The sequence below is a fragment of the Palaemon carinicauda genome, unplaced genomic scaffold (assembly GCF_036898095.1).
Source record: "Palaemon carinicauda isolate YSFRI2023 unplaced genomic scaffold, ASM3689809v2 scaffold648, whole genome shotgun sequence".
NCBI lineage: Eukaryota > Metazoa > Arthropoda > Malacostraca > Decapoda > Palaemonidae > Palaemon > Palaemon carinicauda.
Window position 1 is genome coordinate 1 of NW_027171925.1, and position 104,148 is coordinate 104,148.

The window sequence follows — 104,148 nt, forward strand, 5'->3', positions numbered from 1 at the left end:
GAACAATGGTATATAATTAATGAAGAAACAACTTTATGCATTTTGTTTCTTAAAAGTTTTGTGCTAGCACGGACTCTTGCTTCTAAAGCAGCTTGCAAGTAACTGCACCCAAAGCCATTACACTTAATTCATGTACATTAGAATGAACAAAGTAATTCGGTAAAATTAACAGTATTCTGCATTATCAAATGCCTTATGGATCAATAATAGACGGAAGTTGTCATATTAAAATCAATCCTTTGATGGCTGTCTTGCGTCATTGCCAGATTCAATCTCTCTCTTCCCTTGTGGACAATATTTGAGAGAAGTGCTGAAAAATTGGCAGACAAAATTCCTACCACATGGAATTTAGTTCAATAAGAACTTTTCAATATGCAAAATAGCTACTCGGTAATAAAATGTTTTAGTAGTAGTATGGTAATGTTAATTTATCAAATTGGTCTAGTTCCTGGAATCCAGGCATTGTTTGTGCTTAACAATGTTTCACTTAACACGAGGACTAAGCTTAAAACTGATAAATTTACATCGACCTTAAATTTCTTGATAGTTTATATATCCCTAAAGCACATATTAAACAGGACAACTATATTAAAAACTGAAGAGGATTAAGAGTTGAAATCAAAATGATTGAATTCCAAACAACAAGCCATCCGAAAATTTTAGAGGATGTCTTCAAAGTACATTACTTACTTTTACTTTTAGGGGTTTATTTTTCGCCCTCCATCAGACACTATGAGTCTGTTTAAGCGGGCCTTGGTGTGTGAAAATGATTTCTTTCAAGTTAATATTTTGCTCTGTATCTTTTCAGTTATTCGCTAGCATTTGTATTCAGGCTTAATGGTTTTCACATCACTATTATAACACTTTCTAAAAAGATAAGTCTTCAGGTTTTTCTTGAAAGCGGCCACACTCCAATTTTTATGAATATCATTTTAGCAACATTAAAATATATATCATTACACTGGAAACTTATTTGTGACACAGCTGGTTCAGAAGGGAATTTCTACCAAAAGCAATAACAAGAACTGCCCAATGTAATAGCAGTGTTTGAGGCCCTAGGAGTTAACAAATAAGTTAATTTGGGTAGATGTTTCAGTAGTGGGATCGTTTAAGACTTGACTATGGAACTTCACTAAATTACAGATAAAAATAACGCTTTGGAATTACAAGCAGATGTTTTTAGTTAAAAAAAAAAAATACTTTGCAGGATATAGTTATGTAGTAATAGGGTACTAAGAACATCTGTGATAGGTACCACGTGAGCCCCTGCTACCGCTGTCAGAGGTATGGACACCTTGAAAAAGATTGCAAGTTCAAAGCTGGTGATAAAACGTTCAAGAAATGTTCAGGAAATCATGCCACAAAGGAACTTAATTCACAATAGATAATATATATAAACTGCACTAAGTTGAACAAACTGGATAATCATATGGTGAATTCAAGAACTTGCAAAGCCTACGATTTGGAATTAAAGATTGTCAGAAAATACTGACCAATGATACTCAGTACCCTTGGACAGTATTAAAAAATATCCTGTTGGTAATTCATTTACTGTTGCTGCTTTGTCTTATAAAAACCACTTGATTTAACAGAGTTACTTATATGGAATAGAGTTCTCGAAAGTTCCATGAATTTGAAATTCACCAATGAAAGAGTTAAATGGCATTATAAGTTACATAAAGCATCGAAATTTTAAGTGTTATGGAATAGATTTGCGAATTAATGCGAACCAAAACGTAATTAAGGTTATATTAAAAAGGCATGGGAGAAAATTTATTATTGATACTGAATATATGGAGGAGAATTGGTAATAAATATACGGGTTTAAAATTCAGGTCAACATCCAAAAATACCTCCGTAATGCTGCTCCCAAACTCTAATAAAAAGGACATTTAACATTATCTCTCTCTCTCTCTCTCTCTCTCTCTCTCTCTCTCTCTCTCTCTCTCTCTTCAATATGGGGAAGGGTTCGAGGACTTCAAACTGTGTTTTTTTTAATTTACTTCCAGGACAAAATCATGAAATTTTGCATTATTTTGCTTTCGAAGGGACCATCTCTCTCTCTCTCTCTCTCTCTCTCTCTCTCTCTCTCTCTCTCTCTCTCTCTCTCTCTAGGTTCAGTTACTATTCCCCCACCTTACGTAGGCCACAGGCTCTTGCATTGCCCGCCCGTAAAAAATAAACTATCTAATTAACCTTCTCATTAACCTATAACGACCACCTACGAAAGCGAGAACTGTATTAACAATCGTATTTTGAACTCATGGAAATGAATATAAAGATGAGTATCATGATTAGCTTGACTGAAAGTCTAAAAATCTTGAAAGAGAAATGATAGAGATATGTTGAGGTCACTTAATGAGGTAAGAGAGAGAGAGAGAGAGAGAGAGAGAGAGAGAGAGAGAGAGAGAGAGAGAGAGAGAGAGAGAGAGAGAGAGGTGGCAGTCAACAGAATAAAACACGAGAGAGAGAGAGAGAGAGAGAGAGAGAGAGAGAGAGAGAGAGAGAGAGAGAGAGAGAGATTTATATTATAATAAGGATTAATGCAACCTTAACAAATCTATCAACTCGTATTTAACAACTACATTCTTCAGAAAACCAAAGCAACTATATAACAGCCAAGGTAAAATCGCTTCGGATAGTCGAATCACTTCATTTATACCTTACATGCAATCTTGGGTTTTCTGGATAGTGAAAGTGACTAACATACCTTCAAGCTTGATTAGTTTTCCTCAAAATCAAACTAAAAACTTTTGTTCTTTGAAATAGACTAAAAACTCAAATATCTTACCTAAATATATTCTAGTGATATCGAATCTATAACATACGAATCACAAATATACTCAACATACTTATGAGTACTTAAAGGCATATTCAAAATATATGGATTTGATTGTTAAGAATATACTTCACCAGACTTGTTTCGATGGGGGAGATTTAAAGAGAAAAGCCGGGAGAGGTTAAGTGTGGAGTTTGTTACTTAAGAAAGAAGCAGCAGCAACAGCTATTGCTAAGCTATCATCGTCATCATCTCCTACGCTTACTGACGCAAAGGGCCTCTGCTAGATTTCACCAGATATTGACTAACTAAATCCATAAAGGATTCATTGGCTAGATTCCTCAAAGGATAGCCAGTTCCTTATGATGAGCAGTGCCTACCTAAGGCAAGTGTCCCCTGTCGGTCCATAGTCCTCTAAATGGTCTTATGGAAAATCTTAAAGAAAAAAACTTTTAAAAGCAAAATAAAAATTACAATTGCATCTTTTGCGGACATTCAGAATCAGATTGATGTTAAACCAGACCCCACAAATAGGGTAAAAGTTTTAATGATGAAGTCATTAGGATTTTGAAGGGGGCTAAAAATCAAATCGTGTAATTTATATTATGGCAATAACCAAAGTAATTGGCATAGAATACTTCTATAGTATTGCAGGAATACTAACAGGAATACCAAATACTACTATTGACGAGTATAAATATCCAAAAAAGTGAGAAAGTAGCTGTAGCCACACCTGTTCTGAAAAGTGCTCTCGATTAGCAGGACTTAAGGAAATATAAATCTATTTCAATATATCCTTCAGGCCAAAAAGTGCTAGGATATGTCATTCTCATACTACTAGTTACCCATTCGTTTAAGATTTAAACATTGCTGGATAAGCAGCCAGAATATAGAAAATTATATTCTACGGAGACAACTATAAACAGTAATTTTTTTTAATATGATTTAATGGCAATTAAGGATGAGAACAAATATGCCATCCTAATTTCATTCTACTTACTGCTTTTGATATAGTTGTGCATGAATTACGATCTATCAGTATTGAAAAGGAAGATTTTCAATATCTAAGATTGATTACCTTGAGGGTTGTTTTCCTGGTTCTATTCCATAACAGAAATCCTGCTCATCGGAGGACCTGCAAGATCAGTATGTCGTAAATATCCTTTAGTATTTAATAGCGTATTGCACGTTAATTTTCCAATCCACTTCATCGAAGCACCTAGAAAGCAAGAAAGCCTTCAGTTCCTTCTTGGAACACTTAATATCTTTTTTTCTTTCTGATATCTAGTGGTAGCTTCTTATATAGTCTTGGGATCGCATATATGTAAGCTCTAGAACCTACAATAGACGTAGATCTTGGCTCCAATAACATGAAACTATCTGTAACGATTCTCGGGTTAAAAGAAGCTACTGTGTACGAATTGGAAATTCTTGCTCATCATATAAACCTTCTAAGCAGAGAGGTATCACAGGGGAGTATACTAGGCCCAACACTAATCCTATTGTTTATCCATACTATTAGTCTATCAAAACTATCACAAAGACATGGAGTGAAGAGCAAGCTTTTTATAAATACACAATTTTACTTCTTAATTAATGACACTGTGATGATACAGTCGTGATTTTAATTGCCCGTACTAGTGTTAGAGAATGGATGACAAACTACTACACAATAAATAAAACAAACACAGAGATCGAGTACACTCAAACTCAATAGATTCTTGTAGTGTGTCTGCAAACACACACTATTAATGAGCTAAGGATGGAAGGGCAGGTTTGGGGGAGCCTATATGTCTACCCGGTGAGTCAACAGCAGCCATTGCCTGGCCCTCCCTGGTCCCAATTTCTGGGGGCATTGTTCGGTAAGGGTATTGTCACTGTCCCGTGCCTCTGCCATTCATGAACGGCCTTTAAAACTTTAAACCCTTGGTGAAACATAAATATATATTCTACCTATTAACATCTGGGCCTCGATATTTATCAAGTTCGTTACTTAGATGTATCGCTAGATTATAGTTTGTCTCTCAGTGGATGTCATTTTAGAAATTTTGTTTTTGCAAAGAAATATCTGGATGGGTGTTAGGAAACTTGTGATTAATCGACTACAGTAACGATTTATTACAACATAACCAATGCATTACTTCAAAATTCATACTGCCTATTCACCCTAGAATTAATTTTAAGGTATTGCATGAGTCTCATCAAATTATCAGCACTAGACATCCAACATATTTCAGAGAACTATCCCCACACCGTGGAGGTAACAAATCATATATAGACAAGAATATTTACTAGAGTTTTTCCAATATGCGTCTCTAAGTGCACATCAAACAGGTAACAAATCGTGTAGACAATAATACTTAAGAGTTCTTGAGCTTTCAATGGACTGACAATAATATTAAGGCCTATTTTTTTTCTCTTTTTATTCATGGAATCTTGTGGTACCCTTCTCATGACAATCAACAGATTACGCAATACAATACTCTAAACTTCGTAGGTCCTCCAATGAACAGGGGTGTTTCCGTGTCGTACAGGACTAAGAAACAATCGAATAACTGCTTTTCAGGTATTTAAATCAAAATAAATTTTCGGGGAAGTATCTAATCTAAAACTAAAATTGTATGAATTGGTAAAATTCGCGTGTTTATTCAGGTAGACAATGAATCGGCACAGATTATAAAGCTTTTATATATAAGAGGCTAAAAGTATAATGTATTCATTCATAAAACGAAACAATGAAGAGGTTATTCATTGCTTTTGTAAAAACTAGTATATTAATGCAATACTTTTCTCTCAAACTCAATGTTATCCCGTGAAGTTAATCACGACGAATTATAATAAATCTTAAGGAAGATATAAAGAACATAATTAACAGGGTGAAATTCTTTACAGCGCAACGAGATAGAAATCACAAAGGGGAAGAAGTTCACTAAGAGGTAAGAAGTCACTAAGGGGTAGGACATCACTAAGGGGTATTATTATTATTATTATTATTATTATTATTACCATCCAAGCTACAACCCTAATTGGAAAAGCAAGATGCTATAAGCCCAGGGGCTCCAATAGGGAAAAATAGCCCAGTGAGGAAAGGAAATAAGGAAATAAATAACTGAAGAGAACAAATTAACAATAAATCATTCTAAAAAAGGTAATGTCAAAAGAGATATATCATATATAAACTATTAACAACGTCAAAACAAATATGTCATATATAAACAATAAAAAGACTCGTGTCAGCCTGGTCAACAAAAAAGCATTTGCTCCAACTTTGAACTTTTGAAGTTCTACTGATTCAACAACCCGATTAGGAAGATCATTCCACAAGTTGGTAACAGCTGGAATAAAACTTGTAGAGTACTGCGTAGTATTGAGTCTTATGATGGAGAAGGCCTGGCTATTAGAATTAACTGCCTGCCTAGTATTACGAACAGGATAGAATTGTCCAGGGAGATCTGAATGTAAAGGATGGTCAGAGTTATGAAAAATCTTATGCAACATGCATAATTAACTAATTGATCGACGGTGCCAGAGATTAATATCTAGATCAGGAATAAGAAATTTAATAGGACGTCACTACGAGGTAGGACGTCACTACGAGGTAGGACGTCACTAAGAGGTAGGAGGTTACTAAGAGGTAAGAGGTCACACTAAGGGATAGGACATCACTAAAAGGTAGGAGGTTACTAAGAGGTAGGAGGTTACTAAGAGGTAAGAGGTCACTAAGGGGTAGGACGTCACTAAGAGGAAAGAGGTCAGTGGATGTCTGAATTGTATATTGGTGAAGGGGGAACAAAGCTAAAACAAGACAGTTTATGATCATTACAAAGAAAATCACTATTGTGTCAGATGGGTAAAGGTATTGTTTATTACCCTCCGCCAACGAAGTTGGAAGGAGGTTATGTTTTACACCCTGTTAGTGTGTTTGTTTGTGAACAGCTTCTTGGCCACAATTTTAATCTTAGAGTTAATGAAAATCGCAGGGATTACCTTTTATATAATAAACTATAAAGGATTAAATTCTGGAAGGTCAAGGTCAAAGGTCTAGGTCACGATTAAGAAATCGGTTCGATTTCCGTAATCAGCCATAAGTTTGGCCATCGTTGTCATAGAGACTTCAAGCTTGGTTCATTTTTATTGAATCCTTTAATGACAGTTCAAAGCTTCTAATGCATCCTTTACGAATTTCTACGTCCTCCTGAAAACATATACAATCAACAGCTTACTTTTCCCCTATCCTGTGAATAATACAATTCATTAATACTATATCTCAACCCAATTCACGATTTCCTTGAGCTTTCAAAAGCAATAGGTACAACTAAAGTAAAAAGTTCCACCCACTGCAGTGGTTTCTCTATGCTTTATAATACATCACCGAAATCAACTCTGGTCCTATGTCCCTTGTGATTTGAATCAAAGTATTACAGCAATTGAACTCTCTTTAACAAAGATATGAAGCAAATTATATTTCCCTGATGTATTTGAAGAGCCTGCCCAAACACTCTCCGTCTACCCATCATCACGATCTTCCCAAACGTTCAGCTGGGCTCCACAAGGCACTAGAAGAGTTGGAAGACCCAGCCCTACATGGTTGAGGATTATGAAGAGTGAAGTCAGAGCTGATGAAAAGAGAAGTATTGAAATAAAAGCTCAAAATAAGAGACGACTGATGAAATCTAACAGAGGCCTTTTGCGTCAACAGGGGTAGGAGATGAAAAGATAAAAAATTGAGATTTAACAAGAAATTTAGAGAAAAAATCGACTTGTTTACTTTCAATTCGATGTTAATGGAACAATTACTAATCTGGAGTATGGATTTTGTTATCTAAGAATAGGAATTCCAATTAACGATCATGGTGTGGCCTCAATTTTACCTAGTGTAGTCTATAGATGTCCACCCAATACCCAGGTGAAACCCCATCTGAATTTACTAATAAACCCTGGCTAACTTACTACGAATCTGCGACCAACATGTGAACAATAATAGTAAATATCCCAATGAACATATAACGGGAATATATATAAAATCTAAATCGTACCTCGGTTTCAAAACCAAAACGAAATGTATTGAAAATTCACTTATTGGGCAAACTAAACAAGAGGTCATTTACAATCATCAGTATGGGCTAGTCCACACACTGGACCACAAACTAAAGCATTATTATAAACAAAGGCAATTTGTGAATATGTTTTAGATAAAACCATGATTATTGAAAGATGAGCAATACATCTGAGATCGCCAACATAACCTATGAACACAAATATGTGATTCAACATGGAACATTCGGTTCATTTCATATTCCAGTATCTGTGCACTGCCAAATGTGTATGTCAAGTTGGATTAACATTAAAACTTATAACATCTAAAAAAAAAAAAAAAAAAAAAAAAAAGTCTTTTCAGGGTTAAAACTCAACAGAAGTATTGTCCATAATAACCACTTTGAGCCAGGTCAAACATATTTGTTGTTGGTTATTCTAGATCAGTTAAAACGGCATATTTCTTTACACAAAAAAATACCTTTTTTTTCTACAAACATTGACAAAATTCGAAACAAGTTACATGTAAATTTTTGCAGAAAATACCTTTTTTTCAACAAACATTGACAAAATTCGAAACAAGTTACATGTAAATTTTCGCAGAAAATACCTTTTTTTCCCACAAACATTGACAAAATTCGAAACAAGTTACATGTAAATTTTCGCAGAAAATACCCTTTTTACCCACAATCATTGACAAAATTCGAAAAAAAAGTTACATGTAAATTTTCGCAGAAAATACCTTTTCTTTCCACAAACATTGACAAAATTCGACACAAGTCACATGTAAATTTTCGCAGAAAATACCTTTTTTCTACAAACATTGACAAAATTCGAAACAAGCTACATGTAAATTTTCGCAGAAAATATAATTTTTTTTCCACAAACGTTGACAAAATTCGAAACAAGTTACATGTAAATTTACGCACCTTCGAATAAAGGTTTAGTCCACTAATGGTCAGACAGTATTGACGTTTTCAGCAATCATCAACAGGATATTACTGCCAAAAATGTCCATATAAAACTACGTATTTCTTATTTAAGTGATTGAAAATTAATAAATTCAAAACAAAATTAACTTATTTCCTTTATACGAAATGAAGATAAGGCTTCCTATTTTCATATTCAAAAACTGTTTTTCTTTCAAACTTCACGAACAACGAAATATAAATATTTAGGATACCACTTTTGCCCGACTGGTCGAAAAACAGACAAGGAAATCTCCCCCTCTTTAATTACAGTTTAGTGAAGGATAAGAGATTATTGATTAGGGCTTAATAGAAACTAAATCGTAACAATGAATGCTCTCCTAAAAAAAATCTCAAATATATCAGAAATAAACTAGAAATTTGCCATAACTTCTTACGGTTGTTACCAACATATTAAAAGTTAAAAGAAAAAAATACGAAATTTCAATCATGGCCATGTTTCAAAACGAAAGTATTTGACAAACACGAATTGTGTTATACAAAATACTTTAGGATATGTATACGATAAACTGACTTTGTATGGTTAGGAAAAACAGACCTTAAAGTAAATGGAAAGTAAAGTAAAGTTTATCTATGGGCCCAACTATATGACAAGCTATTCACAGTAGCTGGTTAAATAGATTTATGCATTACTTTAGGAAAAGCTGTAATAATAATAATAATAATAATAATAATAATAATAATAATAATAATAATAATAATAATAATAATAATAATAATAATAATAATAATAATAATAATAATAATAATAATAATAAATGAACAAGTTGAATAACTCATGCAAGACTGTCTATATCACCCAGAAACAAAAACATGATTTGACAAAGACGTACTTTTGAATTTTGAGTCGTTCTTTGCCACATTGTCAAGTGTGAAGAATCAAATAATTAAATTTTCTAAGCCAAGTTAGATTAAAATCATGATTGTTTTTATAACATCTCCACTCATTTTAAGCTGATGGTTATTACAGTGTTAAAAACACGCCTTCGATTCAAGTAGCTTAGTCAACAAAGTATGAAAGACAGGATCAACATTTAATGCAATCATGGGGTCACTAATAACCATTTTTTTTCATAAATTAATGTTGCCGCAAATAAAGCTAATCATCATTTAGTAACAAAATTAATTAATGCAAAACAAATTCAGCTATTTACCTTGATACTAAACGAAGAATTAGTATTAATTACTAAATAAGGCTTTTCATTTTCAGATTAAAAACTGGTTTTGTGGAAATTTTCTGACAACGAGTAGGCCTGTCCTCTTAAACGAAGAACAAATATGCAGAAAACCAGTTCTGTCTGGTTGGTCGAAAAACAGGCAAGGAACCACACCCCCTTTACAGTAAGAGTTAATTGGTCATTACTAATGAGGTAATTAGGCAATTATACCTCCACTAATGGATGAGAAAAACAATAGGGTTGCTATCAAAATCAATAGTTTCTATAAAGGTTTTCCCAGAAATATTTCATTAAAACTTAAGTAAAAAGCTGTGCTCCTACTTGGGCTTTTATCACGGCCATTTCCTGCTTTAATTTATACTTAATTGTTTTCTTTTGCAGTGACAACTACAATTACAGGCGATTACAGTGTGCCTACCTAGAACTCAAATTACACAGCTAGTTAGACACCATCCTATCATTAATTGAAAAGTTAGAGCCACATCTAGAAACAATCTCTTTTAATAACCTTTCAATAATCAAGGGAATTACCACCACAAGCTAAAAAGGCCATTTCGAGAAATGTCTTTTCATAGATTCTTCGCCATTAAAAGACCCTTAAAGCAATTCGATGGTTAACTATCAATAATGGAAACCTACTACACCTATATCAGAATCAAAAGTATTTTAAGTAATACAACAGCGAGAACATAATAAAAAGAAATAAACCTTGTAAAGTGTGTCCCTCCTTACCACTAAATCCTTCATTGTTCACACAATCACAAGTTAAAATACAATTCCTTCTTCCTCTCCCTGTGTCTGGGAGAGGAATGAACCTTCTTCTACTGTCTACACTGTCAGGGACTTCCCTAGACAGTTCCCTAGACCAGAAGTAATTTTCTCCAGGTAGTCCCCAGTAAATATTGGAACCTGTAGCCCACTAAATACTGTACTATGTACTCCTGTATCTTCTACGATTATAGTACATTCTGTATTTACTTCTAATTATGGTATTTTTGAAACCAAAAACAGCAAAATTCAGTTTTTAATAACCAATGTGTGTTCTGATTTCAGTTTGTGCCCTGAAAGATATATTAATCAAATTATAATTGTAATTAATCTCATTGAAGACTGAATTATTCATGAGTATTTAGGTAGTGTTTTACAGTTACCATATGTATAAAAATTCCCAATCTAGATGTCCCCTAAAACCTCTAAAAAATTCCTAGATTTGGGGACAAATTCTCAACAAGTTGTCCCCCTGGTTAAAGAATTGCTTTATCCAATCAGAGACCTCCACCATAGCCTGCGTTCTATATAGCCTTTTCATTAGCTAAAATTAAGGTACATTGCTTAGAATATACCTAAAAAATTCTTCAAATAGATTAATTTAATTATAATAGGAGTTCGGAAGATATTCGATTGAATATAATCTAATATTTAATGGATATATACGATGTTAATGTATAAAAAAGTTACCCCTAGATAAGTGGGTTTAAGAAAATGAAAACGTTAAGATTTTTATTTAGAGAAAATGTAATTTAGTTATTTAAGGATAACTAAAGTATATTAACTACCATGAAAACTAATTTTCTTTTCTCGTTATAATGTCATCTTAGCAAATTTATGAGTTAATGCCTTTAGGAATATCATCTTCCATAACTTATATAATTTTTAGATATAAAGTTAGTAAGATTTATGTTTAAATAGTAAATCTATCACCATAAAATTAAAGTAGATAGTATCTTAAAATCTAGGATTTATAGTTCGGCTATATACTCTATAAATATAACATAACTACTGTATTTGTATTTGAATTATAGTCAGAAGAGAAGTACTTGAACTAGGGTATGGCAACCATCTAGATTAAGAGACATTAGGAGACATAGTTAAAGCCAAATTGATTCTGATCTTCCATATCTAAAAGGAATAATCTACAAAATGGGCACAGCAGAGAGAAGAAGCCACTCGTTTCAATATACATTATTCCTTGATGAAGATTCACTTGTACTGTTTCTTTGTCAGGTGAACAAATGCAGAAAAAACTAGTTTGATATCTTCTAGTAAGTTGTGTCCCTTGGAGAAGATTCCTTGTACTGGAATAGTGGAAGAGAAGTACTTGAACTAGGGTATGGCAGCCATCTAGATTAAGTCATTGAGAGACACAGTTGAAGCCAAATTGATTCTGGTCTTCCATATCTACAGGTAGTAGGTTGGCCAGGGCACCAACCACCCGTTGAGATACTACCGCTAGAGAGTTATGGGGTCCTTTGACTGGCCAGACAGTACTACATTGGATCCTTTTCTCTGGTTACGGTTTATTTTCCCTTTGCCTACACATACACCAAATAGTCTGGCCTATTCTTTACACATTCTCCTCTGTCCTTATACACCTGACAACACTGAGATTACCAAACATTTTTTTTTCTCTCTCAAGGGGTTAAGTACTGCACTGTAGTCGGTCAGTGGCTACTTTCCTCTTGGTAAGGGTAGAAGGGACTCTTTAGCTATGGTAAGCAGCTCTTCTAGGAGAAGGACACTCCGAAATCAAACCATTGTTCTCAAGTCTTGGGTAGTGCCATAACCTCTGTACCATGGTCTTTCACTGCCTTGGGTTAGAGTTCTCTTGCTTGAAGGTACACTCGGGCACACTGTTCTCTCTTGTTTCTCCTCCTCTTGATTTGTTAAAGTTTTTATAGTTTATATAAGAAATATTTATTTTAATATTGTTGCTGTTCTTAAAACAATTAATTTTTTTTCCTTGTTTCCTTTCCTTACTGGGCTGTTTTCCCTGTTGGAGCCCCTGGGCTTATAGCATCCTGCTTTTCCAACTAGGGTTGCAGCTTAGCAAATAATAATAATAATAAAGGGAATAATCTACAAGATGGACTCAGCAGAGGAAAGAAGACATTGTTCCTTGATGAAGATTCACTTGTACTGTTTCTTTGTCAGGTGAACTAATGCAGAAAAAACAAGTCTGACTTCTTCTAATATACTCTCCCACTGGCATTGTAGAACTGTGGTTTCCGTTGAGCGCTGAGAAGGGTCGTGGGAACCGAGACTGCAACCATTTTCCTTGAAAGTAGAAGCGGGCAAAACCCACCTGATGAGCCCTTTGGTAAGGCCGAAACCCTTATACAGTAGTAGTGACAATATTAATGAGAATGACAGATAATGGATGGACATTAAGAATAACAGAATGGGTCCCTCCAGATAGCAAACGAAACAGGGGGTCCATAAGAATAACAGATTGGGTAGCAAATGAAGCGGGGGAAGGTAGAGAAGACGATGGATTGATGAGCTAAGAAAATTTGCTGGTATAATCTTGCATGTAAAATATAGGTAACCCTAATCTTTTACACTATTTCGTTATCATCTTTTACGGGTTGGTGACCGTAATATCACTCCTTTGCGTCAATATATCCGATTTTAAAATGTTAAAAAACTTGGAATAAATATTGCCGAGTCATGGTTTGACAATGAAACAATCTCCCATAGATTTATTAGATTTGAAAACAACGTCCTCAGAAGAATATTGGGAGTTAAATGGCAGGAAAGGATTAGAAATGAAAGTATAAGAGATTGCTCGAGTGCCATATGTGGACGACATCATGATGAGGGGTAGATGGAGATGTTTTGGGCATGCTCTTCGCACTCCCCAACAGAGATTAGTTCACCAAACGTTCAGCGGGGCTCCACAAATCACTACAAGAGTTGGAAGTGCCCAGGCCTACATGGCTGAGGATCATGAAGCACAGAGTAGATGTTGAATGGAGAAGTATTGAATTACAGTAAAAGCTCAAGATAGAGACGACTGGCGAAATCTAAACGAGGCCCTTTGCGTCACTACGCGTACGAGGAGATGATGATGATGAATATTAAAATATACTTTTCATATATAAACCATAAAAACTTTAAATAAACAAGAGGAAGAGAAATTAGATAGAGGTGTGCACCCAAGTGTACCCTCAAGCAAAAGAACTCGACCTATATACAGTGGAAGACCATGGTACTGGGGCTATGGAACAAGAGAAGATAACAATAGTTTGATTTTGGAGTATCCTCCACCTAGAAAAGATGCTTACCATAACTAAAGTCTTTTCTACCCTTGCCAAGAGGAAAATGGCCAGCGAGTTGTTTGGCCTATTCTTTCCACATTCTCCTCTGTCATACACTTGACAACACAGATTACCAGACCATTCGGTGTATATGTTGGCAAAGGAAAAATGAGCCATAACTGTCTGGCTAGTGAAAAGACCGAATAACTCTCTTAAGGTAGTACTGTACCTCAAAGGGTGGCTGTACCTTGTACACCTAATCACTGTACAACCTACTACTTATCCCTGTACAATCTTCTGCATAGAAATAAAATCAAAATTACGATCTATATATAAGGAGTTCGGCAAAGTTATGCAAGACTTCCTTAGCCAACAGACCTACACTGTTTTTATTCAGCAACTAATTTGCATTACGTATTAATAAGTAAAAAACGGATTTTGAGCGAAGCGAAAAATCTATTTTTGGGTGAGATAGCCATGGCGTCCTGATGGAAGGTTCCTGTTTGGTAGCTTCCTTGGGTATAAGACTACTAAGATATTCCCAGAGAATTTAACCACAGGTTATCACAGAATTCTAACTTCTGGAGCGAGTATCTCAAAGGTTTCCCTTTAAGACATCGTAATACAACAGGGGACACGCATGTCTGGTCGTGCCACATAGCTATCTCCACCCCGAACAGAGTTAACGCTTCGGTGTGTAAGGGCTGAGAATAGCTGGGAGCCGTTCCACAGCTAATCTCACTCGTGGCTACTACTGATACTCGAGACGTAAACAAACGGACGCCATTGCTCTAATGACGTCACGAGCGTCTTTATCCTGGCGCCAGTTGCTGCCCATCACCATGATACAATTGTGTAGGGTGGGAACAAACTGACAAAGTAGTAGGGAGGGTCCATCAGGACGCCATGGCTATCTCACCCAAAAATAGATTTTTCGCTTCGCTCAAAATCCGTTTTTTGGGCTCAAGCCATGGCGTCCTGATGGAAGAGTACCAGAGAATCAATGTATCGTGGTAGATTTTCCCCCAGAGTTAAGTGCCTAGGCATTGACAAAAATAGCAAAGTAATCTTAGGTAAGAACCATAGGAACGAAGTATCCTGCCCCCCATTGGTAGGAAGTTCCCATGGGCTATGCCGACGTCAAAGTGGTATTGAAGGGCTATTCATCTTGACAGAAGAGCTTTTAAGAGCTTAGAGATGAAGCAGAATGTTTGATATTTGTATAGGAACATTCTGAAGTAGGCCAGTGGTGGTTGGGCACTGTGTGTAGGGTTCATCTCCTGATTATCAGAAGTAAGTATTCGTGTAGGAACCTTACTGAGACAAGGTGAATATAATTTAAGAATAGACATCTTAAATTCTTCATGACCATAAGAAAGGAGGAATAAATAAAACTATGACAGTATGTATTTCATAGTAAGTAGGAGCTGAAAGAGACGCACAAGTAATAAAATAGAAATTTTATTTCACAATGCAGAAATTAAATAATTTACAGCAAAAAGTAAAGTTCATTTACAGTAATAATAATGTACATAGAAATAAAGGCTTGCTCTTGAATCTGAAAGGGAATTTCAGGATTAGTAGGTACTCGTTCTCGAGGAACGCAAGTCTTTAAATAACACATCATGCTCAAGGCATGCAGCACTTGTGTGACACTATGACATTTCACCTGGGATAAGAACAGTTATAAAAGCACTAAGTGTTTTTAGACATCACTATGAATCACTCGAGGGTCAACATAGGCACCCGAAGAGTTAGAGTCCCAAGTAACTCACTGTTCTACGCAGAGTTAGGTGCAGGTTTCATAACACTACCTGCGGCTACCACAAAATGTTTGATTTCGTGCACTTGTTTCGCATAATGTTTAAAGAAAACTCGCGAGGACTTCCAGCCCGTAAAGTTCTTAAGGCTCTCGAAGTCCATGCTCTGAAAGAAGTTCAGAGAAGATGCCACTTTTCTAGGATCATGACCAGCGGGTGTACTGTTCGGATCCGCTCTGCGAATGAAGTAGGTGATTTTCGCTCTTAATTGTTTCAGTGACAGGTCGCTGCCCGATGTTTCTCCTTTGAAGAGTTGGCCTCCACCAAAGTTTGAAGTTCTGCGAAGATAGACCTTGAGACTCTCTACTGGACATAGAGAGACATCCTCCTTCAGGGGGCATATTCTCCAAGGGCCCCATCTTTTGGTGGGTAATTCATTTTTGGCGAGAAACGTCGGATCGGGGGAGAGGGTCACTTCTCCTGAATCAGCAAACAGGATGTGTCCCTCTTCTCTTGATAATGCCACTATTTCGCTGACTCGAGCTCCCGAGGCGAGAGCAAATAAAAATATAACTTTCTGAGTCAGATCCTTGAGGGGGCATGAATCATTGTCCAAGTTGGAGGCGAAATGGAGCACCTTGTCTAGTGACCAGGAGATCGGTTTCGGAGGGGGTGCTGGGCGTAGGCGAGCACATGCTTTCGGCAGTTTGTTAAAGATGTCGTTGGACAGATCAATTTGGAAAGCATATAGAATTGGCCTAGTCAAAGCCGATTTGCAAGTTGAAATCGTATTGGCTGCTAATCCTTGTCCATGAAGGTGAATGAAGAAGGACATACAGAAATCAATGGTGATTTCTTTAGGATTTTTTGCTTTAACAAAGGAGACCCATTTCCTCCAGGATGATTCGTATTGCCGTCTCGTGGATTCAGTCTTGTATTCCTCTAGGAAGTCTAGACTTTTCTTCGAGATCCCAAACCTCTTCTTTGCGGCAAGGGAGAGAAAATCATGAGATGAAGGTCCTTGATTTTCGATGATGAAGCGAAGACAGTCGACTTCTGTACTTGTTGAGAGAGAACTGGGCCCGGGAGAGGGATCAGCTTGGGCTGCAGCTCCAGGACCAGGGGGTACCAGTTGCTCCGGGGCCACTTGGGAGCCACTAGGGCCGCTGTCCCTTTGAAGGTTCTCAGTTTGGAGAGGACTTTCAACAGAAGGTTGGTGGGAGGGAACAGGTATATCTTCGACCATCTGTTCCAGTCCAGTGACATGGCGTCCACCGCTTCTGCTTTGGGGTCCTCGTACGGGGCTACGTACAGAGGAAGTTGATTGTTGTCGCTCGTTGCAAAGAGATCTATCTGAAGTTCTGGGACTTGATGGGAGATGAAGGAGAATGATCTTGCGTCTAGAGACCATTCCGACTCTATCGGGTTTGTCCGAGATAGAGCATCCGCTGTCACGTTGCGGAATCCTTGTAGGTGAACTGCAGACAGGTGCCACTTCTTCTTCTCCGCCAGACGGAAGATTGGGAGAAGCACCTGATTTATCTGGGGCGATCTTGAGCCCTGGCGATTGAGACAACGAACTACCACCGAGTTGTCTAGGGTTAGACGGATGTGGATCGAGGGCGGCGGGGATAGCTTCTTCAGAGTAAGAAGGACCGCCATGGCCTCCAAGATGTTTATGTGGAACGTCTTGAATAGTGGAGACCAGGTCCCTTGAGCTTGTTTCAGGTGGGAGTGACCTCCCCAGCCCTCCAGTGAGGCATCCGTGTGGATGTTGAGTGATGGAGGAGGGTGTTGGAGAGGAATGGACCTTTTCAGGGCCATTGCTTCCGACCACGGCTTTAGGAGGCGTCGAAGTCTGTTTGGAAGCCGTCTCTTGAGGTCTCTTCGAGCGATGGATGCCGATCGTCTCCAGACTCCCGCGGCATCCTTTAGCTGTGCACGAAGCACTGGGTTTGTCACTGAGGCGAATTGTAGAGAGCCTAGAACTCGTTCCTGCTGTCGTCTTGAAATGCGTTTGGATTTCAGTAGTCGCTTGACAGACCCTGCTATTTCCTTCCTTTTCTTCTGGGGGATGGAAAGGCGGTGTGACTGAAGATTCCAGTGGATTCCCAACCACTGAAACTTCTGAGCCGGAGAGAGGCGAGATTTCTTCTCGTTGATCTTGAATCCCAGGTGTTCTAGGTACTGGGTAACTTCGTCGCAAGACTTTGTACACTCTTCGGGCGAGGGAGCCCAGACTAGCCAGTCGTCGAGGTAGGCCATCACCTGGACGTTTCTTAGGCGGAGCTGTTGTACTATGGCATCCGCCAGCTTTGTGAAGATCCGAGGGGCCACGTTGAGGCCGAATGGCATGGCCCGGAAGGCGTAGCTTTTCCTTTGGAGTCGAAATCCTAGGTAGGAGGAAGCGTGATGGTTCATTGGAATGTGCCAATAGGCATCCGCCAGGTCTATAGAGACCGTGTAGGAACCTTGAGGCAGAAGGGTCCTTATTTGTTGAAGCGTCAGCATCTTGAATTTGTTGTTCTCTATGAACTTGTTGAGGGGGGATAAGTCCAGAATGACTCTGAGCTTGTCTGAGTCCTTCTTGGGAACGCAAAACAGTCTCCCTTGGAACCTGGTGGACTTTACCTTCCTTATCACCTTCTTGTTCAAGAGGTCTAGAACATATTCTTCCAGAATGGGGGTTGATGGTTGAAAGAACCGCTGGAAGATTGGGGGTGGTTGCACCCAACTCCAGCCTAGACCGTTCTTGATGATGCTGTGTGCCCAAGGATCGAAGGTCCAACGATCCTGGAATTGGCGGAGTCTTCCTCCCACCGGAAGCACTTCATTGCTTCTGGTGTCCCGAGGACTTGTTGCCTCGGCCGCTAGCTCCCTTTCCTCCTCTACCTCTGGAGGGACGACGAGAGGCGTCTCTGCTTGCACCCCTGGACGAGCCTCTACCTCTGGCATGAAAGGTAGTGGATGGCTGCTCAAAAGCAGGGGTGAAGACCGGTGACTGTGACAACACCGGTTGGGGGACCAATTGAAAGGTCTGTTGTGGTTGGGCAACCACTTGGGAGGTAGCGGGTCCCGGAAACTGACGTCGTTGTTGACGTTGCTGGGGTTTCGGCTTCTGAGGTTTCCTCTTAGGCTGAGGTCCATCGTCCTGAGAGGTTTTCCTTTTTCTGGACATGCCCCACTTGTCGAGAAGGTTCCTATTCTCCGTGGCGGCTCTGTCAGTTATTTCCTTGACAAGGTCAGAAGGAAACAGGTGCTTTCCCCAGATGTTGGAGGAAATCAGCCTCCGGGGTTCGTGTTTCACGGTGGCACCGACAAACACGAATTCACGACAGGCTCTACGAGCCTTTATGAAATGGTACAAGTCCTTCATTACCGTGAGTAAGTGGGATTTGGCCAGTACCATGTAGTGATCGGGTACTGCTGTGTCACAGGCCATTACTTCAAGTTGGACTTGATGAGAAAGCGAAGCTGCAAGCCTCTCCTTCGTGTCTTGTTCCCGGCGAAGGAGGTGGTCGTTGAGCTTAGGGAGGTCTTCATTAAACTGACGTCCGGCGACGTCAGGATCGAGCCTACCCACGACGAAAGTATGTTGGACATCTTTCCATTGCCTAGTGTCAGGGGGTGTCACGATGGAGAAGGGTCTGCACTCCTTCAGTGCAGGGCAGGGTTTCCCTTCTTCCGCCGCTTTAAGGCATGCAGCTAAGGCCTTTTCCAAAAATGGAAGAATCGCAGTGTCAGGTGCGACATAGGTAGGATGCTTCTTGCTCAAGGCAGGAAGCTTAGAGCAGGTAAAGCCCCTGCTCTTAAATGCGGAGGCTAGCATAGCCTGGGCCTTTGCGAGATCGAACACTATCTCTTCTTTAGGTTCGGTCTCCTCCTTCGAGGCAGGTTCGGAACGCAGTCGGACGTAACAGTCCGGGTAGGCCTCGAAGCTTGGGAAGAACTCCACATCTTCCAACGGGACCGTGCCGATCTTGTCACTAACAAAGATCCTGCCGGTCGCAATAACCATATGCTCTGCATACCTCCACGGGTTGGCATGAGAGCAAGCTGGGAGATCCTTGACCGAGATCTTCTTCGTGTCTCTGGATCCAATCATAGACCTGATGGACTCCTGGTTCTCCTTCAGTCTGTCGTCCATGACAGCTCTAATCAGTCGGATCAGTTCTTGGGTGGAAGAGGAAGGATCCGGGGTCGAGGAGGTAGACGGAAGGGACAATTCCGTCGGTGTAGGAGTAGGCGGAGGGATGGACGAGGGAGTAGCTCCAATCTCCGACTCGGTGTATTCCACCTTGTCTTCGTCCTCTTCGGCTCCTTGAGCCATAAGCGTCTTCTCCGTGTCTTCCGAGACGTCGGAGATCCGTTCATCATCCTCGGAATCCAAACGGCACTCGTGCATGGACTGAGCCATGACCACATCAGGTTCCACTGAAATTTGGACAGTGGGGATTGCTTCCTTTGGAACCACTGAGTCAGGGGAGGCCTTAGGGAACAACAGGGACCTCAGTTCTTCGGTGGCCAGGTACGGTCCAGTAGCATTTCTCTGAAAACCACGCACCCACTTGCGCAGTTTCTCACGAGCAATGTCTCTAACCTCCGCTGAGGGAGGGTTATGGAAGGCCTCAACTAGGTAGGCCTGGCAGACCGTACATTCCAGTGGATTCCAGAACTTCCAATCCCCTTTCTTGTCTGAGCAAGGGGCGTGAGTCCTGCACGCCGTATGTCCGTAAAACTGGGAGCGTTTCACAGCACAGTAGGCGAAATCGCACTTCATCTGCTCCTCCTGTGGAAGAAAGAGAAAATGAGTATGGGGGAGCCATAGGAATGGCTCTTAAATTAAGTTAATATTAATCATTAATTTTAACTTAAGGAAGGTGTGATGCATAGAGAATGAAACAGTAAAGGAGACACGCTCCATGCATCTCGCCCGGCTGGTTACCATAGGCTTGGTCCTGGGATAATCCAAATGACCGAGATCATTGGATATAGTTTCCTAGGATTCCCATTATATTGGAACTCCATGGAAAGCCAAGGACAAGGTTGGGATCGAATTCATTCGGTTCCCAGATAAGAGCCAGAAGGCCTCATTAAGGGTAACTGCCTCTGGCAACCAGCCGCGCTAAGATGCACATAGCATGCTGGAAATAGAAGAATGCAAAGAGACAGCATGATCACTAATAGAGCAGTACTAGGTACTGATCTTAGAAGCAAAGCAGCTTATCTATTTGCAAGGCAGGGCTATCTAGTCTTATGATAGCTACAGAGAGGGGGTGCAAGTATTCTTGACGCCTCCGGGGCATCCGGCAGCCGCCGGCACGCCGGAGCTCGCTCCAGCATAGATTCTGGCATTAGAACAGACAATTTTCAAAGTCAGTTAGATACCAGGATGGCGGCCGCCGGCACAACGGCGGCACGCCGGCAGGGAGCGGCGGCTCCGGCAGCCGGAGGATGCCGGATTGGTGACTGGGGTAAGGATGGTACAGGTAGTATCGGGTTGCCGGCAGTATATGCCGGCACTCCGGAGATCGACCGGCAAGCGGACGAATAGATAGGAGTAGGAGAGCCGCCGGTAGTAGCCGGCGGCAGCCGGCAGTCCCTCGGTACACGGGGGGCTGGGGGCAAGGGTAGGGAAGTCACCAAGAGGGAGGCAGGTATTGCCGGCAGTAGAGGCGGCAAGAGACCGGCACCCGGATAGAAAGAGAGACAGGGGGAGGGAGGAAGGGATGTAGGAAGTACCGTCAGGGTTCCAGACATCCCTCCCCCTCCCTGAGGGGGTGTACCCATGATAGAGACAGGCTCTAGCATCCATAAGCAGGGGTCACTAGGGACCGGGAGCAGGTAGCCCAAGGGAGGGCTAGGGAACACCCAAGAGGGGGGGGGGGGAGACTCCCCTATGCAGAGCTACACTAGTAACTAACCTTATAGGACACTATGAAGGTATATGTACCAGAGCGGACAGCACAGGGAAGCTCGGGTAGCCCTACTCTTCCACCCTAAGGAGGAATTGTAGGACAGGGGACAGATGAGTATAAACTAACCTAAGCATAGGCTAGGCTATACAAGAGATAGGTGGGGAGGGAGAAGAGAGGGGTCTTCCCAGGAAGGGTTTCTGTACCAGAGCGGCCACAAAGGGAAGGGAGGACACTCCCTAACCTAAGATTAGGCTGATCGGCTAAAAACGGTGCAAGAGTACAGTTTCAGCATGGAACAGAGAAACCTTCCTAACCCGGCCTAGATCAGGGCTAAAAGTCCTGAACTAGGCAAGGAAGAAGACGTATCGCTATCGCAGGAAAGTCGTAGACTATCCTAGCCATAGAGGTAGGCTAGCCTAACCTCACTCTCAGACGCAATCCTAAAGGGGGTTCATTCCTTTAGGGAGGACTGAGAGGCGATATAATACTCTATTAGACAATAAATCCCTTTACTCAGAAAAGGGATCAAGGCTAAATAGAGGGAGTGCCAAGGCAGGGGATGAAGGAAGCATATAGGGGTCCTAAGGTTAGGTTAGGCTAGAAAGAATCACTGACTAGCCTATCCCCTATATGGTCCCTGAAGGCGAAAACATTTGCATCACTAGTCAAAAGTATTGTAAAATAATAATGCCACTATCTTCATAACTTAGTCTAGGATCACTGATAAATCATGCATGAACACTTGTATATAGGCTCCTGGCCTGGGGGCTATAGTAGCCGACTGGTATGAGGTCAATCGATGACCGATAAAAAGCGTCTAACACGATATAAAAGTTCCTAGCTATGAAGACTAAATAAACTAATGTATTCGATTAGTATATAATGCCGGAAGCGTTGTTGTGGCTAACTAAATAAGACATGCAAAACAACAACGACGCCATAAAATGGCGGGTCCGGTAGAGGCACAGCTCTGCCACAAAACATCAATTATTTCGCGAAATAATATTTACTTTACGGCCAGAGCTTAATTAAACAATACTGGAACCTTGTACTCAACTTTCCAGAAGAAGGCGAGGCTGAAGGTAACGACATAGCGAAGATGCAAAACGATAAAGTTCACACAAGGGAAAATCCGTCTCAGTAGGGCAGCTACTAAACAAAGGATAAAGACGCTCGTGACGTCATTAGAGCAATGGCGTCCGTTTGTTTACGTCTCGAGTATCAGTAGTAGCCACGAGTGAGATTAGCTGTGGAACGGCTCCCAGCTATTCTCAGCCCTTACACACCGAAGCGTTAACTCTGTTCGGGGTGGAGATAGCTATGTGGCACGACCAGACATGCGTGTCCCCTGTTGTATTACGATGTCTTAAAGGGAAACCTTTGAGATACTCGCTCCAGAAGTTAGAATTCTGTGATAACCTGTGGTTAAATTCTCTGGGAATATCTTAGTAGTCTTATACCCAAGGAAGCTACCAAACAGGAACCTTCCATCAGGACGCCATGGCTTGAGCCCAAAAACAAAAATGTATAAACAGATACCCAAATATAAAAACTCTTTTCCTATAATGACTAATTTACATTAAGTAAAAAGTAGAAAAAAAAATGTTAGAAATTATAAAAACTTACCCAAAACTAAAACCTTAATTTTTTGTATTTTTTTTTATAAAACAATATTTTTAGTATCAAAATTTACATTCAACTCCGTTTACTTGAAATAAAATTCTTGAAATAAAATTATTCAAGCTGTAGTGAAAACATTTTAACACCATGAAAAAAATCAAAATTTTAAACGTCCATATAATGTTAAACATAATTTATTACTTTGATAATTTTCAAATCAAGCTATAATTACTATTTTTCAGATTAAACTACGATGCTAACAGAGGTAGATGGAGAAAGCTGACCAGAAACATCGACCCCACATAGAAGTGGGAAAAGATGTAGACAAAGCTAACTGTGGAACAAGTACCTACACCTTATACTGGTTAATGGCATTATAATTCACCTTGAGACCAGTTTCTTCAATGTTGACAAGACTATTCTTTATGCATTTGACATCCACTTATATTTAGCCATTTTACTTGGGCTAGATGTGAGAGGCAAGAGAGCGTGCTAGAAATAGGAATGAATGGCGAGCGATTGCGACGCAGTTCCAGTAGGCCCGGCTGCTTCCTCCAGTGTCTTGGATGACCGCGGAGGTAGCAGCAGTAGGGGATTCAGCGTTATGAAGTTTCATCTGTGGTGGATGACGGGGGAGGGTGGGCTGTGGCACCATAACAGTACCAGCTGAACTCGGTTGAGTCCCTTGTCAGGCTGGGAGGAACACAGAGAGGAGACATCCCCTTTTTTGTTTCATTTGTTTGATGTCGGTTAACCCCCAAAATTGGGGGAAGTGCCTTGGTATATGTATGTATTTGAGCTCGAGCCATGTCGTCCAGATGGAAGTTCCCTTCGGCAGCTTCCTACCGTATAATATTTCTGCGAGTGATATTACGAGAGAATTACCGTTTGGTATTTTAGACCTTATAATTCCACTTCATATTTCCATCACTTTATGCTTAAAGACTAACTATCTTTTCAATGATTATTCCCGTATAACTTCAACTCTACCGTAATTAAATGTTAAATTTTGTAATTCAATTCTTCACAATACTTTCCAACTATACCTTTGATTTGTAGACAGATTACTTCATTCTTTAACGAAAATGTTTAGAGACAGAGATATGCTTTCCCACTTACTCTAGAGCATTGAGAACACATTTTGCCCTTAAGCACGAATATCAATATAAAAAAGGGACTACACAATTAAGGTAGGCACCATAATTAGAACACCAAGATGGCAGCGCACATGACGTCATCCGAGTACCCATAACAGTAACGGAGGAGGAGAACTTTGTAAAGGCTCCTCCCATATCTTGCCACCAACTTCCCCCTCGAAGCGTTAACGCTATGTGGGGTGCAGATAGCTATGTGGCGTGTCAAGAATACGTCCCCTGTTATTATGCGATTTCCTAAAGGACAACCTTAAGGGTACTGGCGCCAGAAGTTAGAATTCTGGAAACCTTTAGTTTATTTCTCCGGGAATATCCACTGTAGTCATATATACCTTTAGGAAGCTACTAAAGGAACCTTCCATCAGGACGACATGGCCTGAGCCCAAAAATAAATTCCGTTTTATATTCCCAATGATAAACCAGTTTAAAGAATGCTCATGAAGGGTAGAGGTAAGGCACAGCGACAATGGCCTAAAAGGACAATGCCCTAAAGACTGACCATATATACTTATTAGTGCCATAGCCCTACACTTAAAGCTAGTACCAGGGAGAGTCAGACACTGGCTGCTAATGACCTATTGACTTCTTCAAATACCACATGCCTATCTCAAAAGAACGGCGAGGTATCGGACACTACAAGAAACTTTTAGTTTGTGCAGGTCTTGACACTCTTTCAGAAGATCGGCAGAGAGTGATTTTTCTAAAAGGCTAGCAAAACCAGCTGTTCAGGGAAAGAACATAGCCCTTTCACCCAAACTAGAACCAGGGAGAGTCAGACAATGGCTGTTGATGACTCAGTAGGTAGAACTAGTGGCTTCTTCAAATACCACATGCCTATCTCAAAAGGAAGGCGAGGTATCGGACATTACAAGAAAATATAAAGTTTGTGCAGGTCTTGACCACCTTTCAGAAGATTGGCAGGGAGTGATTTTTCTAAATGGCTAGCAAAACCAGCTGTTAAGGGAAAGAACTTTTGAGTCAACCAGTAATTCCAACCCCCTAATAAAAGGTTGATTTCCAACCTACTTTTTATGATTTCAATGAATTTGCTTCGAACAAAAGGCAATTCGTATTTTGTAGCTTTTAATTCAACAAATGGAGTTATATGACTTATTAAAATAACAAATTTTAAAGCAGTTTTTGTTTTTCTTAACAATACAAGCCTTAACTATTTATCAGGGGTATTACTTTTCGGCGAAGCTGAAAGGACGAGCCATTAGAATTTAGCGAGTGAAGTACCCATCCCACTAGTTAGCAGTGGGTAGGGGGGGTGGGGGTAGCTAGCTACACCCATCCCTCACGCAGCTGTGACTGAGCTTCACTTTGCTTGGAGGTAGGACTTTAACAGAGGACAATGTTGGCGGGCAAGTATGTATAAATAACTAAGGTTTGTATCGTTAAGAAAAATACAAATTACTTCCAAATTTGTCATTTGTTCCATAACTGAGATATAAACCAATGCTATTTTTAGGGGTGATTCACCCATTAGGAGGGTGGATGTCCCTGCCAATCTGGCTTTTTGGCCTTAACCAGGTTACTCCCTATTGTGCAAGGTTAGTGAGCAAATAAGGAGATCGTATCGCCTCGCTAAACCTGCTAAGCATGGTCTGCGGTCTACGCAAGCTGCGTGTGAATAAGTACTAGCGATGTGACTGTCAAGGTAAAAGTTATTCGGAGTCTTGTCGGAAATAACCGAGGAAACCGTGACATTCCCAATACTACCTCACCAGGGAATGGGGAGGCAACAGTATTGGGACAATACTAGGTTACACAAGGGAGCAATGGTTTATCTGCAGAGGCTTGAGGTCAGCTTGTGCAGAGGACCCAGGATGATGATTTCCCAAAGGGAGGGGAAGATGAAGAAAGTAAAAGAGTCAGACATTCCTTTTCATTCACTTAGACTAAGACCCTGGTAACCAATGCCCTCAACCTTCTGCTACTTGTCCAATAAGGAGCTTGAGGTGTTACAACAGCTGTTGTGCAGCCACCACAGGACCGTTAGTGAACGTATCGAGGTTCCCGAGTGTCCCGTCTTGCAGGTATTGGGCGGTGTAAGTATTTTGGCATTTCCAGAAGCCCACTTGGAATACCTTCTTTTTGAAGACTGTCCAACACTGACATCGTGGGCTCTGGGATGACATAATGGAGGAGGATCAGGATTCAAAGCATGGTCAATGACCCTGCGAATCCACGACGAGTTTGTGTTTTTTGTGATCCTCCTCTTGATTCTGCCTGTGCTGACAACAAAGTGAGAGCATTCTGGGCCGAGCTGCTCCTGCCCTTAATGTGAATAGTAACAGATGATCTGGGTCATCGGTTACAGAGCGGAGACTCGTTATCCGGGAAGGAATCGAATCTAGAATCTGAACACCCTGGATTCCGAGTATTTGCAACAAACTCAGATGAAGCTGGAGCTTACCTCTCCTCATCCCCTTGAATGAGCGATGTCATACGAGAGACCATGAAGTTCAACAACTCGTTTGGCCGAGGCCAAGGCGAGTAGGAACACAGTCTTCCAAGTTAGGTGGCGATCTGGTGCCTGGCGTAATGGTTCGTAAGGGGTCCTTTTAGGGACTAAAGAACTCAAACCACTTCTGACTGAGGATAGGGAAGCTCATAACTCCGTATGAGGAGTTCTAGCGATGAGAAAATGTCCATTCTTTTCAGGTTAAATGCAAAACTTGAAGGTGAGCTATAGCCTTTAACCGCTGAAACCGAAAGGCGCATTTCTTCCCGCAAATACACAAGGAACTCCGCTATTGCTGGAATAGTAGCATTGAGTGGCTAGACGCCCCTCCCATATCACCAACCACAGAAGATGTTTCACTTCGCCTGGTAGACTGACGCTGATGACTTTCACAGATATCCATTCATCCTCTTCGTAACTTGTGAAAACCCTCTCTGAGTGAGGAGATGCTGGATAGTCTCGAGACGTGAAGACGTAGCGGAGCTACTACCTTTTGGTAGATCTTGGCAAGTAGTTCTCCGAGCAGATTGTGACGTGAAGGAAGTTCTCTTGGCAGCTCCGTCAGGAGCAGCAGAAGCTCTGGGAACCACTTTGCGAGATGCCATAGTGGAGCTATGAGGGTCATTGAAAGATTGACCGATGTTCTGGTCTTGTTGAATACTCATCAGACAGAACGGTGGGAATGCGTAAACATCGATGTTATCCCACCGTTGTTGGAACGTGCCTTGCCAGAGAACCTTGGGGTCTAGGACTGGGGGCCAGTACAATGGGAGCCTGAAGTTCAGGGCCGTTGAGAACAGATCAACAATCGGAGAACCCAACAAAGTCAGGACTTTGTTAGCTACTAGATGATCCAAAGACCATTCAAAACCAATTATCTGCGATGCTCTGCTCAGATTGTCCGCAAGCACATTCCTCTTGCCAGGAATGAAGCGAGCTGATAGTGAGACCGAGTGGACTTCCGCCCATCTCAGCATCTCTACTGCTAGATGGGATAGGGGCTGCGTAAAAGTACCTCCTTGCTTTTTTATGTAAGCCACTACCGTGGTGTTGTCACTCATCTCCACCACCGAGTGACCCGCCAGGAACTGGTGGAACTCTTGAAGGGCCAGATATATGGCCTTCATCTCTAGGAGATTCATGTGAAGGTACTTTTTGGACTCTGACCAAAGGAGCCTACATCCTTCATTTGATGCGTCCAAAAACAGCATCAAATTGGCAGGGACTAAAAGATCGACACCCTTCAGCAAATTCTCATCTGCCAGCCACCCTCCGAGGTCCATCCTTTCCTCTGGTCCCATGGGGATCAGCGTCTCTGGGAAATCGAAGCCATGATTCCAGTTGGAGAGGAGAGATTGAATCCTGAGGAAGCCGTTGGGTACTGGGCGGCCCAAGGGTGATAGGTGTCCGAGGAGACATGCCACTTCTGGGCTGGGAGTTCTTCTCGTCTGAGAAAAGGCCTTGCGACCTTCCTCAGCCTCGCTATCCTGTCGTCTGATGGGAAGGCTTTGTGTAATTTGGTGTAATATGCCCAGGTATAGGAGTCTTTGTGTAGGAAGCAGGGATAACTTTGAGGTTTACCACGATCACCAGAACTTGGCAAAGCCTCAGAAGTTTGTCACGGTGTTGATTGATTGATTGCCACCGAGTCTGCTAGGATCGGCCAATCATCCAGGTAACGAAGGAGACGGATGCTGAGCCTGTGCGCCCAGGATGACACTAGGGAAAATACTCTTGTGAAGACCTGAGATGCTGTGGAAAGGCCGAACACTACACCTTGAACAGGTATATTTTGTCGTCATGTTTAATCTTAGATACTTCCTCGAAGTCGGATAGACTGGGATCTGGAAGTATGCGTCCTTTAGATCCAGCGTACACATGAAGTCCTGTGGCCTTATCGCTAGTCTGACCGTGTCTGCCATCTCCATGCTGAACGAAATCTGTTCGACAAACTTGTTCCAAGAAGAGAGGTCAATGCCAGGTCTCCAGCCTCCAGATGCCTTTTTCACAAGAAAGTCAACTGAAGAAGCCTGGGGACCCTTCAAGGACCCCTAGGAAAGCTCCCTTCTCCAATATGGTCTGGACTTCGGCCCAAAGGGCATGCCTCTTTGCTGATTCCATAGCAAAGGTGCCCACAAGCACTGGATTCTTGGTCAGGGGAGGGAGAAGAGATGAATGGGACACGATACTCTGAACAAATCACGGATACCGTCCAAGCTTCAGCCACGAGCTACATCCACCTGGTTCAGCAGCTTTGTAGGCATCCCCCTCCTGTGGACAAGCAGGGGGATTGCCTATCCTAGCGTTTGCGACCCTGCAGCCACCTCTCTGGTGTTTTCTCCCCCGGTTGGACTTCGTGCCTTCCCGGTCCTTGACAGGAAAGGGTTACACTTTTATGTTCACTCCAGGGTTACTGTTGGCTGGTTTTTAGAGGAGTTGGAGGTCAGTAGGGCCCTATGGAGGAGGGAATCCCTGTTGAACTTCCTCCACCTCTCCGCAACCTGTTTGACATCCTTAGGCTCAAAGAGGAAGTAACCCTCCAGGGAGGAGTTTCCGAGCCTAGCGATCTTGGTATTTGGGACCTGGCGGTGGAATCTCTCCGCCACCGCATCCCTTTGCTTTAAAATGGTATTGGCTCACAGGTTCATTACCTGGAGAGCCAGAAACTCTTATGGTGCGGGTGCTGGAGAGAAGGAAGGTCTCCATAACCTTCCTGGTACTTTCCTTAGAAAAATCTTCGGTCCGTACCAGGATTCCCACAGATCCTAACCAAAGATTCAGCCATGAAGTCGCCTGCATGGCGTACTTCGCGACCTTCTCTTGGGTCACGATCTCTGATTCCGAGAACATGACCTGTCGCGAAAAGAGCCTCTCAAGAGAGACTTCCTTGCTCAGTTCAAGTGAGTGATGGAGAGAGACAGTAGGGCAAGACTCTTCCAGGATCTCATAATACCTACTGTGGCCGACACCAGAAGGTGGGAGGAGTTCGGCGGACGAGTTTGAACGGTAAGACGCAGAGTAATCAAAAAGCTGTGAGGCGATCTTACGCTGAGCACCCTTCAGACCCCATGAACAGGGCAGGGCTGCACCGGACTTTGGAGGCTTCTGGATGCCTAAGACACGGTCCAAGACTGTCTTTTCCTTCTTGAGGGGCCGACTCTGGATCTGGTAACCCATTGAGGATCCTTATGGCAGTGAGAACCAGCCAAAAGGCATGTTCTGACTCCCTTTGGTCTCCATCTGAGGCTGGGCTGCCAGCGATATCATCATCCACCACCGAGGTCTCGCCCCATGGTGGGTCGCGGTTGTCAACAGGAAGGCTGACTGCTCCTGACCCTCTCTGTGGGTCTCTGAGTCCTTGTTGAAGACTTTGGTGCTGTCTTAGAATCCTTAGATTCCCTTTTTAGAGGAAACAAGGTTTCCAAGACCGAAAGTCTCGATGTAATGACCTTTTTAGCCTGAAGAGAACTGGGATACTCTACAAGGTCCACAGGAAACAAGGAGTTCCCTTCGTGGGGTTTTTCCGTCGGTGACGGAAGGGGAAAGTCTGAAACCGACTCTTGCCTCTGAGAGCCTCCCACTGGTAGGTAGAGACGATGCTGGGTTTACCACTGGAAACCTCTAATTTCACCGGGGGAGCTCTCTAATCTTGGAGCCCTGAAAGGAGTCAGCTTGACCATTGATGATGGAAGTGTCAGGAGTTCCTCTCTTCCTCTTCAGGGGAGAAGCCCTTGTGGTCTGTTGTCCTGGGTCGGTTGAAACCGAGGACATCCTAAGAGAAAGTCAGAGGGGCTTTCGCAGGTCGCGCAGGAAGCAGAGGGACGAAGGCCTGGGTCACAGCCCTGACCAAGGCGATGAACCACGGCTGCTTGCTCAAGGAAGTGTTATCTGATACTTTCCCTCAAGGGATATAGGTCGAAGGGTCCTTACGAGGAGTCTTCATCCCCAACAAGAACTTCGGTATCAAAGACGATGGTTCCTTCCTAGGTCCCTAAAATTTCTAGATTTTAAACCCCTGAAACTTGCCCTTTTCCTCCTTCCCAGTGGTCGCATTGTTATGCATTTTTGGGGAGGGGAATACGGCGACGGTGAACATTCTGTAACAACTTTACATTTCTTTATGGCTAAAAACACCGCTTTTCGTGGCTGTAGCCGACGATCCTTGCTTGGATGAGGATTAACGCTCACCTACATGGTCGCATGTTGGACAAGTGACGGCCGCCGACGCGTTAGGGAACGTCCGTGAATCTCTGATCACTGACGTGAGGCCTGGTAATGAAGCGACAGTTATCAAGTAGGAGAATGTCCAAGTGTTGACACGCGATGCCGCAAAATCGCAGGATCGATCGTTACCAATGAAAGAGAGGAAGGGCGATGGGTCGACGACTCACGAGCAGATGATTTGTGCAACGCTGAATGGGAAGGATGACAGCTGGTCGACGATTCGTGTTGAAGCGATTCAGGCACCGATAGGCGTTCAAATTAGGATGGTCTGGAATCGCTTTGGCTTCTTGAGCTGTTTGTGGGCGAGTCTCCAGAGGGTGAAGGCTTACGCCAGGCGTGTGAACACTGTCAGGTAGGAGATCAATGTCCCCGACGGCGACGAGCAGGCAATTTCCGAACAGCTGGAACAGCAGGCGATTGTTGAGCTGTGAGTGGTTCACATGTAACAGGCGCTTTCCAAGAGGAAGATGGAAGAGCAGGAACTTGTCGAACTGCAAGCGATTCTCGCATAGCCAGCGATTTGCAAGAGGTTGAAGGAGCAGGCGATTGTCGAACTGCATGAGATTCTCGTGTAGCAGGCGATTTACGAGGTTGAACGGCGGTTCATGAGTCGTCAGCTATAAGCGAGGGCTGGGTAAATGATGTGCTGTTGGGAAGAAAGAACACCACTTAGCAGAAGAAACACCACTTAGCATTATCGTCCATTACCTAGACTGATGGTATTTGACCTAAAACCTTTTCATAGGTTAGTAGGACCTATAACTCTGCAACCCCCCGCAATTAGTCACAGAACCATGTTTTCCTTTTGTGCATACAATAGACAAGCAACACATTCTTGCTGTGACACTTGAATGCACTTTGGTTGATCAACTGGTAAATGAAAGTTTCATTCACGCAGGAAGAATTTTAGCTTATTTCGGGCAAGATATTTTGCACAAATTTATGTCAGGGCCATTATAACACAAACACCTGAAAAATTGACATTATTTTGCCTCCCACATGATTTAACTGAATACTCAACTTCTTTGGCCCTCACTCATCATTATGCTTTGATTAAATAATTTTATATTCCTATTATTTTCTCATTTATCATTCAAAAGTGTATATGTAATAATCTACTTTGTCATCCGTGTATTGAAACTTCATATTTCATACCAAAAATTGAAACTTATTTTTTCTTTTTATTGCCAATCAGTAAAAGAAACATTTAAGACACAGTGACAGGGTCAGCAAGAGGCACATTACTAAAGGACTGAGGGTTTGTACCGCATAAGAACAATGTATATTTCTCAAGAAACAATTGATATATGTCAAACGGCACATTATATGGAATTCAATAATACAGGTTTAACTGGTGTTCTGAGTAAAATTTATATGTGAACAGTAATTACCGAAATATTTGCATCAAAATGTACACCCAAAGTGTTCGCTGATAAGGACAAAGTACACTTATGGCCCACTGTCCTACCCTACATCTTGACTCAAGATTGTACAATACTCCAAAAATAAGTGAGACGTTACATTATATTATCTCTACATTCAGATTCTGTATGTGCACTAATCCTTACATTCAGTTTTTAATATAACCAATTCTTGAATTTCCGATAAATGCTAGAAAACTGTTCTATTATTATTATTATTATTATTATTATTACTATCCAAGCTACAACCCTAGTTGGAAAAGCAAGATGCTATAAGCCCAGGGGCTCCAACAGGGAAAAATAGCCCAGTGAGGAAAGGAAATAAGGAAATAAATAAATGAAGAGAACAAATTAACAATAAATCATTCTAAAATAAGAAACAACGTCAAAACAGACATGTCATATAATAAACTATCAACAACATCAAAAACAAATATGTCATAAATAAACTATAAAAAGACTCATGTCCGCCTGGTCAACAAAAAAGCATTTGCTCCAACTTTGAACTTTTGAAGTTCTACTGATTCAACCACCCGATTAGGAGGATCATTCCACAACTTGGTCACAGATGGAATAAAACTTCTAGAGTACTGCGTAGTATTGAGCCTCGTGATGGAGAAGGCCTGGCTATTAGAATTAACTGCCTGCCTAGTATTACGAACAGGATAGAATTGTCCAGGGAGATCTGAATGTAAAGGATGGTCAGAGTTGTGAAAAATCTTATGCAACATACATAATGAACTAATTGAACGACGGTGCCAGAGATTAATATCTAGATCAGGAATAAGAAATTTAATAGACCGTAAGTTTCTGTCCAACAAATTAAGATGAGAATCAGCAGCTGAAGACCAGACAGGAGAACAATACTCAAAACAAGGTAGAATGAAAGAATTAAAACACTTCTTCAGAATAGATTGATCACCGAAAATCTTGAAAGACTTTCTCAATAAGCCTATTTTTTGTGAAATTGAAGAAGACACAGACCTTATATGTTTCTCAAAAGTAAATTTACTGTCGAGAATTACACCTAAAATTTTGAAAGAGTCATACATATTTAAAGAAACATTATCAATACTGAGATCCGGATGTTGAGGAACCACCGTCCTTGACCTACTTACAATCATACTTTGAGTTTTGTTAGGATTCAACTTCATACCCCATTATTTGCACCATGCACTAATTCTAGCTAAATCTCTATTAAGGGATTCACCAACCCTAAATCTACATTCAGGGGATGGAATTGATGCAAAGAGAGTAGCATCATCTGCATATGCAACAAGCTTGTTTTCTAGGCCAAACCACATGTCATGTGTATATAGTATGAAAAGTAATGGGCCAAGAACACTACCCTGTGGAACACCGGATATCACATTCCTATAATCACTATGGTGCCCATCAACAACAACTCTTTGAGATCTATTACTTAAAAAATCAGTAATAATGCTAAGAAACGACCCACCCACTCCCAACTGTTTCAGTTTGAAAACAAGGGCCTCGTGATTAACACGGTCAAAGGCAGCACTAAAATCAAGGCCAATCATACGAACTTCCCGACCACAATCAAGGGATTTCTGTACAGCATTGGAGATTGTAAGAAGGGCATCACATGCTCCAAGGCCTTTACGAAAACCAAATTGCAAACTAGGGAGTAGATGATTACCTTCAGCAAACCTATTAAGAAGTTTTGCCAGAAGACGTTCAAAAACTTTAGATAATATGGGAGTTATGGAAATTGGGCGGTAATCAGTGGGACTTGAGCTACCACAAACACATTTACATAGAGGAGTAACATTACCAATTCTCCAACTAGTGCTAAAAGCTCCTCTTCTTGCTAACTTGCGCAAAATAACAGATAACTTTGGAGCTAAGAAATCTGCTGTTTTTATAAAAAACAAAGGAAAAATACCATTTGGGTCTACACCTCCATAAGCATCAAGGTCCATCAACAGAGCTTTAATCTCACGAGATCGAAAAGCTAAACTAGTTAGTTTAGCCTCAGGAAAACAGGAATGAGGAAGTTCAAGTTTTTCATTACTCTGTTTACTGTCAAAAACATCAAATTCCATTAAACAAATTTTAATAATAAATACTTCAAAATACAATTTTTCAGCTTAACCCAGATCACCAGAAATGTCTTAATTAAAGTCTTTTTCTCAACCTCTATAAGTAACTAAATTGATTATATTCCCTTATGATTTCACTTTATTGTTTGAGGTAAGTAGCACAGAAACCCCTTATTATAAGCTGTAGCTGGATCTATTTTTACCAGCAATACAGATCAGGTGTAAAACTTCTATCTACAATTATTTCTTTTCATCTTTGCGAACTTCTACGCAAGTTAACATTGGACATAAGAATATACTCATGGCTTCGTTCTATTTTGCATTAGCTATTCCAATCAAAATAGCTCACTATAGTCCATTTCTTTTAGCGAGGAAGATTTGCACTGACTTGCAACGGTGCCCTTTTACCTCGGAAAAGTTTCATGATCGCTGATTGGTTAGAATTATCTCGTCCAACCAATCAACGATCGGGAAACTTTTCCGCGCTAAAAAGGCACCGCTGCGAGTTGGTGCAAATATGCCACGCTAAAAGAAATGGACTATAGTATTACACTGATGAATAAAAGCAGACTATCATGATGGGCACATCGTGTCGACAAAACACCACATCGAAGAATTCCAACATGAGAGAGAGAGTTTTGCCATAACTTGAAACTTGTTCTCTTGAGTAAGGCATAGTTCATTATCTACTAATCAACTGACGGCAAAAGGAAATGTCTTATTACATCTATCTTCATCGACACCACTAAACGCACCACATCCTTATAGCTATTACGGCGGCTCAACTTTTAAGTCATCGGTAACTTGCGGTTCTTCGTTCTACCTTTGAAATCAGCTTATCATCATTGCCTGGAAAAAAAGGTCTTGCTTTAATAATTTGAATATCTTGTAAATTTTATACTTGGGAGGCTACAAATAGTATTATTCTATATCCTATCGCCTAAAGACTTAAAAATTCCTAAAAAGGATTTACAAAAGTGATTTTTCTCCCCTTCTATGGACCAGTTATAAGTAATAATGGGCCTTTAAGAAAAATGATGTCCATAGAAATCAAAATGAATTTGTTTCCACAACATTTTCCCTAAACTTTATTCCAAGTCTTATGGAAAAAGTTAACACTATGATTCCTTCAAGAATTTATTATTACATTGAATATTACTTGTCCAAAAAATTTAACTAAACTTCCTAATACAGTAAAAAATTTCATGTTGCTTTTTCTTTTAACAAAATCAAATCCTAAATCATAATAATTTACTGTATATGTACCTGGTAACAACAGCTTCCACATTATCCCAATTCGAAAAAGGAAAACTAATGTCTTTACCTTTCAAATTCAGCTCCAACTGAAAAGTCTTCAAACCAGTTTACTTTAGATGACTGATAAAAAAGGAAGTTGACAGTATATACAGTACACCTATATAACCATATCTTCCTTTACTATTAGACTAAAATTCTATTGTGCATATGGAGACAAGTGGCATGAATTTCTATTAACCCTTTTACCCCCAATGGACGTACTGTTACATTTCATAAAACTCATCCCTTTACCACCATGGACGTACTGGTACGTCCTTGCAAAAAACTGCTATTTACATTTTTTTTTTTTGCATATTTTTGATAACTTTATGAGAAACTTCAGGCATTTTCCAAAAGAATGAGACTAACCTGACCTCTTTATGATGAAAATTAAGGCTGTTAGAGCAATTTAAAAAATATATATTGCAAAATGTGCTTGAAAAAAAAAAAAAACGCCTGGGGGTTAAGGGTTGGAAAGTTCCAAATAGCCTGGGGGTAAAAGGGTTAATACATATAGACTCATTTGGTCTATACAAACTAGTATTTAAAGTTTAAACATTGTCTTCAATGCCATCTCAAACACTATATTGAAAATTATTTAGATTAGCGAGTTTATCATCATAATCATCATCATCATCTCCTACACATTGACGCTGTAGTGGTCTGCGGACTGTGGCCAGACGTAGCACGCAGACTGCTAGTGTCCGAGTGCCGACCAAACCCGGTTTCACTACAGTGGAATACTCGGAAATCTGGATAAAAAGTAAACAATCAAGGATGAACTGGGCACTGGGCAGCACCCCTTGATTTTATACTGGGCAAGGGGACCCAGCTAGAAGCTCACTTCCCTATTGTTTTTTTCATGGGTTCCCAGTCTCTCCGCAGTGCTAAGCACGAAGTTCTAAATAAGAGGAGCAGTATGCTTTCTAGGTAAGATTTATTTGTATATAAAGGTAATTGAACATATGGAAATGAGCTTAAATATTACAAGGGGAGAGAGAGGACACTTCCCAGGCTGGAATGGGGGACCTCTCACAAGAGGAGCATACTGAAAGAGGATAAACAACAAAATACATTAAATTGAAGGAGAAAAAAGTAAAATATGAAAATGCAGGTATATAAAACCAGGAGAGGCATAAATATCTCCAAACAGAAACTCTTAAGAATTAATCCAATCAAACATTCAATCCACATATATGTACAACAAAAGCCCAAGACAACTGTATATATATTTGGGAAAAACACCAATGCAATTTGAATAAGCTTGCATTACAATCAAAGGCATTGCAAGACCATGTTGTACATCTGACCTGTCTCTACATTCTTACCTTTATAACAAAAAGACAAAAAACGGATTGTGACGTAGGAATAATCTATTTTTGGGCTCGAGCCATGTCGTCCTGATGGAAGTTCCCTTCGGCTGCTTTCTACTGTATAATATTTCTGCGAGTGATATTACAAGAGAATTACCGTCGGGTGTCAAGGGGTTCCAACCCCCGGAACAACTATCTGAAGATATCGTGTATAGGAAAGTTTTTATCCTCAATGCGATACGCAAAAGGGACAGCTAAAGATCGCGTACAGCATCAAGGCAGAGTTCAGGCTTAATGAAGAACCACACCCCATTGCAGTTTAAGATCCAAAACGAGTGAACAGTCTGGACAAAAACCTCCGACTACCTATTCGTGCGTAGGGTTTACTTTCACTTAAGTGTCCACTGCACTAATATCCTAAGAATCCCCCACCATCAATAATTGCTTCTCCTTACCTAGCACTTTCCAAAGCAGGGGGGAGTCCAAATCGCTCTCGCAACTTATCTTCAATAGGCTTCAATAAGGGCTTCTTGAATTCTTCGTTTGGCAATCATCATAAAATGAATTTCTAGAACACCGCTGGGTTGTCACTGAAAAATGAGAAAAAGGGGTCATGAGACAAAAAATGATTGAGCTTACAATAAATTAATAAATTTCAAATGCTTTATAATTATATAGTTTGTCTAGATACAAAAATATTTAAGATTATATCAACACAAATCCATTATTATTAGAACACAAAGGGCCTCGTTAGATTTCGCCGATCGTCTCTCGTCCTGAGCTTTTAAATCAATACTTTTACATTCATCACCACCTACTTTACACCCACAATACTCAGCCATATAGGCCTGGGTCTTCCAACTCTTCTAGTGCCTTGTGGAGCCCAGTTGAAAGTTTAGTGAACTAATCTCTTTTGGGGAGTGCGAAGAGCTTGCCTAAACCATTTCCATCTACCCCTCGCCATGATCTCATCCACATATGGCACTTGAATAATCTCTCTAATAGTTTCATTTCTAACACTGTCATGTCATATAGCTAAATTTTTTTTCAAATCTATAAAATCTGTTTGATATTTCATTGTTATACCACAATTCATGTCCATACAGTTTATCATAATTTTCTATTCTAGGATAGCATTTCCCACCCATATCATTAAGGTACAGTTCAATACCACAAAAAACTAAAGTCCTTGCACACATTACGCTAATGACACCAATTAAAGGTAGCATCAAGGTATATTTGACAATACTACTTATGGTCTTCTATTTACACTCTTAATATGCAATCCCCTATATAACCATAACTACAAATCAGTTCTTTCCTGATCCCAAATGCCTGTATCAGCTCTTAAGACTTCATGAGCAAGGTATGCATTTCATCACATAACTTCCAGCTGACTGGAAATATCATCAGAAGAGCTTGTGATATCTTCAGCTCTTATCAATATCATGGTATCACTTTATTAGAAATTATGAAAACTTAAATCCTATAATTTGTCAGTGTCCTTAATATGAAAGACACACCAACCAAAACCACTTGCGAGATACTCGTTACTACGTACTGACAAACTTCCAGTGTTAAAGACAAAATTCTACATATCTCAAGCTGTCGCCTTAATGTTCCCCCCAAAAATTAATTTAACTTACAAGTTTTTTATTTAGACCTTGCAAAGATTATTCTTTATCAACAAATGCCATAAAAATGATTGAAATCACACAAAAATCCGGCATTTCAGAAAGTTCATTCCGATACAAGTTCTTATTTTTTCCACAACGTATTTCATCCTTCAAATGGAATAGTTTCTACCCGCTGTGCGTCTAGGCTCCAATTTTCTTCAGTGCAATGCTTTCAGAATCAATATTTAGGATATATTATAACAAACCAATTCATATATACTAAAATCTAATGATTTTCAGAGTAAAAAAATTGTTTCTCTCCTAATAAACATTGTTAGATTGGAATAAATAGCCTCATTAGAGTCAGTTGCTATAGGCCCAAAGAGGGCGGGGGTGCTCATGGAAAGAACCGTCGCTCCCATATATCCGCAGAGAAATAGCCAATTAGTAGGCAACGGTACGAGTAAACTTTATAGTTTAAGCAATCGACGCGTCGATTAACGAGCAAGAGTCTATAGCAACCCGAGGGCTGTAACAACAAGTTGAAAACCTTAATAGAAAAGACCCAGGATTGGGAACTAACCTATAGAGTTATCACCCATCTATCCAATCCACACCCTGAGAGGGGAATGGGCAAATTGATAGAAAACCAATAATCATATTAGTGGTTATTTCCATAGCGGGGCCTAGAATAGCTTTCGTAAAAGGGATTCCAAGGCCCAGCATACATATAGAAGCCTCAAAAGTCAGTAGAGAACCCACCTTAGGTTAGGCAAGGCTGTTTCAGATATAGAAGACAGAAAGGCATGTGCCCTAGAGGTACCGGCAGTGCCAAGGGGGGGTAACGGCATTGCCGTCAGCGTCCTATGTGCCCTATGGCGCTGGTACAGACATCCACTCCCAGACTAGTACTAGCCCCGCCACCACTAACGGCAATGCCGTCAGGGGCAATGGTGCCTAGGGGCGGCGGAGATAACCGGCAAAGGTTTCCGCAGAGAACACCTTGCCATAGGAGAAAGCAGTGTCGCCAGTGCAGCACTGCCGTAAGTAGCGACGTATCGCCGGTACAGGTACTATAGGATGGCGTGCCGATATGTGGTGGCACAGCCGTTAGGTACCAGCACTGCTGTCAGTCTGACAGCTTAGCTCCTCAGGGAGAAGCATGCTGGCGGCTGTGGAGGGTCAGATCCCAGAGGGAACCAACCCCCACGATCAACAAATGCAAATACACAGCAGCATAATGATAAAATTCATGCAATGTCAGTCCCAAAAAGGCTAGGATATAAAAGAGAGGTGACGGCATAGTGTACCTATACTAACAAGCCCAGTGGAGGATATAAAACGAAAGAAAAGTGGTTGCAATTAAGAAAATACAAATTTGAATTTAGAAAATACAAAAAGAAAAAAAAAATCAGAAAAAGGCAAAAAACAAGAAACTTTATGGGCTTAGGCCATTTCGTGCTGATGGAAGTTCCTTCATTAGTAGCTTCCTAAGTTATATGTGACTACAGTGATATATCCCAGAGAATTTACCGAAGGTACCCAGAATTCCAACTCCTGGAGCGAGTACCCCTTAAATTTCTCCAAGGGTTATCGCGTAAGGACGTATCTTGACACATCTCATAGCTATTTACACCCCAAATAGCCTTTCACTACGAGAGGGAAAGTGGCAAGAAAAATAGGAGAGTCGTTAGAGAGGTAAAACAACACGACTCTTCTAACGTACTGTAAATAGTTCGGCCAATCGCCACCGTACGGCGCCACCAAACCATTCTTTCGTTTGTAGCTTTGCTCACCAGTATTTTCCCAGTGTTATCTCGCTATTTTCGAAGCTGTGCCATTCATTAATGTGTCTCCTAAAATTAAGTGTTAATGTTTTCTGTCATTATTCTCTTTTGTAAAGTTAAGTGTTTACGTTTTCTGCCACTACTTAAAAGTTTTCTGGCGTTTGTCATCCTCCTCTACCACCACGCCACTTCACTCTTGGACACCCCCTCACTCCAAAGGCAAGGTTCCACATCTTTGTTACTGTATTCTTACTGTTTGCTCTGATTATACATTTCTTTTACAGGTAACCAATGGTCAAGTTATTATATAATGATCCAAATGATTGTAGTCATTCGTTGAGTACTGTACATTGAAGTGTATCCTTTTTATAATTGAATGTGGCGTTTTGTTGGTCTGGAATGTATTAGGATAGTTACAAGTTCAAGGCGACTCACGAGACTATAAAAATCACATTACGAAAGCCACTACGGAACCAATTAATTTTGTGTTTTGAGGCAGTAGTTTTTCATTCTTGATTTTAAAAGAGAACACTTACTTTACATTTTATCACCACCTTTCAGTATTAGTTAACACATCCGTAAACCACTCATTAAAATACAAAAACCTTAAACTACAACTAATTAACTGTTTATGACATTTTGTTCCTTTCATAGTTCAAGATTCATCTGCATCATAGCTGCAGTTCAAATATCTTGCTACAAAGGGAACAGACAGATCTCCTGGCTTCAACACTTGTGCTAGAGTTAGAAAAGAAAATTTTAATAACACATCTTTTCACACAGCGGCTGGATCAAAGTATCTCTTCAGTGTACTGGCAGGGTGGGGGTTCCCTGCCATCGGTCAGCAATTTCCAACTACTGCCAACGCAACACCACCTTACGAGTTTTAAACTGCTGAGGTCCAGCTACACTTAAATTGCTTAAACAACGAAGGTTTGCATTTTGTGTAGGAACAAAAACCAGTTAAAATGTAGCTCAATAATTTCAGAAGCAATGGTCAGTTACAATACACATGGACACTGGGCTGGAGAATGACCATATATACATATGATTAGTGCCTTGACCCCCTTCAATTAAACTATTACCAGGGAGGCACACGCAATGGCTGCTCATGACTTAGTCCCCAAATCCCCATTCCTTTCTCATCACGATGGTGAGGTTACATACACAACAAGAAATGATCGAACTTGAACTGAAATTAACAAGTTGTTAATTCAAGATTAAACAATTTCACAGCTCACTGAAATTCCATTTGAAATTTTCCATTCCCACAATTTTGATTTCAAGCCTTTTTTTGATTGAAGCTAATATGAGTCAAACTTTCTTTTAGTGGTAAATATGACTAATTGCTTTTTCAAGCTTATAAATTTGATCGAGAAACCTCAACACTCATACCTTGGGAAATATGCACAGCTCCACTAATTAGTAAAATGCAAGAGATGAGAGTCACCTTAACAGAAAAAAAAACAAGCAATAGGAGAGATATTTTAAGACTATAATCAGTGTAGCTATTGGCCCAAGAACCTTTAAGTAATGCCTACAGTAAACGCCTCATTATGAACTGATGGCACAATCACCCAAAGGAACATTGTTATTAGAAAAAAAACATTGTCCCCAATATTTGTAATAAAACATTGTCCCAAATATTAGTACTGTAATACTATTTTGAGGTTGAAAAAGAAAATAAACATTACTGAGCTCAAATAGAAATCATTCAAGATTCATTTATCAAAATCAAGCTTTTGATTATGACTTCTAAACAAAAATTTCCCACCTCAACATTCTTGATTATCCCCCAAACGAAAAGCATATTTCCATACTTGTTATTAAAACTCCACCATACATATTCAGTCAAGATAAGACTTTTTTACCTTTTACTAATAGGTTTGGAATATGGATAGGAATAAATTTCTCCATTTTATAATCTTTTTCCCCGCTGGTTCCCATTTTTATATGGGGTCGCCATTGCGGATGAGCCGTTTCCATCTTTTTCTATTCTGCGCTTCTGGCCTTATCAATCCCCTTCTCCTGTAAGTCTCCTCTCACACAGTCCCTCCATCTCTTTCTTGGTCTCCCTCTTCTTCTTCTTCCTTGAACCTCCATCTCCATAGTATGTCTCCCAACGTGGTCCTCATCTCTCCTCATCAGGTGTTCATACCATGTCAGCCTCCCTTCCTGCCCTTTCTTTGATATTTCCACCACCTTTCACCTTTGTCGACCCCCTTATGTAGTCAGTTTTTATCCGATCTTCTCTATTTTCTAATGCTACTTACAAAAACATATAATAGCTATATATTTTGAATCTATAACCCTGAACTTTTTTTAGTGCTACTTCAGCGTGAAGTCTAACGCACTTTAGTGTGAGATCTACCTCCCGTTAGCACTTTAGCGTGAGGCCTACCTCCCATGAGCACTAACGATGACGGCTACCGCCGTTTAATCCTAACCTAACCTAACGGTATTCTTTTATACGAGCGGGGAGAGCGGGAGCGACAGGTCATGCGGTAAACCTCAGGTTTCACGTGGGTAGGCTACATATGGCGGTAGACCTCACGCTAAAGTAGCACCACTTTTTTAATCTTAAGGAGATACAATATTTATGCAAATTGATATATTTCCCGTTAGCATAGTACAGTACTGTTGACACAGAACACATCTTCACAACGCTTAGTTTATCTTCCTGGCACTATACTCTCCTGTGCCATTTGGAATCAACATGAAAAATATAACTTCATATGCATAAAAAAAAAATCACAAAAATCTCTTACCCTTCTAGTTGTAGCGAGTTGACGTTTGGTTGTAGCGAGTTGATGTTAATCATAACACAGCGGTGTTCGCTTTATAAAAACCATGTGTGATTTAGCACAGAATTCCTATCACCTTTCAACTCGACCTGAAAAACAAACTAACTTTAATATTATGTAATATATGAGTATTATTATTATCATTATTACTATCCAAGCTACAACCCTTGTTGGAAAAGCAAGATGCTATAAGCCTAGGGGGCTCCAACAGGGAAAAATAGCCCAGTGAGGAAAGGAAATAAGGAAATAAATAAATGAAGAGAACAAATTAACAATAAATCATTCTAAAATAGATAACAACGTCAAAACAGACATGTCATATATAAACTATTAACAACATCAAAAACAAATATGTCATAAATAAACTATAAAAAGACTCATGTCCGCCTGGTCAACAAAAAAGCATTTGCTCCAACTTTGAACTTTTGAAATTCTACTGATTCAACTACCCGATTAGGAAGATCATTCCACAACTTGGTAACAGCTGGAATAAAACTTCTAGAGTACTGGGTAGTATTGAGCCTCGTGATGGAGAAGGCCTGGCTATTACAATTAACTGCCTGCCTAGTATTAAGAACAGGATGGAATTGTCCAGGGAGATCTGAATGTAAAGGATGGTCAGAGTTATGAAAAATCTTATGCAACATGCATAATGAACTAATTGAACGTCGGTGCCAGAGATTAATATCTAGATCAGGAATAAGAAATTTAATAGCACCGTAAGTTTCTGTCCAACAAATTGAGATGAGAATCAGCAGCTGAAGACCAGACAGGAGAACAATACTCAAAACAAGGTAGAATGAAAGAATTAAAACGGATTTTGAGCGAAGCGAAAAATCTATTTTTGGGTGAGATAGCCATGGCGTCCTGATGGAAGGTTCCTGTTTGGTAGCTTCCTTGGGTATAAGACTACTAAGATATTCCCAGAGAATTTAACCACAGGTTATCACAGAATTCTAACTTCTGGAGCGAGTATCTCAAAGGTTTCCCTTTAAGACATCGTAATACAACAGGGGACACGCATGTCTGAACGTGCCACATAGCTATCTTCACCCCGAACAGAGTTAATGCTTCGGTGTGTAAGGACTGAGAATAGCTGGGAGCCGTTCCACAGCTAATCTCACTCGTGGCTACTACTGATACTCGAGACGTAAACAAACGGACGCCATTGCTCTGATGACGTCACGCCCGTCTTCATCCTGAAGCCAGTTGCTGCCCATCACCATGATACAATTGTGTAGGGTGGGAACAAAACTGGACGAAGTAGTAGGGAGGGTCCATCAGGACGCCATGGCTATCTCACCCAAAAATAGATTTTTCGCTTCGCTCAAAATCCGTTTTTTGGGCTCAAGCCATGGCGTCCTGATGGAAGAGTACCAGAGAATCAATGTATCGTGGTAGATTTTCCCCCAGTGTTAAGTGCCTAGGCATTGACAAAACAGCAAAGTAATCTTAGGTAAAGAACCATAGGAACGAAGTATCCTGCCCCCCTTTGGTAGGAAGTTCCTATGGGCTATGCCGACGTCAAAGTGGTATTGAAGGGCTATTCATCCTGACAGAAGAACTTGAAGAACTTAGAGATGAAGCAGAATGTTTGATATTTGTATAGGAACATTCTGAATTAGACCAGTGGTGGTTGGGCACTGTGTATAGAGTTCATCTCTTGGTTATCAGAAGTAAGTTTTCGTGTAGGAACCTTACTGAGACAGGGTGAATATAATTTAGGATTAGACATCTTAAATTCTTCATGACCATAAGAAAGGAGGAATAAATAAAACTATGACAGTATGTATTTCATAGTAGGTAGGAGCTGAAAGAGACGCATAAGTAATAAAATAGAAATTTTATTTCACAATGCAGAAATTAAATAATTTACAGCAAAAGTAAAGTTCATTTACAGTAATAATAATGTACATAGAAATAAAGGCTTGCTCTTGAATCTGAAAAGGAATTTCAGGATTAGTAGGTACTCGTTCTCGAGGAACGCAAGTCTTTAAACAACACATCATGCTCAAGGCATGCGGCACTTGTGTGACACTATGACATTTCACCTGGGATAAGAACAGTTATAAAAGCACTAAGTGTTTTTAGACATCACTATGAATCGCTCGAGGGTCAACATAGGCACCCGAAGAGTTAGAGTCCCAAGTAACTCACTGTTCTACGCAGAGTTAGGTGCAGGTTTCATAACACTACCTGCGGCTACCACAAAATGTTTGACTTCGTGCACTTGTTTCGCATAATGTTTAAAGAAAACTCGCGAGGACTTCCAGCCCGTAAAGTTTTTAAGGCTTTCAAAGTCCATGCTCTGAAAGAAGTTCAGAGAAGATGCCACTTTTCTAGGATCATGACCAGCGGGTGTACTGTTCGGATCCGCTCTGCGAATGAAGTAGGTGATTTTCGCTCTTAATTGTTTCAGTGACAGGTCGCTGCCCGATGTTTCTCCTTTGAAGAGTTGGCCTCCACCAAAGTTCGAAGTTCTGCGAAGATAGACCTTGAGACTCTCTACTGGACATAGAGAGACATCCTCCTTCAGGGGGCATATTCTCCAAGGGCCCCATCTTTTGGTGGGTAATTCGTTTTTAGCGAGAAACGTCGGATCAGGGGAGAGGGTCACTTCTCCTGAATCGGTAAACAGGATGTGTCCCTCTTCTCTTGATAATGCCACTATTTCGCTGACTCGAGCTCCCGAAGCGAGAGCAAATAAAAATATAACTTTCTGAGTCAGATCCTTGAGGGGGCATGAATCGTTGTCCAAGTTGGAGGCGAAATGGAGTACCTTGTCTAGTGACCAGGAGATCGGTTTCGGAGGGGGTGCTGGACGTAGGCGAGCACATGCTTTTGGTAATTTGTTAAAGATGTCGTTGGACAGATCAATTTGGAAAGCATATAGAATTGGTCTAGCCAAGGCCGATTTGCAGGTTGAAATCGTATTGGCTGCTAATCCTTGTCCATGAAGGTGAATGAAGAAGGACATACAGAAATCAATGGTGATTTCTTTAGGATTTTTTGCCTTGACAAAGGAGACCCATTTCCTCCAGGATGATTCATATTGCCGTCTCGTGGATTCGGTCTTGTATTCCTCTAGGAAGTCTAGACTTTTCTTCGAGATCCCAAACCTCTTCTTTGCGGCAAGGGAGAGAAAATCATGAGATGAAGGTCCTTGATTTTCGATGATGAAGCGAAGACAGTCGACTTCTGTACTTGTTGAGAGAGAACTGGGCCCGGGAGAGGGATCAGCTTGGGCTGCAGCTCCAGGACCAGGGGGTACCAGTTGCTCCGGGGCCACTTGGGAGCCACTAGGGCCGCTGTCCCTTTGAAGGTTCTCAGTTTGGAGAGGACTTTCAACAGAAGGTTGGTGGGAGGGAACAGGTATATCTTGGACCACCTGTTCCAGTCCAGTGACATGGCGTCCACCGCTTCTGCTTTGGGGTCCTCGTACGGGGCTACGTACAGAGGAAGTTGATTGTTGTCGCTCGTTGCAAAGAGATCTATCTGAAGTTCTGGGACTTGGTGAGAGATGAAGGAGAACGATCTTGCGTCTAGAGACCATTCCGACTCTATCGGGTTTGTCCGAGATAGAGCATCCGCTGTCACATTGCGGAATCCTTGTAGGTGAACTGCAGACAGGTGCCACTTCTTCTTCTCCGCCAGACGGAAGATTGGGAGAAGCACCTGATTTATCTGGGGCGATCTTGAGCCTTGGCGATTGAGACAACGAACTACCACCGAGTTGTCTAGGGTTAGACGGATGTGGATCGAGGGCGGCGGGGATAACTTCTTCAGAGTTAGAAGGACCGCCATGGCCTCCAAGATGTTTATGTGGAACGTCTTGAATAGTGGAGACCAGGTCCCTTGAGCCTGTTTCAGGTGGGAGTGACCTCCCCAGCCTTCCAGTGAGGCATCCGTGTGGATGTTGAGTGATGGAGGAGGGTGTTGGAGAGGAATGGACCTTTTCAGGGCCTTTGCTTCCGACCACGGCTTTAGGAGGCGTCGAAGTCTGTTTGGAAGCCGTCTCTTGAGGTCTCTTCGAGCGATGGATGCCGAGCGTCTCCAGACTCCCGCGGCATCCTTTAGCTGTGCACGAAGCACTGGGTTTGTCACTGAGGCGAATTGTAGAGAGCCTAGAACTCGTTCCTGCTGTCGTCTTGAAATGCGTTTGGATTTCAGTAGTCGCTTGACAGACCCTGCTATTTCCTTCCTTTTCTTCTGGGGGATGGAAAGGCGGTGTGACTGAAGATTCCAGTGGATTCCCAACCACTGAAACTTCTGAGGTGGAGAGAGGCGAGATTTCTTCTCGTTGATCTTGAATCCCAGGTGTTCTAAGTACTGGGTAACTTCGTTGCAAGACTTTGCACACTCTTCGGGCGATGGAGCCCAGACTAGCCAATCGTCGAGGTAGGCCATCACCTGGACGTTTCTTAGGCGGAGCTGTTGTACTATGGCATCCGCCAGTTTTGTGAAGATCCGAGGGGCCACATTGAGGCCGAATGGCATGGCCCGGAAGGCGTAGCTTTTCCTTTGGAGTCGAAATCCTAGGTAGGAGGAAGCGTGATGGTTCATTGGAATGTGCCAATAGGCATCCGCCAGGTCTATAGAGACCGTGTAGGAACCTTGAGGCAGAAGGGTCCTTATTTGTTGAAGCGTCAGCATCTTGAATTTGTTGTTCTCTATGAACTTGTTGAGGGGGGATAAGTCCAGAATGACTCTGAGTTTGTCTGAGTCCTTCTTGGGAACGCAAAACAGTCTCCCTTGGAACCTGGTGGACTTTACCTTCCTTATCACCTTCTTGTTCAAGAGGTCTAGAACATATTCTTCCAGAAGGGGGGTCGATTGCTGGAAGAACTGCTGGAAGATTGGGGGTGGTTGCGTCCAACTCCAGCCTAGACCGTTCTTGATGATGCTGTGTGCCCAGGGATCGAAGGTCCAACGATCCTGGAATTGGCGGAGTCTTCCTCCCACCGGAAGCACTTCATTGCTTCTGGTGTCCCGAGGACTTGTTGCCTCGGCCGCTAGCTCCCTTTCCTCCTCTACCTCTGGAGGGACGGCGAGATGCGTCTCTGCTTGCACCCCTGAACGAGCCTCTACCTTTGGCATGAAAGGTAGTGGATGGTTGCTCAAAGGCAGGGGTGAAGACCGGTGACTGTGACAACACCGGTTGGGGGACCAATTGAAAGGTCTGTTGTGGTTGGGCAACCACTTGGGAGGTAGCGGGTCCCGGAAACTGACGTCGTTGCTGACGTTGCTGGGGTTTTGGCTTTTGAGGTTTCCTCTTAGGCTGAGGTCCATCGTCCTGAGAGGGTTTCCTTTTTCTGGACATGCCCCACTTGTGGAGAAGGTTCCTATTCTCCGTGGCGGCTCTGTCAGTTATTTCCTTGACAAGGTCAGAAGGAAACAGGTGCTTTCCCCAGATGTTGGAGGAAATCAGCCTCCGGGGTTCGTGTTTCACGGTGGCACCGGCAAACACGAATTCACGACAGGCTCTTCGAGCCTTTATGAAGTGGTACAAGTCCTTCATTACTGTCAGTAAGTGGGATTTGGATAGTACCATGTAGTGATCTGGTACTCTAGTGTCACAGGCCATCACTTCCAGTTGGACTTGATGAGAAAGAGATGCCGCAAGCCTCTCCTTCGTGTCTTGTTCCCGGCGAAGGAGGTGATCGTTGAGCTTAGGGAGGTCTTCATTAAACTGACGTCCGGCGACGTCAGGATCGAGCCTTCCCACGACGAAAGTATGCTGAACATCTTTCCAGTGTCGAGCGTCAGGGGGGGTCACGATGGAGAAGGGTCTGCACTCCTCCAGTGCAGGGCAGGGTTTCCCTTCTTCCGCCGCTTTAAGGCATGCAGCTAAGGCCTTTTCCAAGAAAGGAAGAACCGCAGTGTCAGGTGCAACGTACGTAGGATGCTTCTTGCTCAAAGCCGGAAGCTTAGAGCCGGTAAAGCCCCTACTCTTAAATGCGGAGGCTAGCATAGCCTGGGCCTTTGTGAGATCGAACACTATCTCTTCTTTAGGTTCGGTCTCTTCCTTCGAGGCAGGTTCGGAACGAAGCCGGACGTAACAGTCCGGGTAGGCCTCAAAGCTTGGGAAGAACTCCACATCTTCCAACGGGACCGTGCCGATCTTGTCACTAACAAAGATCCTGCCGGTCGCAATAACCATATGCTCTGCATACCTCCACGGGTTGGCATGAGAGCAAGCGGGGAGATCCTTGACCGAAATCTTCTTCGGTTCTCTGGATCCAATCATCGACCTGATGGACTCCTGGTTCTCCTTCAGCCTGTCGTCCATGACGGCTCTAATCAGCCGGATCAGTTCTTGGGTAGAAGAAGAAGGATCCGGAGTCGAGGAGGTAGACGGAATGGACATTTCCGTCGGTGTAGGAGTAGGAGGAGGGATGGACGAGGGAGCAGCTCCAAGCTCCGACTCGGTGTACTCCACCTTGTCTTCGTCCTCTTCGGCTCCTTGAGCCATAAGCGTCTTCTCCGTGTCTTCCGAGACGTCTGAGATCTGTTCATCATCCTCGGAATCTAAACGACACTCGTGCATGGACTGAGCCATGACCACATCAGGTTCCACCGTAATTTGGACAGTGGGGATCGCATCTTTTGGTACCACTGAGTCAGGGGAGGCCTTAGGGAACAACAGGGACCTCAGTTCTTCGGTGGCCAGGTACGGTCCAGTAGCATTTTTCTGAAAGCCACGCACCCACTTGCGCAGCTTTTCACGAGAAATGTCTCTAACCTCCGCTGAGGGAGGGTTATGGAAGGCCTCAACTAGGTGGGCCTGGCAGACCGTACAATCCAGTGGATTCCAAAACTTCAAATCCCCTTTCTTGTCTGCACAAGGGGCGTGAGTCCTGCAAGCCGTATGCCCGTAAAACTGCGGGCGTTTCACAGCGCAGAAGGCGAAGTCACACTTCATCTGCTCCTCCTGTGGAAGAAAGAGAAAATGAGTATGGGGGAGTCATAAGAATGGCTCTTAAACTAAGTTAATATTAATCATTAATTTTAACTTAAAGAAGGTGTGATGCATAGAGAATGAAAACAGTAAAGGAGAACATGCTCCATGCATCTCGCCCGGCTGGTTACCATAAGCTTGGTCCTTGGATAATCCAAATGACCGAGATCATTGGATATAGTTTCCTAGAATTCCCAGTATTTTGGAACTCCATGGAAAACCAAGGACAAGATTGGGATCGAATTCATTCGGTTCCCAGTTAAGAGCCAGAAGGCCTCATTAAAGGGTAACTGCTTCTGGCAACCAGCCGTGCTAAGATGTACATAGCATGCTGGAATTAGAAGAATGCAAAGAGACAGCATGATCACTAATAGAGCAGTACTAGGTACTGATCTTAATAGCAGAAGCAGCTTATCTGTTTGCGATATAGGGCTATCCTAGTCTTATGATAGCTACAGTAAGGGGGTGCAAGTATTCTTGACGCCTCCGGGGCATCCGGCAAGCCGCCGGCATGCCGGAGCTCGCTCCAGCATAGATTCTGGCATTAGAACAGACAATTTTCAAAAGTCAGTTAAATACCAGGATGGCGGCCGCCGGCACAACGGCGGCACGCCGGCAGGAAGCGGCGGCTCCGGCAGTCGGAGGATGCCAGGTTGGTGACTGGGATAAGGATGGTAAAGGCAGTATCGGGTTGCCGGCAGTATATGCCGGCACTCCGGTGATCGACCGGCAAGCGGACGATTAGATAGGAGTAGGAGAGCCGCCGGTAGTAGCCGGCGGCAGCCGGCAGTCCCTCGGTACACGGGGGGCTGGCGGCAAGGGTAGGGAAGTCACCAAGTAGGAGGCAGGTATTGCCGACAGTAGAGGCGGCAAGAGACCGGCACCCGGATAGATAGAGAGACAGGGGGAGGGGGGAAAGGGATGCAGGAAGTACCGTCAGGGTTCCAGACATCCCTCCCCCTCCCTGAGGGGGTGTACCCATGATAGAGGCAGGCTCTAACATCCATGAGCAGGGGTCACTAGGGACCGGGAGCTAGGTAGCCCAAGGGAGGGCTAGGGAACACCCAAGAGGGGGGGGGGAGACTCCCATATGCAGAACTATACTAGTAACTAACCTTATAGGACACTATGAAGGTATATGTACCAGAGTGGACTGCACAAGGAAGCTCGGGTAGCCCTACTCTTCCACCCTAAGGAGGAGTTGTAGGACAGGGGACAGATGAGTATAAACTAACCTAAGCATAGGCTAGGCTATACAAGAGATAGGTGGGGAGGGAGAAGAGAGAAGTCTTCCCAGGAAGGGTTTCTGTACCAGAGCGGCCACTAAGGGAAGGGAGGACACTCCCTAACCTAAGATCAGGCTGATCGGCTAAAACGGTGCAAGAGTACAGTTTCAGCATGGAACAGAGAAACCTTCCTAACCCGACCTAGAACAGGGCTAAAAGTCCTGAACTAGGCAAGGAAGAAGACATATCGCTATCGCAGGAAAGTCATAGACTATCCTAGCCATAGAGGTAGGCTAGCCTAACCTCACTCTCAGACGCAGCCCTAAAGGGGGTTCATTCCTTTAGGGAGGACAGAGAGGCGATATATACTCTATTAGACAATTAATCCCTTTACTCAGAAAAGGGATCAAGGCTAAATAGAGGGAATGCCAAGGCAGGGGATGAAGGAAGCATATAGGGGTCCTAATATTAGGTTAGGCTAGAAAGAATCACTGACTAGCCTATCCCCTATATGGTCCCTGAAGGCGAAAACATTTGCATCACTGTCAAAAGTATTGTAAAATAATAATGCCACTATCTTCATAACTTAGTCTAGGATCACTAATAAATCATGCATGAACACTTGTATGTAGGCTCCTGGCCTGGGGGCTATAGTAGCCGACTGGTATGAGGTCAATCGATGACCGATAAAAAGCGTCTAAACACGATATAAAAGTTCCTAGCTATGAAGACTAAATAAACTAATGTATTCGATTAGTATATAATGCCGGAAGCGTTGTTGTGGCTAACTAAATAAGACATGCATAACAACAACGACGCCATAAAATGGCGGGTCCGGTAGAGGCACAGCTCTGCCACAAAACATCAATTATTTCGAAAAGTAATATTTACTTTACGGCCAGAGCTTAATTAAACAATACTGGAACCTTGTACTCAACTTTCCAGAAGAAGGCGAGGCTGAAGGTAACGACATAGCGAAGATGCAAAGCGATAAAGATAACACAGGGAAAATCCGTCTAAGTAGGGCAGCTACTAAACAAAGGATGAAGACGGGCGTGACGTCATCAGAGCAATGGCGTCCGTTTGTTTACGTCTCGAGTATCAGTAGTAGCCACGAGTGAGATTAGCTGTGGAACGGCTCCCAGCTATTCTCAGTCCTTACACACCGAAGCATTAACTCTGTTCGGGGTGAAGATAGCTATGTGGCACGTTCAGACATGCGTGTCCCCTGTTGTATTACGATGTCTTAAAGGGAAACCTTTGAGATACTCGCTCCAGAAGTTAGAATTCTGTGATAACCTGTGGTTAAATTCTCTGGGAATATCTTAGTAGTCTTATACCCAAGGAAGCTACCAAACAGGAACCTTCCATCAGGACGCCATGGCTTGAGCCCAAAAAACACTTCTTCAGAATAGATTGATCACCGAAAATCTTGAAAGACTTTCTCAATAAGCCTATGTTTTGTGCAATTGAAGAAGACACAGAGCTTATATGTTTCTCAAAAGTAAATTTGCTGTCGAGAATCACACCTAAAATTTTAAAAGAGTCATACAAATTTAAAGAAACATTATCAATACTGAGATACGGATGTTGAGGAGCCACCGTCCTTGACCTACTTACAATCATACTTTGAGTTTTGTTAGGATTCAACTTTATACCCCATAATTTGCACCATACACTAATTCTAGCTAAATCTCTATTAAGGGATTCACCAACCCCAGATCTACATTCAGGGGATGGAATTGATGCAAAGAGAGTAGCATCATCTGCATATGGAACAAGCTTGTTTTCTAGGGCAAACCACATGTCATGTGTATATAGTATGAAAAGTAATGGGCCAAGAACACTACCCTGTGGAGTACCGGATATCACATTCCTATAATCACTATGGTGCCCATCAACAACAACGCTTTGAGATCTATTACTTAAAAATCAATAATAATGCTAAGAAACAACCCACCCACTCCCAACTGTTTCAGTTTGAAAACAAGGGCCTCATGATTAACACGGTCAAAGGCAGCAATAAAATCAAGGCCAATCATACGAACTTCCTGACCACAATCAAGGGATTTCTGTACAGCATTGGAGATTGTAAGAAGAGCATCCCATGCTCCAAGGCCTTTACGAAAACCAAATTGCAAACTAGGGAGTAGATGATTACCTTCAGCAAACCTATTAAGACGGTTTGCCAGAAGACGTTCAAAGACTTTAGATAATATGGGAGTTATGGAAATTGGGCGGTAATCAGTGGGACTTGAGCTACCACAAACACATTTACATAGAGGAGTAACATTACCAATTCTCCAACTAGTGCTAAAAGCTCCTCTTCTTGCTAACTTGCGCAAAATAACAGATAACTTTGGAGCTAAGAAATCTGCAGTCTTTATAAAAAACAAAGGAAAAATACCATTTGGGTCTACACCTCCATAAGCATCAAGGTCCATCAACAAAGCTTTAATCTCACGTGATCGAAAAGCTAAACCAGGAAAACAGGAATGAGGAAGTTCAAGTTTTTCATTACTCTGTTTACTGTCAAAAACATCAGCCAAAAGGGTTACCTTTTCCTTTGGACAGTGAGTGACTGAGCCATCTGGTTTAAGTAAAGGTGGAACTGTTGAATCTACACCAAAGAGTGCAGATTTAAGGGTAGACCACCATTTATGTTCCTGAGTTGTACCAGAAAGTGTTTCTTTTATGGTTAAATTGTACTCCTTTTCAGTTGAAGCATAAACTCTCCGTGCAAAAGCTCGAAGCTGAGTATAGTTGTTCCAGGTCAAATCTGATCTGTTACCCTTCCAAAGGTGATAGGCCTCCTGTTTCTCCAAATAAGCACGTTTACAATCATCATTGAACCACGGTTTATCCTTCACTCGGTACCTTAGCCCAAGAGAAGGGATACGCCTATCAATTATGTTGACCAGATTCTCATTCAAAGGGACAACAGGATCTACACTACTATATAATTGTGACCAATTCAAGCGCAAAAGATCATGCAAAATCCCATTCCAGTCTGCTTGGGATTTCATATAAATTTTACAAGAGTATGATACATCATGGACAGGCTGCTCAGTCTTCACTACTAATGAAATCAAGGCATGATCAGATGTCCCGACTGGAGAACTAACCTTACTAGTTATAATGTCAGGGGAGTCGGTGTATACGAGGTCCAAGCAATGACCAGACCTGTGAGTAGCTTATTAAAAGAGATGAGGAACAACTGGGACCTAGGGCACGTGTCCGCTGCCATGATATCGCCTTGGATAGGGAAGAGTGGAGGCATCTTGTAGAGGACCACACAGGCCCGGAGCCAGTGGAGTAAGTGAGCGAGGTTGCGATAAGGTAGATCCTCAGCTTGGGAATAAACCACACAGAAAGAACAGGTGGAAAGTGACTGAGAGAAACAGAGAGTTAGAGAGTATAAGTTGCCACTGTTTATTATTATCATTATCAATGCCAGCCAAGCTATAACCCGCGTCGGAAAAGCAAGGAGATATAAGCCAAAAGTCTCCCACTTGGAAAATAGCTCAGTGAGGAAAGGAAATAAATACACTGCAAGAGAAGTGATGAACAATTAAAATAAAATAAAATATCTTAAGAACAGTAAGAACATTAAAATAGCTCTTTCATGCATAAACTATAAAATGAAATTCATGTCAGCCTGTCCAACATAAAAAACATTTGCTGCAAGTTTGAACTTTTGGAATTCCACCAATTCAACTTCCTGATTAGGAGGACCATTCCCCCAATTTGGCCATAGCTGGAATAAAACTTCTAGAATACTGGGTAGCTTTGTGTCTTCTGATGGGGAAGGCCTGACTATTAGAAACAACTGCATACCTAATACTACGAATAGGATGGTACTCTCCGAGAGGCTAATTTTTCATTCTGCACCTGGATCAGGATGAAGCCTTAGGACTAAGAGACTTTAATGTTCTGGTTAGTCAAATATATAACACTTATCAGACCAGTTTTGATATATGGATGCTAGATATGGTCGCTAACATAAACATTAGAGAAAAAATTTGAAATTTTCTAGAATGGGATTCTGAGAAGAATAGAGGGGCTCAACTATGACCGAGAAATAAATGGATGGAGAAGACAACATAATAGAGAAATAAGAAAGAGTACAAACCAACCAAATATATGTGATTATAAATAGATCGAGAAGACTCCAATGGGCAGGACATATGGCTCGTATGGATGAGGATAGAGCTCCAAAGAGGGTATTCTTGTCTGAAGTTGCTGGAAGAAGACCTGTAGGACGGCCAAGAAAATATTGGAGAAGATGCCTGGAGGAGGATGTAAGAATCTCTGGTGGAAACCCAAATGAATGGTTCCATCAGGCACAGGATAGAGAAGAGTGGAGAATCCTATCACGAGTGGTCATGGGTCAAAATGTGGCCTAAGTACCACCGGAGTGCAATGGAAAACCATCGAACTGATAACAATGAAATCTCCAGAATCTTCAATCGAGATAATTAAAATACAATAAAAAAAACCTTATGAGTGGAAAGGCAGGTAAGATATCGTGAGAGCTGTGTTTGTTTCAAAATTACTTTTGTACTAAAAATTTTGATTATTTTAATGTCTTCCTAGAAATAATATTAATGACTAGCACATTGCTGCTTCCTCCGGTGCCTTGGATGACCGCGGAGGTAGCAGCAGTAGGGGATTCAGCATTATGAAGCTTCATCTGTGGTGGATAATGTGGGAGGTTGGGCTGTGCCACCCTAGCAGTACCAGCCAAACTCGGTTGAGTCCCTTGTCAGGCTGGGAGGAACGTTGAGAGGAGAGGTCCCCTTTTTTGTTTCATTTGTTTGATGTCGGCTACCCCCCAAAATTGGGGGAAGTGCCTTGGTATATGTATGTACATTGCTATGAATGGAGGGATAGGGGAACAGTAATAAACTAAAATATCAAACCATTGTTCTCTAGTCCTGAGTAGTGTCATTACCTCTGTACCATGGTCTACCACTGACTTGGGTTAGTGTTCTCTTGCTTGAGGTTACACTAGGGCACACTATTCTATCTTATTTCTCTTTCTCTTGTTTTGTTGAAGTTTTTATAGCTTATATCAATATTTATTTTAATGTTGTAACCCTTAAAATATTTTATTTTTCCTTGTTTCCTTTCCTCACTGGATTATTTTTCCTGTTGGAGCCCCTGAGCTTATAGCATCCTGCTTTTCCAACTAGGGTCGTAGCTTAGTAATAATAATAATCATAATAATAATAGAAAGTTGAAAGACCCAGACTATCCTGTATACTGTATAGTTAAAGAGAATAAACCATTCAAATAAGGTCTGAAGTCAGATAATAGTGGAGATAACAGATGACACAAGCAGCAGATTTAGACACTTGTTCTCCAAATCCTTCTAATCAAATCTGGCTGACTGGCCAATTGAAAAACAAAATGCCACCCAAATTAGCTGCCAAATGTGGCCATTTTGTTTAGAGGCACTAGTCGTTGTCCAAGTTGCATGACCTAGATATATATTCTTACGTTTGCAAAGCTACTGAGGTAGATTTTAGCGTTTATAAAACAATAACACATTTTCCACAAGTTTTTCCTGTTTGTAAAGCACACAGACACATTTTTCTCAGTAATTTTCCCATTATAGATCCGCGGTAAACTGCAATGTCTTGCGGACTAAACTATAAAAGGGAAGCGCACAGAAGCCCTCTGCGTGTGACGAAGTACGTCTAACTTTCCAAAACTTTCGAGAGAATGAAGATGATGAAGAATTTGTTGGGTCCAACCAAGGCCTATTGGTGACATCACACCTGTGAAACTCCACATGAGGCTTAGTTCAGCTAAATAGGAAATGTATGTTGACAATGTACTTTGCTAACTAGTATCCCAAATGCTGTCTAACTAACAAGAAAACAGTTTGGCAGCCACACCTTAAAGAAAGGACATGCCAGCACGGGAGAGTCAAACCAAGGATTATGGGGTTTTATTTAACTGGATTGTGTTTAGATCACATAGGACTTACTACATCGGAAGAATAATCGGACCAAGTGAAGGGCTCGGTGCAAGAAACTAGTGGTATCGCATTCAGGGTTGTGGTGACCGACATGGGAACGTCCCTGACTGGTGAACGCCAGACTGAAGTTTGAGTCCCGCTCAAAACTCGTTAGTGTCTTTGGTCACTGCAACCTCACCATCCTTGTGAGCTAAGGATGGGGTGTTTGGGGGATGTATATAGGTCTATCTGCTGAGTAATCAGCAGCCATAGCCTGGCCCTCCTTGGTCCTAGCTTGGGTGGTGAGGGGGCTTGGGCACTGATCATATGTGTATATAGTCAGTCTTTAGGGTATTGTCCTGCTCGATAGAGCAATGTCACTGTCCCTTGCCCCTGCCATTCATGAGTGGCCTTTAAACCTTTAAAGTGTCTCATTAAACAAGTACAGGGTGGTAAAAGGATAAACCCTCAGTCCTGAACGTCATAGTGACTAAGGACACTAGTTATACTGGAAAATTGCGAACGCTAATTGGACCATCTGTTTTCTATGTCAGGTTAAGAAAGAAAGATTTAAAAGTCCCCCAGGCTAATCCTGCCAGAAGAGGCATTGATGAATACTGCTAGTTTGGATGAAGCAAAACTAGATCTCTGTCTACTAACACAGACAACCGTCAGAGAACATGCAGTGTGTTGCCTATCAGGTTGGGATCATCTAAGGCCAGGTAACCATCTACAATCTAGACACGTGTAATCCTGCTGAATGGGGTTGGATAGAGGAAAGAGAGACCGGATACATACGTTTGGACAATACTAACCCCTTTTGAAGAGAGCTGTTGCGAACTGAAAAAGCGTTCCTGTAAGAAAGACTGCAAAGGAAGATGCAAGCGCTTACAGTCAGTGCTCCCTTGCGTATGAGAGCAGCAGAGGCCGGAGGACCAGTGGCATGGTTTAAACATTGTAGTGCAAAGCTTACAAAATGAAAAATGGACAATCTGGTGGCCGTCTTGATAAAAACAGTAAAATCTTGAGAAATATGTCACTAATTTATAAACAATTCAATTTTGAAATATATGCATTATTTTTCTTCATAAACACTAAAATCTACTTCATAGGAATCCACACGTAGGTCATGCAAATCGTATACCTACTACTTCCAAGATAAACATTAACTTCGAACGACTAATTTGGCAGCCATCTTGGATTTTCAATTGGGTGGCTGATGTTCTGATGAGCATCTCTTCTGATGCGATTGGAACTGTAAAATACACCTTTAACCTTTCACTTCAAACATGGGGGAAGTAATCTGGTCTTAACCCTTTTACGCACAATGGACGTACTGGTACGTTTCACAAAACTCATCCCTTTACCCCCATGGAAGTACTGGTACGTTCTTGCAAAAAACTGCTATTTACATTTTTTTTGCATATTTTTGATAACTTTATGAGAAACTTCAGGCATTTTCCAAAAGAATGAGACCAACCTGACCTCTCTATGACGAAAATTAAGGCTGTTAGAGCAATTTAAAAAATATATATTGCAAAATGTGCTTGAAAAAAAAAAAGCCCGGGAGTTAAGGGTTGGAAAGTTCCAAATAGCCTGGGGGTAAAAGGGTTAACTACTAGCAGTTAATCTTCTCTATAACTTGGCTTCTCTTAGTTTTCTTCTCTTACTTCTGAGTTTCAGGAAATTTACCATTCTTTCCTAAGAAAGGTGAGCACATTCATTACCCTAGGGAAATGCGCACTGGTTACCCCCTACAAAGAAAAGGGTTTAAATACACTGTTAACAGTCTATCAGACTTGTGCCCGAAGTAATAACTAGTTCTGGTAACCTTAGAGGGACGTACCTGAGAGTTCCTGAACTAAACAATTAAAAAACAAACGGGGAAGCACAGAGGATTCTGCAGACGCCTATGCTATTGGTACGAATGCACGGCGCTTGACGTCGATAATGCGGAGGTTTAATTTTGCGATGAATTGGAAAGATTAATAATGTAAACAATGCAAGTTCCGGGCAAGACTCAGTGAAATGCACGTACAAAAATATCTCAGATCTGTTTAAGAAAATGAAACTACATAAATGTTTTCCCTGTCAAATAGGCTCAAAATGACTACTGTATTGTTTTAAACAATAAAAGTTTTGAAATACAGAATATCAATTATGAAATGAGCAAAATGGTGTAATGCAGATTTTCTCTTTGGTTCAGGGTGAAAAGTTTTATTACTGACACTTGTGAAGTAAAAATCCTTCTATAATCAAAGATTTTGATGAAGACTATATAAAATATCCTTTATTTTATTGTTCTGGGTTTTCATTTCTGTTATTTTATAAGTTCAAAAATATTACAATGAAGTACGAGTTAATTAATCATACGACCTAGGAAAGTCTGGCAAAGATAGGAAACTTGGTTAGCATCATCATAGATAGCCAAGTTACAATCCTAAAAGGAAAAAGCAGAATGTTGCTACAAGATCAAAGTCCCTAACATGCAAAGCAACTCGGTACAGAGAAAGAAACTGAAGAAGATTAATGAGCAAAGATCTTGCAGTAATTCTAGTCTTCTAGAAGCTTTGTAACCTAACCGTTATAGATGCTGTCCGAGCAAACATCTAGCAGTAATTTTAGTCTCCAGCGAATTCTGTTTTTTTTTTTTTTTGCTTTTCAATTATTTTCTTAAATAAATTATGAAGTAAAGAATAGATTACAATAGAAAAATAAAAAAGAATAATTATGATAGATTAAAAAAAAAAAAAAGACAATGGATTATTTAGTTAAACAAAAAAAGACGTATGATCGATTTACTACGATACGTGGCATATGAACCGCCGTAAACGAACAGCAGTTGCACTGTATTTGGGCTCCTGAGTATTAGAAAAAAAAAGCAACTTATCTATTGCAACAATAGGCAAATACAGATATATACCAGATAAAGAGAGAGAAGCAAATGCGACAACAACAATGTTGCAAATCAATGAGGACGAGGACTCACGACCTATCAGTGACTCCAGGTCTTCGCTGACCCATCCTTCATCAACCGAAAGAATCACAACGAAGATGTCCTTATTTAAATAAAAGGCTAAAGTCTGGAATAACAACAGTGATCCTAACATTGAGGGCACCAAGGAGAAATCCCCTGCTTCAATAGAACTTATCACGGACAATAACAAATCATACTTATCATTATTGGCGAAGCTTGCTCGGTTTAGATTATATTTGCACAGGGCCTTCGTTTACAGATGGGTGTTGAAGGAGGAGAAGTGATCTCATTGGATTTCTGGACTCTTCCAAACCAACAGAGACGCTATTTTACAACAGGAAAATCATAATCTTAAACAATTTTGACTTGAAAGACAGATACAACGTAGGTACTGACATAGACGGACTTCTCCTTCTTCTTTTTGTCTGCATCTTTTCCCACTTTTATGTGGGATCGATGTTTCTGGCCAGCGTTCTCCATCTACCTCTGTCCCACACCTCATCACCGGTTAATTCCTTTGATCGAAGGTCATCCTTGATACAGTCCATCCGGATCGCCATCGGGCGCGCAGGCCCACCGCTGCCTCGTTCCAGAGAGCTCGGCCACAGATGGTCAACATTCCAATAATGATGGGATAAAGATTTCAAATCAATATCTGCTGTCTTCTTAAAAAACACAAACCTGTTTAAGGCCTATAATTTTTGTTCTTGTTTTGCTCAAGTTTAGTTTTCTACACAACTTGTGTAGCAGATTTAAAATTGCCCTGATAGGAGGACTAGCTTTATTCTCAAGAAGCTACTTCTTGAACATTCAGATGCCATCCGGAGAGATTTATGACAAACGGGTGATGGGATACAGATCTAATGTACTACTCCTGTCACAGAAGGATCTACCTACACATATCTGAATTGGCTGTCTTCTTTATAATCCAGAGGGGAAAGATACCTCGAAAAATGGCCTTAACATCTGGAAAGAGTTGAAGATCACACCCAAATTCTGCTTAGCACTCATTAATCTTAATAAAATCAGTGCAAATTGTATTCTCCTTTTCATCGCCCCTTTAGTAACAACAATTTCGCTTTTTAATCATTTCAAAAATCTTTATCAATTGTTGTCAATCTTTAGGAAAACATTTGCTTGAATTATTGTACCATACTGTTCAGTACTTCAACACTAACAGCCCAAAACAAAAAAGGAACGAAGTCATAACTTCTTTGGCAAGGATAATAATAACGGTTCTCCAAGAATGAGCAGTTTGGACATGGGACGAGGAACATTTGGTCAGGAATGGTTTAGCTAGGGAGGTTGCCTCTTGAAGACCTGTAAGAAGTGCTAGAGGGAAACTTAACAATGACGAGAGTTCAGGAAAACAAGAGAAAGGAGAGAGAACTTGTTTCAAGTCTAATCCACATTCAAAATGGTAACTTCACTGGTCCAGTGGTACAGAAAATAAACAAACGATTAGTCTTGTAATATTTTCCTTCAGATTACAAAAAGGAAAACTTATAATCAACGCAGTGATGCATGCGTCAGTAGCAGCATTTAAAAAATATAGAAATCTCTTATAAAATGTTATTTTCATTAGTAAAATAAATTTTTGAATATACTTACCCGATAATCATGTAGCTGTCAACTCCGTTGCCCGACAGAATTCTACGGACGGGATACGCCAGCGATCGCTATACAAGAGGGGGGTGTACTCGCCAGCGCCATCTGTGGTCAGGTACTCCAGTACTTCTTGACACCACCACCTCAATTTTTTCCTCGGTCCACTGGTTCTCTATGGGGAGGAAGGGTGGGTCAATTAAATCATGATTATCGGGTAAGTATATTCAAAAATTTATTTTACTAATGAAAATAACATTTTTCAATATTAATCTTACCCGATAATCATGTAGCTGATTCACACCCAGGGGGGTGGGTGAAAACCAGTGTACATGTTAATCAAGAAGCTAAGTATCCCGTATTTCATATTATCAGTTATTCAAAATAACAATGAAATTATAAGTACCTGGTAAGGAAGTCGACTTGAACCATTACTCTGCCTTTAATAAGTTCGTCTTCCTTACTGAGCGCAGCGTTCCTCTTAGGAGACTGAACAACTCTAAGGTGCTGAAGTATAAAGGGTTGCAACCCATACTAAAGGACCTCTACACAACCTCTAACCTAGGCGCTTCTCAAGAAAGAATTGACCACCCGCCAAATCAACTAGGATGCGGAAGGCTTCTTAGCCTACCGTAACAACCCAAAAACAACAATAAAAGCATTCAAGAGAAAGGTTAAAAAAGGTTATGGGATTAAGGGAATGTAGTGGCTGAGCCCTCACCTACTACTGCACTCGCTGCTACGAATGGTCCCAGAGTGTAGCAGTTCTCGTAAAGAGACTGGACATCTTTGAGATAGAATGATGCAAACACTGACTTGCTCCTCCAATAGGTTGCATCCATAATACTCTGCAGAGAACGGTTCTGTTTGAAGGCCAACGAAGTAGCCACAGCTCTCACTTCGTGTGTCCTTACCTTCAGCAAAGCAAGGTCTTCATCCTTCATGTGAGAATGAGCTTCTCTAATCAGAAGCCTTATGTAATACGAAACTGCGTTCTTGGACATAGGCATCGAAGGTTTCTTAATGGCACACCATAAGGCCTCTGATTGTCCTCGTATAGGTTTTGACCTTTTAAGATAGTACTTTAGAGCTCTGACAGGGCAAAGAACTCTCTCTAGCTCGTTACCCACCATGTTGGAAAGGCTAGGAATTTCGAACGATCTAGGCCAAGGACGTGAAGGAAGTTCATTTTTTGCCAAAAAACCCGAGCTGTAAGGAACATGTAGCTGTTTCGGATGTGAATCCTATGTTCCTGCTGAAGGCGTGAACCTCACTAACTCTTTTGGCTGTTGCAAGGCAGACGAGGAAAAGAGTTTTGAGAGTAAGGTCTTTGAAAGAGGCTGACTGGAGAGGTTCAAATCTAGGAGACATAAGGAACCTTAAGACTACGTCTAGATTCCAGCCTGGAGTGGACAAGCGACGTTCTTTAGAGGTCTCGAAAGACTTAAGGATGTCCTGTAGATCTTTGTTGGAGGAAAGATCCAAGCCTCTGTGGCGGAAAACTGTTGCCAACATACTTCTGTACCCTTTTATCGTAGGAGCCGAAAGAGATCTAACATTCCTAAGATGCAACAGGAAGTCAGCAACTTGGGTTACAGAGGTACTGGTAGAGGAAACTGCATTGGCTCTGCACCAGCTTCGGAAGACTTCCCACTTGGATTGATAGACTCTGCGAGTGGATATCCTCCTTGCTCTAGCAATCGCTCTGGCTGCCTCCTTCGAAAAGCCTCTAGCTCTAGAGAGTCTTTCGATAGTCTGAAGGCAGTCAGACGAAGAGCGTGGAGGCTTGGGTGTACCTTCTTTACGTGAGGTTGACGTAGAAGGTCCACTCTTAGAGGGAGAGTCCTGGGAACGTCGACCAGCCATTGCAGTACCTCTGTGAACCATTCTCTTGCAGGCCAAAGGGGAGCAACCAACGTCAGCCGTGTCCCTTCGTGAGAGACGAACTTCTGAATAACTCTGTTGATGATCTTGAACGGCGGGAATGCATATAGATCGAGGTGGGACCAATCCAGCAGAAAAGCATCCACGTGAACTGCTGCCGGGTCTGGGATTGGGGAACAGTACAATGGGAGCCTCTTGGTCATCGAGGTAGCGAACAGATCTATCGTTGGCTGACCCCACAAGGCCCAAAGCCTGTTGCACACGCTCTTGTGAAGGGTCCATTCTGTGGGGATGACTTGACCCTTCCTGCTGAGGCGATCTGCCGAGACATTCATATTGCCTTGAATGAATCTCGTTACCAGCGTGAGGTTTCGACTTCTTGACCAAATGAGGAGGTCCCTTGCTATCTCGTACAGCTTCCTCGAATGAGTCCCTCCCTGCTTGGAGATGTACGCCAAGGCTGTGGTGTTGTCGGAGTTCACCTCCACCACCTTGCTTAGCAGGAGGGACTTGAAGTTCATTAAGGCCAGATGTACTGCCAACAACTCCTTGCAATTGATGTGAAGCGTTTCCTGTTCCTTGTTCCATGTTCCCGAGCATTCCTGTCCGTCCAAGGTCGCGCCCCAGCCCGAGTCTGATGCGTCCGAATAGAGATGAAGATTGGGGGTCTGAACAGCTAACGAGAGACCCTCCTTGAGAAGGATGTTGCTCTTCCACCACATGAGAGTGGTCTTCATCTCTTTGGTAACAGGAATAGAGACCGCTTCGAGCGTCATATTCTTGTCCCAGTGAGCTGCTAGATGGTATTGAAGGGGGCGGAGGTGGAGTCTCCCTAACTCGGTGAACAGGGCTAACGATGACAGGGTCCCTGTTAGACTCATCCACTGTCTCACCGAGCATCTGTCCCTCTTCAGCATGCTCAGGATGCACTCTAGGGCTTGGTTGATTCTTGGGGCCGACGGAAAAGCCCGAAAAGCTTGACTCCGAATCTCCATTCCCAGGTAAACGATGGTTTGGGAAGGAATAAGCTGGGACTTCTCTAAGTTGACCAAAAGACCCAGTTCCTTGGTCAAGTCCAAAGTCCATCTGAGACTCTCCAGACAGCGACGACTTGTGGGGGCTCTTAAAAGCCAGTCGTCTAAATAAAGGGAGGCTCTGATGTCCGCCAAGTGGAGGAATTTGGCAATATTCCTCATCAGTCGCGTAAACACCATAGGTGCTGTGCTTAGGCCAAAACACAGGGCTTGGAATTGGTACACAACCTTTCCAAAAACGAATCTCAGAAAAGGTTGGGAGTCTGGATGAATGGGGACGTGAAAGTAGGCGTCTTTCAGATCCAACGAGACCATCCAGTCCTCCTGCCTGACCGCTGCTAGGACCGACTTCGTCGTCTCCATAGTGAACGTCTGCTTGGTGACATAAGCATTGAGCGCACTGACGTCCAGCACCGGTCTCCAACCTCCTGTCTTCTTGGCCACCAGGAAGAGACGGTTGTAAAAGCCCGGGGATTGATGATCCCGGACTATCACCACTGCCTCCTTCTGTAACAGGAGCGACACCTCTTGATGTAACGCTAGCCTCTTGTCCTTTTCCTTGTAGTTGGGAGAGAGGTTGATGGGAGAAGTGGTCAGAGGGGGATTGCGGCAGAATGGGATCCTGTAACCCTCCCTTAGCCACTTGACAGACTGGGCGTCTGCACCTCTTCTTTCCCAAGCTTGCCAGAAGGTCTTGAGTCTGGCTCCTACGGCTGTCTGGAGAGGAGGAGAGTCAATGTTTGCTTTTCGAAGACTTGGTACTTTTCTTGGACCTGCCCCTGTGACCGTCTGGGCGGGTACTTCCTCGGCTGGGGGCTCTGCCACGAAAGGGCGGAATAAATCTGGTAGCAGGAGTATCAGCCACTGGGGTGCGGTAAGTTCTAGGTACTGAAGGTGCAACCTTAGCCTTCCGTGCTGAAGAGGCCACGAGGTCATGCGTATCCTTCTGTATAAGAGCCGCAGACATTTCCTTGATAAGATCCTCAGGAAACAGGAACTTAGAAAGAGGAGCAAAAAGTAACTGTGACCTTTGGCAAGAGGTGATACCAGTGGAAAGGAAGGAGCAAAGTTGTTCCCTTTTCTTGAGGACTCCCGATACAAACATAGAGGCAAGTTCGCCGGAACCATCGCGAATTGCTTTGTCCATACAGGACATAATCAGCATGGCCGAGTCTTTGTCAGAAGGGGCAGTCTTCTTGCTCAAGGCCCCCAGGCACCAGTCGAGGAAATTAAAAATTTCAAAGGCGCGAAAGACTCCCTTTAAGAAGTGGTCCAGGTCAGAAAAGGTCCAGCAGACCTTAGAGCGTCTCATAGCCGACCTTCGTGGAGAGTCAACCAAACTTGAGAAGTCAGCCTGGGCAGAGGCAGGGACCCCCAAGCCTGGTTCCTCTCCCGTGGCATACCAGACTCCCGACTTAGAAGCCAGCTTAGGAGGCGGAAACATAAAAGACGTCTTTCCCAGTTGCTGCTTGGACTGCAACCAATCCCCTAATATTCTCAAAGCTCTCTTTGACGATCTGGCGAAGACAAGCTTAGTGTAGGCAGACTTAATAGGTTGCATGCCTAGAGAGAACTCGGATGGAGGAGAACGAGGGGTAGCAGAAACAAAATGTTCAGGGTATAACTCTCTGAAAAGAGTAAGGACCTTGCGAAAGTCAATGGAGGGTGGCAATGACTTGGGTTCCTCCACATCAGATGAAGGATCATCCAGGTGAGCCGCTTCATCCTCAGAAACCTCATCACCTGAGTGTTGAGAAGCGAGAGGTAACGATAAAGCAGTATGCTGAATGGCTGAATCCTGAAGAACGGGTGCATGCGCACTAGCGGATTCATCCTCAAGACTCTGCTGAAGAGGATGAGGGCTGGTAATGACAAAGTCCTGAGGCTGGGATGAAGGAGGTTCTGCGGGGGTCTGAGGAGCAAGCGTGGTGAGAGGCGAATGCTGTAAAGCATGAGGCTCATGCTGCATAGTCTGCGGTTCAAGTTGAATAGGAAGCGGCTTAAGCTGAGAAGAATGTGGTTGCTGCATGCGTTGAGGTGGCTGTCTCATAGCATGAGGTTCCTGCCTCAAGGGTTGCGCTTGCCTCAAGGGTTGAGGTGGCTGCGCAGAGAGAGGCTCTTGTCCCACGAGTTGAGGTTCTAGCCTCAAGAGTTGAGGTGCTTGCCTCGAGAGTTGAGGTTCTCGCCTCGAGGAAAGTGGAGGTGGCTGCTGCAAGAGTTGAGGTTGCTGTCTCAAGGATGGTGGAGGTTGTCGCACCGCAAGAGGTTGCTGCCTCGAGGATGGTTGCAACGCAAGAGGCTCCTGCCTCAAGGGTAGAGGAGGTTGCTGCAAAGCATAAGGCTCCTGCCCCAAGTGTTGAGGAGGTTGCCGCGTGGCAAGAGGCTCCTGCCTCAAGGAAAGTGGAGGTTGCTGCACAGCGCTGGTATCTGGCAACTCCCAAAGAGGCAGCTCACGCATGGAGGTAGCTTGAGGAACCTCAACCTCATACGTCTGGCAGGCTGGACTGCGCAGAGGTGGGGGAGCGCTCGTAGGAGGAGGTGTGATAACCTTCTCTGCCTGAAACTCCTGCATCAACACCGCAAGCTGCGACTGCATAGTCTGCAGCATAGCCAACTTGGGATCAACAGAAGTTGAGGTCTGTTGAGGCATAGCTTTAACAGAAGTTGAGGTCTGTTGAGGCAAAGCTTTACCTCTCTTAGGAGGCGTGCAGCCATCCGATGACTGCGGCGAGTCCGAGCTAGCCCAGTGGCTACACCCGGGCTGTTGGACTCGCGCGGTCTGGACCTTACGCTTAAGAGGCCTTGAGACCTGGGTCCAGCGTTTCCTCCCGGAAACATCTTCTGCAGACAAGGAAATAAAGGGCTCAATCGTCTGAGAGTGGAAGTGACGATCTCTATAAGATACGCCCGCAACCACTGAGGATACTACTGTGCGCCGATCAAGGCCTGCCGAACCCTTTTGCCCTTCGACATTGCTTCTCCCCTGGGCTTGGGAGCTTGCAAGAGGTCCCGGACTGGGAGGACGACTGGCACGCACAGAAGTATCCTCATGCGCAACACTGACACTGACACTAGGCACAGCACTGGCACTACCACTTCCCACTGCACTTTTCACTTTAAGTTCCTTGACATCTGCCAAGAGAAACTTGTGGTCACTCACTACCGACTCCACCTTATCACCTAAAGCCTGAATGGCACGTAAAACATCAGACATATCAGGCTGAGCACTAATAATAGGTTCGGGGGTAGCCACTACAGGGGGAGGAAAAGGTTGAGGATCATGGGGGGAGGAATAAAGTAAAGAGCGAGCCGAACTCCTCCTAACTCTCTCTCTCTCTAACTTAGTCGTATACTTGAGGAAATGAATAAAATCAAGTTCCGAAAGTCCGGCACATTCCTCACATCGATCTTCCAACTGACAGGATTTTCCCCTACAGTCGGAACAAACGGTGTGAGGATCAACCGAGGCCTTCGGAAGACGCCTAATACAAGTCCTACATCGTCTTTGGGAAGGAGCTTGAGAATGGTCGGACATCTTGAATCAGAGAACAGTCAAGGGGGGATTCCAAATTAAAGCAAAGATCGTTATACCATTAATCAAAATCAATCCAAAAGCTATCTAAGCTAAGGGAAAAGCTTCCTGTATAGCGAAAGCTGAAATCTCAGAGCAATACTTCACCAAAACCGTGAACAAAGACTCCAAAATCATAAGCGTATCCATGTAGGTCTTGCCGGAAGCACGACAGAGGAAAAATTGAGGTGGTGTTGTCAAGAAGTACTGGAGTACCTGACCACAGATGGCGCTGGTGAGTACACCCCCCTCTTGTATAGCGATCGCTGGCGTATCCCGTCCGTAGAATTCTGTCGGGCAACGGAGTTGACAGCTACATGATTATCGGGTAAGATTAATATTGAAAAACAGTAGTTTGTAACCATGAAAGGATAAGGAATATCATTCATAGAGCTTCAACAAAGCTGTGCGAAAGGTAGACAGTATACAAATAAAAACAGGATTTCTATATCAAATTGCAACCTGTACCGGCTAAACAAAATGATTAAGGATAAACAAAACTTCATAATACTTACCACTCAATCATCACACCAGCTGTCATCTTGGGAGAGGTATCCGCAGCAAGTGTCGATGTGTATTGCTGACACTACTTCTCGCCTTGGCCGACGTAGCTGTTGTTCGATTCAGCCTTTCTCCCTCCTTCGGTCTTGTATAGAAGGAGCCTGCGGGAAGGATAGTCATTACCAAACAGAAATAGCATTCAAGACTGCCACATGAGGTATAAATAGATGAAAAATATATAAAGACTAAATACAGAAAATATTTAAAATTCCATACATACAAACGTCTGAGCATTGCACAGCAACTTTGTTTTACATAGTGAATTCCAAAGTCATGCTGTGGTTTTCTATGAGGGACAAAATGAATGCTTTTAAGTTTATGAAGTATCGAGAATGACTTCAACATGTTCGAGCTGAGAACTGCCATGTTTACAAGCCTTTGTCAGGAAATAATCCTGCTCACCAGTGGTGAGACATTTTTGGATTAAAATACGTCAATTTTCTCAAGATATCAACAGCCGATATATCCGTGTCACAAGAACAAATAGTATATTTGGTGAAAGGGCTTTTAACTACTGTGCGCCTAGACATTATAATAAACTGCCAACTGAAATGAAGGACCTAAAGGGAGCAATTGAATTTAAGAAGAAACTAAAGACATTACTTTTCACAAGATCATATGATTTGGAAGATGCTACAATCAAAGAATTGTATAAGTTATAATGAAAATGTTTCGTTAGATGATTAATATGGACCCGCCCGAGTAGTAGTTCACTCGACTTCAGTGGAGGGTTGGATTTAAACCCAAAACAAGTAAACAAGTAAGTCGATTCACTAAATAATCACCAACTTTACCAATCACATAAAGAGAAAGAAGGATTACACAAGACATGGCTAAAACAAAGGATGCTTGTCAACTGCTGTAGAAGAAATCCTTGCCTGTCATGAAAAAGGGTGTACGTACAGAAGTCCCATTCATAAGAACTAGGTGTGCCCCAAGAAGTCCCCTTCTTCAAATGACAAATGTACATCGATGTCTCACTGGAGTATATAATAGAGGAGAGGGGGTTCCCAGCCCCCTCGTCCCGTCCCTTTTAGTCCCCTCTTACGACACGCAGGGATACATTGGCGCTATTGGCCTATTCTAATTGTTTTTATGCCCCCGCGGCCACAGGGGACTGGGAATGTACTCCTTGATAATCATAACAATAGCTTGCTATTGTCTTACTGATGCTACTATAAAAAAATCGTATATCAAGAGTACTAAATCGCATTTGGAGACATATTAAGATTATTAAGCAATTGTAAATCTGTTAAAACCAACATAAAAAGGTCATAGCTCCCATTATCAGAGGTGAATTACAGTACAGTAATCTAGGAGTATTTCCAAAATTTGCCCACAAATTATTTTTCAACATCTGTTCTTGTTTACATAATGGGTCATCAGCTACAGGAGTGATTCTGACGGCTATGTCAACTGTTCTTTTACTGAAAAACCAATTCTCCTTATATATGTTCTTTGATCGGAGCTCTTACTCCAAGGAAGCAATGCTGGTTTTTAGTCATTTACATTATTTCAAGTGCCCTGCTTGAAGAAGTGACATTTGTAAATATCCAGGACATTACCACATTTTACCTGACCCCTGAAGTCATTCCAACTAAAATTTTTACTTTTTATCATCTCTCAAGAACTCACATGATTTCATTCATCTGTGTTGGATAATGTGGAAGGTTGGGCTGTGGCACCCTAGCAGTACCAGCTGAACTCGGTTGAGTCCCTTGTTAGGCTGGGAGGAACGTAGAGAGTAGAGGTCCCCTTTTTTGTTTTGTTTCATTTGTTGATGTCGGCTACCCCCAAAAAATTGGGGGAAGTGCCTTGGTATATGTATGTATGTATGTACAAATTTAACCTGACTCTTGCTTTACGTCAACTCATAAGATTTCATCATTTTACAACGGTCCAAGGTACAGTGAACCCTCGCTACTTCGCGGTTCGACAATCGCGGATTCACCACTTCGCGGGGTTTTCCCATAACCCATATATATATACATATCGCGGATTTTCCGGAAAATTCGAAAATACCGCGAAATCTGAAGACAACCAAATACGATATTTTGTTACCTGTAATTCCATTAATACTGTAATTAGTAATATCTGCTCTTACTGATTGTTCATTGCATTACATATGATATATAATTCAGCACAGAAAGAAATAAAACACGAAAAGAGAATGTGATCATACGATAATTCAGTACGTAGTAAAATTAAATCGAACATGAAACGCAAATCAGATGCAGTCATACCATATTAGAATGGTGTGTACTGTAATGGATGTGCTTCTTTTCCATGAATCTTTTGTATGTATACGTACGTAGTACAGTACTGCATCCAATAATATTCTTTGTTGCAAAAATCACATTTCGAATACTGTAAGCGTACGAGAGAGAGAGAGAGAGAGAGAGAGAGAGAGAGAGAGAGAGAGAGAGAGAGAGAGAGAGAGAGAGAGAGAGAGAGAGAGAGAGAGAGAGAGAGAGAGAGAGAGAGCGTAAAATAGCGTACGTAAATTTTTATTATTATTGTTATTATTATTATTATTGTTGTTGTTAATAAAATTATTATTGTTATTATTATTAATCATTATTATTATTATTATTACTGTACAGTATTATTATCATTATTTATTATTATTACGGTATTGTACTTAATCTACGTACGTTCAGTATGCGCGGGGGCATCTTCTATGAGTAACCAACGCACCATAGTACTGTAAGACGGGTTGTGATTGGTTCAAGCGCTGATAGATGACGAATCAAAACTCAAGTTTTGTTATCTAGCCTGTGATTGGTGTTTTGCCCGCATCTTCTACCCGCAGCATCAAAGTTCTCGCGGGGCTGGATCGTTCACTTTCTCTTTCCGCGTATTGCTGAGTAGACGTTCTTAAGTTTGTGAAGTTTAATCTGTGCTGTGTGCGACTGTTTTAAGTTGAACTTTTTGTTGAACTTTCTGTTACAATGCCTCCCAAGCGTTCTGCTTCTAGTAAGGCTGGTAGTGAGCCTAAACGCCACCGAAGGATGATGACGATAGCTGAGAAGGTTACGCTTCTCGACATGTTAAAAGATGGTAGAAGTTACGCGGCCGCCGGCCGCCATTTTGGCATCAACGAATCCACCGTTCGCTACATCAAGAAGGACGAGGCGAACATTAGAAAGACTGCTGCAATCACCTTTAGCAGATCAGCGAAGCGAGTCGTTACAACGCGTAATAAAACGATCGTACGCATGGAAGGTGCTTTAGCTGTGTGGATTGCCGACTGCCGGAAGAAGAACATAGCGTTGGATACGAACACCATCCAAACAAAGGCTTTGAGCTTATATGAGAATTTTGCTGCAAAGGAACCTAAAGACGACGACGGCAACCATGCTGAAGATGATGATGATGCAGATGATCCTCAACCAGGGACATCCACTGATTCCCAGCCTCAGAAACGTTTTTCCGCAAGCAAAGGATGGTTCGCGAAGTTTCAGAAACGCTTCGCCCTGAAAAGCGTTTCCCTGCATGGGGAGTCTGCTTCCGCTGACACTGCCGCTGCTGAAACTTACGTGAACCAGACTTTCAAGAACATTATCGCTGAAGGTGGATACAAGCCGGAACAAGTGTTTAATATGGATGAAACCGGCTTGTTTTGGAAGAGAATGCCGTCGCGAACTTTCCTGTTCAAAGAGGAAGCCAAAGCCTCTGGCTTTAAGGCATTCAAGGATCGCGTTACCCTCGTGATGTGTGGCAATGCTGCTGGATTTTTGTTAAAGCCGGGGCTTATTTATAAGTCGAAAAATCCTCGCGCTTTGAAAAATAAAAATAAGAATCTCCTTCCCGTGTACTGGATGCATAATCAAAAAGCATGGATTACGAAGATGCTGACCTCCAACTGGTTCCACCAGTGTTTCATCCCGCAAGTCCATGAATATCTCTTAGAGAAGGGCTTGCCATTCAAGATCCTTCTCCTTATGGATAACGCTGGTGGACACGCAACTGACCTGTCGCGTGAGGGCGTTCAGGTTGAGTTCCTGCCACCCAACACCACGTCATTAATTCAACCGATGGACCAGGGGGTTATCAGGGCGTTCAAGGCCCTCTACACGAAGAATACCTTGGCGGACCTCGTTGCGTGTGTGGATGCTGCCCAAGATGACGAGGATGAAGATTTCAACTTGAAGGCGTACTGGCGGCAGTACACCATAGCCACGTCCCTGCAGAATATTCAAAAGGCACTTCAAGAGATGAAACCTGCAACCGTGAATGCGAGCTGGAAGAAGCTGTGGCCCGATATTGTTTACGACGACAAGGGATTTACTCCGTCGGAAATCCAACACTCTGCAATACGGAAATCTGTGCAGTTGGCTGCCATAATTGGAGGTGACGGGTTTGGCGACATGACGACTGAAGACGTCGACGAGTTGTTGGACTGCCATTCCCAGCCCCTAACTGACGCAGACCTCGAAGACCTGACGAAATCGGCAAGTGAGGAAGAGAGTGAGGGTACCCAGGAAGAGACCCAAGAAAATGTCGAAGAAACGGGCTTAACATTAGAACGGCTTGCCAAGTTCTGCAACCATATGAAGGAGGCGAAAGAAATGTTACAAGAGTGGGACGAGGATATGGTTCGCTCGATGCAATTCTCAAATAAGGTCGATGACATCATGACTCCCTACAGGATGCTCTTGGATCGAAAAAAGAAGCAGCGGCAACAACTTCCGATCACAATGTTCTTCCAGCCTCGCAAAAAAGAGCCAGTTCCTCCTGCTAGTACGCCTTCGGAAGAAATTGAAGAAGTTGAAGAGGTGTCCCAGGAAAAGACACCTCCGTCTGAAGAGACGTAAAATACTATCATTGACTGCACAGTAGAACACATCATCAGCTTCATCATCATCATTTCTACTGTGCAGCAAATTCATCGCCATCGTCATTCAAGTTTTTCTTGAACTTCTTTCGTGGTGAGTACAGTAACAATCTTTATTTTTTACTTTAACCTGTTTTATAGTTTAGTAATGTACGTACTGTATGCATTAAGTTAAAGGGAAGGTTTTAAAAGTCTACATGTTGTAACCTATCATATTTTTTTTGTTTAAAATTTACATTCGTACGTAAAACAATCTCTCTCTCTCTCTCTCTCTCTCTCTCTCTCTCTCTCTCTCTCTCTCTCTCTCTCTCTCTCTCTCTCTCTCTCTCTCTCAAATTGTTTTCCTGCTTTGCTACGTACAAGTACTGTATAATTTATATTTGTAAGGTAACATATTTTGTAAATGCTTTTACTGTAAATACTGTATGTACTGTATCATTATTTATCACTATCATCATGCGCGTTAAATGCCTTGTTTGTTCTGAGCGTGGTTGTTTACTGAGCGTACACGCCGTCGTTTCAGGCGGCGTCATAAAGAAAAAGATTTCATTTGGAAGTCCTAAGAAAAATACGTAAACTAAAACATTGGTAATAAAAAAATCAACATTCAGTACTGTATAATCAATATAATCGATGCAAAAACTAACCTATACATATATGTGTACACTAAATGAGTTTGTTTCTTCATTATGATCAGAGATGAACGTAAACAAAACATTGGTTGCCATTTTTTATCGTGCTTTTTAGGTGTTTAGGAAACACATGATATAAAATCGCCTTTAATATTTGTGCCTGTTTTAGTTTAGGGTGCTGTAGTACATGCATTAAGTGTTCTGTACATTAAAGGGTGGTTTGTTAACAGTACTACGTACAAGGGAAGGTTTTAAAAGTCCGAATATACATGTTAAATAAATAGGTAAATATGCTGTCACTACTTCGCGGATTTTCACCTATCGCGCCCGCGTCTGGAACCTATCTACCGCGATAAACGAGGGTTCACTGTAATGTGTTATCTTATGAGAAATGTGCTGGACTGAAAACCACAAGTTATTTTAGTACCTCCTTGTGTGGTTATAAAGGCTACATAGCATCTGTAATATTTAAGCATGGATTACAAATGACCATCACAATTGCAGATGCATAATAAGTAATAGTTTGTTGCAGTACAGTTCCCATTTGCAATGCCATGCAAAGATACCTCATCAAAGGTCATTAACGTACATATGCAAATCGTCTTATATTTGTTCAGTGTATCCACCTTCACTCACTCCAAAGCCCTGTCCACACAATCGAGCATGCCCGACGGGCAAACAATGATACCAGAATGAGGGTTAATGACATCAGAAGTGGGAAAACTAAAGGCAGGGATCTGGCAACACTGTATGATGCCAGATCCCTGTCTGTGGTTTCCCCGCTTCTGACGTCATCAACTCTCATTTTCACTAACTATTGTGGTCTGGTATCACTGTTTGCCCGTCGGACATGCTCGATCGTGTGGACAGGGCTCAACAGAAGACTTAGCCTTCCCGTTTTATAAAGTTTAATAACACTTCCGCTTCATAGAAGACACTTGCTATATGACCCTGTACCAAACAAAGGGAGAAGCTCAGGTTGAATTATATATAGAGATCATTTGAAGGACTGTCTCTCTTGCACTGAAATAAAATACTTTTTCCAATTTGCACTGGGAGTTAGCATAGCTCTATCCCTACACTGTGCAGTACTGTATATGATCTCCTCTATCAAATACAAGAAATAAAACTAGTCGTGAGAAATTCTTCTAATTTTCAAACGATCAACAAGGAGAACTTCTATTCCATCTTGGATGATCCTCTAATTTGTGACCTTGAAAACAAAAAGATATTAACTCTACTTATACAAATATCAAGAGTAAAAATGTGGCTTCGAATCTCAGGAGGATTCAGCCATTTGTCTGCCCATATTAACCCTTTTACCCCCAGGCTATTTGGAAATTTCCAACCCTTAACCCCCAAGGGTTATTTTTTTTTTCAAACACATTTTGCAGTATATTTCTTTCAAATTGCTCTAACAGCCTTAATTTTTGTCACAGAGAGGTCAGGTTGGTCTCATTCTCTTGGAAAATGCCTGAAGTTTCTCAAAAAATTATCAAAAATATGCAAAAAAAAAATTTAAATAGCATTTTTTTGCTAGGACATACCGGTACGTCCATGGGGGTAAAGGGATGAGTTTTGTGAAACATACCAGTACGTCCTTTGGGGGTAAAAGGGTTAAGCGTAGCTGAATCGACAGCTTTGACAAATGACACTAAAATCTTTCCCTTCAGCTGGTTCTGAAACTCCAGCCGGAAGGAATACTTTCCAATCTGGAGTATCCTCTTAATAGAAAACATGAGTGACTCATTAATCTTTTTCTTGCAAAATGATTCTGCAACATTAAAATTGCTTGGCTACGGTGAATGTTATATTCTGTGAGGATTAGGAAATTCATTATCATTATTTTCATCACCATTCCTCTTACCATGAATTTATCACATATCATCTCTCTCCCGATAATTAATCTGATTTTCGTATTGCAATAATTGCAGTAATGAGGGGTCCAATAACATACTTGAAATAAAATTACTCGAATCTCATTCTTTTAAAACACTTATTAAAGTAAACCCCTCAGAAGGTTATTTGGAGTTAAATTGCAGGACAGGACTAGAAAAGAAACTATAAGAGAGATTACTCGAGTGCCATATGTGGATGAGATCACGATAAGGGGTAGACGGAAATGGTTTGGGCATACTCTTCGCACTCCCCAAGAGAGATCAGTTCACCAAACTTTCAACTGGGCTCCATAAGGCACTAAGAGAGTTGGAAAATGCAGGCCTACATGGCTGAGGACTATGAAGCCTGAAGTGGGAGACGGAGCAGTTTCGATTTAAAAGCTCTAGATGAGACGATTGGCGAAATCTAACCAAGGCCCTTTGTGTCAATTGGTGTAAGAGGAGATAATGAATTGCTTATAATGTTACTGCATACTGGGATCATGAATTTGTACTTGACAAATCTTTTCCAAACCTCATTTTTCATGATACTTTTCCCTGAGTAATATTATTAGTAATATTATTACTAAGCAAGCTAAAATCCTAGTAGGAAAAGCAGGATTCTATATGCCCTGTAAAGGTTCCAACAGAGAAATATAACCCAGTGAGGAAAGGAAATAAGAAAACAGAATAATGTGCTCGAGTGTACCCTCAAGCAAGAGGACTCTAAACCAAGACAGTGTATTTGGTGGTCTCTGAATTAACTGTTTCCTCAACAAAGATTTTCATCTTAGTTCCCTGTCTAACTACTGTATCTTACTTAACCTGAATTCTTCTTTGTCTACAGCCTTTACTCACTGATTTGTATAAGCCTTCTCCATTATCTTCTATCCAGGCCCTCCTGTTCTCTTCATCCTTTTTCCCACATATCATTTGCTATTTTATCTTCCCATATCTGACCTTTGACCTTCCCTCATCCACCTCTCTTTCCATGACCCTTTAGCACTCCTAAATCCATACATAAATTAGTTGTTGTGTTCCAAGCTAGTCTATCATCATCTCACCGAAACAAGCAAAGATGTTGATGAAGACTGACTTTAGACTTCTCTCCTCTTCTTGAAAAGACTCCCTGAGATGGATACTGACTTTAGTTGTTCCTCTACTTATTCATAGGGTTAAGATCTTCAGTTATTGAATATTTAATTTGATATTAACATTATTGTCTGACGTCAACAAAGTTAAGGGTTGAAACTGTGGCATTTTATATTTGATTAGACTCGGATACCACGCTACCAACATCCCATTATTGAAATTATAAATCTTAAAAGTATTTTGTGTTTTTCCTAATTATACGAACACAAGTCGTTTAGGTAGGATGGCCGTTGCATCTTTTAACGGGCAGTTAAGCAACAAGTGGGAGCAGACCGAGGTGCTCCGCCCCCTCACCTAAGGAGTTTCTTTACTTATGACCTCTCGGCTCAGAACTGAGAGTAGCTGAGGAGAGAAGTATAATCTAAAGGACTTAGGTTTGTATAGTTAAGAAAAGTAACAAATTTGTGAATTGTCATTTTCCTGGCGATAAAAACCTGGAGCTCTTTATGCGTGGGTGTTTATTTCCGCGAAGCTGAATATAGCTGTTAACCCTTTTACCCCCAGGCTATCTAGAACTTTCCAACCCTTAACCCCCAGGTTTTTTTTTTTTTTCAAGCACATTTTGCAGTATATATTTTTTAAATTGCTCTAACAGCCTTAATTTTTGTCATAGAGAGGTCAGGTTGGTCTCATTCTCTTGAAAAATGCCTGAGGTTTCTCAAAAAATTATAAAAAATATGCAAAAAATTTGTAAATAAGTTTTTTGCAAGGACGTACCAGTACATCCATGGGGGTAAAGGGATGTTTTGTGAAACGTACCAGTAGGTCCTTTGCGGGTAAAAGGGTTAAAGCTTTTTCAAGGTGTAACCACCCACCGCTAGTTAGCGTGGGGGGAGGGAATAGTGGGGTCAGCTAGCCACCCTGCTCTCACTAGCACTAGCGACTGACTGTCACTTTTTATTTCGGCTCGGTGAAGACGTAGTCTTTCTCACCCCTCAACCATTTTAACCGGTTTATGATTAAAAGCAACTAGCCTGATGCTTCATAAAATTTTTTTTTCTCTTTCAGAGCGACCTTCCTTGGGGCTCATGGGTTTCCCGTGCAAGGCAAGACAGCAAGAGGCCTTAAGGCTGGGCACTCGAAGGGGGCAGACATCCTGCCTAGACCAAACCCCCGGCGAGAGTCTGAAGGTCCTCGACTAAGAGTCTTGCGCCCGCTCAACTGTTTTGGCCTCGGCTTCTACTCGCCACGACAATCGCTCTGCTTCGGCAGGCAGGCGGGAGCGGTCACTGACAAGGACTCAGAAGAAATTGATTTACAATTCACATAATTCAACTAACAACTTATTACTCAAGTAAACAAGAAATGAATATGGACAGTCAGAGTATCATATCTTAAAGGAAAAGGGATCAAGTGTTGATCATATGTGTACAGTATAGGGTCAGGCTCTAGGACATAGTCTCGTCCCTTGCCCCTGCCATTCATGAACGACTTTTAAACCTTTTAAATGTCCTTTTAATGTCCTTAGATAAACAAATACCCGGTAATAAGTTCTTGACTATTTAGCATCCAACACCACCTGGTCACTTTGCTCTACGATGTTCTACCTTCCTGGCTGATGTCTGCTCATGATTACCACCACACAGATAAGGCACTGCTTGTGGAATTCTCTGTTGATGCAACTCTAAATCCAAAATAATTCTATCATTAGATTTCAACCTGAAGGCCCGCTCGTAAACACATTAGTCAATGCAGGTATTTAAAACTGAAAAATAACTAAAACATTCAACAACAGACAGATAATTGACATGTTTTTGTGGATGCCAACAGCAAGGAAAATCCGAAAGCATTTCAAATCGCACTAGAACTTCAAAAGTTCAAAGTTTGAGCAAATGTTTTTATGCTGACCAGGCTGACATGAGGCTGACATGAGTCTTTTTATAGTTTATATAGGACATATCTGTTTTTGACGTTATTAATAGTTTATATAGGACATACCTGTTTTGAGGTTGTTATTGTTTTTAGAATGATTTATATTGTTAATTTATTCACATCATTTATTTATTTCCTTACCTCACTGAGCTTTTTTTCCCTATTGGAGCCCTTGGGCTTATAGAATCTTGCTTTTCCAACTAGGGTTGTAGCTTGGCTAGTAATAATAATAATAATAATAATCTTGCTTTTCCAACTAGGGTTGTAGCTTGGCTAGTAATAATCTTTCTTTTCCAACTAGGGTTGTAGCTTGGCTAGTAATAATAATAATAATAATCTTTCTTTTCCAACTAGGGTTGTAGCTTGGCTAGTAATAATAATAATAATAATAATTCGAAAGTCTGTTAAATATATCGAGGTCAATCACACCAACATATTTAATATATCTTAAAAAAGCGATAAAAAAGTTCTCAAACTTAAAAGTAGCAAATCATAGCTGATATTGCATACAGAAATCCACAACTAAAAAACTTAATAGGTTCAAAGAAGATGTTAACAAATCAACTTTTGTTAAATTTTGTCCTTACCCCTGCCATGAGGGAAACGTTCAGATGGAAGTACCCTAGTCCAGAGATCCTTATAGAGGTGAGTTACTTAGACACTAAATAGTTTTTTACGTAGTTTTCTCCAAGTCCCATGTACCGTTTTGGGTTAGGAGAACCTAGTCTCTTATCTAGGTTCGATCTTATTATCCAGCCGGTCTCTCGGCCCGTAAGACCACCCCCGCCTCCTAAAGTATAAGTCTCTTAAAAAAGTAGTTCGAGGTAAGTACTCCGTGTTGGAACAAATCACAAATTTTAAGTAATTTGTATTTTTCCTAACAGTACTTACCTCGAACTACTTTCGGGTTATGGCCCGCCCATCCTTCCCCGAGTGTCTTACGTGGGACTTTGATACCATATCTATCCTAAACATATCATAGACATGGCCACGCGCGCTCACTGACCCGGGTCGCCTCAGGGCGCGTATTCGTCCGCTACAGAGGGACCCACTATAAAAAACGGAGATAGGGGAAACTACACAAAATTCTGGTCGGTTGGGAGGAGAATCCCAGATACTCCTAAGAAAGTAGTTCAAGGTAAGTACTCCATGTTGGAACAATTATAATTTCAGTTGGATTTGTGTCTGTATCTCCACATGTTTTATAAGCTGAGATTGATTGATTGAATTGAAGTTCTCTGGCATCTTGACATCGAAGATCATTGACGCCGACATCGTTTACTATAAATAAAGATTAAAAGAATATTTATTTAAAACCAGAAAAGCAAATATGTTATAAAAGTTAAATAGCATTAAGCTGAGACCCTACGACATTATTTATAATTTCAATCAAGAATTAGAACATTACAACATCTTTAAGTTTCAAACGCAAGAAGCACTCACCCTGCCAGCTGCTTCCCGAGCATTCGCGTGTGCCGATTCAAACTGCGCATTTCCAGGTATTCCACGCACGGCACGGCTCCGCCCGCGGGGTCGTCTACGACTATGTGCCGAGTGGGGACCATCACTGTCCCCGTTGCTTTCGTGGCCTTCGGACTTTCGAACTCCCCGTTGAACATCGCCCTCGCCTGACGAGAATTTGATGTTTTAACTGTGATATCTAAAAACAAGATAAAATTACTAACTGCTGGTAATAAAACCATCACTTATTTAATCATATAAATTGAAATTTAACTTACTGTGACATCTATAAATGATAAATAAAATTACTAACTGCTGGCAATAAAAACCATCATTTTTCTAATCATAAATTGAAGGTGTAAGTAATCAAAATCCAGGAATCAAATCATCCCTAGGATAATGTCTGATTATACAAACACAAGTCGTTTAGGTAGGATGGCCGTTGCATCTTTTAACGGGCAGTCAAGCAACAAGTGGGAGCAGACCGTGGTGCTCTGCCCCCTCACCTGTGGGAGTTTCTTCACGTATGACCTCTCGGCTCAGAACTGAGAGGAGTGGCTGAGGAGAGAAGTACAATTTAAAGGACTTAGGTTTGTCTAGTTAGGAAAAGTAACAAATTTGTGAATTGTAATTTTCCTAGCGATAAAATCCTGGAGCTCTTTACGTGTGGGTGTTTTTATTTCCGCGAAGCTGAATATAGCTGTTAAAGCCTTTTTGAGGTGTAACCACCCACCACTAGTTAGCGTAGGGGGAGGGGATAGTGGGGTCAGTTAGCCACCCTGCTCTCACAAGCACTAGCGTCTGACTGTCGCTTTTTATTTTGGCTTGGTAAAGCCATAGTCTTTCTCACCCGTCAACCCTTTTAACTGGTTTATGATTAAAAGCAACTTGCCTGATGCTTCATAAAATGTTTTTTTCTCTTTCAGAGCGACCTTCCTTGGGGCTCATGGGTTTCCCGTGCAAAGCAAGACAGCGAGAGGCCTTAAGGCTGGGCACTCGAAGGGAGCAGACATCTGCCTAGACCAAACCCCCCGCGAGAGTCTGAAGGTCCTCGACTAAGAGTCTTGCGCCCGCTCAACTGTTTCGGCCTCGGCTTTTACTCGCCACGACAATCGCTCTGCTTCGGCAGGCAGGCGGGAGCGGTCACTGACAAGGACTCAGAAGAAATTGATTTACAATTCACATAATTCAACTAACAACTTATTACTCAAGTAAACAAGAAATGAATATGGACAGTCAGAGTATCATATCTTAATGGAAAAGGGATCAAGTGTTGATCATATGTGTACAGTATATGGTCAGGCTCTAGGACATAGTCTCGTCCCTTGCCTCTGCCATTCATGAACGACTTTTAAACCTTTTAAATATCCTTTTAATGTCCTTAGATAAACAAATACCCAGTAATAAGTTCTTGACTATTTAGCATCCAACACCACCTGGTCACTTTGCTCTACGATGTTCTGCCTTCCTGGCTGATGTCTGCTCATGATTACCACCACACAGATAAGGCACTGCTTGTGGAATTCTCTGTTGATGCAACTCTAAATTCAAAATAATTCTATCATTAGATTTCAACCTGAAGGCCCGCTTGTAAATACGTTAGTCAATGCAGGTATTCAAAACTGAAAAATAACTAAAACATTCAACAGACAGATAATTGACATGTTTTTGTGGATGCCACCATCAAGGAAAATCTGAAAAGCATTTCAAACCGCAGTAGAACTTCAAAAGTTCAAAGTTCCAGCAAATGTTTTTATGTTGACCAGGCTGACATGAGTCTTTTTATAGTTTATATAAAACATATCTGTTTTTGACGTTATTAATAGTTTATATAGGACATATCTGTTTTGACGTTGTTACTGTTTTTAGAATCATTTATTGTTAATTTATTCTCATCATTTATTTACTTCCTTATTTCCTTACCTCACTGGGCTCCTTTTCCCTATTGGAGCCCTTGGGCTTATAGCATCTTTCTTTTCCAACTAGGGTTGTAGCTTGGCTAGTAATAATAATAATAATAATTCAAAAGTCTGTTAAATACATCGAGGTCAAACACACCAACGTATTTAATATATCTTAAAAAAGCGTTAAAAAAGTTCTAACGAACTTAAAAGGAGCAAATCGTAACTGATATTGCATTCAAAAGTCCTCAACTAACAATCGGCGTCAATGACCGTAGATGTCAGGATGCCTGAAAACTTAAAATCACTCAATCATTCTTCAACTAACGAACTTAATAGGTTCAAAGAAGATGTTTAAAAGTTGAGATTTGTTAAATCTTGTCCTAGGTTGGGCCTAACCTAACGCACATGCCTACGATTTTCAGCCGCAAAGGTCAACAAATAACCCCGCTTCATAATATAAATGTCATCTTCCTTACTGCGTTAGATCACATAATCTTCTTTAAAAACCTTTTACCCCCAATGGACGTACCAGTACATCCTTGCAAAAAACTGCTATTTACATTTTTTTTTCATATTTTTGATAATTTTCTGAGAGACTTCAGGCACTTTCAAAGGGAATGAGACCAACCTGACCTCTCTATGATGAAAATTAAGGCTGTTAGAGCAATTTAAAAAATATATACTGCAAAATGTGCTTGAAAAAAAATAACCGCTGGGGGTTAAGGGTTGGAAAGTTCCAAATAGCCTGGGGGTTAAAAGGGTTAATACAGTATTTCATTAGGAACTTTTGAAACAATATCAAAGATTTATAATGTCATTGGGATTTGTGTTTTGTATCTCCAAATGTTCTAAAAGCTGAGATTGAATGATTGATTTGAAGTTCTCTGGCATCTTGACATCGAAGATCATTGACGCCGATATCCTTTACTATAAAGATTAAAAGAATATTCAATTAAAACCAGAGAAGTAAATATGTTATAAAAGTTGAATAGCATTAAGTTGAAAACCTTCTGCATTATTTATACTTTCAATCAAGAATTAGAACATTACATCTTCAAGTCTCAAACGCAAGAAGCACTCACTCTGCCAGCTGCTTCCCGAGCATTCCCGTGTGCCGATTCAAACTGCGCCATGTCCGGGTATTCCCCGCACAGCACGGCTCCACCCGTGGGGTCGTCTACGACTATGTGCGGAGTGGGGACCATCACTGTCCCCGTTGCTTTCGTGGCCTTCGGACTTTTGAACTCTCCGTCGAACATCGCCCTCGCCTGAGAAGAATTTGATGTTTTAACTGTGATATCTAAAAAAAAGATTAATAAAATTACAAACTGCTGGTAATAAAACCATCATTTATTTAATCATATAAATTGAAATTTAACTTCCTGTGACATCTAGAAATGATAAATAAAATTACTAACTGCTGGCAATAAAACCATCATTTTTCTAATCATAAATTGAAGGTGTAAGTATCCAAAATCCAGGAATCAAATCATCCGTCAGATAATGTTTAATGACTGGTATCTATTAAAAAGCTATACAGTACATACATATTCAATATATGATAAATGTTAACCCTTTTACCACCAAAGGACGTACTGGTACGTTTCACAAAACTCATCCCTTTACCCCCACGGACGTACCGGTACGTCCTTGCAAAAAACTGCTATATACATTTTTTTTTTGCATATTTTTGATAAATTTCTTTGAGAAACTTCAGGCATTTTCCAAAAGAATGATACCAACTTGACTTCTCTATGACAGAAATTAAGGCTGTTAGAGCAATTTAAAAAAAATATACTGCAAAATGTGCTTGAAAAAAATAACCCCCAAGGGTTAAGGGTTGGAAAGTTCCAAATAGCCTGAGGGTAAAAGGGTTAAAATAGCAATGGACTGATAGCTCCCAATGCAAAATCACTCTTGCTCATTAACCATCTCGTATGTTTTGCACAACGGCTCAAAGTATCCCTTGCACAATGCACCATAAGGGACAAATTTACTTGCGCATTACACGCACGGTGATATAATGTCACCGTTTATGTAACGATACATAAATGAACATTTGCCTGTCGTAGGAGGCAATTACTGACGACATATCTCTATCAACATAAATAACTAGAGGGGCACTCAGCCAAGAGCATGCCTTTGCCACGCAAAGCATTCATACTTCATTCATAACTCCAATGCGTAATTGTACTTCAACATATTTTCTTCAAAATCTAATAGCTTTGTCCTTGGGTCATACCCCACATTATTATTATCATTAAATGCTAAGCTACTACCCTAGTTGGAAAAGCAGGATGCTATAAGCCCAGGGGCCCCAGCAGGGAAAATAGCCCAGTGAGGAGAGGAAATAAGGAAAAATAAAATATCTCAAGAACAGGAACATTGAAATAAATATTTCCCATATAAACTATAAAAACTTTAAACAAAACAAGAGGAAGAGAAGTTAGACAGAATAGTGAGCCCAAGTGTACCCTCAAGCAAGGGAACTCTAACCCAAGACAGTGGAAGACCATGGTACAGAGGCTATGGCACTAACCAAAACTTAGAGATCAATGGTTTGATTTTGGAGTGTCCTTCTCCTAGAAGAGCTGCCAACCAGAGTTAAAGAGTCTCTTCTACCCTACCCAAAAGGAAAGTAGCCACTGAACAATTACAGTGCTATAATTAACCCCTTGAGTGGAGAAGAATTGTTTGGTAATCTCAGTGTTGTCAGGTGTATGAGGACAGAGGAGAATCTGTAAAGAATAGGCCAGACTATGTCCACCATGTTTCGTTGAAATTGTTCAGTAGTTTTTCCATATTGTTGTTCACGGAAAAATAAACTAACACAATACTTGCGATCTACTTAGCATTGCAATTATTTTTGAAGTACCGCTGCGTACTGTGTACTTACATGTACTTTAATTAAAATGTTACAGATTCATCCTTGGTTCAAACCAAACATGACCACCAAGTTTGGCCAAAATCGGTAAGACAGTTTTTGTGTAAAGTTGCTTATATACAAACAAACAGACAGGAGTGACTGCATAACCTTCGCAAAATTTTGAAGGTAATTCATCAGCAAGAAATTCTATTTACCAACATCTGAGTTACATTATTCAACCATAAGCATCGATAAAGCAGTACTGTACTATTTCAATTAAAAGAAATTATATCCATGTATAAAAATCATCTTGGGTTAGAGTTCTCTTGCTTGGGGGTACACTCAAGCTCACTATTCTATCTTATTTCCCTTCCTCTTGTTTTGTTAAAGTTTTTAAAAGGAAATATTTATTTTAATATTACTCTTCTTCAAATATTTTATTTCCTTTCCTCACTGGATATTTCCCCTGTTGGACCCCTTGGGCTTATAGCATCTTGCTTTTCCAACTTGGGTTGTAGCTTCGCAAGTAATAATAATAATAATAATAATAATAATAATAATAATAATAATAATTTCTTTTTGTCATCCGAGATTTACTGATTCAAACAAAATGTTCATATGACATACAGTATTATTATTCAATGGCCGCCAATATACCCGTAAGGGAAGGCATCATGCAGAGCGTCTGAGACTAAAAACAAACAAAACTACAAAATTAACGTGTGTCGCTACCTAGAATTATCAAAACAGACAATTATAATACTCAACTTGGGAATAGGGATCTCCAAAATGACTGACATCTTCAAAAACACCGAAACACAAAGCTATGAAAGCAACGTGTCCGAATCTCAATGGTGCTAGAAAAGGAATGAGGGAAAAAGCGTGGGTAGTGGTAGGGGTGGGGGGAGGAGAGGGTAGTCGTAGTAGAAGGCAGTGGTTGGATGTAGAACGGTACCTCGTAGTATCGGGGAGGACTAATTGGTAAGGGACCTCTGGTAATGGTTCTAACACGCCCCAGTTACTATACCGACGCTCTTTTAGAGTGAGCGAGCTGGGTATATTCCTGGCATTCCATGCAACTTTTTCTCGGGTTTTTTAGCAGTATTTATACCTTATAAATGGTGCTAGAGGAGCGTTTCACGAAGCAACACAGGTCAAGCCCAGAAAAACATTAATTATTATCATTCCTTTTCTATACTGTATTCTACTATTCATTTATTATCTAACTATAAATTTCTTATCACATCGATCAAAACCATAAACCCATTGCATTTCAAGTAACCACTTTCTTTTTCAATGAGATTTGTTCACCTTTCTATAGATCTCTCATCCCATCTATTCTCTCAAGGGGTTAACTACTGCACTGCAATCGTTCAGCGGCTACTTTCCTATTGGTAAGGGTAGAAGAGACTCTCTAGCTATGGTAAGCAGCTCTTCTAGAAGGACACTCCAAAATGAAACCATTGTTCTCCGGTCTTGGATAGTGCCATAGCCTCTGTGCCATGGTCTTCCACTGTCCTGGGGTAGAGTTCTCTTGCTTGAGAGTGCACTCATAAACACTATTCTATCTGTTTCCTGACTGAGCCATTCTTCCCTAATGGAGTCCTTGGGCTTAGAGCATCCTGCTTTTCCAACTAGGGTTGTAACTTAGCTGGTAATAATACTACGGCTATTCAGATAAACTAGTCTTCATCTTTTGCCCAATATTCTTGAACATTAAAAACCAGAGGAATTACAGATGAAGGAGAAATTATATATAAAACGAGCCTCTTCGGTCCTTTCAAGCTATAAAAATAGCACTACCAAGGAACATGTTTAAAACATGTTGAGAACTGCCTCAATAATAGCCCTACTGTCATCACTAACCTGATCTTAAACGAACTGCTCATAAGTTTTGTAACTGTTGCTTTTCCATCAACCCATGCCGACTGACTTCAGGGCCCTAACCTTATCTGCTGCCCATCAAAAGTTTCACTTGAAAATGGGGAAACTAAACTATATAACCTTCGTACTGACAAATAGATTAAAGTCCAGGAAGACTTAAAAAGGAGATATTTCTTCATCACACTGTTAAAAAGAAAGAAAAGAAAAATGTTATTTTCATTAGTAAAATAAATTTTTGAATATACTTACCCGGTGATCATGTAGCTGCAGCTCTGCTGCCCGACAGAAAAAACCTACGGGCGGAATACGCCAGCGATCGCTATACAGGTGGGGGTGTACATCAACAGCGCCATCTGTCGAGTAGGTACTCAAGTACTTCTTGTCAACACAGAACCAATTTTCTCCTCGGTCCACTGGGTCTCTATTGGGGAGGAAGGGTGGGTCCTTTAATTCATGATCACCGGGTAAGTATATTCAAAAATTTATTTTACTAATGAAAATAACATTTTTCAATATTAATCTTACCCGGTGATCATGTAGCTGATTCACACCCAGGGGGGTGGGTGGAGACCAGCATACATGTTAACATTAGAAGCTAAGTATTCCGTATTTCATTTTAGCAGTTATTCAAAATAACAAACATAAAATTAATAAGTACAGTACCTGGTAAGGAAGTCGACTTGAACAATTACTCTGCCTTTTTAAGTACGTCTTCCTTACTGAGCCTCGCGATCCTCTTAGGATGCTGAGCGACTCCTAGGTGCTGAAGTATGAAGGGCTGCAACCCATACTAAAGGACCTCATCACAACCTCTAATCTAGGCGCTTCTCAAGAAAAGAATTTGACCACCCGCCAAATCAACCAGGATGCGAAAGGCTTCTTAGCCTTCCGTACAACCCAAAAACAACAATAAAAACATTTCAAGAGAAAGATTAAAAAAGGTTATGGGATTATGGGAATGTAGTGGTTGAGCCCTCACCTACTACTGCACTCGCTGCTACGAATGGTCCCAGGGTGTAGCAGTTCTCGTAAAGAGACTGGACATCTTTAAGGTAAAATGATGCGAACACTGACTTGCTTCTCCAATAGGTTGCATCCATTACACTCTGCAGAGATCTGTTTTGTTTGAAGGCCACTGAAGTTGCGACAGCTCTAACTTCATGTGTCCTTACCTTCAGCAAAGCATGGTCTTCCTCATTCAGATGAGAATGAGCTTCTCTAATCAAAAGTCTGATGTAATAAGAAACTGCGTTCTTTGACATCGGTAAAGCAGGTTTCTTAATAGAGCACCATAAAGCTTCTGATTGTCCTCGTAATGGCTTCGTACGTCTTAAATAGTACTTAAGAGCTCTTACTGGGCATAGTACTCTCTCTTGTTCGTTTCCAACCAAACTGGACAGACTTGGAATCTCGAACGATTTGGGCCAAGGACGAGAAGGGAGTTCGTTTTTAGCTAAAAAACCAAGCTGTAAGGAACATGTAGCCATTTCAGATGTAAATCCTATGTTCCTGCTGAAGGCGTGTATCTCACTGACTCTTTTAGCTGTTGCTAAGCAGACGAGGAAAAGAGTCTTCAAAGTGAGATCTTTAAAAGAGGCTGATTGAAGCGGTTCGAACCTTGCTGACATCAGGAACCTTAAAACCACGTCTAAGTTCCAACCTGGTGTGGCCAACCGACGCTCCTTCGAGGTCTCAAAAGACTTAAGGAGGTCCTGTAGATCTTTGTTGTTGGAAAGATCTAAGCCTCTGTGGCGGAAGACTGCTGCCAACATGCTTCTGTAACCTTTGATCGTAGGAGCTGAAAGGGATCTTACTTTCCTTAGGTGTAAAAGGAAGTCAGCTATCTGAGTTACAGAGGTACTGGTTGAGGATACTGAATTCGCCTTGCACCAGCTTCGGAAGACTTCCCATTTTGACTGGTAGACCTTGAGAGTGGATGTCCTCCTTGCTCTGGCAATCGCTCTGGCAGCCTCCTTCGAAAAGCCTCTAGCTCTTGAGAGTCTTTCGATAGTCTGAAGGCAGTCAGACGAAGAGCGTGGAGGCTTGGGTGTACCTTCTTTACATGCGGCTGACGCAGAAGGTCCACTCTTAGAGGAAGAGTCCTGGGAACGTCTACTAGCCATTGCAGTACCTCGGTGAACCATTCTCTCGCGGGCCAGAGGGGAGCAACCAACGTCAACCTTGTCCCTTCGTGAGAGGCGAACTTCTGCAGTACCTTGTTGACAATCTTGAACGGGGGGAACGCATAAAGGTCTAGATGGGACCAATCCAGAAGAAAGGCATCTATGTGAACTGCTGCTGGGTCCGGAATGGGTGAGCAATAAATTGGGAGCCTCTTGGTCATCGAGGTAGCGAACAGATCTATGGTGGGCTGACCCCACAAGGCCCATAGTCTGTTGCAAACATTCTTGTGAAGGGTCCATTCTGTTGGGATGATCTGACCCTTCCGGCTGAGGCGGTCTGCCATGACATTCATGTCGCCTTGAATGAACCTCGTTACTAGAGATATGTTTCGATCTCTTGACCAGGTGAGGAGGTCCCTTGCGATCTCGAACAACTTCATCGAATGAGTCCCTCCTTGCTTGGAGATGTACGCCAAGGCTGTGGTGTTGTCGGAGTTCACTTCCACCACCTTGCCTAGAAGGAGGGACTTGAAGCTTCTCAAGGCCAGATGAACTGCCAGTAGCTCCTTGCAGTTGATGTGCAGTGCTCTTTGATCCGAATTCCACGTGCCCGAGCATTCCCGACCGTCCAGTGTCGCACCCCAGCCCGTGTCCGATGCGTCCGAGAAGAGAAGGTGGTCGGGGGTCTGAACAGCCAGTGGTAGACCTTCCCTGAGCAGAATGTTGTTCTTCCACCAAGTCAGTGCAGACTTCATCTTCTCGGAGATAGGAACTGAGACCGCTTCTAGCGTCATGTCCTTTCTCCAGTGAGCAGCTAGGTGATACTGAAGGGGTCGGAGGTGGAGTCTCCCTAACGCGATGAACTGGTCCAGCGATGAAAGCGTCCCTATCAGACTCATCCACTGTCTGACTGAACATCGGTTCTTCTTCAGCATGCTCTGGATGCATTCTTGGGCTTGACTGATTCTGGGGGCCGACAGAAAAGCCCGAAAAGCTTGACTCTGAATCTCCATACCTAGATATACTATAGTTTGGGATGGGACGAGTTGGGACTTTTCCATATTGACCAGGAGACCCAATTCCTTGGTCAGATCCAGAGTCCATTTTAGATTCTCCAGACAGCGACGACTTGACGCAGCTCTTAAAAGCCAGTCGTCCAAATAGAGGGAGGCTCTGATGTCTGCTAAATGCAGGAATTTGGCAATATTCCTCATCAGTTTGGTAAACACTAGAGGTGCCGTGCTTAGGCCAAAGCACAGGGCTTGGAACTGGTATACCACCTTCCCAAAAACGAACCTTAGAAAAGGTTGGGAATCTGGGTGGATGGGGACGTGAAAGTACGCGTCCTTTAGGTCTAACGAGACCATCCAGTCTTCCTTCCTGACCGATGCTAGAACCGACTTCGTCGTCTCCATGGTGAACGTCTGCTTGGTGACAAAGACATTTAGAGCACTGACGTCTAGCACCGGTCTCCACCCTCCTGTCTTCTTCGCCACTAAGAAGAGACGGTTGTAGAAGCCCGGGGATTGATGGTCCCGGACTATGACTACCGCTCCCTTTTGTAGCAAGAGAGACACCTCTTGCTGTAAAGCTAGCCTCTTGTCCTCCTCTCTGTACCTGGGAGAGAGGTCGATGGGAGTTGTTGCTAGAGGGGGCTTGCGCAAGAATGGAATCCTGTACCCCTCTCTGAGTAACTTCACAGACTGTGCGTCTGCACCCCTGTTCTCCCAGGCCTGCCAGTAGTTCTTGAGCCTGGCTCCCACTGCTGTCTGAAGAAGGTGGCAGTCAGACTCTGCCTTTTGAGGACTTGGAACCCTTCTTCTTGTTGCCACGTTGACTAACGGCACGAGTACCTCCTCTGCTGGAGGTTCTGCCACGAAAGGGCGGAATGAACCTAGACGCTGGTGTGTCCATCCTAGGTCTAGGCACGGAAGGTAAAGCTGTGACTTTACGTGCGGATGACGCCACCAGGTCATGAGTGTCTTTCTGGATCAACGAGGCGGCAATCCCCTTGATCAACTCTTCAGGAAAGAGACACTTCGATAGTGGAATAAACATCAGTTCTGACTTCTGACATGGGGTGACTCCCGCCGACAAGAAGGAGCAAAGGTGATCCCGCTTCTTGATAACCCCAGACACGAAAGAAGCCGCAAGCTCGCCAGACCCATCCCGTATGGCTTTGTCCATGCAGGACATGATGAGCATGGCAGATTCCTTATCCGAAGGGGAGGTCTTCCTGCTCAACGCTCCCAAACACCAGTCCAGGAAGTTAAAGATCTCGAACGCACGGAAAACTCCCTTCAAAAGATGGTCCATGTCCGAAGAAGTCCAGCAAATCTTGGAGCGTCTCATAGCCAGTCTGCGGGGAGAGTCTACCAGACTTGAGAAGTCGCCCTGGGCAGAGGCAGGAACTCCCAAGCCGAGAACCTCTCCCGTGGCATACCAGACGCTAGATCTGGAAGCAAGCTTGGTCGGGGGAAACATGAAGGATGTCTTCCCAAGTTGCTTCTTGGCCTGCAACCACTCTCCCAGTACCCTTAAAGCTCTTTTGGACGAGCGAGCGAGTACGAGCTTCGTAAAGGCAGGAGCTGCTGACTGCATGCCTAAAGCGAACTCAGAGGGAGGTGAGCGTGGAGCTGCAGACACAAACTGGTCCGGATACAACTCCTTAAACAGGGCAAGGACTTTCCTAAAGTCTAAGGAGGGAGGCGTAGTCTTGGGTTCATCTATGTCGGAGTGTTGGTCGTCCAAATGCGCAGCTTCGTCGTCATCAGAGATTCCTTCATCCGAATGCTGAGGAGGAAGCGGCAAAGGAGGAGATAAAAGCTGAACGGCTGAATCCGGCAGCACGGGTGCATGCATAGCTGCACTGGATCCAACATCATGCCGCTGTTGGTCAGTCTGAGAGCTGGCAACAACCAAAGCGGAGTGGTGGTGCGTGGTGGGGACCACCGTGGGTTGCGGAGACTGACGCACCACGTCAAAACACGGCAGCTTGACTCCACCTTCCTGCTGATGCGGTAGCTCACGCACGTCAACGGAGGGAGCCGCACGTCGGCTAACGTCAACATGCGTCTGGCAGGGTCGACTGCGCATAGGTGGTGGAGCTCTCACAGCCGGAGTGTGGGAGCAGGCAGCCGCAGTGTCAGCTGGGCGCACAACCGTGGCAGGTTGTAGGCTAACGGGTGCAGCGTCAACCTTCTCAGCACGATACTCCTGCATGAAGGAAGCTAGCTGAGTCTGCATAGACTGCAGCAAAGACCACTTAGGGTCTACAGCGGCTGGTGCGGCAACAGACGGAGTGATTGCCTGCTGCGGAACCACTATACCTCTCTTGGGAGGTGTGCAGTCTTCGGAGGACTGCGGCGAGTCCGAACTGACCCAGTGGCTACACCTGGGCCGTTGGACTCGCTCGGAAGGGACCTTGCGCTTGAGAGGTCGTGAGACCTTGGTCCAGCGTTTCTGTCGAGAAACTTCTTCCGCAGACGAGGAATGAATGGGCTCACTCGTCTGTTTGTGGGTGGGACGATCTCGGCAAGATACGTCCTCAACCACGGAGGGAACGTCTGTCCGCTGATCAAGGCCTGTCGAACCCTTTGGTCGTACGACATTGCTTCTCCCCTGGGCTTGGGAGCTTGCAAGAGGTCCCGGACTGGGAGGACGACAGGCACGAACAGACGCACCCTCATGCGTAACACTGACACTTTTCACTGCACTGACACCCACTTCACTTCCCACCGCACCTCCACCTTTCAACTCCCTGACGTCAGCCATGAGTTGATTGCGGCCACTCGCCAATGACTCAACTCTCCCACCAAGAGCCTGAATGGCACGCATCACATCCGTCATCGAAGGTTGATGAGAGCTAGTAGGAGGGTCGGGTGCAACCACCACAGGGGAAGGAATAGGTTGTGGGGCATGGGGAGAGGAAAAATCAATAGAGCGAGACGAACTCCTCCTGATCCCATCCTTCTCTAGCCCACGTGCATACTTAAGGAATTCTTGAAAATCGAATTCCGAAAGCCCAGCGCATTCCTCACATCGATCTTCCAATTGACAGGCTTTACCCCTACAATTGGAACAAACGGTGTGCGGATCGATAAAGGCCTTCGGAAGACGCCTAGAACAGTCCCTAGCGCTACACTTCCTGTACTTGGGGACTTGAGTAGGGTCAGACATCTTGAACTAGTCAAAGGGGGGAAACCCAAAATCTATCCAAGTCGTCAACAAATAATCCAAAATCTAATCAATGAAAGTGAGAAAGTATTGAGGATAACTTCTGCACAGCGAAAGCTAATAACTAGAGAGAACACTTCACCAAATAACGTGAAAACCAACTCCAGAAAACAACAGCGCATCAAGTAGGTCCTGCCGGTGGCACGACAGAGAGAAAATTGGTTCTGTGTTGACAAGAAGTACTTGAGTACCTACTCGACAGATGGCGCTGTTGATGTACACCCCCACCTGTATAGCGATCGCTGGCGTATTCCGCCCGTAGGTTTTTTCTGTCGGGCAGCAGAGCTGCAGCTACATGATCACCGGGTAAGATTAATATTGAAAAATATTTGTAAAGGTATGATGGTATGAAAACTGTAAATACGCAGCAAACACAATTTGCCCTATAACTATAGTGAACGTTTCTGTACTAAACCATTGAGCAGTAACCTCTACGTGGAGTCAGACATACAGATTTTTTTCACAGCTCCCTTGAATTCTAGGCAATTTAAGCCTAGATCTTCATTTCAACATGTTTCACATCTAATGAGTCTTTCCATTTGTTGTCCCCCCCTCCCAAACTCTTTCCAGTCTAATTCTTCTTTCCTTCTTTTGTCATATGTCTGATTCAAACTCTTGACTTAAAACAAATCAAAGATAATGGTCGTGTGTGTGGGTGGGTGGGTGGGGGGGGGCAGTGCAGACAAGGGGAAGCGTGGTGAAGCACAACTGAAAATAATATGGACGTCATAGATATTTCAAGAATCGAGATGATTAGGAAATTGGATAAGTCAATGAAGTGGTTCAAATGGAATGAAGCGGTGAATAACTCATATAATGGCTCAGAAAGCAAGGTAGAAAAGGGACATGTGATTGAAGAGAACTGTGCGATAACTCGTTCATTTTAGTCACATATAATTTATCAAAATACCGTTTAAAAAGACATGATAAGGATGAAATACCTTTTCCACATACAGTACTAGAAGATTTTATATGAAGGAGTTAACGTACTTCAAATGCTGTAAATTTTCCGTGATCCCCTTCCCCCTCGTTGATGCATCCGCCTCCAACCTGACCCGTGGCGACGAAGCGCGACGTCCCCAGAGCCTCGAGTATGGCGTCGTACATTTTCGACGTCATGGCAAAAGCTTCTGAAATTGTCATGGAGAATATCAGCACATAATACAGAACAGTAATCAATAAAATCCAATGTATTAAATACAGCATTATATCTAAACATGTACTAGAGCAATGTATAAGCATAATGAATATCAACATCTTCAGAGTAAAACATTTTCTAAACAAAATTGATTTTCTAGTACAACATTTTCATTTTACAATTACTTTAGCTTATCTTTATGTACAATTTAATTTCAGAAGCATTCCCCTCGGTATCTGCACGACATCGATGCCTCAGGTAGCAGTACTGTAAAAGGCATTTTCTACAGAGCCTCACATTGAGTGGCTAGAACTCGATTGTATTTTTACAAGGTTTTAAATGAATTTGTCTAACCCAGATTAAAAATTACAAATTTAAAAAGTAATTTATATTTTCCTAATTATACAAACCTGAGTTCTTTACTCAAAGGAGAAGGATAACACCGAAGCTTGGATAAGGCAGTTAAAACTTTTAACCCTTTTACCCCCAAAGGTAGTACTGGTACGTTTCACAAAACTCATCCCTTTACTCCCATGGACGTACCGGTACGTTCTTGCAAAAAACTGCTATTTATATTTTTTTTTTTTTTTGCATATTTTTTATAATTTTTTGAGAAACTTCAGGCATTTTCCAAGAGAATGAGACCAACCTGACCTCTCTATGATGAAAAATGTTATTTTCATTAGTAAAATAAATTTTTGAATATACTTACCCGGTGATCATATAGCTGTCAGCTCTGCTGCCCGACAGAAAAACCTAAGGACAAAATACGCCAGCGATCGCTATACAGGTGGGGGTGTACATCAACAGCGCCATCTGTCGAGCAGGTACTCAAGTACTCCATGTCAACACAGAACCAATTTTCTCCTCTGCCCACTGGGTCTCTATTGGGGAGGAAGGGAGGGTCCTTTAATTTATGATCACCGGGTAAGTATATTCAAAAATTTATTTTACTAATGAAAATAACATTTTTCAATATTAAACTTAGCCGGTGATCATATAGCTGATTCACACCCAGGGGGGTGGGTAGAGACCAGCATTACATGTTGACATTATTATGAGCTAAGTATTTTGTATTTCATTTTAGCAGTTATTCAAAATAACAAACATAAAATCAATAAGTACCTGGTAAGGAAGTCGACTTGAACAATTACTCTGCCTTTTTAAGTACGTCTTCCTTACTGAGCCTCGCGATCCTCATAGGATGCTGAGCGACTCCTAGGAGCTGAAGTATGAAGGGTTGCAACCCATACTAAAGGACCTCATCAAAACCTCTAATCTAGGCGCTTCTCAAGAAATGACTTTGACCACCCGCCAAATCAACCAGGATGCGAAAGGCTTCTTAGCCTTCCGGACAACCCAAAAACAATAATAAAACATTTCAAGAGAAAGATTAAAAAAGGTTATGGAATTAGGGGATTGTAGTGGTTGAGCCCTCACCCACTACTGCACTCGCTGCTACGAATGGTCCCAGGGTGTAGCAGTTCTCGTAAAGAGACTGGACATTCTTAAGATAAAAAGACGCGAACACTGATTTGCTTTTCCAATAGGTTGCGTCGAATATACTTTGCAGAGATCTATTTTGTTTAAAGGCCACGGAAGTTGCGACAGTTCTAACTTCGTGTGTCCTTACCTTCAGCAAAGCTTGGTCTTCCTCATTCAGATGGGAATGAGCTTCTCGTATTAACAGTCTGATAAAATAGGATAAAGCCTTCTTTGACATAGGCAAAGATGGATTCTTAACTGAACACCATAAAGCTTCAGACGGGCCTCGTAAAGGTTTTAAAATAGAACTTAAGAGCTCTTACAGGACATAAGACTCTTTCTAGTTCATTTCCAACCATACGATAAGTTTGGAATATCGAACGATATTGGTCAAGGCCGAGAAGGCAGCTCGTGTTTGACTAGAAAACCAAGTTGTAGAACATGTAGCCGTTTCGGATGAGAATCCGATGTTCTTGCTGAAGGCATGAATCTCACTGACTCTTTTAGCTGTGGCTAAGCATATCAGGAAAAGAGTCTTAAAGGTGAGATCTTTCAGGGAGGCTGATTGTAGCGGTTCGAACCTGTCTGACATAAGGAATCTTAGTACCACGTCTAAATTCCAACCAGGTGTAACCAAACGACGCTCCTTCGTGGTCTCAAAAGACTTAAGGAGGTCCTGTAGATCTTTATTGTTGGAAAGATCTAAGCCTCTGTGACGGAAGACTGAAGTCAACATGCTTCTGTAACCCTTGATAGTGGGAGCTGAAAGAGATCGTTCTTTCCTCAGATATAAGAGAAAGTCAGCTATTTGAGTTACAGAGGTACTGGTCGAGGATACGGATACTGACTTGCACCAGTTTCGGACGATTTCCCACTTCGATTGGTAGACTCTAAGGGTGGATGTTCTCCTTGTTCTAGCAATCGCTCTGGTTGCCTCCTTCGAAAAGCCTCTAGCTCTCGAGAGTCTTTCGATAGTCTGAAGGCAGTCAGACGAAGAGCGTGGAGGCCTTGGTGTACCTTCTTTACGCGTGGCTGACGTAGAAGGTCCACCCTTAGGGGAAGTGTTCTGGGAACGTCTACTAGCTATCGAAGTACCTTGGTGAGCCATTTTCTCGCGGGCCAGAGGGAAGCAACTAGCGTCAACCTTGTCCCTTCTTGAGAGGCGAACTTCTGCAGTACCTTGTTGACAATCTTGAACGGAGGGAATGCATATAGATCTAGATGTGACCAATCTAGTAGAAAGGCATCTATATGAACTGCTGCTGGGTCCGGGATTGGTGAGCAAAATATTGGGAGCCTCTTGGTCATCGAGGTTGCGAAGAGATCTATGGTTGGCTGGCCCCAGGTGGCCCAAAGTCTCTTGCATACATCCTTGTGGAGGGTCCATTCTGTTGGAATTATTTGTTCCTTCCGACTGAGACAATCTGCCATGACATTCAAGTTGCCTTGGATGAACCTCGTTACTAGTGAAATATCTAGACCTTTTGACCAGGTGAGGAGGTCCCTTGCGATCTCGTACCATGTCAGAGAGTAGGTCCCTCCTTGCTTGGAGATGAACGCCAAAGCCGTGGTGTTGTCCGAGTTCACCTCCACCACTTTGCCTTGAAGGAGAGACCTGAAGCTTTTCCAGGTCAGACGTACTGCCAGTAGCTTCTTTCAGTAGAAATGCATTGTCCTTTGACTCGAGTTCCATAATCCCGAGCATTCCCTACCGTCTAATGTCGCACCCCAGCCTACGTCCGATGCGTCCGAGAAGAGAACGTGGTTGGGAGTCTGAACAGTCAGGGGAAGACCCTCTCTAAGGTTGATACAGTCCTTTCACCAAGTCAGACCAGACTTTATCTTTCCGGAAACCGGGATCGAGACCGCTTCTAGCGTCTTGTCCTTTTTCCAGTGAAAAGCTAGATGGTATAGAAGAGGACGGAGGTGTAGTCTTCCTAGTGACACAAATTGATCCACGGATGACAGTGTCCCTACCAGACTCATCCACAGCCTGACTGGGCAGCGTTCCTTCTTCAGCATCTTCTGGATGGATAGCAGGGCTGGGGGTTGATCGTCTTGTTCAGCAACGTCCTCATCAGAGGGTTCCTCATCCGAAACTGATGAGGAAACGGCAACGGAGTGGGCAACGTCTGACTCGCTGAATCCGGTTGCACTGGTGGATGCGTGACGGAGCCGGACGCAATATCATGGTACTGCTGCACAGTCTGTGAACTGTCAACAACCATGGGGACGCGAGGAAGTACAGCGTCAACCCGAAACTGTCTAGACTGTCTGGGTTGTGCAGTCAACACCCTACCGGGTTGCTGAGGTTGACGCACTGCGTCACAACAAGTCACCTCTGCTGGTTGTTGAACGTCTTCCTAGTGACACACTGAACGTCAACAACCACCTCCGAGCGTCGCTTAACGTCAACGTGCGACTGGCAACCCACACTGGGTCGCATCGGTGGAGGAACCACCTCAACTGGCAGACGCGAGTAGGATACCTCAGCGTCAACAGGGCGCACAACCAACCGGTAGGAAGGTTGTTGGCCAGAAGGTTCTTCTCCGTATTAAGTCCTCTATCAAGGACACAAGCTTGGACTGCATGTCTTGCAGCAAAGCCCATTTAGGGTCTACGGGAGCAGGTGTGGCAACAGACGGGGTTAGCGACTGAAGCGGAACCATTTACCATCCCTGGAAGCCTTGTTATGTGTGACATAATAGTACAGCAAAACTTCAAAGGCTCGACAAAAGTTGAGAAGTTGACCTGTAAACAACTGGAGCGTCTCCTGGCTAGGCGCCTGGGCGAGTCTACCAGAATTGAGAAGTCTACCTGGGCAGAGGCATGAACTCCCAAGCCGAGAACTTCTCTCGTGTCCTATCAGACTCTCGCTCTATAAGCCAGTTAAAAAGAAGGGAAATCAAAAGGCTGTATCCCTAAAACTCCTCCTGGTGCAAAAACCAGTCGCCTAGCCAACGTAACGCTCTCTAGGAGAGCGAGAGAGCACTAGCTTAACAACAACGGCTTCGAAGTAGCTAGGCCTAGTGTAAGTTCTGACGTGAGGCGAACGAGGAGCAGCAGTTACAAGATCCGGATGAAGATCCTTAAAAAATCATCATGATTTAATTAAAGTCCATAGGAGGCTAAGCAGCTTAAGGCTCCTCTCCAAATGACAGAGTCCTCAAAGGAATATCAGTAGGAGGGAGAACAGCACTTTCTCATCTACAGGAACCTTGTCCGAGAAAAGCTAGGTTATCTCAGTGAGGGTCTCACTGGTGCATTAGCAGCAGACCAGAAGGCAACGTTATGTAACTGCTTGACAGTCTGTGAACTGTCAAAAACTGAACTGTCAACCACAACAGGTGCGTGAGGACATACAGCACTGGTGCATTAGCAGCAGACAAGAAGGCAACGTTATGTAACTGCTTGACAGTCTGTGAACTGTCAAAAAACTGAACTGTCAACCACAACAGGTGCGTGAGGACATAAAGCACTGGTGCATTAGTAGCAGACCAGAAGGCAACGTCATGTAACTGCTTGACAGTCTGTGAGCTGGCAACAACCAAAGCTGTGTGGGGAAGCCTCAACTCCTGACTGACTAGTCTGCTGCGGGCGAGTGGCGGTAACCACAGTGGGTTGCGGAGGCTGACGCACCGTGTCAAAACACGGCAGCTTAACTCCACCCTCCTGTTGTTGTGGTAGCACACGCACGTCACCGGAGGGTTCCGTGCGTCTGTGAACGTCAGCATGCGTCTGGCAGGGTCGACTGCGCATGGGTGGAGGAGCTCTCACAGCTGGAGTGTGGGAGCAGGCAGCCACAGCGTCTGCTGGGCGCACAACCGTGGTAGGTTGTAGGCTAACGGGTGCAGCGTCAACCTCTCCGCACGATACTCCTGCAAAAAAGATGCTAACTGTGTCTGCATAGACTGTAGCAAAGACCACTTAGGGTCTACAGCAGCCGGTGCGGCAACAGACGGTGTTACTGCCTGTTGCGGTACCGCTTTACCTCTCTTAGGAGGTGTGCAGTCATCGGAAGACTGCAGCGAGTCCGAACTGACCCAGTGGCTACACCTGGGCCGTTGGACTTGCGCGGAAGGGACCGACTTGCACTTAATAAGCTGCGAGACCTTGGTCCAAGGTTTCTTACGAGAAACCTCTTCCGCAGACGAGAAGTAAATGGGCTCTCTCGTCTTTGTGTGGGTGGGGCGATCTTGGGTAGATACGCCCGAAACCACGGAGGGAAAAACGTCTGTTCGTTGATCAAGGATTGACGAACCCATAAGTCGTTCGACATTACTTCTCCCCTGGGCTTGGGAGCTTGCAAGAGGTCCCGGACTAGGTGAACGACAGGCACGAACAGACGAACCCTCGGACGCAACACTGTAACACTTTGCGCATATCACTTTATCACTTCGATTTTCTGTTTTGCACTTATTTCACTGAAATCGAAACTTTTACTGATTTCTACCTGAAACACGCAATCCTACCCTTCATTAAAAGGTAGTAATTGCGAAAACAGTCGTATAATGCAACAGAAAACATATATAAAGATAAAGAATTCAGTGGCTGGGAAAGAGACTAAACACTAGTTCAAATAAACTACGTTTACAATCTCTCACCGCACATAGCCTGGGAACAAGAATAAAACCCTAGAAACGTTTTACCTTCTTCCCCGTACAGCGACTAGGGAGGAGAGTAAAATGAGAACAACGTTACCCGCTTGAACGAAACGTTTTTTCTCCTCTCTCTCCCTCCGTCTCTATCTCTCTCTCTCTTTCTCTCTAGATTTCGCACCTGAGAGAAGAGCCCAATTATATATCGTCAAAACATGTTATTTGCTAAAGGAAAAAACTGAAAGGTTTTCCAAATAAAAAGTTCCTTTAATTTAGAATTTAAACCATTTAAGTTAAGAAAGAATGAACGAAACGCCAGAATCGGTTTACTCTTACTGCAAAGTGAAACCGTGAGACACTCTCTCTCTATCGTAACGATAGAGCGCATGTTGAACGTCCTGAACGTCAACAACTGCGTAGACTAAAAAACTAAACGTTAGTTCATCTTTGAAAACAGTACGAGACTATCAAAGAAATTCTTTCATAAAACATTAAATTTAAAAAGTTTTAAATTCTTTAAAGGTTAAATACGATATAACGGGCTCAACGTTGATTAACTTCGGTTCCAAGTTAGGACCGCCTACTATCAGGAAAGGTCGCATATAAACAAAACATAAAAATTTATTTTTATATGTTTATAATAAATGGAAAGTTAATCGAAGAGGCCTAATAAAGGCGGAGAGATATAAAACATATAGATCTATAACGTGTTAAGCAAAATTACTAAAAACCTAAACACACTTCCGTCTAAGGGAAGGGTCGGCCATTTAAAAGTGAAAGAGAGTCCATACTCTCTTTGTCACCATAATTAAATCTATCCAAAACGAGTTCAAGTTTTGAAATGAAGATAAAACCCCTGCATAGCGAAAGCTCAAAACTGGAATAGTGTACTTCACCAAATAGTTGTGAAAACAAATCCAGTTAGTAACAGCGTATTTAGTAGGTCTTGCCAGTGGCACGACAGAGAGAAAATTGGTTCTGTATTGACATGGAGTACTTGAGTACCTGCTCGACAGATGGCGCTGTTGATGTACACCCCCACCTGTATAGCGATCGCTGGCGTATTTTGTCCTTAGGTTTTTCTGTCGGGCAGCAGAGCTGACAGCTATATGATCACCGGCTAAGTTTAATATTGAAAATTAAGACTTAGAGCAATTCAAAAATAAATATACTGCAAAATGCGCTTGAAAAAAAAATAGCCCCTGGGGTTTAAGGGTTGGAAAGTTCCAAATAGCCTGAGGGTAAAAGGGTTAACGAGGTATAAACACCAGGCAGGTAGTTACACTGAAAGGTTGTCTCCCCTTTAGCAAATTGTAACCTCAATTAGATTGCAGCTGGCAGAAGAGGCGGGGGCTTTCCCACCACTACTCAGCATCTACCGCCTACTGCTAACATCTATTAGTACTTTTTTAACATGTCTTTTTATAGTTTTTTTTATGACATTTTTGTTTTTAATGTTGTTAATAGTTTATATATGACATGTCTGTTTTGACGTTGTTACTTTTTTTTAGAATGATTAATTGTTAATTTGTTCTCTTCATTTATTTATTTCCTTATTTCCTTTCCTCACTGGGCTATTTTTCCCTGTTGGAGCCCCTGGGCTTATAGCATCTTGCTTTTCCAACTAGGGTTGTAGCTTGGATAGTAATAATAATAATAACTGCCAAGTTCATTCTCCCATTAAAGAACAAAGGTTGGTGATTGCCTTGGAAAAACTATGGGTTTCCACCAGTCCTCTTTATCAAAATCATTCAAATCACCTTAAAATACATCATTTAATAGTCTTGTTTTCTCCATAAGTCATTGTATTATTGTATAATTTTACCATAAATTGCCATCGACACAGAGGCACACGTATACAGAATGTCCAAGCTTACAAATATTTGGTTATACAAACAAACACAAATCTAACTGAAAATAACAAAGATAAAGAAATACTGTCATAAAAAAATATTATATCCTTCAATACGTTAATAAAGAAAAAAATATTTATAACAACCTGATATTTATTTCATATGAAACATACTTACACTGCCGTATTCCAAGTTAGACATCATAATACATACAGGTGGCCGCTATCGTACATACACCCCTAGGCCAAAATGTAACAAAAATCGACTTAAAAACAGCTTCTTGGAACTAATTAAGCTCAAGAGGTGTATGTACAATAGTAGCCACCTGTATTATTATGCCTAACTTAGAATACGGCAGTGTAATGGGGTGGCAGGGGGCGTTAAACCCACCCCCACCCCTTAGGTAAGTAGGTAAGGACACAGCTTGTAGGTTAGGTTAGGGGGGAAAGCTTAGGTAAGCTGATGTCCCTTTTTAATGAACGTGTGAGGAACTTGTCGCTGATGTACAAAGGCACCAAGTTAAAGTTTTGGACCTTCTGTAGATTGCAATCTCGCTTCCTAACCCGGTCTAATCCACTATCTTGGCTTGTTTAGGTATCGTGCTTCTGTATCCCACTTACCTAACCTAATCTAGGACATACGTACTTTCTGAAAGTGATTCGCGGAATATCTGCAACACGTAAAAAGCATTGTTATCACAAATGAAAAACTCACAGGACCAAAATTTCATGTTATTTCCAATAAAAGCTAGTTATAGATACTAAGGTACAGCTTAATTCCTAGGTCCTAGTTAATATTAATTTTCAATAGCAAATATCTACACCGAACTAGCTTAGGGTAGCCTAGGCTAGTCTTGGCCTTCACCTAATTATAGCTATCAAATCAAATTATACTGTATATCTACAGGTGATTGTTTCGTAAAACATGTATAATATATATTCATTACTTATAAATATCTATATTTAATTAAAAAAGGTCTCAGTTAGTAG

At 42.2% G+C, this 104,148-nt stretch overlaps 1 protein-coding gene across 2 annotated transcripts; it reads right to left on the bottom strand.

Moving 5' to 3' along the window:
* Nucleotides 1-34,620: 34,620 nt before the first annotated feature.
* On the bottom strand, nt 34,621-95,209 carry LOC137637310 (uncharacterized). 2 transcript variants are annotated; one of them, XR_011043546.1, is made up of 7 exons: nt 95,076-95,209; nt 84,059-84,276; nt 81,055-81,271; nt 69,196-69,342; nt 43,425-43,549; nt 37,709-37,843; nt 34,621-35,493 (listed from the first exon to the last, which is right to left on the bottom strand). XR_011043546.1 is itself a non-coding variant. In XM_068369548.1 (7 exons), exons 1-4 carry the CDS (start codon nt 95,202-95,204, stop codon nt 69,267-69,269), a joined length of 576 nt encoding a protein of 191 aa, XP_068225649.1. In that variant the 5' UTR covers nt 95,205-95,209; the 3' UTR covers nt 34,621-35,493; nt 37,709-37,843; nt 43,425-43,549; nt 69,196-69,266. The 2 variants fall into 2 exon arrangements, 1 of the variants encoding a protein (XP_068225649.1); XM_068369548.1 differs by having other exon boundaries at nt 81,055-81,239; nt 84,059-84,244.
* Nucleotides 95,210-104,148: the final 8,939 nt, after the last annotated feature.

Bases quoted from the DNA above. Each gene is read 5' to 3' on its own strand.
- LOC137637310 (XM_068369548.1), bottom strand. From the start codon at position 95,204: ATGACGTCGAAAATGTACGACGCCATACTCGAGGCTCTGGGGACGTCG. The intron at 81,240-84,058 runs GTGAGTGCTTCT...AATTCTCGTCAG, and splicing joins CTCGGGAAGCAGCTGGCAGA to GCGAGGGCGATGTTCAACGG. The intron at 69,343-81,054 runs GTGAGTGCTTCT...TCCTTCCCGCAG, and splicing joins CTCGGGAAGCAGCTGGCAGG to GCTCCTTCTATACAAGACCG.